The sequence below is a fragment of the Meriones unguiculatus genome, chromosome 6, assembly GCF_030254825.1.
Source record: "Meriones unguiculatus strain TT.TT164.6M chromosome 6, Bangor_MerUng_6.1, whole genome shotgun sequence".
Lineage (NCBI taxonomy): Eukaryota > Metazoa > Chordata > Mammalia > Rodentia > Muridae > Meriones > Meriones unguiculatus.
The window spans coordinates 5,699,882-5,844,060 of NC_083354.1; the positions used below are offsets into that span (position 1 = coordinate 5,699,882).

General features: G+C 40.8%; 1 protein-coding gene across 4 annotated transcripts; it reads left to right on the forward strand.

Annotated features, from left to right (window-relative positions):
* Window positions 1–16,172: 16,172 nt before the first annotated feature.
* Window positions 16,173–109,256, forward strand: Lca5 (lebercilin LCA5). 4 transcript variants are annotated; one of them, XM_060384682.1, is made up of 12 exons: window positions 16,173–16,340; window positions 19,526–19,763; window positions 31,042–31,136; window positions 40,323–40,396; window positions 42,390–42,447; window positions 66,462–66,810; window positions 77,273–77,799; window positions 101,675–101,812; window positions 102,667–102,763; window positions 103,685–103,827; window positions 104,779–104,908; window positions 106,621–109,256. In XM_060384682.1, the coding sequence occupies exons 6-12, from the start codon at window positions 66,630–66,632 to the stop codon at window positions 107,496–107,498; spliced, it is 2,094 nt and encodes a 697-aa protein (XP_060240665.1). In that variant the 5' UTR covers window positions 16,173–16,340; window positions 19,526–19,763; window positions 31,042–31,136; window positions 40,323–40,396; window positions 42,390–42,447; window positions 66,462–66,629; the 3' UTR covers window positions 107,499–109,256. The 4 variants fall into 4 exon arrangements, with proteins under 4 accessions (XP_060240665.1, XP_060240666.1, XP_021516601.1 ...); XM_060384683.1 differs by lacking the exons at window positions 31,042–31,136; window positions 40,323–40,396; window positions 42,390–42,447; XM_021660926.2 differs by lacking the exons at window positions 16,173–16,340; window positions 19,526–19,763; window positions 31,042–31,136; window positions 40,323–40,396; window positions 42,390–42,447 and adding an exon at window positions 53,106–53,244.
* The last annotated feature ends 34,923 nt before the right edge of the window (window positions 109,257–144,179 follow it).

Consider the following 144,179-nt stretch of genomic DNA (forward strand, 5'->3'; position numbering starts at 1 on the left):
TGTAGCCCCCTCTCTCATTCCCGCCCAATCCCACCCTCCCTCCCTCATCTACTTCCTGCCACTCTCTAAGTCCACTGATGGGGGAGGTCCTCCTCCCCTTCCTCCGGATCCTAGCTTATCAGATCTCTTCAGGCCGGTTATAATGTCCTCTTCTGTGGCCTAGCAAGGCTGCTCCTCCCTCAGTGGAGGGGGGAGGGAGGTCAAAGAGCCAGCCATTGAGTTCATGTCTGAGACAGTCCCTGTTCCCCTAACTAGGGATCCCACTTGGATACTGAGCTGCAATGAGCTATATCTGAGCAGGAGTTCTAGGTTATATCCATTCATGGTCCTTGGTTGGAGAAACAGTCTCAGAAAAGATCCCTGGGCCCAGATATATTTGGTCCTTGTGGAGCGCCTGTCCTCTCCAGGTCATACTAACACCCCCTTCTTTCATATGATTCCCAGCACTCTGCCCAAGGTTTGGTTATGAGTCGCAGCATCTGTTTTGATACACTGCTAGGAAGAGTCTTTCAGGGGCCCTCTGTAGTAGGCTCCTGTCCTGTTACTTGTTTTCTCCTATTTCCAATGTCTATCCCATTTGTCTTTGTAAGTGAGGATTGATCATCTTACCCGGGTCTTCTTTCTTGTTTATCTTCTTTAGGTGTACAGATTTTAGTATGTTTATCCTATCTTATAGGTCTAGTATCTACTTATAACTGAGTACATACCATGTGTGTCTTTCTGCTTCTGGGATACCTCACTCAGGATGATCTTTTCTAGATCCTACCATTTGCCTGCAAATTTCAAGATTTCCTTGTTTTTAATTGCTGAGTAGTATTCTGTTGTGTAAAAGTACCACAATTTCTGTATCCATTCCTCAACTGAGGGACATCTGGGTTGTTTCCAGGTTCTGGCTATTACGAATAAAGCTGCTACAATCATGGTTGAGCAAATGTCCTTGTTGTGTACTTGAGTATATTTTTAGATATATGCCTAGGAGTGGTATATTTGGATCTTGAGGAAGCACTATTCCTAATTGTCTAAGAAAGTGCCAGATTGATTTCCAAAGTGATTGTACAAGTTTACATTCCCACCAGCAATGGAGGAGGGTTCCCCTTTCTCCACAACCTCTCCAGCATGTGTTGTCACTTGAGTTTTTAATTTTAGCCATTCTGATGGGTATAAGGTGAAAGCTTAGAGTCATTTTGATTTGCATCTCTCTGACCACTTGTCCATTTCCACAATTAATTGTTAAGATGGCATACAAGTTGTCAGGTCTATCAGCTTCATTAAGTCAGGATCTTTAATATATGAAGGTTTCTATGCCGTGTAAAAATACTAACTTCAGGATAGGAAAATGTAGGTCAGCTACAGAACACTTGCCTAAAATGTGAAAAACCCTGGGGTTGATACCCAGCACTGAAAATGAAGGAGCGGGAGGAGAGAGAGAAAGAGAGAGGCAAGAAATCAGAGCAGGAACGTGGATGCAAAAGTGAAGCAGAGACCATTGACTGATAACGCTTACTGGCTTATGTCCTTACTTCCATTCAGTTTCCTTTTATGTACAGCCTACCTGCTAGGAATAGTAGCCCTCCTATTTGGCTGGGCCCTCCCACATCAATTAGTGTCTTAGTTACTATCGTATTACTGTGAAGAGACACCATGACCAAGGCAAGGAAGCCACTTAATTGGGGCTGGCTTACAGTTTCAGAGGGTTAGTCCATGATCTCATGGTGGGGAGCCTGGTGGCAGGCAGGCAGGCAGGTAGGCAAGCTGCTGGAACAGTGGCTGAGAGCTTGCATCCTGATCCAAAGGCAGGCTTTGGAAACTTCAAAGCCCACCCCCAGTGACCCACCTCCCCCGACAAGGCCACACCTTCTAATTCCGCCCAAATAGTCCACCAATTGGGAACAAGTTATTCTTATATGTGAGCCTACGGGGGCCATTCTTACTCAAAGCGCCACAATTAGCAATGAAGAAAATGCCGGCACAGATAGGCTCATAGGGTAATCTTACAGAGGTGATTTCCCAATTGAGAGTCCCTCTTCCCAGGACATCTCTAATTTGTATCAAGTTGATGAGAAATAATCAGCACAAAACCCATTTACCAACTCTTTCCTCCAAATTTTTAGTAAGATAAATGCTTTTACTTGATTGAAGTCAACAGACCTAGCTTTTAAAAATGTAGCATTTTTCCCATGCTCTGTGGTCCTTCTGTACTTCAGTGAATGAGATGAGTTCCCATCAGAGCAACAGAAATAGCAGTCATGGGAACGAAAAGCTAATGTTAGAGTCGTTCTGGCTTCATAGGCAACCTCTACCTTCAATTGCTGCACTCTCTCTTTCCTACATCTTTTCAAATAAATAGCTCCTTTATACTAAAATTTCTCTCGGTTTTAGCAAAGATACAGAGCAATTTCCATGCCATATAATTTTCTCTCAGATAAGCTCCCTTGGAAAGGGATTACTATAATCACAGTAGAATTGACTAGGTAGAAAAATGCTGATGACAGTTCATGGGCGCTGTGGAAAACCCCCAAGGACTGAGCGTTAAGAGAGGCCTTGTGGAAGGAAGCTTTGAGAAGTGTGTCTTCTCTTCAAGAAGCGTAGCCTAGACAGTCATGGATCTCTGGTCTGAACTGTGATGATTCAAGGCTAGTAATGAACTAACATTTTCCTCTCTCCCGTTCTTCCAGAGGGGAAGCACGGGAAGATGGGGAGGACAGATAAGGAGGAGATGGGACGACAGAGGACCAGTTGCAATCATGCCTTCCTACATTGTCCATTCACCTTCTGAATATAAGCCTTCTTGCTGCCCTGGCTTGATACGTAGGGCAATGGAGAGCTACTGTAGGAGGGACATAGCAAGTGAGAGCATACTGGGCTCCTGGCAGAAAGGCCTGTGGTATCTCTAAGCTCTGACATTGACACACGGATCTTAACCTGTCCAATTTATCATTTGTAAACTGGAATGATGCTTCCTGCTATACCAGTCTCACATGGCTGTGATAAAGAATTGATGTGAAAACGTGTGAACAGATGAATGAACGGGAGATTTTAACTACTTCATTAAAAGCACTATTGAAGTGGAAATTTCTGGTTTTTTTAAAGACTTGAGTTTTGTCGTGTATTTTTTTTTTCTGCAAGCTGTGCACATGACATTTTACCCATGTTGGCTTGTGAGAGGGCACATGATGTTCTGTCCTCTCATTCAAGGGGTGTGACTCTGGCCAGCTGAGAACATCCATGCGTGGACTTTGAGGAGAGGACATATGTAGAGGCCCACCCAGAGTGAGATACTGCTTTTGGGTTGACATCGCTGTGCTGATAGTCAACACTTGAGAGAGAGAAGTGTTCCAGAGAGCTTCTTCTGGCAGTCCAAATGAGTCTTTCAACTTTTGCTGACTTTGCATTGATGCTTCTCTTGGACTGGACTGCTGGTATCCAGACGACTGAGTCTTGCAATCCCCTAACAACCCATCAACCCTAATCAGCAGGAAGTATATGAAAGACCACTACAGTCCTTTCCCTACTATCTTCTACCTAAGATTGCGGGGATTTGGAAGGGAGGTAAAGGTGCTTAAAAACCCTAAATAAAGTAGGTTTGGTTAAAAAAAAAATCTAAGCCTACACACCATCAGGTAAACTCTCTTATGATAATTTTCAACAACTGATGGTTTAAGTACTTTCATAGGACCACTGAGGACTTAGATTAAAATATGTCTTTCTGAATACCCAGAACAGCATCCCATTAAGATCGTTCTAACCTGCTCCCTAGTGTTTCTAATGTTAAAGTCCAAGAAGTTCCAGTGCAGCTTAGTCATAGTTGCCCTAGTGACACTGGGAAAGGTAGGGTCCTTGGGTGACAGAGCCTTTATAGCCTCAGGCGGGCTTAACTCAGGAAGTGTTGTGCTGAAAGCTCATGGTCACACAAAACTTCCGATGATTCTGAGGTCTTGCCTCACAAATTGGAAGAATGGATTTCAAGGACTATAGGGAGGGTGGGCATTTAGAAAGAAATTTGTTATAGGTTCCTTTTCTCTCACTCTAAGAAAAAGTGAGAGAGAGAAAGAAGAGAACTGGAGGGAAGAGTGCCTATATGGCAGAAGCAGGATTCAGAGATAGGGTATCATTGAGCTGATATTCTAGGAACCTTTCATGGTAGAAATGATTGAGGCATGATGTAAGCTGGTCATTACTGTTGGCCAACGTTTGCTTTCTGTTGCTGTAATAAATACCACGACCAAAAGCAGCATGGGAGGAAAGAGTTTATTTAAGGTTACAGTTACAGTCCATCATTTAGGGAAGCCAGAGTAGGAGCTCACAGCAGGAGCCTGGTGGTAGAAATGAAGCAGAGGCCGACAAGGAATGCTGCCTCTTGGCTCATTTCTTGCTTTTTTGTTCAGCTACCTGCCTCCCTTGGGATGTTACTTTCCATGGTGGGCCTATTTTGTAAGTTAGCAATCAAGAAAATACCCCACAGACATGACCACAGCCCAGTTTGATGGAGACAATTCTTCAGCTGAGGTTCCCTCTTTCTACAAGACTCTGGGTTGTGTCAAATCAACAGGTAAAGCTAACTATCACACACACTGACAAAGCGTCTATGTGCTTTTCCATACCAATGGGCTGGGACACACACAGAGCCTCTGGCTAAAGTTTCTGGTATATCTGGCTAGGGCAAGGGCAGATCCCAAACCAAGATATGAATCAGGATCTCTGCCTGGAATGTTTCTGGCATTTCTGGCAAAGACAAGAATCAAAACTGTTTTTCCTGTCCCTGTCCCTGACTTACCTGACTCTGTCTCTTCTTCTCATCATCCTCCCCATCTGAAAGAGGTTGTGGGGATGACTGATTTAGCTTCTTTGAGCTGAGTTGGGCATTCTGCTGTGGCAGTTGGGGCACCCCTCCAGTGGTCCCATCTAAGAGACCTCGGAAATGCTCCAGTGATCCCATTTGTATAAAAGCCAGGTGGAGGGAAGAGATGTAATTTTTGCCTGGGTAGAGCTATGTGGGAGGATTAAAGGCTAGAAAAGAAGCAGAGAAAGTGAAATTGAGCCCTTTGGCATCAATAATGATTCCATCCTGCCAAAAGCAGGAGAGTTTGTACAAAAGGTTAGCATTACAACTCTAGGAAGAGAACAAGAAGAACCCAGAAAAAAAAAACACTAAAAAATTTTCAGAGCACTTTAGAATCCTTCCATAGGCTCACAAGAATATCCACTCGTATCTGGTTTACTAGGCTCCTCCCCAGGTTTATTTCTCTTCTGGTCTCAAGAGTGGTGAGCTCAAGATTTGCTTTCAGGTAATGAAATGGCTAGGATCACAGTGTGAAGTTCCTCGCAGGTGGGTGTAGCATGTGTTTGCTATTGTATGGGTTCTTCTCTCTTCCACCCTTCTCCACCCTTGTTCTTCCTCCTTTCAACTCCCTAACACTAGTAAAAGAGAAAAATGAATAGAGAGGAAAGGAAAGACATCCTGCAGATTGTGCATGTTTAGGTCCTTGGGGCAAGTTCGATCTTTGCAGTCAGGATATCTAATTTCTTCTTGTTTCTTCTTCGTGCAGGACTACTTAAAAAAAAAAAAACAAACAAAAACACATGGTCAATAGCACCCAACAACCAACCAACCAACCAACCACCCACCCCACCTCTCGGGGCCCTAGCATGTATACATTCCTCTGAGAAGTCCCCAGAATTCCAAACATCACACAATTGCAGAAGCTATCTGCAGCTGGCAAGATCACGCCTATGCTAGAGCACATGGCAAATCATAGTCAGCTTCTGTGAAGCAGCCCCATATCCCTACACCTGAGATTAAAATGAAAACACAATCTTATAAATTTCTGTGTTTTTAAGGAAACCAAAATTCCAAAATTCTCACTATAGGTAGGCCCTAGAAAGACATAAGGAACATGAAGAGCTTTAACCATCATTTAATCTCCAAGTCGGACCAATAATTGGCTTATCTGTAAACTATCCACTCAGATTCAAGACTTTCCTGCTGTGGACTCCCTTTGTAGACTTTGTAAATCATCAAGACAGGAAAGTGGCCAGGCCTTGGCCTGAGGCCTCCAGGAGCCAGGCCCTACCCCTAGACTTCCCTAAAGTCCCTAGCAGTCATTTTCTAAAGGCTGTAACTATCATTTCTAGCCTCCAGGGAGGAGAATGCCCAGACCCAGTGTCTTGTAGGACAAGAAAAATCCTAGCAATCCCTGAAAAGGAAAACCCACAAGTCCCTGAGCTCCCCCAAACTCAGGACTTGAAATCCTACCAATCCTCACCCTGGAAATTTCCACCCCCTAAGAAATCGTATATGAGCCCTGCCTACTGTTCAGTTCCCTGCTGTCTTCTCCTGGATTCATCCCTCCTTTGTGAGATTTCCTGCCTAGTGTGAGTCTCTTCGGAAGAAGCCAGGAAGAAAACAATCGAAGAAGGGAAGAAGCAACCAAATGGAGCAGGGCCGAGGTTCCTGAGCTCGTCGGGTCAGTCGGCTATACCCTTCCGGGGGAGCTGCAAGCTGAAGAAGAGGACTGTCAAAGTGGTGCTGTTACATTGTAGCAGCTCAGCCAGGGATAGCATAGCTCAAGGTTGCATTGCCTTTGTTGAGGAAGCTTCCTCTTAGAGCTGTGTGGTTCCTGGGCTCCGGAGACCCAGAATACCTTTTCATCTGAGCAGGAACACCAACACTATCTCTCCGTGTAGACCCCACGCAGGTGCTACAGTGTTGAAACTGAGCCAAAGCTGTAATGTTCTGTATCTGGGCAGCGATTCATTGCACGAAAAAAAAAATCATCTGTGAGAAATGTTCTCCATGTAACATTTCAGATGGATTTAAGCCTAATGTCTGGAGCTTTGGACTGTTAAGAGAATACAAATCATTTTATCATTGGCTGTACTTTCCTGTTGGGTTTTGAAGATTATGCAGGTGACTCGTTTTTCTTTTTACTGTCAAGCTCAGTTGAAGCGGTTGTCTTCAGAAGGGAATTTGGATGTGGGAGGAGCCCTCAGGTCCCTCATGTTTATTTTCCGTTTCTCAGTTCTACCATCCACTGGAATAAGTCAGGGTCTTTCTGACTGGGCAGCGCTGAGACATTTCGTTTGTTGTTGACTCTCTTCTTTGCTGAGTGTATACTGGTAGGGTCCAGCTTCTGGACCTCCATGACTTCTCTGGTCAAGAGGACAGGTCACTTTCCTAAGCTGTAGGGCCTTTTGAGAGGTGCCTTGTAGACATTTCCCTGTGAGCTAGTTGACCATTCTTCCCCCCCACATTGTTAGAAGACTTCCAACTTTGGAAGCTGATTACACAAAAAGAAAAGTTAGCACAAATCCTGTTATAAAATTTGATACAGTTTTACCAAGACAGTGGGGCTAAGCATGTTTCCTTCATCCTTCCCTTATGTATAACATTTCAGGCTCCTGTTTGTATGCCAGGAAACAGGGTTGAGGTGCTGGTCCTCCTGTCCCACCTGAGTGAAGCTCTATTGACAGGAGTCCTTGGGATCTGAATTTAGATACTTATGATTACACAGCAAGCCCTTTGTCCACTAAACCATCTCCCCCAGGCCTCCAAATTGCCTTTCTGATTATATCATTCCTTAGGTGGTTTTGGCTTGAATTGAAATAATTACTATCCTAATTCAGCCTAATTTGAGATAATGCATCTTTAAGAAGGTACTTTTCTTTCAGCTAAGCAGTTTATTGAGGTGTGAAAAAAATAGTTTGTAGAGAATTGGGAAGGTAAGCTGCTGACTCACAAGTCATGCCCTTGAATTCTTTCAGAGCTATTAAAGTGGAAAAAGCGAGAAGGAACAGCAATTGTGAAGTCTGAAGAGAAGACCATGCCATGTTATGTCCACAGCTCTGTATAGTGGAGGGTAAACCCTAACCTAGCAGGATAGTTATATATTTCCAGGTAGATATTTCCCTGTATTATAAAAGGATGATCTGTACTTCGTAGATACAAATGATAACTTTTTATTATTGTGCTAATCAAGCAGCTTGGTTTACACTAGTGTTACTGAACAAACCCTTCATAAGTATCAAGCAGTTGCAGTGCTGGGGTTGACCACTGGACTTCTATTCCATCTCCCATCATGTTGGAAAGGACTGGAAACCTGGGCTACCTCATCATAGCTCACTGTTTTTGGTAAAGTTCTATAAGCAGATTCATTCCTGTTTTCTCACAGAACCCAGGACCACCAGCCCAGGGCTAGCCAACCTCCCACAATGGGCTATAAGAGGACAGGTTGAGCGGGTCATGGGGAACAAACCAGTAAGCAGCACTCTTCTATGGCCGCTACATCAGCTCCTGCCTGCAGGTTCCTGTCCTGTTTGTGTTCCTGTCCTGACTTTCTTTGATGCTGAACTGTGATGTGGAAGTGTAAGCCAAATAAACCCTTTCCAACCCAAATTGCTTTGGTCATGGTGTTCCATCATAGCGATAGTAACCCTAAGATGGGAGGAGGATGAGGCTAAAAAATTATACTAGCTGGGGCTAGAGAGATGGTTCAGTGGTTAAGAGCAATGTCTGCTCTTCCAGAGGTCTTGAGTTCAATTCCCAGAAAACACATGGTGACTCAGAACTGTCTATACTGGGATTTGATGCTCTCTTCTTGCATTCAGGTACACATGCAGACAGATCACTCATATATATGAAATTAAAAAAATCTTAAAAAAATTATACTACCTGATCAAGATTTACTATAGAGCTACAGTAAGAAGGTTTAGGGATAACACGTGAATCAATGGAATAAAATAGAATGCCCAGAAATATAAAGTTATATGGTCAGTTCCCAAGGAATTTAATAGAACAAGATAATTTGTTGTTGCTTTTCTCCCCCTGCAATGATACTAGACAACAGGCAGCAATTTGAAGAGACACAGAGAAAAATTATTCTGTTACATCAACTTTTTAGAAATGTAAAAGTTAAAACTACAAACTTTACAAGAAAATGTACTTTGTTACCATGATTCTCAAATACATTATACTGTCAATAAAAGAAATACAAAACTATGTTTGACAGTTATGTAAGTTTATAAAAAATTCTAGGAGAGTTTATTCTAATTTACAGGTTTTTAGAGAGAGAAATGATGTCTGGGTGGAGGATGCATTAGAAAGAGCAACAGCTAAGCATCTGGATCATGAGAGTAATATAGATTATAGTTGTGATGATAAGCTTCATGGGTTTATGAATTTTCAAAGCTTATCAGCATATATGCTTTGCACGAAGACATTTTACTGTATGTGAATTTGACCTCAATAAAATTAACTTAACAAAACAAATACCAAAATAAAGAGCAAATAAATAAAAGGTCTTAAAAATGGGTGAAAAAAGTAGGCTGTTGATTGGATCTGGAGCTGACTTTCCTGTAGCAACTAGAAAAGACAGGAGACATAAGCCATCCTTCAAGTGTGAAGAAGGGTTATCCATAGAAACACGCAAACTCACCTCTACTCCCAAACACTACAGTGTTTGTGAACATGTCCAAATGAGAAAAATCTAAGGTGCTTTGACAAAAAAAAAAAAAAAAAAATCGTCACAGAAGCACATCTAAAAGACATGTGCCAGGAAGAAGGGCATTGGATTCAGGGAAACACTGCAAGAGTGAAGAAAGATTTACCTTCCCAGAGGGTGTTACAATATGTTCAGGCCTCAACAAAATGACTCATAAAAACAATACTTTTCCCGTGACTAATTTGGAGAGCTTTATTTTTTTTTTTAAATGTAATCACAATGCTAGACGAAAATAGGAGGTGCTTGGAGTTACGGTGTTAGAAACCTTGCATTGTTTAGAGGATAGTGCTTGGCCTTCGCTTCGTAGGTATGCTTCAAAATGACGAAGGACAACTCCGAGAAGGGCATAAATAGAACTTTTATTTCCTTAGTTAAAAAATATAAATACTTCATAAATCTGAAAAAAAAGATCAGCAGCCATAAATATGGGCTGAGCGAAAGGGAAGATGCTGGTGATGAATCCAAACAGCCACAGGATGACTGGAAATGAGCTTAGTCCAATTAAACACAGGCACATTAAAAATAGATACCAGAGAGCAATTAATGACTCAGCTGCACGGGGCTTTTCTGAAACCAAGGGTAAAGTTACAATGGAATCAAAACAAAACTGCACAACAAAACAAAGCCGTTAAATTCATACTAATACACAAAAGGGTAACTTTACATAAGAGGGCATGATTTGAAGGGTCCCCCAATAATCTCTTCTCTAAGAAACATATTTGAGGGCGAAGGAGATCAGCATTAATCCCCCACCCCACCCACAGGAAACCAAGAATAAACTGGGAAGGGGCTGGAGAGATAGCTCAGCAGATAAGAGCACTAGCTGCTCTTGCAGAAGACCCAAGTTTGGTCCCCAGTACCCACATGGTGCCTCACAACCCTCTATGAACCCACTTATGGGGATCCAATAGCTTCTTCTGGCCTCTGAAAGCATCAGGAATGGTGTGTGGTGCATACAGACAAGACATTCGTGCACACAAAAATTACAAATACATCCATCTAAAAATAGAATAAACTGGGGAAAGAATAACTCATGACTGGACAATATTATTATCCAACATGAAAAGGTACACCACACAGGAAAACTAAAGCATTCTAAATAAATGTATTTGTCTATAATCACCACTCCTTCCTTCCCTCTCTTCCTCTAAGCTCTCCTTGAAATCACAATTTTTCTGCCTTCCACCTGAATTCAAACCTATCTTCTTAGTGTAAAAATACATTAGAAAAATGACAGAATTATAAGAAAGTATAATAAACTCACCTATATAATGTGGGAAGTGTTAACACACGGGTAGATAACAGATGGGACAGTCAGACAAACATTAGCAAGACCATCAATGATTTGAACAAATGGAACACCACAACACCTCTGCAAATGGACCTTGTGGTTGATGAGGGGAAGCTGTAGTTGTCTGACATCCTTCCCTTCCAGGGGGAGATCTCTTCCCTCCACTGCCTAGAACAGTGCACTGTGGTGGAGCTGATGCCACACTCTTTGCTCTGTAAGGACCAGCAGCTCTCATTTTGATATCTCTGTCTGAGATGCCATCTTAGAAACCCAGCTACATGATTACCAGTATTGAGAGAAATGTAAATTAAAATAAAGACAGAGGTTACTAATGTTATTTCAGACCTGTAACATTGATTAAAAATGTAGCCTGGCTCTGTGCCGTAATGGCCATACTCTTCATGCTTGCTCTTGGGAGGCAAAGGCAGGTGGATCTCCAAGCTCAAGGCCAGCCTGTGCTACAGAGTGAGTTTCAGGACAGCCAGGACTACACAGAGAAACTTTGTCTTGAAAAACAGACATGTAGCATGGTAAGGCTAAGGGCTGGAAAAAACTTGGAACAGTGGGAACTTTCCTGTGTTCATGGCTACACCATGCTAACCACTTTGAAGAATCCAGAGAAGTCACATATGACGCATGATGCTGTCAGCTGTAATAATGAAAAGTTAGAAACACGCTAACTATTTATCAGCGTGAAAATGGAGATATACATTTTGGTGTAGGTAGACAATGCAGGGTGAGGAGGAATGATCTTAATGTGAACCCTGGGTTGCATTCTGTAGTGGGCAAAGTTGAGGAAATGATGTACTAGAAATTTCTATTGTATATTTTCTTAGGGAGGGTAAAATCATTCCAAAAGAAAAACTTTACTGTAAATAAGGATGACTGGAGCTACTTTTATTATTAATGTAAGTATCTTACCTAATTTTGGAAAAAAGAAAATCGAAGAAGATATACAGCATATTAGTCAGTTTTCTATCAGAACTGCAAAATACTTAAAGACGATTAAATTATGTGGACAAAACATTTATTTTAGCTCATGTTGACAAAGATTGCAGCCCCTGGTCACGTGACCCCTTGCTTTTAGGCCTCTTTGGTGAGGGCATGAGACAACAATGGCAGACACTTCTCATTTCATTGCCAGGGAGCAAAAGAAGTAGAGGAAGCGGCTGATATCCCACAATCCCCTTTGAGGGCACACCTGCAATGACCTAGTCTCCCTGGGCCTTTCCTCTTGAAGATCTGCTCCTCAGGAAAACACTTGATTTAATACATCTTGCTCTAGGGACATGAAACATCCAAACTCAAGTATTTTATAATCATGTTACATTGAGTTAGAAGCATTCAATGTCCTAATTAATGATGAAAACATATGTGGTGTAACATAAAGTTCTGAATATCTCTCAGTCACCAAGTTGAAGGTGAGGGGATGGTTACCAACATTTACAAATTGATAAACATTGGCCACAGCTAATAATTTGAGACAGGTGATACATACGTACACTACATCACAGACACGATCACAGTGTTCTTCCTAACTATTGGATAACTCAAAAGTCAGTTTCTCTTAAAGAAAAGAAGGAAGGAGGCAAGGAGAAGGAAGAGGAAAGCAGTATTAAATACTAAGACTAGATTTGTAAATTGTTTCCCATGGTACATAATGAACTTTAGTCCTTTCCACCTCCCACTCCCCTTTCTCATTTATTTCTTGTTTCATTTCTTTTTAGGTCTTTCTCCCACTGAAACCTTTCTTCACAACAATCCTCCCTCCTACTTCTATCTCTTCTTGTGTGTGTGTTTCCCTGGGTTTCATTAGAATTTCTTGCCTGAATACCTGTGGGAGGCTATTTATGAAAGCAGGGGCAACTAATCAGTCTATACTCTTGAAGAAAATGACACACACACACACACACACACACACACACCAGGGAAGGGTGGCGTTTCACTGGTCCCTCCCCATTTGTGATAGTTTGTTGAGGGGCCTAATCTTGAGCTGATCTTGTATAGATGCAGCTGCAGCGAGCTCATGTGTGCAATCAGCTATGCATCTCCACGGGACATCTTTTTGCTGTACATCTCCCCATCATTGTCCTCTGGCTCTTACATTTTTTTCATCCTCTTCCTGGCCGTGTTTTGTGAGCCTTGAGGGGTGAAGTGTGAGACAGCTGTTCCACTTAGGGCTGAGCACTCTGCTATAACTTACACTGGTTACTTTGGCTAGATATGGATTTCTGCATTAACCACCACCCCACTACAGTAAGAAACTTGCCTAATGACTTGGTGCCCCACTAACCTGTGGATATAAATGTTTTGGTAGCAGTTTGACAATGTGGCCATTTAACAAAACAAACATAGTAGCTTCTCCAAGAGGTCCTGTGACCTCCCATTGGCTTTTGGTCAGGTTCATAGAACCAGGCATGAATTCCTTCTTACAGAGCAGGCCTCAAGTCTGATCAGAAAGGGCTTGACTACCCCCAGAACAGTCATGCGATTACCGTAATAAAGGGCACACCTTGCCTGGCAAGCCATGATTGTAGCTCACAGAATCCACAACTGGGTAAAACTGTTGATGGCTTTTGTCCTCCAGCACCCCGAACAGCACGCTCTGGTACTATAAAGGCTAGCGGATAGGAAGGAAGCTTCTAGCTCAGCTCCAGCTTGATTTATCCTTTCACTGAAGTGTTCAGCAATAGGATCTTAAGTTCTGGTGAGCAACCATGAGCAATGGCAATAATACACACACACACACACAAACACACACATGTGCACACACACATTTTGTTGAGATTTCACGGGTAGGGCAGGTTCTTTGTCATATAGAGAAGACACTTTTTCATGGCAGACATCCTGATCTTTTGGCTTTTAGAATGTTTCTGCCTCTCTTTTTGCAATATTTCCTGAGCCTTAGGTATACTGGTCATGCTGTAGATGAATTAGCTGGGTTTGGGTATCCACAGTCAGTTTCTCTCTGCATTTTAACCAGTTGTGGATTTCTTTAGTAGTCTCTATCTTCTGTAAAAAGATAAGTGATGAAAAGTACTCTTATCTGTGGGTATAATGATAAGTAAACTTAACATTTACCCATGTAAGTACTTTCTGATCATGTCACTACATCTTTGTTTTAGTTTCCCTGTATCAACTGGCTCCAGCTCAGGGTACCCTGAGCAGGAATTCAGGAGTGAGGGCATGTACCCCTACAAGGTTTGCTTTCTTCTGTGTTTTGGACCTCTTAGCAGTTCGTCATGCTGTGGAGATCTATGCTGGGATGATACGTTTAAGTGAATACAATAAGTCATGTAGAAGTGAGTATCACAAAAACTAACTACATTAAATTACAGTTACAAATCATTAAACAGATTTGATACAGTTATACTGTATACAGAATAATTGGAAAGTAATGATTTATTTAACTGATATTTGGCTGTGTTTGCCATACATTGTGATAAAACAACTAATTTCTCACATGGGCGTGAGAAACAACTAATGTCCATTATAGGTGCAGTCCCCTGTGATGTTTACACTATTGTGGTTTGTTGCCTAAATTCAAAGTTGAAGTGTTCCAACCTGCTTAAATTCTATAGCCCCTCTGTTGAGACGTACTTTATTTCTTAGCATAACTTTGGCTCCTCTGTTAATACCTGCTGTAGCCTTTAGCATATCAGTAGCCATTTTGCTTCCAAGTGTGTCCATTTTGATTATGTCTCTATTGTTTCATTTCTCAAACTTTGTATACTTTGTTACCTGGACACTTAATGAAGCTCCCCCCCCCCAGAACCAATCAAATTAAAGGTCAGGTAGAGACCCTTTGTCTAGCTAGTCAAAATGATATTATGTTGCTTCCTACACCTGGATACCTGGTTACAATTTTGTTGTTGTTACCTGGTTGTTACCTAGCTGCATGCAGTTTGTTTCCTATACCTGGTTACAGTTTTGTTACCTAGGGTTTTGTTTGTTTGTTTGTTTGTTTTTGTATAAAAAACCTGCCTCAGAAGAAGACCAATGTCATAGTCTGGCTCCTGAGTCCAGATTATAGCCCTGACCAGTCAGTTTCTGTTTAGGGTTCAACAAACCTCTGTTGAGTTGAGTTTGGTGTCTCAGTGGTCAGTGAGCAGCTATTCCTGAACCCGTAACAGAAGCAAATGCTGTTTCAATTAGAGGTGTGTGAAGGTCATCACAGTCCAAGCTGAGGTGACCAAAGCAGCCACTTTCAGAACAATTTGAGAAGTACCCCGAATTTGTTAACTTCTATAATATTTTGTTGTTGTTTTGAAAGAGGGTCTACTATGTTGCCCAGGCTGGTTCTGAACTCTTCACCTCAAGTGTTCCTCCTGCCTCAGTTTCCTGACTAGCGGGCACTGTAGGCATGCACCATCATACTCTTAACCACCATAATCTTTTAACATAATCTTCTCTAAAATCAAAAGTAAAAGTAATTTGTGACAGAAAAGGTGAAAATCTAAATTAAAATTCTGTCCTGGTTTCTAACCACAGAGTCAACGGATTCTGTTGGTGAACTAGTCTAGCTTAGGAAGACATTCTTACTTTTCCTTTCTGTTGAGCATTATTTGTACAGAGTCATCAGAATCTTAATTTAATGCTTACACAGGGCAATGAATACAATTAGATTTTTGTTAATATATATGTTCATGTATTATTATATGAATTTCTTAAAAGGAAGTTTCAAAATCTAAGAAGCATAATGCTAAAAAAAATGGACTTCTATGAATGGCTATCCTAATAAATTTGATGGTGGCAATAATTTCACCGTATCTACAAGTATCAAATTACATCAAACCATCACATTGTACACCTTGAGTATATGCAATATTTACTTGTCAGTTATGTTCCAGTAAAACTGAAAAAAATTAACTGTGTGAAGTCTTTGGCAGTGGTGATTAACACAGCAGAATACAAATGGGAAAAAATGTGCTCAGGGTTATTGTGTTTATAATCTAATAAAGATAAGTCATTATAAAATAATTCTGATTGCTTTTCTCTTATGAGGTAAGCTAGTCTATATGCTAATAAATAAATTAGTTTGTGTCTCCATAGGAAACAAAGACGCTTGGGGGCATTTTCGCCCATTCACTCCGCTCTGCTAAAAAAAAAGGCAGAGACAGAACGGCATCATGTGTCTTCATTCTTCATGACTGAGCATGCTCTCCTGAGGGTCATCCCTAACAAAGCATCTGCTCTATAGCTCGCTGTCCTCTGTGCTGGAGCAACGACAAACAGACCACTCTTTAAGACGCTACCACGATTGCTTATGGAAATGTTGGAGGACTTGATTTATTTTATTTTCAATTTGTTCGTCCATTTGTCGCCGCCAGTACTGAGGCTCCACCTAGGGCCCGTCTCTAAAATTACATGCGTATTCATTCTGAATGATCTCATCCCGTTTGGTTGCATTAGGTAAAGCAGTTATGCCAATAGGAGAACACTCTTGAGTGGGTTTTCACTCCCCCTCCCTCGGCTGGTGTCTTAGCGCGTAAAAATGTCTTCCGAAGGGCTGAAGAGTGAGGTGGTTTAAACAGTGCGGGCTGCTTCGCCAGGTAAGGATGTAGTTAAGGCCTGAGCTCTTGGCTTTGGACCGGTGCGCGGCAGGAATGCGGCCAGGTAACCTTCGAAACAGGTGGTCCCAGCTCAGAGGGCAGTAAAGTGCAGCGAACAGTCACCTCCCGGGGATTCCCGCGGAACCCTGGGAAAGGATTAATCAGACCGTCCAGAGAAAGATCAAAGGGCGACCGCACAGAATTTGTTCTAACTTTGGGCATCTTCCTTTTACCTTTTGATGGCGTGGGCTCCTAGTCTTCCCCTCTGGTTCAATCGGCGGTGTGGTTGGTGTGGTTTTGTGCATCCGGTCTCTCCAGCGGCGAGCGAGGCAGCGCGCTCTGAGTTGAACTAGCACCCCGCAGTGTTTTGACTCACGCTTGCCATCTGTCTGCTTAGTCACCGAGCTTAAGTGATGATTTGCACTGGATGCAGGAGTTGGCAGCAACACTTGTGTTAGGAGACTGCAGGGTTCCCGGTTTTCTTCGTTCTTGTCATGATAGCAACATGGCACATGAATGTTTCCGATAGTCACTTGGCTTTTTCTTGGAAATAACCGTATGTTCCCGAAGATCCTTCATGTGGGGAGAGTAGGGGTAAAAGAAGACGGGGAGAGATTCTAAATTGCACACACGGGGGTCGTCAGCAGGCAACACAAAACAGAGTGGACCGCCCCCAAGGTCAGCCTTCAGGTTTTGCAGTCAGATCCCAGCTTTCCGTGCTCCCTGTTGACAGCTATCTGTGCAGTCTGGGTTAAATTCCGTGTAAGTGAAGACAGAGAAGTAAAGAGCAGATTTCTTCTTGCATATGGTTGAAGGAACCAGGCAGGTACTGTCCTTCAAGTGACTAGAGTAGGTCAGCACCTAGACGGACTAGGTAAACAGGTCCGCTGCAGAATCGGGGTATATGCCAGAAAGGCACTTACTCAACTTAACACCCATCACACACAACAACAGCGAGCTTAATTTTGACTTTGTCAGCAGAAAACACACACACACACACAGCATGTAGGTAAAGATTAAAATAAACCTGCTGATGTCCACTTCTTGGTGTGAGAACAAAAAGTCTTACCGCAAACATGAAATTCTTACTATGATAAAATAAACTAGAAACAAACGCATTTAAAAAATGGATCCCTACTATCTTGCTGACATCCTCTTCTGTACACCTGACCTAGCATCGCCATTTGTCTCATTGTATTCTGCTCTCTTTATCACAGGCCACCCTTACCTTCAATTATTCGTAAGCCTTTATTTATTTATTTATTTATTTATTTTACATTTATTCATTTATTTATTTGGGGAGTGCCCCGAATGCCTGACGCACCTGTAGTGGTCAGAGGACAGTTTGCAGGAGTCAGTTCTCTCCTTCCACCGTGGAGGGTTTTTCAGAAGGAGCTCAGGTTGTCGGTCTTGACAGCAAGTACCTCTGCTGGCTTCAAGCTGACAATCACAGCCTCTGCTTCCTTGGTGGAGAGGTCATTGGCGTTAACCCTGAGTCAAACTGCTAGCATCCCAGGGCTTCAGTGGCACACATTTGTCCTGCCAAGGGACTTCTCAGCCTCCTTAACCTGTGAGTCAACACCACTAATAAACCCTGCTTATATATGCTAAGTAGCCTATGATTTAACGCCAGAGTAATCTTACCGGGCCATTACGCAGTGCTCAGCTGTTCATCTATTGATCTGTTTCTCTGGAGTAAGCTAATGCACAGACTGCCTTAAGCTGCAGCACTGACCATTCATCTGTGTGAGCATCTGTATCTAGTTTTGGTTTCATTGGTGTGTTTATTCCCACAGGAGTCCCACCTCAGTGAAAATTTAAATAATACTGGAAAATGATACCATCTTCTATCCCAATCGGTGGATTTCTTTTTCATTGGCATATTGATGATCCTTTGTTCTTACTGGCACTCTGGGCCATTTTCTCTTTTGTATGAATGCTATTATTAGTTTTATCAGATTACACGAAAATAATCCAGTAGCCATTTCCTGCAGGTCCATTGTCTTTCAATGTAATTTTTTTTTCTGTTACGTAAGCTGAATTTATACAAATAAGTGTTACAGTACTTTAAAGGAGTATAGAGGGAGTAAGAAATAGCTTATGTAACATCAAAATCACAAAATTCATTCATCAGGATCTTATTTTGTCTAAGCAATGTAAACATCATAGCCTGTAGCGAAGTATAATCAGTGAATGTTAATCATGTATGTTCTACCTCATGATACTCATTCTGAAACAGGGCTTATTTGAAGAAAAGCTAGAGTTTCAATAAAAGCAGAAAGTCATCAATAATAGCAATTAGCCTGGCCCTGTAATAGATGCTACAGAAAATATGTACATAGAATAGATTGTGACTTCAGTTTTCTGGACGTTTTGTTTGTTTTGAGATAAGTTCTCACCATGAAGCCCTGGCTGCCTAGGGCTTGCTATGTGTGTTTGGCTAGCCTCAAACTCACAGAGATCCTCCTGCCTCTGCCTCTTGAGCCCTGAGATTCCAGGTGTACACCATTATAATGGTTATCACTTCAGTTTCCTAACAATTAGTAATGAATTGTAGAAATAACCAACAGTAAAATTCCAAATGTCGTAGTTCTAACTAGGAGCTGTTGGTAAACAAGAGCTCAGATGCTGGAAAGGGCTTCACGAGTTGACTCTCCAGGGAAACTCCTTTCTAAACAAATAGGATCAATTTTTTAAGGATATAATTACTCTGGCATGCGTTTGACATAAAAAATACTGGCAAATTGAGTGACATCAAAGAATACACTGTCACATGGGTACAGAGAGGTCTTCATGGTGGTCCAGTGGGAAACTCATTACTAAGTGCAACAGGAAGAATGAGTACAGCCAGGAGAAGCTCAGCCGCACGGCAAGCTGATTCATCTTTTCTTAAGATAATGAAAACCTGGGGGGTGGAGGGAATGTCCCAACAATTTTCTCTCTAAAGGAAAGCCGTGGATTTAATTCCATAAAGTGCTTGCCTGACATGCACAAAGCCTTGTAAAACTGGGCATGGTGGCACAAACCTGTTATCCCAGCACTTGGAAAGGAGAAAACAGAAAGATCACACGATCAGGGTCATCCTCTGCCACAAAGCAAGCTGGAACCCAGCCTAGAACCTGAGATGCTCTCAGAAGGAATGCCTCATTCCACCCTTCTTCTTTTCCATCTCTCTCGTCCCACAGCTAACCTCAGCATGCCGCTCAACTCATTAGCACTGACTACAGAGTGTGGAAACAATAGACAAGGCATGAGAGATCTGTATCCGGAAGAGCTGGAGTGGGAAAAGCACCAGGAGAGATGAGAGGACAGCTGGAGTTCTCGAAACATCCCCTCCCGTTTAGAGGGGAGGATTGGACTTGTCATACTTGCGCAGCACCAATGAATCTCACTCAGCTGGAGACAATGCCTCCCCCCCAAAAGGTACTTGTGAATGTGGACTGGCATTTCTCCTTCTCGGGAGGATGATGGACACATGCCCAACAGACGCTCAGTGTGATGGTACCTGGTGCTGAGCGAATGCACTGTCTGTAGCAATCCCATACAAAGGGTTAATCGTTCTTCCAAAATGAGTAGCAAATAGTGCAGTCCATTAACAACTTGTGCAGTTTATTCACAAATAATTTAAGTTTTGGCTTTGCTATCGATACTCTTTCTTCTGCAGTGTTCTAGGTGTCCGGGCCGAGGCCGTGGCTCAGTGAGTAAAGTGCTTATTGTGCAAGCATGAGGATCTGAGTTCGGATCCCCGGAACTCACGTAAAAGCCAGACACGGTGGCGGGAGCCTGTAACCTCACTGCGAGAATAGGGCGAGAGAGGCAGTCATCAGGGGGCTTTCAGTCCAGACAGGCAAGCCAAATAGCAAGTCCCAAGTTCAGTGAAACAACATAATGTCTCAGAAAACATGTGGTGAGTGGTCCTAGGAGAAGATGCTTGAGGCCAGTCTCTGACCTCCACAAACACATAGGTAAGCTTGTATGTACATGCGCAAGCACACACACACACACAAATTCAAAAACATGTATCTGATAAATGATAAATCACAAAATGCCCACTCCATTTCCTGAGAATCAATGTTCTAATAAAAGATCACAGATACAGTAAAAGATAGAATTTCCAAATCCCGGAAAGCACAAACCAATTTAAAATGTTCAAAACCTAAAAATTGAATAAAATACAGCATGGTTTTGTATTATTAACATTTCTCCTGCCAAGCATAAAGGTCACCGAGAGGCCTAATTGCTGCTGAATTCATGTTTTTTAAAGAAATAAGGAATTCTCTTTTCCATAGCCTAGGAGAATGGAGGCTTGTGTAGAGACGCAGAGAAGTAAGCCCACGCCATTCATCAACTGCGCTCTCCATTGCAGAGGAAAATAACACAAATCGTTCCCAACAGCAGAGATTTCTTTCCTTCATGCAGAGAGAAAAACAGAAACCAAAAAAAAACGATCGTCTTTAACCGAATGTATTCCTCCCTTCCTGAGGAGGCTCAATATAACCTTCTCCTGTTACAAAAAAAATCCATTTATTCCTTTTTTTTTTTTTATTATTATTTTTTTGGCCAGGGAAATTTTATTTCATTTCATCTAAGTGGAAATTTGTGTTCTAATAATTTTCAGAATAAAATGTGTGTGTGAGAGAGAGGAGAAACTTATTCAGAAAAATAGGAAAAGGCTCAGCAGGTAGTAGCAGTAGTTCCAGGACAGACGGAAGGCCGAGATGCCTCTTTGGCAGCACAGCAGAGGCAGCTGGGTTCCACCTCTTTGCCCTGCTGTTGTCACACAAAAAAAGAACACGGACTCTCTTCTAGCTGTTCACAGCCTTTGGGCTGCGACTCCTTTGGGAGGGGCCGGGCCACCCTTTCATGGGGGTTTCATATCAGATATTTACATTATGACTGCCAACTAGCAGAATGACAGTGATGAAGTAGCAGAAGAAATAATGTTGTGGCTGGGAATCGCCACAACATGAGGAACTGTATTGAGGGGTCACAGCATGAGGAAGGTTGAGAACCATGGCTCTGGTCCCTTGCCAACAATGCAGCATTTTCTTACCATTTTGATGCTGAGAGGAGTCAGTCCTGTGACACTCTTGTATATTTTTTGAGGATCCTTAAAAATAAGTATGTAGCGCACATTTTACTTTTAAGTTAAATTTCTATATTAGTTGCTATTCTGGTGCACTATAACCAAAGACAGTGTCAGAAAAAGCTTTTTTTTTTTTTTTTTTGTGGTTCCAGAAGGTTCCAGAGTAAGGGGGCTACGGGAAGAGGGGAGTGGCACAGCGGCAGGAACAGACATTTCATCCACACACAGGAAGGAGGAGGACAAAAGAGGGAGAGGGAGTAAGGCAGGGAGAGCAAGGGGACAGAATCAGTGAGGCTACAAACTCTCAGAGCCCCTACCCAGTGACGAATTTCCTCCAGCAAGGCTCCACCTCCTGATAGGCTTTCCAAATACCATGACCATCAACTGGACCAAGGGTTCAGACACATGAGTCCATGAAGGACATCTCACAGTCAAATCACAGCACTTACTTAATATGATCCCGTATGAAAGGATGCCAATTCTATCCTTTCTGAAATGTTCATAACTTCACTTTCTTTCTTAGGGCTGAATAATATTCCATTGTGTGTGTGGACCACCCAGGCTGATTCTATGTCCTTACAGCAGGAAGCACAGATGTGCAAACATCTCCACAATAGGATAGAGTCCCCGTGTAGATGCCTAAAAGCAGAATAGCCGTTGTCTTAAGCAGGGTTTCTATTGCTGTGAAGAGACTCTATGACTAATTGGAGCTGGCATAGAGTTTGGAGGTTTAGTCCATTGTCTTAACGGCGGGAAGTACAGTGGTGCAGTCCTAGACATGGTGCTGGAGAAGAAGCTGAGAGCCCTATATCTTGATTGACAGGCAGCAGGAAGACTGAGATACATTTCCTCCAACAAGGGCACACCTCCGAATAGTGCCATTCCCTGTGAGCCATTTTTCCTCAACCCACCACAGCTGGTGTGATGGCTAAGGAAACTCAATCTTTGTACCAGGCACCCACTTTAGTAACTGTTGGCCTGTGACCTCAATTCCTGAAATGGTTGACCTCCCCTCCCAGAACTGCATAACCGTTGTCGCTCTAGCTTCTGTACACTCACTGTGTGCAGTGGGGGATGAGAGAGTTCTTCCATGAATTCTGCAGAAGTGGAGTAATTGTGGCCTTTGCCTTAAAAGCTTTCCTCCACCAACTTTGGCATGGCATGTCTCTGATTTGGCTGAGAGACAGAAACCCTGCTGCAGTTTTAGTAAATTTGGCTAATCTGTCTTGGGTGATCTCAAACTCCATAACAGCTGGGTCAGATGGCAGAACTGCTTTCAGTTTTTTGAGAAGGCTGAACACAGATTTCCACAGCGTCTGTACCAGTTTGCACTCCCACTGGTAAGTAAATAAATTTTCCCCTCACCCCCGCATCTTCTTCAGCCTTTGTTACTATCTGTCTTCTTTTCCCCTGCCACATATATTTATACATACATTTTTAACATCTCTAGAAAAAGAACCCCAGACTTTTCCCTCCTGTGTGTTTTCCTCTTGCTTCTTCATGGTCCATGATGCCGGCTGAGGTTGTCAGTACAATGAAGCCAAACTGACAGCCTGGGTGCAGATTCTTCTGCCTTTTTTTTCTAGGTCTTGAGTAGCACATTGAATTTAGGACTGGCCTTCCCACCCTTGTTCAACCTGCCTGTGAGGTTCATAATGTGTGATCATCAATGCTTTCAAATTCACCAGTGTGTCATCATCACACTTTAGAAACTAGGTGATGACTTTGGAGCTCGGCCTGATGAGGGCCTGGCATTTGCTTTGCTTCTCAGCATTGTTGGTGCTCTTGAGGGGTTGGCCACTGTGTGCACCATAGTGATGGCAGGGAGAGATGACAGAAAGAACACTGCTTGGTTTTTGTTTGTTTGATTGTTTTTTTGTTTGTTTGATTGTTTTTGTTTTTGATGACTGGTGTGATATGGAAGCTCAATGCAGTATTAATTGCATTTTTTCCCTGGTGGCTACGAATATTGAAACCTTACAGTTTTATTGGCTGTTTATGTCTCTTCTTTTGAGAATTGTCTGTTTAGTTCACCAGCCCAATAATTGGCTGTTATTTGGGGGGGGGAGACTGTGTATAATATTTACAGTTATTTATATATTCTAGATGTGAGCATTTGTTTAACATACAGCTGCCAAAGATTTTTACCCATTGTGTAAGCTGTCCATTCTATTGGACAGCTTATAGAAGGTTAAATTCCATGTGATCTCGTTTGTCAGTTCTCGGGGCTAATCCCTGTGTTATTGGGATTTCTAGTCAGATGCTGGAAAGTTGTGTTTTCATTTTATTCTAGTGTTTACTTAATATCTTTATTGATTTCTTTAATAGTTCACTGGTCACTTAAGAGCATATTGTTCAGTCTTCACTGTTTCCATACCTGCTCTTGCTACTGTATTCTAATAGTATTCTATTATTTGATAAGATAAGAAATAAGTTAATTTATTTTGTACTATTAAGGTTTGCTTTGTGACTTAGAATGTGTTTGTTTTACAGATAGAGAAACTGTTGGGAAGAATGTATATTCTATAGTATTTTGGAGGCATCTCTTCAGTTTATTTGAACTACAATGTAGTTAAAACCCAAAGTTTCTTTTTAAAATTTTTGTTGTTGTTTTAACTGCCTACTTAAAAATGAGAGTGGGTTAGTGAAATTACCCACTATTGTTGTATCAGGACCTATCTGATCCTTTTGTGTTTATTGATATATGTTTTATAAAATCAGAAGCCCTAACTTTGGATGCATATAAATTTATAATTATTGTATCTTTTAATTAATCTTTCTTTTTGGTAACAAATGTAGCTTTCTTTCTCTCTAACTAACTATGGATTGAAGACTACTTTACTAGACATGAAAATATCTAACCCAGCTTGTTTCAGCTTCCATTTGTTTGATAGATTGATTTCCATCCTCTGACTCTCAGTCTATCGGTGTCATTGTTGACATCATGCTTTTCTTACAGACTCCAAGTAGTTGAATCTAAATCTTTAATTGAGTCAGCCTGTACACATCTGTTTGTTGGTTATTTGATGCCATTTATATTTAAGATTATTGCCTTAATTACTTTCTGTTGCCATGGCAAAACATTATAGCAAAGACAACTCACAAAAAAAAAAAAAACCATTTAATTTGGGGCTTATTGTTCCTGAGGGTTAGAGTCCATGACCATCATGGCAGGAAGTATGGCCACAGGCAGAATGGAGTGGTAGTTGAAAGCTTAAATATGATCCATGAGCACAAAGAAGGGGCAGGGGAAGAAAAGAGGGAGGAAGAGAGAGAGAGAGAGAGGAAAGAAGTGGGAGAGAGAGGGAGAAAGAGGGAACATGTGCGTGGGCGATAACTAACTAGGAATGGCTATACCTTCTAATCTTTTCCAGACATTTCTAACAACTAGGTACTAAGCACGCAAACATGTGAGCCTATGGAGAGGGGTGCATTCTCATTCAAACCACCACAATTATTGTAAGTAGATGTTTATTATCTGTGACTTTTTATTGCTTTTTTTGGTTGATGGGATTGTTCTTTGTTCTACTCTATTAGTTTGGGGGCTTGCTCGTTTATTGTATTGGACATGATACATTTATTCCCATCTCAGCTCCTCCCTGTGGTCTCTTGACTGTATCCCAGAGTTTCAGAATGTTCTGGCCATACTCTCCTCCCCACGCCCTTTTTTTTCTTATTACTGTTTAAATGTAGTGTTTTTTTCCTTTGTTCTCAGTCTTTGGTAGCCTTTCAAATGCTTGGTCAAGTTAAGTGTTTTCCACTGTGGTTTTGTTTTAGTTGGTTAGTTGGTTGGTACACTAATTTTCTTTCTTTCTTTCTTTCTTTCTTTCTTTCTTTCTTTCTTTCTTTCTTTCTTTCTTAGGTTTTTAGAGACAAGGTTTCTCTGTGTAGCCCTGGCTGTCCTGGAACTCACTCTGTAGACCAAGCTGGTCTTGAACTCACAGAGATCTCCTTGCCTCTGCCTCCTGAGTTCCGGCATTAAAGGCATTTTTAAAAAGTTTCCTATGCTTTTATTTGTTTTCTTTATAAAATATCTTTCCTTTTTTCTGACTTTTTTGTTTCATATTTCTGAATTCTCATCCACTTTGCTGATTCTTTTCTCTGTGTTATTGACTTTCCTCTCCAATGTCTGTATTAGATCCATCTGCTTACATATACCCTCTTTAAAGCCATTGATTGTTTTTACTGGGAAACTTTTGATATCATCATCTTACATTTTATCTATTTTGGTAATTTTTTAATCCAGTGGCTGAAAAGTTACATTTTTCTTTTTGAAGAATCATATTGTTCTTTTTTTATCCTCTGGTGTTTCTATAATTCAATCTGCTTATTTGTTGGTTTGGTTTTCTCATTGGATTATACATAGGATTTTTATTGCGCTATTTACTTGGACAGTAGTGAGCATTCCTTAACACTTGATGAGTGAAAATGAACTGTTATAACAGCAGCAACATGAAACTATGTAGGATGTGAACATGCAATCTATTAAAAGTCACCAACCCATCACCAATGAGCATAAACAGAAAATGACATTAAAAACGAAAACTTATTTAGGATAAATGTGGAATTAGCAAAGGAATTAGCTAAAGGAAGGAGGCAGAGATGGGAAGACAAAGGAGGCATAAGGTTAAATAACTGAAAATAAAAGGAAAAGGGATGGGGAGGAATTTTGTAGAGGATGAGAGAAAGAGCAAAATATAATAAAAAAGAAGAAAATGGATAAGATTTTTTTTTTAATGATGAGGAAGCTCAAACACATAATTAGATAAGTGTAAGAAGGGCGTGAAAAAATGGATTAGAAAATTGGGGGGAAAATCCATAGGGAAACATACTATTTTATAAGCTTACTTAAAAATTAACAGATGTGTGCATGTCCACGGCTGTCTGTTACTTCCTTCCTCTAGGTTAGAGCTTAGTTTACACCTCACTAGCTGATGTTTTTGACACCTTGTAGCCCTTTCCCAGACATTCATTTCCTCAAAACTATTTCATAAGCACCTAGCATTTACCATCACTTTTTGAGTCACCGGGAAGATGTCTCAACTAGAAAAAAAAAATGTTTCTCTCAAGAGCATATGATACACTATTCATTTAAAAATGTCATTTCTTTTCCTTACAACTATACACACAGCAATACCACAACATAATAAAAACAGCGTTGTTTTTAGCAATCATACAGTCTCCGTTTTATTCTTTATTTTGCCTCTTGGAAACTATAGAGATAACTTTCCCAAGTGTCCATTTACGCATGTGAAACAAGAGGAATAACTCAAGTTCCCACTGAGTGGTACAGTGTCCATTAGCTACATATGGCTATTTAAGTGAAAGTTAAAATTAAGTATGTTTTAATAAATGCAAAAGGATGCTATACAGTATTTTATTCATTCTTTCATAATTTCATGCATTCAAACCATGTATTTTGGTCATTTTTTCACCTCCATTCTTGTTCCACCTTTTGGAGAACTGACTCCCCCTGACCAAGCCCTCCAACCATTTTAACTTTGTAGCCTCTTATTCTTTTTCCCTTAATAATCCACGGATACAATTTGTGCTGCCCATAAACTCATGAGGCTAGAGCCATCACCTAGAATTTGTTAGACCTTCCAGAGACCAGGCCCTTAAAGGACACTGACTCTGCCATAGAACCCATCAACACAGAATCCATAATGGCTCTTGGGCTGTGGTAGGAGCTAGTGAGCCTTATCACTCAGAAGCTGGATGTTGACTGGATTGATCTTGTACAGGTCTTGTGGAAGCAACCACAGTTGCTCTGAGTTTATGGGTGTAGCAGTTGAAGCATCACACAGCCATTTTTTAAAATACTCTAATGACGTGTTTGTGAATGAAAGGGAAAGTGAAGCTTCTGATGTCCACAAAGGGTAGCCATGTTAAACAGAACATGTTTGAATGCAGGAACAACCAGGCCACCCTAATTCAGAGAAAACTGTGACTCTGATCTGACAGGTTTGGCTAATGATGCTCCTGTAAGGGAGCATTTCAGAGGAGAGCAACAGTCACACTGCCAGTGTGAAAGGACTGTTCTCTTTGCTGAACTAAGTGTCACCTTTATGGCTGGTTCTTCTGTGATGACTTTACTTAAGATCCCTGTGCCATCATCTTCCTTTTTGGGGAGGAATTAGTTGTTTTGGTTCATGGTTTCAGATGTTTCCATGCATAGTCCTTGAGTGCTATTTCTGGGCTTATGGTGGGACAGTACAGCATAGCATGTGGCAATCAGTCAGGAAGTAGTTTATTTTCCTTCTGAAGTAAACTTGAAGCAGTTTCTGGGCAAAGCTGATCTTTTCTCATTACGCTGGGACAGACTCTGAACTGCAGGAAAAGGCTTGTATCACTCTTCCTTCTTGAATCCCTGAGTTCGGGAGTGCGAGTGAATGAGGTGGTATGCGGATTGGGGTGGGAATTCGTCCGGGAGGATAAGCTTTAATAACGATGATGGCCTAGGCAATACCACAAATCAACGGTGAGCCATCACGTTAGTGACTTTTCTGTTGCTGTGATAAAACACTAAGGAAATTTAGAGAAGAAGGAGTTTGTTTGAGCTTACAATCCCAGAGGGAGAAGAGTCAAACATGGCAGAGAATTGTGGCACAGGCATCAGACAGGGCAACAGGAAAAGCTGAGAGCTCATGTCTCCAACTGCAAGCCGGAAGCAGGGAATGAACTGGGAATGGCAAGCGGCTTTGAAAAATCAAAGCCAGCCTCAAATCCTCACCTGTAAGACCACACCTCCTAATTCAACTCAAACAGCATCTCGAGCTGGGGACCAAGCATTCAAACGCCTGAGACTGCCTGGAAGACCTCACATTCAAGCCACCACATCTTGGCTCATCTCCAGGCCTCTAAGTAGCTCACGCATACACCTCTACCTTAGAGTTTCCTAAGTATGTGAACTAGTGGGTCAAAGGGGGAAAATTTGTTTAATACTTGGAAAATTACTTAAAGGAACCCAAAGATATGCTATTCATATCAATATATTATTAAGCTATACTATTAATTAGATAATAATATTTTAAGTTTATGTTTACAATTTTGAAATATTTGTTATATAATAACCTTACAAGGCAGGAATTATTGTTGTCTCCATTTCACAAATAAAGGAAGTTTAGAGAACCTAATAACTTTCCCAAAGTCATATACTTAGTAAATGACAGATCTAGGGTTCAAACCTAGTCAGTATGAAGACAGAGACCAGAACTGTAGTGATAGTATACATACATCCACATACATACATTTACATATGCACACATACCTCTTTATGTTGTATATATAAATATGTATATGTATTTGTATTGGTTGGTTTTGTCAACTTGACATAAATCTAGACTTATTTGTGAAGAGGAAATCTTAATTGAGAAAAGGCTTCCATAAGACTGCCTGTATAGGGGGTCCTGAAGAGACAGATGCACCAACAGAGGACCGTGCATGGAGAGGACCTAGACCCCCTGCTCAGATGTGACTGATTGGCAGCTCAGTCTCCATGTGGATCTCTGAGTGAGGGGAGCAGGGGCTGCCTCTATCATGAACTCAGTTGACTGCTCTCTGATCACTCGCCCCTGATGATGCAGCCTTACCAGGCCACAGAGGAAGAGGATCCAGGCAATCCTAACAAGCTATGGGCAGATGGCAATAGTGGAGAACTCCCTCTTTCAGTGGACTAGGAGAAGGGGATAGGGTAAGGAAGGAGGGAGGGTGGGACTGGGTGAACTGAAGGAGGGGGCTTCAATCAGGATATATAATGAATACATTGTGAAGAAAAAAATAAAAAAAATTTAAAAAGAAAAAAAAAAAAAAAAAAAAGGACTGCCTGAATAGAAGTCCATGAAGTCGGTTAATAATTGATGTAGGAAGGGCCATCCGATTATGGGTGGTGCTGTCCTTGACGATGGTCCTGGGTGGTATGAGAAAGAAGGCTGACCGAGCAAGCCTTGAGGAACAAACCAGTAAGCAGTGGTCACCTGTAGCCTCTGCCTCAGTTCCTGTCTCCAGGTTACTGCCTTGTGTTCCTGCCTTGACTTCCCTCAATATTGGACTACAAGCTGTAAAATGAACTAAACCCATTTTTCTCCAAGTTGCTTTTGACCACGGTGTTTTTTTCCCAGCAGTAGAAACCCTGACTAAGACAGTTTTATATACACATAAATGAACAAATAAAACTTTTTAAAATTTGTAACTAATTGCAACATAGCAGGCAATAGTAATGTTAGAAATGGATATTTTAATATACTATACAATGGATGATATTGTTATTAGTATGGATAAATAAAATGGTTCTGCCTGCAAATTACATGGTGTGAGTTTTGCGTGTGTGTGATTTTTTTTTTTTACAGCTTAGCACACACCATTATATAGATGTACCACATTTTCTATATGCATTCTTCTGTGGAGGGCCATCTAGGTTATTTCCAGTTTCTGTGTATTATGGATAGAGCTGCACTGAACATGGTTGAGCAAGTGTCCTTGTAGTAGATCGAAGCTTCTTTTGGGTACATACACGAGGCTGAATTTTGAGATAGATTTATTCCCATCTTTCTAAGAGAACCTTTGATCTACAATATGTCCTGCTTGAAAAAACATGCTAGGGCACAAATGGAAGTAAGCATCCAATGTCTGCTTTGACTTAAGGCCCAGTCCACAAGATGGAACCCATACCAGACACTGCTTAGGTGACCAAGGACCAGAGACCAGATATCCCAGAGACCTATGGTAATACTAAATACTACTCATCTAAAAAACAAACAAACAAAGTAGCAATGAAATGACCCCTAATGATATTCTGCTGTACTCATAGAAGGGTGCATTATTTGGCCATCATCAGAGAGGCACTCTTCTGCAGCAGATGGGAACAAATACAGAGACCATAGCAAGGCATTAGGTAGAGAGAGACCTTGGAACACAGAAGTCTATGGCCTCACTTCCGTTCCTGCCTCCAGGTTCCTGCCCTGACTTCTCTCAGTGATGGACTGTAACCTGAGAGTTGTGAGCTGAAATAAGCCTTTTCCTCCTGAAGTTGTTGTTGCTGTTGTATATGTGTGTGTGTTTTTAACCATGGTGCTTCTCACAGCCAGAGAAGCCAATATGACCATCAAATCAGCTAAATCTGTACCCATCATGTTCTTCTATCTAAACGTCTTCATGTTTACTTCTAAAGGGTTTCTTTTGTTTGTACCCACTAAAACTCATGTTGAACTTTGATTTCCATTCTTGTAGTAGAGATGGGATGTTTAATCAATGCCTGGGTAATTAAAATGGTTATTGCCTTTCTCGTGAGATTGGGTTAACTCTTAATTGAGTGACAAGACTCTGTACTCGGCATTGATTATTAAGAAAGCAGGTTGTTAGGATGTGAGGCTGCTTTCTGGTTTTTGCCCTTCCTGTGTGCCCTTTCATGTTCCCACCATGTTAAGATTCAACACAAGATGTGCACCAAAGCTAAGAAGGTTCCAGCACCATGACTCCAGATGTCCCAGCCTCCAGATTCATGGGACAACATAAGCTCTATTCTTAATAAATCATGCAGACTAAAACAGTGGCATTCTCTCTCTCTCTCTCTCTCTCTCTATATATATATATATATTCTTATATATGTATATATAGTTACCAGTTTTATTTCGGCAGCTGTGAAGGAAGCTATGTGGAGAGACTTTTAAACCATGCAAAGATCTTCCTCCCGGCAGAGTTAGAATATGTTGGTAAGCTTGTCTGTTTTAGTTCTTAGTCGTGACTTCCAATTAATAACTTCCCATTTCCAGCATACCCCCTACATTCAACAGTTAGCATTCAGAATTTTACTGAATTAAAGTATCCCCACTTTGTGTGTGTCTGTGTGTTTATGGACAGGGGTTTTGTTACTGATACAGTCTCATGGATTTTTCAATGATTTATATTCATTACTGCACTTAGCTATTTTGGTGCTCAGATTGTCCCTTATTTGACAAGTGGGTCTCCCCTCAGCCTAGCTTCCTTGTCTTATGTGACTTATTCACAACCACCCCATATCCCTCCTCTCCTCTGCTTCCTCCTTTCTGCTTTCCTGTCTTTCGTTTTTTCCTCCTCTTTGTAGAATTTCTTGCTTTCTGAGTGACTTCCCTTCTGGTACGTCTGAACATTTTCGGCCATCTGTGTTCCATTTTCTGCTGACCTGGTTCAAGCACAGCAGTCATTCACCCATTCCTCCTTCAATGCCCACTTTCCGTCTTTCAGGAAAGAGCATGAGGGACCAAAACCTTGGTGCAGCTGGGCTTGTTTGACGCTGCCCGAATGCCTTTGGTCCCAGGCTTTTCTGCCCACACATTGTTTTCTCAGCAGCAGCTGTATTCTCTCATTGATGTGGTTCCCCCTCAGAAACTTCCGAACTGTTTCATCCTGCTTGCCTTCCTTTTGCACCTGCAACACAACTTTAATGATCACCCCTTGTTTCTGATTTGCTCACTTACAGAACCAATGGGGTTCCAATGGGGTTCTCTCTTACTTGTTTTAAAGTTGATAGACATTGTTTCCTTTTGTCTTTATTTATTTTTTTAATTTTATTGATTTTTTTCTGAATTTCACATCAGGCATCCCAATCCCACTCATCCCCTGTCCCTTTGTGTCCACCCTCGAATCTTGCAACATCCTCTACAAAATAAATAAATAAATAAATAAAGATTTTTTAAAAGAAAAAAAGAAACAAACAAATCATCTCTGATGTAGAAGCTACAGTGTGTCATGTAGTACACCCTTATGTCCAAATATGTTTATTTGCAAATGTTCATCACAATGACTCATTGGTCTGGGTTGAGGTCTCTGGCTTCTGCTACACTCTAACACTGGATCCTCGTGGGACTCCTGTCAGATATGCTGTTGTTGCCCTGTGTCATGGGGATCCTGCAGCTTTGGATCAGCAGGAATGGCCCCTTCACATGCTCCAGCAGTTCACAGATGGGGTAGATGTTGGGGTGAGCCAACTCAAAACCCAGGATCTTGGCCTGGGTGGCAGCTGACTTGGTCAGCCCACCAGCTCTCCTCTATCCACACCGCCAGGGCCAGCTCTCCAGTCCTGGCTAGCTCACCCAAGTGCCACAGCCAGCAAGGGACAGGGCCAGCTCTTCTGCTCTCATTGCCTCAGGGCCGGCTTACCCTGCCTTTGCCACCAGCTCTACTGTGCGGCCGGGTGAGGTGCAGAGCCCTCTTTCCTGAGTGCTGGTGAGGGGTAGAGCCAGCTCTTCCCAGTACCATAGCCAGCCAAGGGTGGGCCAGCTCTTTGTATCAACACGGTCCCAGGCAGCATCCCAGACCAGGGACATCTGCACGGCCCTTGGTGGTAACATGGGCCACAGACATCAACACAGATCCCTGCTGCTGCATGGCCACGGACCTAGACACGGCCCTAAGCAGCAGCGCCTGCTAGGATTTTACCACCACCCCAAGTGGCAGGGCAGGCTACTCACCTCAGGATGTTCCTTTGTCTCCAGTTCTGCCTCTCTTCATAGTGCTCAGATCAGTCTCCTTTTTCTCTCCCATCTCTGCAGCATATCATAATGGCTCCTGTGGCGGGCTGGCCTCCGGCTGTCTTCCATCTGCTCCTCTTTTCTTCTTTAATTTTGAGTGCATGAAGGTTGATTAATCTGTTTTTTTTCCCCTTCTCTAATATTTTTGTGAGTGTAGAGTGAGAGGACGATGTGTTCCAATTTACAAGTTCATGGATCAGTTGGTCTATTATTTAGACCTAGAATATTAGATTCCCGTCAGCTTTCTCCCCTTTCTACCCCTTAGAATAGTATGAACTATTTTTTTTCTCCATTCTGAATTTTTTAATCCTGTCATTCCTTCCTTTCTTTACCAGGCTTGTATCAGATATTATAGTAAAAGAAATAGTCACTCCCTGTAGTGCCACCAAAATAGTCATAACTGTTTTCACGTGGTGATAACATAAAGTTTTTTTTTTTTTTTTTCTGAGACAGGGTTTCCCTGTGTAGCCTTGGCTGTCCTTGACTTGCTTTATAGGCCAGTATGGCCTCGAACTCACAGAAATCCCCCTGCCTATCCCTCCCTGAGTGCTAGAATCACAGGTGTGATTCTAACCGCCTAACATAGAATGTATCATGCTATTTTGTGATGCATACGCTTGAACAGTTTCAGGAGTAACAGCTAACTATGATCATCCCCACGGGGCTGAGAACTCTTTCTGTAGATTCCCTTCCTCTTGTCTTCAGAATCTCTCGATGAACAACAGCTGTTTTATCGCTGGTCTGCCAACCACGCAGGGTACTCATGTGGTGTACTGTTCCTATTTCACAATGAACTTATTCAGAGTACTGGGTTCTCCTAAGTGAAATATGATTATATTGATTAATGGGACTCTGGTTTAAATACACTCAAATAAGGTCTACCCTTTTTAAAATTATGGTGAAATTTACATATGCATGGTATTCTTATGCAACCATGCAGGGCTGGGCTTGAGGCCAGGATCATCCGCCACCCTTCTGGAGACAGCACCTTAAGTAATGGCCTACTCCTCTTAGAGTGGATGGCCCTTCTGTGTACAGACAGACTGTGCTCTCTCTTTGCAGTTCATTCATTTCTATAGCCACACTCTGCACTATTCCCAGCAAGAGCTTGTGTATACATAGTCTCACCTTTGCTCATGCCCCTGTGGCCAGATCCCCTCCTTCCTGGCATCATTTAGTCCTGAGAAATTCATTTGACTCCCATAGCTAAAATGTTCAAATTACTTTGCTCTCTTAGGAGAGTCCCATTTATGATATTAATTTGCATAGTAAATATTTCCTTTCGTGATAGCTCTAAGGAAAGCAATAGCCCTGTTGGATTTGAACAATCTCAGTTCCTTAAATCAATGAGGTTCCAAATAATAAACTGTAATATAAATAATATTTCAGCATGATGAATTCCAAACTTCCTGCAATTAGTGTAACTTTTCCTTCAGAACGGCATGATGGAAAAAGTTTTTTGTCTGCCAAATAAGACATACAAATGAATAACTGTCTCATAAAATATTAAAATTTACTTAGGGGAAAGGCATTCTTTGGACATGTAATGTTTGCTGGATGAAGGGAGCTTGTGTTCTTGCAAGCTTACCCGTGACTGATGGCAGTGCATTTTCTGCTGGTCCTCGTTTAGTACAAATGTAAATATCCTAATGCAATTATCGCTGGAAGGCTACTGCCTGGTGATGGTTGCTACAGTCTGGGAGAATTCCTGGGGAAGGAGTTTCGGCTCTCTCATTTCTCTGTTAGTAGCTTCCGACATTTCTGTTTTCATTCTTTAGTTCTTCTTTGATTACAACATGTCCATGCTTTTTGTCATTCTGTAAGAGTTAAAAATTTTTAAGTTTCAGGACAGTTTGGATAATTTCTTATCACAAATGACTTAAATAATAATGATTTTAAAAGGCAAATATTAGAAATAGGTGCTGATTTTAATAAAATTAAATGTGAGTCACAGTTAAAATTTGGCTTCTCGGCCCAGTCATATCTTTTATCATCGCTTAATTTTGAAATGATCTATGAAATGCTTCAAGAACACAAGTTGCAGATACACTTTAAACATGCTGGTTAAAATTCAAAAACCTGTTAATGTTTTCATCAGGATTTGTTGATAGGTACATGATGATGCTATTTAACTCGACATCTTGTTCTTATTTTGTGCATGTGGTCAGGAAAGAAAATGACCATGGCTGCTCTCTATATCTTTACCTGGACAGAGAAGCAAAATCATTGGAGAAGACAGTACACATTTCTTTTTTCATTTTCAAAGTTGCTATCTCCTTTTCTAACCATAAAATATGTTTACGAATCAGGACATGTACCACAAAAGAAATATGAAAAAAAATCATATTTTTTATCCAGAAACAGAGTGAATGTTTTTGCGCATGTCTTTTACTCCTATGTTCAAGTTTCTTTTTTAAATCCATTGTTATGTTTAATGTGCAATGCCATTATACATTTATATTCTTAACACTTCCCTCAAGCTAGGTGAATAAAGAGAAAAATTAGGTTTTTAAAATGAAAAATAATTATGAGGAAAGCTATACCATATACCATTAAAACACAGTATGAAGAAATTTTTTAAAAAGCACTACTCACCAAAAAACACCCCAAACTGAAGAGTAGAGAAAATATTACTCACTCCTGGATGCTCGAAAGCGCTCACTGTAGCCAAAGCAATCTGTGTTTACGTTCTGTACCTCCAGTCATTTCATCAAACACACGTCACATGAACTTAAAAACCAAGTAGAAAAATTGCAGACATAAAAAAGAAACACAAATTTACAGTAATAAGAAAATTGTGGCAAGATAAAAATATTCTAAAATTAAGGCAATGAAACAATTCACACACACAAAAGACTTGATAATGTGATTCTCAAATTATGATTTTTTTTTTTTGGTCTAGAAATGGTAGAAACATGCCTCCCATATAAAGTCTGTCTTTGATCCCCAGGATCAAAAATAATTACAGTTTCTGTCATTCTAAAACTACAGTCGCATTTAAAAGACAAACACCAAACTGAGAAAATCAGACACACTGACTACTATAAAACATTAACTTAAAACATAAGTTTGTGATTAATATTGCAGTGCTGTACTAAAAACCTTAACAAAATCTGATAAAGATAATTGCCTCAACAGAAATTAGCACCTCTTAATAAGAGAGAGTCTGCCATTATTAGATGCCTTTTAAAGCTTATCGGAATTAAAGCATGAGGTGCAAGCAAATTTCTCTTTTGTCACTTCATTTCCGTTTTCAAGAGTGAAACTGCTGAATGTTGGTGCAAATGTAAGGGAACAGCCATTCCCGTATTCTTTTGGAGTAGAATCAGCTTAGATCTTTGTGTTTCTAATCTATCAGAATGTCTGAAGACAAATGTGTCCTGTATTATAGCCATTCAATTTTTATAGTTTTTCTTCAAAGGTATTCTTTTAATAAAGAATGTAATATTCAAACATAAAGTCTCACAGTTATTTATAAGAGGAAATATAAATACAATGAATAGCAGCATGATTAAATTACATTTCACAATAATTTTAAAATTATTTAAAGCAATGGTTTGTGATACTAATTAGCTTATAAATCATTTTGAGGTTATTTGATGTCTTTATTCACTTTTCCTTTCAACGGACATGAAATACATTTAGCTTTTTTCTTATGTGGGTCACAGAGTGTGGCTACTGCACAAATATGCCTTTTTCTCCTGCTAACTCTGAGAAATTTTCTGTAATAGCAATGTTTACCTAACAATAATCTCCAGCACACATCCTTTAGCTACTGTCAAGTGCATGAAAATATGAGTGTAATGAGAAATGACCTAATTTAATTTTCAAAAGACCCAATGAAGTAGATGTTACGCTTTCCATTTTGCAGACAAGGAACTACAGTTGGGAAGATGGCTCATCTGTTAAATGCCAGATTTGCAAACACAAAGGTGATTGGACTAAACCAGAGACTTGAAGTAACTAGTACCAATTTGTAACTTCTGAGTGACAGCCAGATCTTTCTGGCTTATGACTTCAGATCTCTTAACTACAGCACTCTGAAATGTAAAAAAAAAAAAAAAGCTATTGAATCTTATATCTTTAACTTATATTCCAATTGACTGAACTTTAGAATTTAGAGAAAAAAATACATTTGAATTACAGATTTTAAATCAGCATTCTTTATTCCATCTTGCAGAGTTCTCAATAAAGCTTCTATTGAATTTTAAAGACTACTTTGGAAACAAGAACTCTCAAATGATTGTCAGCAATATTTGTCAAGAGAAAATCAGGAAGGGTCTATTCATATTTTTGAATACATTATGTCCTTTAACACAAAGTTTGTGACTTAAAAGTCATGTTTTCCTATCCCCTCAGATTTTTTATGATAAAAAGATTCTGGGGCTGGAGAGATGAGATGGTCAGAAGACAGCTTTTTAGAGTCAGTTCTCTCCTTCCAGCTTTCAGGGGTAGAACTCAGGTTGCCAGACTTGTGTTGGCCCCAAAGACTCTGTTTTAACTGTTGAGATTTCCCCAAGTTTAGATTCTCTTAAACCAATGTTCTTCAAGCTTCTCTGAGCTTATGAACTGCAGGAAATGAAGACCCTAATTTTGTAGGTCTGGACTGGAGCCTGAGCATCCGGCTGTTATGTGAATATTGTCCCTTTGTGGCTCTTGCTTTGAGAGGTTAAAAGACCCCAGGTGGCCTTTATTTTTCTCTCTTCTTTATGAACTTTCATTTTATGAGACAGCATCTTACTACATACATAACCATGCCCATCCTCCCGTCTCCACCCCTCAGCGCTAAGATTTCAGGCCTGAGCCCTCACACTCCACTTCCAGCTGGTTTTCATATGGTCAAGCTCACATGCCCGCTTGGCTCCCTGAGCGTTTCAGTGCTTTCTCTTGTTCTGTTCATTAAATGCCAAGCTTTGTATATTCTTTCAAATGTTTTTTTTATAGCCTGCAGTGGAAAAAGCCCAGGAGAGGAATTAAAAACAGCCTTTAAACAGCTTAAAAAAAATGTTCTTCAAAAAGTAGCACTTCTGGGGCCAGGGAGTCAATTCATTTTGGGAAGTGCTTGCTCACAGCAAGGACCTGAGTTCAGATACCCCCATCCACCATGTAAAAAACAAGTACCTGTCAGACTACTTCTGGGAGGGCAGGGTCGCTGAGGCGTGCTGGCCAGCACCCTTGACAAATCTGTGAGTTCCAGGATCAGGGAGAGACCTCATTTCAAAAGATAAGGTGGGGGTTGTAGAGATGACCCAGTGGTTAAGAGCACTGGCTGCTCTTTCCCAGCACCCACATGGCAGGTCAGAACCATCTTACTCCAGTTTCAGGGGATCCGGTGCCTCTTTCCTGCTTCCTGAGTCCATTTCTCTTTGCTCATTTTGTTAGCAGCAGGTGCGACTCCCAGTTTTTCCTTGTGTCCTCTTTCATTCTCTTCCTGTTGGTTAAACTAAATATTGCTTTAAATTTTCATTTATACTTATGATACCTGACAGAAAACTCACACTCATGACAACTTAATAACATTTCCTCCCCAACATACATAAGGGAGATACGAAACTCAGAAAATGTAGAATTTTAGAAAACATTCAAAACTCTTCCTTTTCCATAATCCTAATTTGAAAAAAAAAAAAAGACTATTGACAAGTTAGTTAATTTCCTTTTCACTAGTCATTTAAAAGTCCATTTGTTTTTGTTTAAAAGATAAAAGAACAGAAAATGCTTTAAATCATACCCATTTTTTATGTTGCTTCCATATACAGATGCTTCCATATCTTCCACCTCCTACCCAGACACCATCATAAGCATCATGACTGTCGACTTATTTGTTTTGTTTTTCAAGACAAGTTTCTCTGTGTAATCCTGGCTGTTCTAACTCTATAGACCATGCTGGCCTCAAACTCAGAAATCTGCCTGCCTCTGCTTCCTGAGTTCGGGGATTAAAGGTATGCGCCAGCGCTACCTACTGAATGGTGTTAAAAAGTACCCTTGTTTGCATTGGTGGTTTCTTTCTCTCTTTCTCTCTCCCTCTCTTTCTTCAAGACATGATTTCTCTGTGTAGCATTGGCTGTCCTGTAACTCCCTCTGTGGACCAGGCTGGCCTCAAACTCACAGAGATCCTCTTGCCTCTGCCTCCCGAGTGCTGGGATTAAAGGCGAGTGCCAGCTGTGCCCACCTGTCCCCGGTTACTGTTAACCTGCAATAATAGGTTTCTGTCCAGTTCTTGGCTTACTGACTATGGACCATGTTCATCCAGAAAGACTTCCCTTCAGGGCAACCTGCCCTCACCCTCCTAACTGTACCTCTGGCCACCCAGCAGCCCCTTTGGACATGTCTTCTCCCTTCAAGGCCGTCAAGAAACCTTAGTGACATTTACCATATCTTTATACACGGAGAATTAACCTGGGATCTGGGCTATCATCTTCATCTAAGCCTGCTTTATCATAAAGCCTTGCTAGCCAGGGTCATTTTTGCTTCAGTTTCAGATATTGCTAGACCAGAAATTGTTGAAAATTATGGGTGTCAGTCTAAATAATGTTTATTATTTGCCCTATGATTATTGCGGCAGTATTACTTAACTCACTATCATAATCCATAAAGCATAGACACCTGTTAGATTTTATAATTGCCTTACCTACCATAGGCTGGGCAAATATTCCACCTAGCTATCTCATATCTTCCAGCCCCCATCACATGCCATCTGCCTTAACCATGCCTATCTGGCCTATCTCCCATCCATAATCCCACAAATACTTGCTTATCCTTTATCTAGGCCACTTCCTCCATGCTACTCTCAGAGTCCTTCCTCCCAGCCCACATGGTTCCTTTTCCATGCTAACCCATTTTGGTTTCCTCCTCTCTACTCTTTCTCCATCTCTCTCCTTCCCGGGATTCTCCTCTCCCAAAACCTTCAAACTTTGGCCATGCCTACCTGATTCTGCCCCGCCCAGGTTTAGGCCATTTAATTAGCCAATCAGGAATAATTTCTTGGGCAAGGTTAAACAGCAGTATTTGGGGTACATGGCAGATTGCTCATAAACAGTAAGAATCTTGGGGGGAGGGCAAGCAATTAAGAAATTACAAGAAAGCACCAGAGCATACTCCAACAAGAAATATACGTTGGCATTGAAAGATCGTCCTCTTACCAATGGGAACATTCTCAACAACTGTCTCCAATACCCTATCCCAATGACAACACCACTGAACAAAGAGGCTATGATGTACCAGCAACTGTTGATGAGGTATTAACTTCCCTTTCTTCAGACACTGAATTTCTATAAACTGTTTGCTTGGATTTCTACCTCTTATTCCCACTGGGCTCCAGAAAAGTTAATGTCCCCCTCCCCCACCTCCATAGAGGCGACTACAGCTTCTTCCATCCTTTCCCAAACTCAGGCCTCTTTTGCTGGCGATGAAGAGTCATTTTCCAGAATGGGACTTGCTACCTGTAAGTTCTCCTGAGGAAGGTGGTGAGTCCTAATCATCTATGGCTTATTTGAGGGTCTATGCAGTTTCAGGGAAGTAGGTGGGAAGGGGAGCCGGAGATTCCGGAATATGGATAGTTTTCCCCAGTATTTGGATTGTTTAATTGGTGTGATGGGGTGTGTGTGTGTGACATTTTCATAGTTTTCCTGAATGTGTTGGTTAATGACACAGTGTTGGGATATACCCCACCTTTGTCTCAATTACTAATTGGGGTGTTCAGGTTGGGTCAAGGCACATAGAAATTGCTCCCTGAGATACTATGACCTCAGTCCTACCTACTTCTTTGATTCCTGGGAAGTCTGTCACTTATATATAGATACTGACAGAATGGAAATGCTTTATTTAAGACCACTGCTTGCCAAGATTTTGTACAAAAAGGTTGCCTGTCCCTTTGTTTTTTTGTTGTTTTTTCAATAACACCATATTGGGAAAATCTGGTGATCCGGCTCAGTGGACAAAGTGCTTGCCTAGCACGCCTGGGGCCCTGGATTTCATACTTAGCATGGCATAAACCACTGGGACAGGCCTGTAATCTCAGTACTAGATTGGTAAAGCCATGAGGATCAGAAATTCAAGGTCATTCACTGTCAGCTAATAGGGAAGTCAAGGTTAGCCTGAAGTAGAGACTGTCTCAAAAGAGAGAAAGAGGAGAGAGAGAGAGAGAGAGACAGAGATACAGAGTCACACAGAGAGATATCTAACAAAAAAGAAACAATACTAGCAATTATTAGCGGCTGAGGACTGATGTTTCCCCCTTTGGATAGGGAAGATCTGCAGCCAGTTATCTAAAAACTGTATTCGCAGAACAGTAACACAACTTCAAGAACTACTGCTGTTAAAGCCCAGTGTCTGGGGCAACACTTCTCCAGAAGCATCTTTACACTTTGGGCACATTTTTTTTTTTCATTTGTAAATTATTGTTTATTTTTTTAATTTTAATTTTTATTTATTTTTTCTTATTAGTTACATTTTATTAACTCTGTATCCCAGCTGTTTTTGTTTTTGTTTTTTTCATTCTATGATATAGGTCACTGGTCTAACAATTACTTAGGAAAACATAGTGAGACGGAACTGATGTGTCTTTTATAGTTTGTTTTCCCATGGAATCTTACTTCTAAAATTGCTTTCCAGTTGTTTTAATTACCAAGATAAAAATTTCAGGTGGTGAGATCGTAGATCAGGTATACTTGGTGAGGCAGGCCAACAGTTAAAACAAAGGGGGGGATTAAGTTGGTTTATTCCCAGATTTCACTCATCTGAAAGCTCTGATTGGAAATCACTTGAGAACTAAGCCGTGCATCATTTTTAATGGATTAAAATCCAAATAACTGCAAGGCTGCTTGTTTCTCCTCCATCCCCACGGATGGGCCCGGGCAGCTGATGCATCCTGCATCCGTCATCACAGGCATGGCCAGGCCCTGAGTGGAAAGAGATGCTGCGCCACAAAGAGCCGCGGCGATGGAGGTTGGGGGAGGAGAGCACAGCGTCGCGGTCATGGCTCAGTAGGGGTGTAGTTGGGAGGCTTAAATCGGCAGAGACCGACCGCTGTGACCTCGGCGCGGTGCTCAAACGTCCTTCCCGCGAGCCGGAGGGAAAGAAGGTAGATCAGGCCTCTCGCTTCGCAGGCGGCACTTTCGACAGCTGCTCCTTAATTTAATACCCAGGCTTTTAAGTCTTAAACCACTCAAAACGTGTATAATCTTAAACATCTTAAAAATAATTGCTAGAGCTTTTACTTGGCTGGACTGCATATTATTAAAAAAATTTAATCCTCAAAATAAGCCTCTGATCTAAATAATGGCTTGTAGCAGAGAAACCGGTCACCCACTGGACAATAGAAAGTGGCATCTACCACTGTGGGGTTGGGGGGAGGCGCTCTTTGCGCGGGGGTATTAAGTTCTAATTCATGAATAGACAGAGTCCTGCTGGGCTTTATTTATTTTTATTTATTAACTCAAATTTTTGTTTCCTGTCAAGATGCAGCACGTCCTTCTTCAGTCGTTGCCTGGGTAGAACCGGATTCCTGGACTAAGAGGTGTGCTGATAAGGGTTATCTACTGGCTTTGGGGAAAGCCCTGATTTGTGGCAGTTTCCCGGTTTCTGTGGTGTGAATTTCTTCACCGTGTCTCATCTGCGACCATTGTGATGTTGTGTTATCAAGTTGCTGCCACCGCAGCACTGCGGCTTGGGTAGCCAGTATCGTGCTGTGCTGGGTGCTGCGCCCATTCCAGTTCTCACACCAGCTGCACTTCATTGAGGTGATGGTGGGATTGGAGCTGGCCCTCACGTTTGCTTGCACTTTGGTTTGCTACGTGATTGCGAGAGATTCTTGAGGGTGACCCACAGAACTCCATCCCGGGGAGACGCTGAATTGCTGGGCACTCCGCCTTCTCCCATTTCAGCTTAGTGGAGCAAGGAAGGCCTAGAAATTCAAGTTTTACAGAACTGGATTTCTAGCACTCAGGAGGCAGAGGCAGGAAGATTGCTGCCAGTTAGACGCCAGCCTGGACATCAGAGTGAGGCTCTTTCCCAAAATACAAAGACAACTTGCAAAATAAATACACATACACACTGAGAGAGAAAAAGAGAGAGAGACAGACAGAGAGGACAGACAGACAGACAGACAGACAGACAGACACACACACACACACACACACACACACACACACAGTGGGTAGGAGTTGAGATTGATTCCCAAACCAAGCAGGGCAGTTCCGATTTCCGAGTTATAATTCTCTACGAGGAATTGAAGACAAAGGCCTAAGCACTGAAGAAAAGATAACAGTAGAAACCATGTGAATAACCGAACTTATGTGTTCATTTTCATTTATAAAATCTGATGAAGATAGGAAACTATAAATCCGGGTCAAATGCCTGTGTGCCAGTGTAAACCCACGTACTTGTACTGAGCTTACTGTGCATTCTCATTCTTAATTAAATACTAATCCTGGCTAAAAGAGACAACTGAGTCCCATGGAGTTGTACTCATGTAACCACAGACCTGTTTAAAATTAGAAGGACCTTAGACATGGTTTCTTCCAAGGATGTGCAGATGTGTTTAGCAAGTTCATTAGAACCCCCTTAGAAGGTGCGTGTGTGTGTGTGAGAGAGAGAAAGCACAAGTGCACAGAGGTTGCAATCCATTTGTAGCCAGCCCTCTCCACCATGTACCACACCCTAGGACCCTTTCGCAGTAGCAGTTACTTTTTGAAACCTGCTTCCTGTGTTTTAAACATGGGGCTTTCATTTTAGAAGGGAGTAGTGGCAACTGATGCCATAGTTTGCTTTCCTAAAAATAAAACAGAAATCAGGGCAGAGCCGAAAAGCGAACAACAACAGAAAGATACTAAACTTTAAAGAAGACTTTGCCCCATGTCCACTCTCTTGATTATCTTTTTTAGGTGTATAGATTTCATTATGTTTATCATATCTTATAGGTCTATATAAGTGAGTATATACCGTGTTTGTCTTTCTCCTTCTGGGATATTTCACTCAGAATGATCTTTTCTAGATCCCACCATTTGCCTGCAAATTTCATGATTTCCTCCTTTTTGATTGCTGAGTAGTATTCCATTGTGCAAAAATACCACAATTTCTGTACCCATTCCTCCGTTGTTGGATATCTGGGTTGTTTCCAGGTTTTGGCTATTAAAAATAAAGCTGCTGTAAACATGGTTGAGCAAGTATCCCTTTTGTGTACTTGAGCAAACTCTGGGTATATACCTAGCAGTGGTATAGCTGGGTCTTGAGGAAGCACTATTCCTAATTGTCTGAGAAAGCGCCAGATAGATTTCCAGAGTGGTTGTACCAGTTTACATTCCCACCAGCAGTGGAGGAGGGTTCCCCTTTCTCCACAACCTCTCCAGCATGTGTTGTCACTTGAGTTTTTGATCTTGGCCATTCTGATGGGTGTAAGGTGATATCTCAGGGTCGTTTTGATTTGCATTTCCCTGATGGCTAATGAGGTTGAGCATTTCTTTAAGTGTTTCTCTGCCATTCGATATTCCTCTGTCGAGAATTCTCTGTTTAGCTCTGTTCCCCATTTTTTAATTGGATTACTTGGTTTGCTGCTTTTCAGCTTCTTTAGTTCTTTGTATATACTGGATATTAGTCCTCTGTCAGATAAAGGGTTAGTGAAGATTCTTTACCAATCTGTAGGCAGTCGCTTTGTTTTGATGATGGTATCCTTTGCTTTACAGAAGCTTTTCAGTTTCATGAGGTCCCATTTATTGATTGTTGATCTTAGAGCCTGCGCTGTTGGTGTTCTTTTCAAGAAGTTGTCTCCTGTGCCAATGAGTTCTAGGCTGTTTCCCACTTTTTCTTCTAACAGATTTAGAGTATCTGGTTTTATGCTGAGGTCTTTGATCCACTTGGACTTTAGTTTTGTGCAGGGTGATAAATATAAATCTATTTTAATTTTTCTGCATGTGGACATCCAGTTGGACCAGTACCATTTGTTGAAGATGCTGTCTTTTTTCCATTGAATGGTTTTGGCTTCTTTGTCAAAAATCGAGTATTCATAGGTATGTGGGTTTATTTCTGGGTCTTCTATGCGGTTCCATTGATTCTCCTTTCTGTTTTTATGCCAATACCATGCAGTTTTTATTACTATTGCTCTGTAGTACAACTTGAGATCAGGGATGGAGATACCTCCAGATGATCTGTTGTTGTACAGGATTGTATTGGAGATTCTGGTGATGATCAATCCTCGTTTAGAAAGACAGATGGGATGTGCATTGAACATATAACAGGAGTCTACTGAGCGCATCTGAAAGACTCTAACTAGCAGTGTTGTCAAAGCAAAGACTTATGACCAAACCTTTGGCAAAGTACAGGGAATCATAAGAAAGAAGGGGAGTTAGTCTGATGGGGAAAGGATAGGAGCTCCACAAGGACTAAATATATCTGGGCACAGGGTCTTTTCTGAGACTGACATTCAACCAAGGACCATGTATGGATATAACCTAGAACCTCCACTCAGATGTAGCCTGTGGTAGCTCAGTAACCAATTGGTTTCCCAAAGTGAGGGGAACAAGGACTATTTCTAACAGGAACTCAATGACTGGCTCTTTGGCCTCCCCACCCCCCAAGGGAGGAGCAGTCCTGTTAGGCCACAGGGGAGGGCTTTGCAGCCAGTCCTGATGATACCTGATAAAACAGGATCAGATGAATGAGGAGGAGGTCCCCCCCTATCAGTGGACTTGGAATGGGGCACGGTGGAGATGAGGGAGGAAGGGAGGGACTGGAAGGGAATGAGGGAGTGGGACACGGCTGGGATACAGAGTTAATAAAATGTAACTGATAAGAAAAAAATAAAATTAAAAAAAATGAAAAAAAAAAAAAAAAAGAACACTTTGCCAATGCTCTCACAGATCCTAGGAGGCAATGTCAGATTTGGAATTCGGGATGTAGGCTTCTAGTTCAGCATCACCTCTCTTTTCAGGAGTTCCGCTTCCCACCACTTCTTCCTATTACACCTCTGTGTAAACAGTCTAAACGGGCTCACCTTGAGGTACTATCACTAGCTAGTGAACACTTAAGATGTGGCTGTTCTGAATTGAGATGTATCAAAGGATGAAGAAATTTAGTTGAATTATCTGATCTTTTCAGACTGGAGAATTTAGAATTATGTGCTTTTCTGAAATATAAAAAGAAGTCCGCTGGATTGGTCTTTAAAAAAATATATGAGAAGTGAAATCCAACTTTTGATATGGGCTTGTTTTTTAAAAATTTTACACAGATGCAAAGCCCCTCCCCCAACTGAAATAAACTCTACAAAATTCAGTGTCTGTTAATGATCCACTCTGTGATTTTAAAGAAAATTTCTAGTTAATACGTAAGTGGTTCAGTTCCTTTTTCCAAAAACACAGTAAATCACCCAAAAATCTCATCAAGTATTCAGCAATTCATCCATTATATGATCTAATAACCAAGAGCTATGAGTCTTACAAAGACGATATGACAGTGATAATCAGATTGGACTGAGTTTCTAAAAGCAGCTCCACCCTCTAGCTCTTCAGTTGCTTGGAATCTTATCACAAGTCCATTTTTTCTTAAGTCATTCAGTTTCTTTAAAATATCTACCTTAGATGTTCTTTAGAACTTATTATCTTTTGCTGACAACCTATTTACCTAGTAAACAAACAAATTAATAAATTTAAAGCAGTATGAACAAAGTGAAGTTCCATTTTTAAATTGTCAGACTCGGCTACTTATCACTTATTTAGGTAAAATACATGAAATTGCAACAATTTTATGTTTTTTTGTTTGTTTGTTGCCTTTTTGTTGTTCATTTTTTTTCTCTTTGTAAATAGGATTTCTTTTTTCTTAATTTTTATTCTATTTTATTTTTAATTACACTTTATTTACTTTGTATCCCCCCTCTAGTTCCCTTCCTCCTCCCCTTCCAGTCCGTCCCTTCCTCCCCCTATTCCACGCATGCCCCTCCCCAAGTCCACTGGTAGGGGAAGGTTTCTTTTTCTTCCTTCTGATCCTAGTCTATTAGGTCTCATCAGGAGTGGCTGAATTGTCTTCCTCTGTGGCCTGGTAAGGCTGCTCCCGCCTCAGGAGGAGGTGATCAAGGAGCAGGCCAATCAATTCATTTCAGAGACAGTCCCTGTTCCCATTACTATGGAACGAACTTGGACACTGAACTGCCATGGACTACATCTGTGCAGGAGTTCTAGGTTATCTCCATGCATAGTACTTGGTTGGAATATGAGTCTCAGGAAAGACCCGTGTGCTCAAATTTTTTGGTTCTGTTGCTCTCCTTGTGGACCTCTTGTCCTCTCCAGATCTTACTATTTCCCACTTCTTTCATAAGATTCCCTGCATTCTGCCCAAAGTTTGGCCATAAGTCTCAACATCTGTTTTGCTAGTCTGCAGGGCAGAGCCTTTCAGAGGCCCTCTGTGGGAGGCTCCTAACTTGTTTCCTGTTTTCTTATTCTGATGATGATCATCCTCTTTGTCTTTTGGGATGGGGATTGGGCACTTTAGCCAGAGTCTTCCTTCTAGATTAGTTTCTTTAGGTGTACAGATTTTAGTAGGTTTATCCTATATTATATGTCTATATGAGTGAGTATATACCATGTGTGTCTTTCTGCTTCTGGGATACCTCACTCAGGATGATCCTTTCCAGTTCCCACCATTTACCTGCAAATTTCATGATTTCCTTGTTTTTCATTGCTGAGTAATATTCCATTGTGTAGATGTACCACAATTTCTGTATCCATTCTTCAGTTGAGGGGTATCTGGGTTGTTTCCAGCTTCTGGTTCTTACAAATAAAGCTGCTACAAACATGGTTGAGCAAATGTCCTTATTGTGTACTTGAGCCTCTTTTGGATCTATACCTAGGAGTGGTATGGTTGGATCTTGAGGAAACGCTATTCCTAATTGTCTGAGAAAGCGCCAGATTGCTTTTCAGAGTGGTTGTACAAGTTAACATTCCCACCAGCAGTGGAGGAGGATTCCCCTTTCTCAACAACCTCTCCAGCATATATTGTCACTTGAGTTTTTGATCTTGGCCATTCTGATGGGTGTAAGGTTAAATCTAAGAGTCGTTTTGATTTGCATTTCCCTGATGGCTAATGAGGTTGAGCATTTCTTTAAGTGTTTCTCTGCCATTCGATATTCCTCTACCGAGAATTCTCTGTTTATCTCTGTAACCCATTTTTTAATTGGATTACTTAATTTGTTGTTTTTCAACTTTAGTTCATTATATATACACTGGATATTAGCCCTCTGTCAGATAGAGGGTTGTAAAAGATTCTTTCCCAATCTGTAGGCATTCGTTTTGTTTTGATGACGCTGTCCTTTGCTTTACAGAAGTTTTTCAGATTCATGAGGTCCCATTTATTGACTGTTGCTCTTAGAGCCTGTGCTGTTAGTGTTCTGTTCAAGAAGTTGTCTCCTGTGCCAATGAGTTCAAGGCTCTTCCCCACTCTTTCTTCTAACCTATTTAATGTGTCTGGTTTTATGTTGAGGTCTTAGATCCATTTGGACTTTAGTTTTGTGCAGGGTGATAAGTATGTATCTATTTGCATTTTTCTACATGTAGACATCCAGTTAGACCAGCACCATTTGTTGAAGATGCTATCTTTTTTCCATTGAATGGTTTTGGCATCTTTGTCAAAAATCAGGTGTCCATAAGTGTGTGGGTTTATTGCTGGGTCTTCTATTCCATTCCATTGATCCATCATTCTGTTTCTATGCCAGTACCATGCAGTTTTTATTACTGTTGTTCTATAGTACAGCTTAAGATCAGGGACAGAGATACCTCCAGAAGATCTTTTGTTGTAGAGGATTGTTTTAGCTATTCTGGGTTTCTTTTTATTTCATGTGAAGTTGAGAATTTTTCTTTCCAGGTCTGTAAAGAATTGTGTTAGTAATTTGATGGGAATTGCATTGAATCTGTAGATTGCTTTTGGTAAGATGGCCATTTTTACTATGTTAATCCTGCCAAGCCATGAGCATGGGAGATCTTTCCATCTTCTCATATCTTCTCCTAATTCTTTCTTCAGAGACTTGAAATTTTTTTCTTACAAGTCTTTGACTTGCTTGGTTAGAGTTACACCAAGATACTTTGTCTTTTGTGGCTATTGTGAAGGGTGTTGTTTCCCTAATTTCTTTCTCAGCCCTTTTGTCTTTTGTGTGCAGGAAGGCTACTGATTTTTTTTTTTTTGAGTTAATTTTGTATTCTGCTACTTTGCTGAAGGTGTTTATCAGCTGTAGGAGTTCCCTGGTAGAATTTTTGGGGTCATTCAGGTATATTATCATATCATCTGCAAATAATGATACTTTGACTTCTTCCTTTCCGATTTATATCCCCTTGATCTGCTTCAATTTTCTTATTGCTCTAGCAAGGACTTCCAGAACTATGTTGAAGAGATATGGAGAGAGTGGGCAGCCTTGCCTTGTCCCTGATTTCAGTGGGATTGATTTAAGTTTCTCTTCTTTTAGTTTGATGTTGGTTATAAGATTGCTGTATATTGCTTTTACTATGTTTAGGTTTGTGCCTCGTATCCCTGATCTCTGCAATACTTTAAACATGAATGGATGTTGGATTTTATCAAATGCTTTTCAGCATCTAGGGAGATTATCATGTGTTTTTTTTCTTTCAGTTTGTTAATATGGTGGATCACATTGATGGATTTCTGTATATTGAACCACCCCTGCATACCTGGGATGAAGCTTACTTGGTCATAGTGGATGATATCTTTGGTGTGTTTTTTTATTCAGTTTGCAAGTATTTTGTTGAGTATTTTTGCATCAATGTTCAGAAGGGAGATTGGCCTGAAATTCTCTTTCTTTGTTGGGTCTTTGTGAGGTTTAGGTACCAAGGTGACTGTGGCTTCATAGAATGAGTTTGGTAGTGTTTTTTTCCGTTTCTATTTTGTGGAATAGTTTGAAGACAATTGGAGTTAGCTCTTCTTTGAAGATCTGGTAGAATTCTGTGCTGAAACCATCTGGTCCTGGGCTTTTTTTTGGATGGGAGACTTTTGATGACTGCTTGTATTTCCTTAGTGCATATAAGACTATTTAATTGATTTACCTGGTCTTGATTCAGCTTTGGTAAGTGGAATGGATCCAGAAAATTGTCCATTTTATTTAGATTTTCAAATTTTGTGGCATATAGACTTTTGAAGTAAGTTCTAACGATTGTTTGGATTTCCTCAGTGTCTGCTGTTATGTCCCCCTTTTGATTTCTGATTTTGTTGAGTTGGATAGTGCCTCTTTGCCATTTAGTTAGTTTGGCTAAGGATTTGTCTATCTTGTTGATTTTCTCAAAGAACCAGCTCTTGGTTTCATTGATTCTTTGAATTGTTTTATTAGTTTCTAATTGATTGATTTCAGCTCTGAGTTTGATTATTTGGTATGTCTGCTTCTTTTTTTTTTTTTTTTCTAGGACTGTTAGTGAGCCATTAAGTTGTTGGCATGAGATGTTTCAAATTTCTTCTTGAAGGCACTTAGTGCTATAAACTTTCCTCTTAGCACTGTTTTCATCCTATCCCATAAGTTTGGGTATGTTGTGCCTTCTGTTCTTTTGTTTAAGACAGGCTCTTGCTATGTATACAGCCAAAGTTGGAAGCTGATATATTCCTGTCTGAGCCTTACAGATACTGAATGATTGGTATCTGGCAGACACAACTTTTTGAAAGAATGGTGTTTTATAAACAACTGAACTTTTGCTAAGGATGGTGTACTGTTATAAGATTATATTACATACATGTGTATGCATATATGATATTTCCCCTCTTAAAATTGTGATCATTGCAATTTCTATATTGTCTGATGACAGGAAGGCTACTTTTATTCCTCTGGCTAGCGAATGGTTTGAAAGTTCTAACAAGTCCTTCCAACTCTGCAATAGTAGTTATCTCATGAGAAAACCTGGAATGATTCTATTAGGAAACACTTGTAGGAACAGGTAAATATTCTTGGCGTCATTGCCACAGAGCATCAAACACAGCAAAGTCCTGCAGAAAAAAAAGGCCATTTATTGGCCAACAGAGTCAGAAGTCACTGCGGTAACAGAGGAACCCCTGTGAGGCTAACAGCACAATCCCAGAGTACACAGTGGTGAGCAGGATTCATCCCCAATCATAATCTTTAGAAACAGCAAACCTGATGCAATCAGGTTTCAGTTAACAGAAATGTTAAAATGTGGTTTGGTAGTTTTGTTGCCTCCTTTTTTTCCTTGAAAAGCTGTATCCTGGGTAGCACACTGAAGTGAAATGGCATAACCAGAAAGCTACAGTCCTAACAGAATGACAGGTCAAAACTGTGTTATGTAGAAAGTTGAAATTATTACCATACACTTGGGATAACCCTTTAAAAAGTCAATTCAGTAATTCAGTGGTTAAGAGCATTGGCTGCTCTTCCAAAGGACCCAGGTTCAATTCCCCAAACTCACATGTCAGCTCACAACTGTTTGTAACTCCAGTTCCAGGGGTTCTGTCACTGTCACACTCACAGACATGCAGGCAAAACACCAATGCATGCTAATTTTTTTAAAATTACTTCAGTAAAACCAGCTTTTATTTTGGGTGTTTTATAAATTCTTTTGGTCTTTACTTTCAAGATCAAATAAAGCAAGTGTTATTTCTAATAAAACAGGGTGAATAACACTGTGTGCTGCAATAAAGACACTGAAAATGTTATATGCAATTAGATCTTCTTGTCTGGGAGATTTCTGAATTTTTATATATTTTTTTTCTTGACTTGCTAGTAATTCTATTACCCTGTTAAAGAACTAGTCCAAAGATGCTAAATTTGGAATGTAAAATCGCCGTGGTTCTATCCTGACCTCACATGGACTACTCCCTGAATCTATTTTCTGAAGTCTAAATGATGGCTAACAGCCTCTAAGTCCTGTGTTGAAACAGACTAGGACGATACCGCCGGAAACACTCTGAGTGCCGTTGTCAGCTCTCTCTGAGTGCGATAGTCCTTTTTTTTGGAGATGGTGGGAGGCAGCTGCCTAGGGAAATGGCATCTTCCTCAACTTTTCCCCAGCGTTCTTCTTTGATGATTGTTAAACTACTTTCTATTAACTTTGTCAATAATAAGAGTGAGCTATTTTGACAGAGAAGCTCCAGATTTAACTAAGTGATGTTAAGTATTTCATTACAGTTTTTTTTTGGGGGGGGGGTGTCCTCATTTCATTTTCTCTAAAGGACAACTGCTACCTCCTATGAATATCATAGGAAAATACTGTGTATCATAGAAAAATACATAAAAAATTATATTTACAATATTTAGGCAGGTTAGTTTGTTACTTGAAGGAAAAACGAAAGCTTTGAAATAGTGCATAAGCGGGAAAACGAAGTGAGGTGAGAAATGGGAACTATGATCTTTAATGGGCAAAGGATTAGAATATATTTGCGTCAAAGAATTCGGTTCTCTGCAGATGAAGACTGAAATCCAGAGAGACGACAGCAGTCTTAAATTAGGAACTGGGTAGTCTTAAGTCGTCTGGGTGAGAAGGCTCAGCGAGCTTCAAAGCCCCGCTGGAAAGATAATTTTCTTTTTGGCTTCTTTGCCTAGAGCAATTAATGCGCTTTGATGTGCACGGACAACTTTAAAAGGAAAATTTGCCACCCAGCCGCCCTTAGCCCACTGGCATGCACTTCAGGATATTTCCTTAAAAAAAAAAAATGCGAAAATATGTTCCGATTATCCTTTAGTCCCAAATTCTCTCCGGAACTTAAAAATCACGCTCAAGCCACTCAAGACGCGTTGTCTCAAGAAAGCCCGGACCCGAGGCAAGAGCATCTTTAAAGTATTAGGTCCAGATCAATTTCAGCGGAGCCCGGGAAGGACATGATGATTTCTTTACAACGAAATCCAAGATATTTGTGAAGGAATCGAAGCAGTTTCCAAGGGTTTTGTCCGGTGGCCAGTTTCATCAACACTTTCCAGAGCCAGCATCCCACCTCGGGAAGGTTTTGCATCCTTTCGGTGGGACCTGGGCGACCGGCTTCCCGAGCAACTGTTCTTGCGGATCGCGGCCCCGCCTCAGCGGCCGACCAATGGCTGATGCCTCTCGCCTCGCCATCCCGCCTCCCGAAGCCACAGTAGCCAATAGCAATGGCCGCATGGAGCCCTCAGCCAATGGGAGCTCGGGGATGTGGCGGCCGGTCCTCCCGCGGTGCAAGCTGGGCCTCCGCTCCGTTGCCCGGGAGCCGAAGCCGCCGAGCCGCCGCCCGCAGCCGCGGTCCCCACAGGGAGTGAGTTTCAACTCTCCGAAGCCGCAGTCGGCAGCGTCCGGGTCCCCCCCACCCCCGTCTCGGGCCGCGGCTGTAGGACTCGGGGATTGGGCCGATGATCCGGGTAGGAGCGGGAGCCGCCGGCTTGGAGGCTGAGGGGCGGGCCGCGACCGGGGGATGGACGCGAAGGGGGCGAGGCGGGAGGAAGTTGGGAGAGTGGGGTGCGTTAGCCCCGGAAAGCAGAAAGAAAGCGTGTGCAGGCGGATCCCGAGGGGAGCGGAGTTACCAGAAAGAAGCCTCTGGAGGCTGGTGGCGGTCGGGACGGGGAAGGAGGGCACGGGGCCCTTTCAGAGGCTCTGGAACAGTCCAGGGTATTATTACTACACCATCATTTAAGGGGGAAGGCGGGTTGGTCCAGGCTGTGAACTCCTTTTACACACCCTTGAGGGATGGAATGAAACGAGTAAAGGTAGTTAGCAAAACCTACCTGTTTGGCATAACTTGGGTTGGGGTGGGTTCAGACGCCCCTTGCTTCGCGCTGGGGGAACAAGGGGACCGTGTTTCCCAGTGTGATGAAGGGCTGGGCCAGTTCACTTCATGGGCCCTGTAAAGTAACGGCATCCGCCCCCGGGGGGAGGAGGGCCATGAATAGCAGATTTATTGTGAGGATTAGTTTATGTGGAGACGTTTGTACCTATGTTTGGGTAAATGAATGGGCTGGCGGTGATGTGGAGGAAGGTTTTATGAAAGTAGATTTTCTTTTAGGATTGACTTTTTTTTTCTTTTTCCTGTCATGGACCAGCTCCTGCCTGCTCATTTCCACCCCGAAGTTTGAGGGTCTTAGTTCTTCACACATACAGAGTATGTTTGACCACATACATGTATGTTTCACCCATACAGAGTATGTTTGGCCACATGCATGTTTACGCCCAATCGTGTGTGTTCAGGGTTAAATGCCTTTGGGATCAAAAGTCGTCATTTAGGGCTTAAGAGATAGTTCAGCAGTAAAAAGCACTGACTGCGCTTTCAGGGGACTCAGGTTTGATTCCCAGCTGCCAAATGGCAGCTCACAACTGTCTGTAACTCCAGTTCCAGGGAATCCAACACGCTCTTCTGGCCCCCATGGGCACCAGAACATACCTGGTACACAGACGTACATTCAGGCAAAACACCCACAAAACTAGCTAACTAACGAAACATAAATAAGCAAAATTAAAAAGTCACCATTTGTTTGGGGATGGGAGAGCTACAGGTGTCAAGGAAAAACATAAATGGAGGTTTCATTTCTCCCATGCTCATTAATTTGTATTCTTTCTAGTTTCTTTTGAAACTTCAATTTTTAATATAATTTTTTATCTATTACAATTTATTCTCTTTGTAGCCCAGCTGTAGCCCCCTCCCTCAAGCCCCTCTCAACCCCACCCGCTCCCTCGGTCATCTCCTCCCATGCACCTCCCCCAGTCCACTGATAGGAGAGGACCTCTCCTCCCCTTCCGTCTGACCTTAGCCTATCAGGTCTCATCAGGACTGTCTTTCATAGTCTTCCAAACGTCAACTTTATATTACCATTCATAATATTTCACCCTGTGATTGGTTGCATAGTGATTAGTGTGTTTACTCAAATGTGGGACAGGGCTGGGTGGTGGTGGCACACTCCTTTAATCCCAGCACTTGGGAAGGAGAGGTAGGTGGATCTGTGAGTTTTAAGGATAGCCTGCTCTACAGATCTAGTTCCAGGACAGCCAGGGCTACCCACAGAAACCCTGTCTTGGAAATGTATGACAGGAAAGACTAGTTTGCTTCAATTCTTTAAGCCGATAAACTGTCATCCAGATGTCAAATCAGTTGATGCCTGTGATTGTAGCTTCCAGCTGATCCAGACTCGCTCACTGCTTACTGATGGTCACAGCCAGTGTCCTCATTTCAAATCAGATTGTCCAATATTAATGTAATGTGAAGCATATTTATTTTTCAATAAACAAGCAGGTAAAGTTAATTTTAATATGTAGCAACTGAATAACCCTAAATATTGTTTCAACACATAATCAATATAGAAAAGATTGTTAAAGAAATTTGTGTATGTGTGTGTGTGTAAAAGTTTTTGGTTACCATACAAAGAAAAGGAATTTCACTGCCCAGTCATTTCTTCTCACTTCCTTTAGATCTGTTCCTCCATTCTCATCATCTGTAAATGTAAACCTAGATCCCAGCCCTTGCTAAACCGTTATTTTTACCGGTGCAGCTTCTTTGAGAGAAGCCCTTTTCACCGTTGTCTTCTCTCCATAACTGCACTTGGCACTGCCCATCTCAGACACCCTCCCCCACATTATGCCGAGCTTAACCTCTCCTAGTACCTGAAAACAGACGCAACAGAAGCGGGGCGTTGTTTGCTCTGGAAGGAGGTGGCTCTCATCTCACCACGTCTGCTTGCTTTTACCACCAGTGGCTGTGTTCTGCTGTATAATTTTTCTCCTCTTGGCTCAGAATTGTTTCTTCCTCATTTTTAAATTTCTGACTTATCCAATGTATAATGGCTGACATTTGCTGGGTGTTGGCCAGGTGTCTTATGGAGGAATTAAAGAACATTCTGTTAGGTTTTCATTTGATTGACTAAACTTTGGGAATACATACTACAGTTATGCTTTCATTTAGCTGACTATTTCAAATGCTTTTTTTTTTTTTTTTTTTTTTTTTTTTTTTTAAGAAGCTGATTATGCCAAAGATGTGAAGGCCAGCATTTGCTGTGGTCTAACGGATCATATTAAAATAATACTTAAAAAACCCAACATGGTTTAAAAGGTTTTAGTATTTTAAAGTTTATTTTAAACAGATATAGTTTGATATTTAAGGAAGAAAATATTTGTACAAATAAATTTTTTCCCCTGAAAATATGCACAAGCATATAAATAGAGTGAGGAAACTGGATTTTAATCTTTTCCTGCTTTCTGTAGAATTTGCAGTTGTAGCTTGAGAGTAGCACTGTGGCTCTTTACCTCCACCTCATCATTCCATACATTTTTTTTTCTTTTTTGAGGAGAAAGAGTTGCTTATTTCCATTTTTTACTTCTAGTTTCTTTTAGTTTTCTTGCCCCGTTGCCTGTTAGCAGCTGAGGTAACCTGGGAACAATGTTTTATACACAGAAACCTAACACAGGGTTTTGTTAGGGAGTTAAGAAAGCTTTGGTTTTATACACTTGGGCTCGTAGATTCACCTGAGCCCGGGTGATGGCTGTGCTAGTGTGCATATGCAGTGATCATCAGTGATTGCAGCTTACTTACGATCCATGTGAACCTGCTTATGAAGGAGGCATTCTAGAATGGAAGGAATCCTTGGTATGTTATTTCCTGACCAGTTAAGTGTAACCTGTATGGTTTGGGATTCTTGTTAAAGAAATTTACTTTTAGATAAAAAATGGAATGTTTTGGAATTGATAGTTTCCTGGCATTGCCATAGTGGTCCTCTTGCCTATTTTTAGGAAGTAACTATTCTTACAGATTGAATTAGCAAGACTCATATATATTGCTTTTAACTGGTTAATTTTTTTTCAATCTAATGAAATTCATCAACTTGCCAGGCGCAGTGGTACAGCCTTTAATCCCATCACTTGGGAGGCAGAGGCAGGTGGATTTCTGAGTTTGAGTCCAGCCTGGTCTACAAGGCAAGTCCAGGACAGCCAGGACTACACAGAGAAACCCTGTCTCAAAAAAAAAAAAAAAAAAAAAACCCAATAAATAAATAAATAAATAAATAAATAAATAAACCATTCCACCCCACCTCTCATTGACAGCAGACACAGATAAAGCACTTGGCAACTGATTCTTTCTTGCTCACAATGACTAAATTAATTGGAAACCTACAAATGGAACATAAATCTTCAGGGTTCTGTTAAAGTAAACATTTTTTAAAATTGAAAATAGATTTTTATATACAAGCTGATGAATTTTTTTCTGATGTTTCTTCCTCTCCCAACCCCTCCTCCATCTTCTCTTCTTTCTCTATCATCCAAATTCACACTCTTTCCCTCTTTCATTAGAAAGCACACAGGCATCTAAAAATATTAATAAAGTAGAATAAAACAAAATCAAACCAACCAGAGTAGGACAAAAGAAGCAGAAGAAAAAAGCCATAGAAAAGCACAAGAAACATATAGATGCAGAGACACACATTCACACTACAGAGAAATCCCATAAAGATGCAAATCAGAGGAAACTGTGTGTGTGTGTGTGTGTGTGTGTGTGTATACACACAAAAGACCTGTAAGGCAAGCAAGCACGCAAGCAAGCAAAAGCCCTGACTAAGCATTATGAGATAAAGGGCCCCAAAGAGGCCATTGAGTTTGTTTTGTGTTGGTTGTCTACTGTTGGGTCTGGGGCCTGTCCTTAACAGTGGTTTGAACACCTAGTGAACCTGCTGGAGAGAACTGCTGTTTCCTTCCAAACGTTTATCAATTGGAGGCAGCTTCTGGGTTAGGGTTGGAGCTGAGTCCACTTAAGCCTTGCAGTGCTGGGACCCCATCAGGCCCAGACCTGTGCAGGCCTGTGCATGCCACCACAGTCTCTCTGAGTTGGTGGTTTGGTCCTGCTGTGGTTAGAAGGTCTTGTGTCGTTGTTGTCTTCCATCCCCTCTGGCTCTTCTTGCACAGAGTTTCCTGAGCCCTAAGGGGAGGGATCTGATGGAGATTTTTTATTTAGGACTGAGTGTTCCAACTGGTCTCACTTTCTGCACATTGTCTAATTGTGGGTATCCTCTCTGTATTTGTTCCTGTCTACTGCAGGAGGAAGCTTCTCTGATCGGGGCTGAATAAGAATGTCAGTAGGAGTCAAGGAGTCATCTTCTTGCTTTGTTTCTTTAAGCAACACATTTTTTTTTTTTGTTTGACTTTTAAAGAGAGGAAGTAATTACATTTATTTAATGTCTAAGCCAGCTGCGGTGGCTCACACTTGTAATTCTATCTTTTGGGATGCAGCAGTTGGGATCAAGGACATCTTCAGCTGCACAGTTAGTTGGCCAGCCTGGGCTACCTGAACCCCTGTCTCCAAACCAGAAATATTAGTCAAGTGCAAATTGTAGATCTAAATGCAGATGAACTTCACTTTGTCTGAAGCCCTATTAGATTTCTCAGTTATGTAAAACAAACCCGTAAAAATTTCTGACAGTAAATAGAAGAGTATTTCCAGTGCTAATAAGGTCTATAGAGACAGAAGCACAGACCAGTAGAATACAGTGACTGGGTGCACTGTAAGAGAATTCAGCCTGAAGTGTTTTTGAGAAGGTGACCTTTGTGCTGAGATCAGGATGAGGAAGCCATTGGTTTGAAGTTCTAGGTAGAGAAGGAAGCCGGTACAAGGTCTGGCAGGTGGGAAGCACAAAAGGCCACTTATCCCAGGGAAAGAGGTGAAGGCTGGGGAAGGAAGCAGAGTGCTAAATCTCAGACAGGTTTAATTTGAAGGAATCAGATGGTCTTAGGAAGTAGATTGAGCAGGAAAGCCCTGCTGTCTAATCTCTACTCCTGGTTGCTATTTTTGGCTGCTGCATTGAAGAATTAACTGTGATAATGGAAGTAGGCTATTAGCACTGAGTGCTGAAGTCCAACTGAGAAAAGATGGTGACTCAGACTTGGGGTGTAGCAATACAGATGGCGAGAAGTGGGTAGATCTACAATACAGTATTTGGAGATTAAACAGGCAGGTTTTATAGATGACATAGGGATGTGGAGAGAGAAGGGTCCAGGTGATCTTAGATTTGTAATGGGTCATTCACCCCTAAATGAGGTCAGGAAAAAAGGTAAGAGTCAGGGGTGGAATGGAGACATTTTAATTTTGAACATGTAAGTTTGAAATGATTTGTTCAGTAGGAAGAGGGAATACTGGAGTGTGAAAGTCAGACTTAGAGATAACTAAGGAGGGAGGATAGACAAGGAAGTCAGTGTGGTTGGTCCACTGGGTGTTTAAACATTTGGCCATCAGGTAGAAAAGAGAATGCTTTCTGGAGGAAGGCTGTAACGCTGTGAGGTCAAGTAGGAATAGGATGGAAATCAGCTGTTGGATTTAGGACAACGATTGTTGTTGGTGACCGTGACAAAAACTGTCTCTAGGAAACCTGATTAGTGTAGGTTTCAAAGCAAACGGCTGCAAGTGGACATGACTTTGCAGATTACAGGTGTCTCTCCAGCATCTTATACTTGGAAGCTGGGCTGTAGGAGCAGCAGGACTTGTAGTCAGGCATCCTCTCCATCAGGGTATCTCCATGGATACAGTCAACAGAGTACAGTTTTGGGAGTATAACTTTGGGCACCAAGAGTATGAGATTGAGTTTTCAAACTGGGCAGAAATGTGTCTTCAGGATTGCCAGCACCAGAAGGCTGAAATGTGGGATAGTTACAGGTGGAGTGGGGCTTATGAAGGAATGAAACTGGTTAACAGTGCTAGAATGCCAGTTCTATACAGGAGGGGGTTTTATTGTGCATGGAGGTTAAAATAATTTTAGTATGGGAATGACCACAACAAATGACTCTCAGGCAACACTGAAGGTTAAAGGCCAGAGAAGCAGTGTTACAAGAGTTCTATAGAAAGTGACCTGACTTAGAATTCAGAACCTCTGAAAGTGTCAAGAGGACAATAAAAAGACAGAGCTTTTCCTCCCTAAATGGTACAGAGAGCACACCTCTCTAGCTGTATATAGAGCATCTCCTCTCTAGCTGTACATAGAGCACCCCCTCTCTAACTGTACATAGAGCACCCCCTTCTTAAGCTTTATGAAGAGCTCCACACATAGAGCTTCCCTCCCTAAACTATACAGCCTTGCTGAGTGACTTGTTTAAGGATATGGACCAGTAAATGATTGTGGAAATGAATAAAGATGACACCTGTGGACTAGAAAGATATGGTGCAGTAATCAGGACTCAGATATAAACAATTCCACAGCAGCAGTGTACCAGGTTGAGAAATTAACTGGGTTAAGTCAGAGTAGGAAATTCAAGACTAATGTCAGAAGAAGAATGGAGCGTGTTCAGGCTGTTGATAGCACAAAAAGCTAGTATTTATTAGGGTTATAGTAACAGGCATGCTTTTTCCTCTCAGCAAGAAAAGGCTAGTTATATATTCTGAAATAGAAGGCTTTAAAATTAGCACATAGCTAGAATGTCAGAGTCATTTAAAATGAAGAGTGAATTAAATTCTCATAGTCCAAAAATGGTAATTTGTTTTTAGGGAATATGTTCTTCAGCCCCCATCAGATACCTGAAATTGAGGATGGTGTAAAAGCCTATATTGTCTATTGTATTCCTAGGATACAGTATGCCTTATGAGCTAGGCATTATGATTAGCAATGTTAACCAGAGCAATTAAAGATACTACCATAAAATTATGTAAATATAGTCTTTTTCTTGGCATATATTCCACTATAGGTTTGAGTCTATAACAAGCTTTTTTAACTTTATTAGGAACTTTCAGCTTTTTCACTTAACAGAAGATGAACATCTTTTTATACAATTGTTGCATCACTGTTACTGTGCTTTAGGGCCATAGCTAAATAAAGTGTTGCTTTAACATAAGTGTCATGGTTCAGTGGTGCTACCTGCTCACCCAGGCTGGCTATTCCATGAGTAATGGTCAGGCAGCGTGTATGGTGTGGATACTCTGGGCAGACAGATGATTCACCTCCCAAGCTGGACAGAGACGCTGTGCTGCTAAGAATAGTGTGCAGTTTAGAGGTTGGGCATTGCTTATGTTTGGAGTCTCCCACTTAATAATTTTGGACCCGGTTGACCATGAGTGATGGGAGACTAAGCACAAAAGTCTAAGCTTTTAACATACTTGTTGGAGGAGTTGCTGGATAATGGGGTGTAGGAACTCTGTAGGGTTTAACTGGAAGCACTTGGGAGGAGGGAAGAGTGCTGGTCTGTGTTCTTCCTCGTCAAGAACAGCTGGCTGGCACCTTGATGGTCTGGGTGAGGCCAGGGAGCTGCCTCTGCTATGCAGATGAAAACAGTACAGCTTTACCTTACATAATCAACTTTATCAGCATATACACAGGTACACTTTATCACCAATTGCTAATTGTGTGATAGTTGCTGAATTATCCCATTTAATCCTCAAAACAGTTCTCTAGTAGGTGCTTTTAGTAGTCTCACTGTATGGATGGCAGAGGGGACGTATCAGGCTGGTGTTTATTTATCTTTGGTGTGGATACATGTGTGTACATGTGGGGACCAAAGGTGACATTGTGTCTTCTTCAACTGCTCTTCACTTTTTTGTTTGAGACAGGTATTGTCACAAGCACACTCCGGCCAATCCCCGAGCGGGATGCCGGCGAGGATAGATTACGATGGAGGCTTTGTTTTCAGTTTAACAAAAGTGCTTTAATACATCCAATTACTATGAGCCAGTACCTAAGTTTGTAGCGGGGTACCTCTCCTAGACTCCAGGAGTCTCCGTCGGGGCTGATGACGGCCCGCAGGTACGGACTCGCCACACTTCCTGTCCTCTGGGATTCTGTGGCTGGGGCAGCTCCGCTGTTTCCGGGGTAAGGAGACAATTCGGCTGGGCAGATAGCAAGCTTGTCGAGCGGTTCCAGACTGCAGAGTGACGGGAAGTTCTCAGAGCGTCAGCATATTCCGCTGCCCTACATGAGAATGCTCGAGAAAGAGGGCTTCTTCATGTGGTCCGAGCTTTGGGCTTTTATACCTTTAATTTTTAAGCATGTTGTTATTCTATTGTATCATCCCTTATCTGTCTATGCCGGCTGGTTCCTGGCCTTCTCTGCTTATCTCCTACAACGTGTGCTTCTTGGCACACTCTCTCACTGCAGGTATCTGTCGCTGAACCTGGACTTCACCAGTTTGGCTATGCTGGCTGCTCAGTAAACCCTAGGGTCCTTCCTGTCTCAGCAGCTTCAGTGTTGGGATGTTGGAATGGTCCGACCATGGAGCTGTCTAGTAGAATTCTGAGTGCTTGTGAGAAAACGTCAAGAAAACAAGGCAAGACTCTTGTAACCTCAGTTTCATCAGAACACAGAATTGTTCTTGGAATGTGTTTTTGTGCTCTATCCAGGCGTAGCAGATAGGAGTGAGTTTACTTCAGATTACTCATAAGGGCTGGCTACTACTTCATCTGCCTCTATGGAAAAGCAGTTTGTTTATCACCACGAGCAGCTTTTCCTTGTGGTTGTACACTTTAATCATGTGATTCTTCTTAACTCTCAGAGTATAAATTGTCTGATGATCTGAGTGAAGTTGGCGATTGCATGAGACTTTAGTCTGCCTTGTTCTTGGCCTACTAGAGTAGTAAACACTTGGGTAACTGATATGTGCCTCAGCAAGTAGCTTTTTAAATGTGGTCGGGATCCAAACTCAGGTCATTGTACTTGCAGGGCAAGCTCTTTTTCTGACTGAGTCTTCTCACCAGACTTGATTGTGTTTTGTTTTTCTACGTATTAGTGCTTTGCCACGAGAACTGTTGATTTCAGATCCATTAATGAAATTTTAACACCCTAATAGTGGCAGACGTTAGTGCGTCAGATCAAAGTATTAAGTTTTCAGTGGTAGAGTATGTACCTAGCATGTGCAAGGAAGGCTCTGCGCTGGACCCCAAGATTCTCTCTTTCTCTCCCATATGTTCAGAGAAACAGTAGTATCAGCATAATGAAGATGCTGTTCTTCACCGCCTTAATCATACAGTTGCCGGCTCTTGGTGAACTCTCATATTTGCCCTTCTCTCTGGGTTATTTTGAAGCAACCCTCAGATATTATTTACTTCTGTTTTGAAGTATTTGAACAGTTACCTCTAAAAGGTGAAGCTGCACAATTGCATCTCACCCAAAGCACAGTAATTCCTTACCATTTAATGCCCAGCCAGTGTTTTAAGTGTGTTCAGTGATCTTATGTTCTCTCATGCAAGTTGCTTGAGCTGCAGCAGGGACGGCACGCTCGGGTCGCAATCTGTTACTGGCTCTGAAGAGTCAGTACACAGGCTGCCTCTTGAGCACAGATTGTTCTTGCTGTTACAGGAAGGTGTTTTATTGTACAGTTGCCACCACCTGCACTCTCTGTAAATCGCCTTAGATTTGGAGGCTTGATCAGATTCAGGTTTAACACTGAGACAGGAGGACAGATTTCTTCAGTGTGCGTCCCCACAGGAGGTGTGTGTCTGCACCTTTCTTTCCTATGGTGTTCCCACCATTAGTGATCATTGCTTTGTTTCATTGTTTCATGATGGGTTGAAAAATGACATGGTTCTAATTTTGCATTTTATCATTTCCCTTTCCACTGTTTGCTAAAAATAACCCTCTTGTTATTTTGAGATACAATTTTGTCAGCAAAGGTAAGGTACTATCCCGTCCCCACAACATCTTTCAAAGGTCATTAGTTGGAAACTCATTTAGCATCTCATGAAATTGTGGGATTAAATATTTTTTATGTTTTAATCTTTTGCTGATGTAATCCTTATGAATGATTAAAGTCTTCTTTCTTTGAACAGTAAGAGCTTCTTCAGTTTGGCACATGAGCCCTTTCCACATTCTGTCAGCAGTGGCTCATGACTTCTTTGCTCTTTAGAATAACCAATCCACTGGATTCTTCAGTTCATCTTATATTCTTTCTCCTTCAGACATGGTCTTACACATTTGCATGCCTCTGCCTTCACAAATAATATCAGACATGTTCTCAAGGAAGTGGTATTTAGATATGATGTGTGGGACTGCCTAGCTTCTTTCTTGTTTCTAGGATTTATCATTGGATATAGATAAAAATGTGGGTTTTTTTTTTTTATTAAAAGATAAAACTCACCATGCATTCACATTGATGCCTCTGATACAGATTTTGGGATTAAGGCTGTGAAAACTCATATAAACATATATTTGTTTTTTCCGTATTGAACATTCCAATCAAGTACTGCCACAGCTGCCCACTTGCTTTGTTCCTGCTACACAAGTATTAATGTGAGAGTAAAGTGCCAACAAAGATTACCCAAATCAGCCTTCAACACTTTTATCATTAGTTTTTATCACATATTTACAACATCTTTACTGTGTATTTACTGGTGTGCATGTATGTACACGTGTGTGAGTGTGTGTGTGTGTCGTGTGTGTGAGTGTGTGTCGTGTGTGTGAGTGTGTGTACGTGTGTGAGTGTGTGTGTGCGTGTGTTTCAGAGGACAGCCTTGCCTTCTACCCTGCAACTTGTATTTTAAAGTAATCTGAACTGGTTACTTTGTGTTTTTGCCACCAACTTTATATTACCGAATTTGTTTAATGTGTTCTAATGTTTAGGAATTGCTTAAAAAAACCCTTTCCCCAAATTATAGCTTTTGAGGCCAAGTGTGTAAACAGTTCTGTACAGTAGAAGTTAGTGTCCACTGCTGACCTAAACTCTGCCCTCTCTCTTCTCTAGTAGCTGTTTTCATGTGGCTAGCTTTTCAAATGTAAATTTATTAAAGTGAAATAAGCATTTGTTCTTTAGTCACACCAGGGATATTTTAAGTACAGTTACACAGGTGGTTCATGACCTCATAGAACACGGACTGTAGAACTTCACTGACATGGTCGAGAGTTTGTACTTCACAGCCCTACCCTAAAGAACCTATTTCTTTAAACATTTTATTTATCCTTTATTTTTAAAAAATAAAAGGTTATCTATTTTTCCTCATGTCACAAAATACACAAAGCTGAGTACTTAGAAAGAAGAAAGGTAGTTTAGCTCACACTAGAGGTGGGGAAACTCAAGACTATGGTCTCCTGTGAGGACCTTTTGGCAGATGATGGAAGCCCTACGTGGTGGTGATCACATGATGGGACAAGAAGCCAGTGGGGTGTGGGGGTCAGCCCTCACCCGAGGATAAGGGCTCTGCTTTCTGTGTTAGAGAAGCTCTTTACCACTGAGCTATATTCCCACCCCTTTATTTTCCTTTGAGGAAAATCCAGGCTGCTCTGGATCTCCTGATGCTTCAACCTCATCCTTTCTTGTAGCTGGAATGATAGGTATGTAGCATCATGCTTGGTTCCGGCTTGGTTTTTATAAACAACACATCATCTCAAGAACTCACTGTGGGAGATCAGGGTTAATTCTTTCCAAGGGTAATACTCTCATGACCTAATTACTTTGTATAAATCTGTGTCTTAAAGACACTGTCAGAAGACTTCGTCAGCCTGAGAGTAACCCTTCCCTGCTCTCCTCTGCACCCCACGGCTTTCCACATGCTGCTCATGCTAGGCCAGTGGTGTGCCTCTGAGCGATGCCCCAGTCTGTCCTTAGTGTATCCTGGAGACTTTCCCAGACTGTAGAATGGATACGGAAATTAAGATCGTCCTTACCCCGTCAGTAGCTGACAGTCAGAAGACCAGCTCCTTGCTGGTGGCACTCTGGTAGTTGGGGTTTGTCACTGAACTGTGAGTAGTGGTGTTGCTTATGCTCACATCTCTTCAAGCATCAGGAAGCGCTTTACTGTTAATCTTAACCTCACCTATAGGGCTCTGTCTTCCAGATACCAAGAGAGGGATTCTTCTCATTATAAAAGTAACCTAACTCCAGTTCTCTCCTTTTTTTTTCCTTGTTGCTTTCAAGACAAGGTTTTTGTGTGTAGCTTTGGCTGATCTAGAACTCACTCTATAGACCAAGCTGGCCTCAAACTCAGAGATCCGCCTACCTCTGCCCCCCAAGTGCTGTGATTAAAGGCATGTGCCACCACTGCTCAGCCTAATTTTATTTTTTTACCTCATTTTTTACAGGGTGCCATGAGATCCTTGTGCTAAGGATGATTTTTTTCATTAAATATGTTTTAAAGTTTATACTTTTGTTTTACATTTTTATAGTCAATCCTAGGTAATTTTTTTTAAAATTTTATTTTATGTGCACTAGTGGTTTTGCTTGCATATATGTCTGTGTGAGGGTCTGGATCTGGAGTTTCAGACAGTTGTGAGCTGTCATGTGGGTGCTGGGAATTGAACTCAGGACCTCTGGAAGAGCAGCCAGTGCTCTTAACCTCTGAGCCATCTCTCCAGCTTCCGGTATTTTTCTTATTAGCAGATTTTTTTTATCACCCCCACATAGAAAAATACTGGCAATTTGATCATTATTGTCTAATAAATTTTCAGGATTGTGTTATATATGTCTCAGGATTCAAGGAAAATCAAAATTAGTTGACATTTTTTCAGAAGGAATGTTATTTTCTAGGCCATGACAGAACCTGTCTTATTTCAAATATGTAAGCTAATATATAAAAATATAAATGGTAACCTCTTCTTTATCATTGTATGCTGTAAATTATTTTGCCTGTAGTCACTCTCCATTTGATTAGAGAAATCATCTCATGACCTTTTGCTGAGTCTGCTTTCTTTCCTCACTGTAGGGAATAGAGCGTGTCTTGTGTTTACGGATGTGGACTACAGACGTAGCATGAAGAAAACCAACTGCACATAAATAAACATCACCACCAGGATACCTAACCTATGAAAATATTCTTCAGTATTTTCATGAATCTGTGAAATTATGTGATGAGAGGTCATTGTGGCAGACAATGGGGGAAAGATCCAGAAGCCCAGGTACCGATCAAAAAAGAAAAGCAGGCAAGCAATATTGCTCTCATTACTCACCTGACTTTGGATCCTCACCACAGTCTTCTGGACACTCATCGCCCATCAATTCGTCTTTACGTAGGAAGGAGAAGAATGCCAAACAGCAGTTGTCAGACAGCCAGAGTAAGTGTCTGCAGAAGACCCCAGGCACCCTTGACACTCAGGTGCAGCGCCGCAAAGACCCATGTGAATGAAGCCTTTCTTTCAGTGCGCATATTGCAGTGTATGCAGAATGAGCTGATTTGCATTGCAAATAGGCTTCATCTTCATAAATTGTAGGTTGCTTATACTTATATATTACTACATATTACCATTTTTATACTTAGTCATATAGGAGAAAGCACCATTTTTCTTCTTCTTTGTGAACTCTGAGGCACTTACTCTAAGGGCAAAACCTACAAAGTGATTGTACTTTTCTGTATTTTTGTTTTCTAAAGTAACTGGATACAGTTACTTTAGAATTTGTTTTGAGGCATTTTTATGGACAGAGCTGTCGTCCATAAATGCTCACTGAATATGCACAACTTCAACCTAGGGTTGGGTTTAGGACTCTCGATTATTGTCCAGTTTGTTTACCATTCACTGGCTTAAAGGAGACTAGGTTATTATTAAGCATTTTTTATTAAAATGTTACTATTTTGGAGCATGTTTAGCTGTGTAATGTTATATAGATAACTTCATTTTAATAAATTTGTGGGTCTGGAAAAATCCCATTGTTCTGAGCAACAAAATGCACAAAGTCTGAAAGAACAGCACATACCAATAAGCTGTGTTGAGTGAAGTAATTATGATCCACTGATGCATGTAGCACAGCTATGATAGTAACAACTAGTAACAGTTAGTAACACAGATAGTAACAACTACAGACCATTGTAGAAAGTGGGAAGTTGGGGGCTGAGGAGAAAACAGAAGCCACATAGGGAACTACCCACATCCTATGCTAATAGATCATAGTCATTATATTGTGGATGACACCATTGGACCAATTTAAGAAAGGGTTAGATTAAGTTTTCATTAGAAATTATTATTTTAAAGAGCAGTGTTTACACATTAAAAACAACGAAGAGGACCAGCGAGGTGGCTCAGCATTAGGTAAAAGATCTTTGTCCCTCAAGCCTGATGGAATGAGTTTGACCTAGGAACCGTGGAGGTAGGAGAGCCCTAACTTTACAAGTTGCCCTTTGACCCCCACATGTGCACACATGCCCTCCAATAACAATAAAAAAGAAGGAAAGCACAAAGAATACGTATCCCCTTGAGAACCACCTGTTCATAGGCCCTGGTCTAGCTCTTCAGGAAATCCATCTACTGACATTTGAATGATTCTCTTGTTTGACTCCTTTTCATTTCCGGCTTTCTTTCTGTTCTGAGCATCATCTTTGTCTTTAACCTTCTTCTGAATATGGTTCTTACAATTAACTGGGAGCATGCTCTCAAGGTGCTTTATAACTACAAAATTCTTGTCAAATTGAACCTTAGAAAATGCCTGAGCTTCCTAAGGATAATTTCTCTATCAGGTATTGTTGGCAAGAAGTGCTTTAATTTTTCTATTCCTTCCCTAGAAGCTCCCCAACTAAGGAGTCAGAACTCTGTGAGCCTTAATTTGAGAACATTTCTGAAAAGAAAGAGTGAGAAACAATCCTAGCAGCAGTCAGGAAATTCAGTTAGTATTTTCCCTCTGCATGGCTTTCTGCTTTCTGCTGTCTTTTGAAATGAACTCTGAGGTCATTTTTCTGTCTTAGATCAAGCCACAGAACCCAACTGAATTAATTTCTTGTCTCAGTTACTGTTCTGTTGCTACAAAGTGATGTCTTGACCAATGGCATCTTATGAAAGACATGACAATTCTTATGAAAGAAAGCATTTAATTGGGAACTTGCTTACAGTTTTAGAGGGTTAGTCCATGATCATCATGGAAAGCAGTATGGTGGGAGGTAGCCAGGAAGAGAGAAAGAAAGAGAGACTAGGCCTGGCATGGGCTTTTGAAGCCCATCCCCAGTGACATACCTTCTCCAACAAGGCCACACCTCCCAATCCTTCTCAAATAGTTCCACTAATTGGGGAGAAAACTTTCAAACATATGAGCCTGTGGGGACTACCATACTCCTGGTACCAATTTCTGTCATAGTCACTGTGCTGTTACTGTGAAAGACAACATGACCAGTGCACCCTGCACATTTTGAAAAAGCATTTAACTGGTGGCTTCCTTGGTTTCAGATGGTTAGTCGGTTATGACAGGGGGTGTGGTGGAACTTGAGCAGGCATGGTACAGGAAAGTTACATTCTGACCCACCGACAGCAGGCAGAGAATGAGCCTGGTGTGATATTTTGACTTGGAAGTTGATTTTGTTTATTTGTTATATTTTTTTATTTTAACCTACCTTTTAAGGCTTTTAGATACCTCTTTTTAAAGAGTAGGTCTGTGTATATCCTGAAGCTTAGACTCAATAAATCTTTAATACCGTAAAAACTCTGAGAAAAGTTATAATTTAATGTATACTTTAAGAATTCTTTTTTTTAAATTTTTTTATTTAACTTTTTTATTAATTACACTTTATTCATTTTGTATCCCACCATAAAACCCTCCCTCCTCCCCTCCCGGTCCCACCCTCCCCCACTTTCTGCTTGCATGCCTCTCCCCAAGACCACTGATAGGGGAGGTCCTCCTCTCTTTCTTTCTGATCTTAATCTATCAGTTCTCATCAGAAGTGGCTGCATTGTCAGGGTTCTAGGTTATCTCCATGAATAGTCCTTGGTTGGAGTATGAATCTCTGGGAAGTTCCCTGTGTTCAAATTTTCTTGTTCTGTTGCTCTCCTTGTGGAGTTCCTGTCCTCTCCAGCTCTTAATATTTCCCACTTTTTACATAAAATTCCATCACTCTGCCCAACAGTTGGCCATCAAGCTCAGCATCTGCTTTCACAGTCTACATGGCAGAGGCTTTCAGAGGACCTCTGTAGCAGGTTCCTAGATTGTTTCCTGTTTTCTTCTTCTTCTGATGTCCATCCTCTTTGCCTTTCAGGATGGGGATTGAACATTTTAGTAAGCGTCTTCTCTTTTGCTTAGTATGTTTAGATGTACAGATTTTAGTGGGTTTATTCTGTTGTATGTTTATATGAGTGAGTATATACCATGTGTGTCTTTTTGCTTCTGGGACAACTCACTCAGGATGATTCTTTCCAGGTCCCACCATTTACCTGCAAATTTCATGATTTCATTATTTTTCATTGCTGAGTAATACTCCATTGTATAGATGTACCACAGTTTCTGCATCCATTCTTCAGTTGAGGGGCATCTGGGTTGTTTCCAGCTTCTGGCTATTACAAATAAAGCTGCTACAAACATAGTTGAGCATGTGTACTTGCTTTTTGTGTACTTGAGCCTCTTTTGGATATATGCCTAGGAGTGGTATGGCTGGATCTTAAGGAAACGCTATTCCTAGTTGTCTGAGAAAGTGCCAGATTGATTTCCAGAGTGGTTGTACAAGTTTACATTCCCACCAGCAGTGGAGAAGGGTTCCCCTTTCTCCACAACCTCTCCAGCATGTGTTGTCACTTGAGTTTTTGATCTTGGCCATTCTGATGGGTGTAAGGTGAGATCTCAGGGTTGTTTTGATTTGCATTTCCCTAATGGCTAATGAGGTTGAGCATTTCTTTAAGTGCTTCTCTGCCATTCGATATTCCTCTACAGAGAATTCTCTGTTTAGCTCTGTTCCTCATTTTTTAAGTGGATTACTTGGTTTGCTGCTTTTCAGCTTCTTTAGTTCTTTATATATACTGGATATGAGTCCTCTGTCAGATAAAGGGTTGGTGATGATTTTTTCCCAGTCTGTAGGCAGTCGCTTTGTTTTGATGACTGTGTCCTTTGCTTTACAGAAGCTTTTCAATTTCATGAGGTCCCATTTATTGATTGTTGATCTTAGAGCCTGTGCTGTTGGTGTTCTATTCAGGAAGTTTTCTCCTGTACCAATGAGTTCTAGGGTATCCCCCACTTTTTTTCCTAGCTGATTTAATGTGTCTGGTTTTATGTTGAGGTCTTTGATCCACTTGGACTTCAGTTTTGTGCAGTGTGATAAGTATGGATCTATTTGCATTTTTCTATATTTAGACATCCAGTTGGACCAGCACCATTTGTTGAAGATGCTATCTTTTTTCCATTGTATGGTTTTGGCATGTTTGTCAAAAATCAGGTGTCCATAGTGTGTGGGTTTATTTCAGGATCTTCTGTTCGGTTCCATTGATCCACCATTCTGTTTCTATGCCAGTACCATGCAGTTTTTATAACTGTTGCTCTATAGTACAGCTTGAGATCAGGGATGGAGATACCTCCAGAAGATCTTTTATTGTAGAGGATTGTTTTAGCAATTCTCGGTTTCTTGTTATTCCATACAAAGTTGAAAATTTTTCTTTCCATGTCTGTAAAGAATTGTGTTGGTAATTTGATGGGCATTGCATTGAATCTGTAGATTGCTTTTGGTAAGATGGCCATTTTTACTATGTTAATCCTGCCAAGCCATGAGCATGGGAGATCTTTCCATCTTTTCATATCTTCTTCTAATTCTTTCTTCAGAGACTTGAAATTTTTTTCATAGAAGTCTTTGACTTGCTTGGTTAGGGTTACACCAAGGTACTTTATGTCATTTGTGGCTATTGTGAAGGTTGTTGTTTCTCTAATTTCATTCTCAGCCCTTTTGTCTTTTGTATACAGGAGTGCTACTGATTTCTTTTGAGTTAATTTTGTATCCAGCCACTTTGCTGAAGGTGTTTATCAGCTGTAGGAGTTCCCTGGTAGAGTTTCTGGGGTCACTCATGTATACTATCATATCATCTGCAAATAGTGATAATTTGACTTCTTTCTTTCCCATCTGTATCCCCTTGATCTCCTTCAACTGTCTTATTGCTCTAGCAAGGACTTCCAGCACTATGTTGAAGAGATATGGGGAGAGTGGGCAGCTTTGTCTTGCCCCTGATTTCAGTGGGATTGCTTTAAGTTTCTCTCCGTTTAGTTTGATGTTGGCTATAGGCTTGCTGTACATCGCATTTACTATGTTGAGATATGTGCCTTGTATCCCTGATCTCTCCAATACTTTAAACATGAATGGATGTTAGATTTTGTCAAATGCTTTTTCAGCATCTAGGGAGATTATCATGTGGTTTTTTTTTCTTTCAGTTTGTTAATATGGTGGATCACATTGATGGATTTCCGTATATTGAACCACCCCTGCATACCTGGGATGAAGCTTACTTGGTCATAGTGTATAATATCTTTGATGTGTTCTTGTATTCGGTTTGTGAGTATTTTGTTAAGTATTTTTGCATCAATGTTCATAAAGGAGATTGGCCTGAAATTCTCTTTCTTTGTTGAGTCTTTGTGAGGTTTAGGTACCAAGGTGACTGTGGCTTCATAGAATGTGTTTGGTAATGTTCCTTCTGTTTCTATTTTGTGGAATAGTTTGAAAAGAATTGAAGGTCTGGTAGAATTTGAAGGTCTGGTAGAATTCTGCGCTGAAGCCATTTGGTCCTGGGCTTTTTTTTGGATGGGAGACTTTTGATGACCGCTTCTATTTCTTTGGGGGATATAGAACTATTTAATTGATTTACCTGGTCCTGATTCAGCTTTGGTAAGTCAAATCGATCAAGAAAATTGTCCATTTCATTTAGATTTTCAAATTTTGTGGCATATAGACTTTTGAAGTAAGTCCTAATGATTGTTTGGATTTCCTCAGTGTCTGTAGTTATGTCCCCCTTTTCATTTCTGATTTTGTGATTTGGGTGGTTTCTCTCTGCTTTTTAGTTAGCTTGGCTAAGGGTTTGTCCATCTTGTTGATTTTCTCAAAGAACCAGCTCTTGGTTTCATTGATTCTTTGAATTGTTTTATTTCTTTCTAATTGATTGATTTCAGCCCTGAGTTTGATTATTTCCAGCTGTCTACTCCTTTTTGGTGTGTCTGCTGCTTCTTTTTCTAGGGTTTTTAAGTGGGCCATTAAGTTGCTTGAATGAGCTGTCTCGAATTTCTTCTTGAAGGCACTTAGTGCTATGAACTTTCCTCTTAGCACTGCTTTCATTGTGTCCCACAAGTTTGGGTATGTTGTGTCTTCATTTTCATTGAGTTCTAGGAAGACTTTAATTTCTTTATTTCTTCCCTGACCCAGCTGTCATTTAGTAACAAGTTGTTCAGTTTCCATGTGTGTGTAGGCTTTTTGGTATTTCTGTTGTTGTTGAAGTCCAACTTTATTCCACGGTGATCAGACAAGATACAAGGGATTATTTCAATCTTCTTGTATCTGTTGAGGCTTGCTTTGTGACCAACTGTATGATCTATTTTGGAGAAGGTTCCATGAGGGGCTGAGAAGAAGGTAAATTCTTTTGTGTTTGGGTATAAGGTTCTTTAAATGTCTGTGAGGTCCATTTGATTCATGACCTCTGTCAGAGATATTGTTTCTTTGTTTAATATCTGTTTTGTTGACCTGTCCTTTGTTGAGAGTGGGGTGTTGAAGTCTCCCACTTTTATTGTGTGGGGATCTGTATGTGGTTTAAATTTTATCAATGTTTCTTTCACAAATGTGGGTGCTCTTGTATCTGGGGCATAGATGTTCAGGATTGTGATGTCTTCCTGGTGGAATTTTCCCTTGATGAGTATGAAGTGTCCTTCCCCATCTCTTTTTATTAATTTTGGTTGAAAGTCTATTTTATCAGATATTAGAATGGCTACTCCTGCTTGTTTCTTGGGTCCATTTGCTTGGAAAGTCGTCTTCCAACCTTTTACCTTCAGGTAATGTCTATCTTTGTGCCTTAGGTGTGTTTCTTGTATGCAACAGATTGCTGGGTTTTGTTTATGTATCCATTCTGTTAATCTGTATCTTTTTACTAGAGAGTTGAGTCCATTGATGTTGAGAGAGATTAATGACCAGTGGCTGTTAGATCCTTTGATTTTGATGTTGGCTGTGGTCATAAGGTTGTGTGCTTGGTTGCTTTTTGTATTACTGTAGTAAGGTTAATTATTTCCTGTGGTTTCTTGACAGAAGCTAATTTTCTTGGGTTGTATTTTCCCTTCCAGTGTCTTCTGTAATGCTGGATTTGTATGTAGGTATTGTTGAAATTTGTTTTTGTCATTGAATATTTTGTTTTCTCCGTCTATGAGGACTGAGAGTTTTGCAGGGTATAGTAGCCTGGGCTGACATCTGTGTTCTCTTAGGGTCTGCATGATATCCGTCCAGGCCCTTCTGGCCTTCATAGTCTCTGTTGAAAAGTCAGGTGTGATTCTAATGGGTTTGCCATTATATGTTACTTGGCCTTTTTCCCTTGCAGCTTTTAGTATTTTTTCTTTGTTCTGTATACTTACTGTTTTGATTATTATGTGGTGGGAGGATTTTCTTTTCTGGTCAAATTTGTTGGGTGTTCTGTAGGCTTCATGTATTCTTATTGGCTTCTCCTTTAACTTGGGGAAATTTTCTTCAATGATTTTGTTGAAAATATTTTCTGGGCCTTGGAGAAGGGAGTCTTCTTTTTCCTCTATGCCTATTATTCTTAGGTTTTGTCTTTTCATATTGTCTTGGATTTCTTGGACGGTCTGTGTCAGGAATCTTTTGGATTTAACATTTTCTTTGATAGATACATCGATTTCTGCCATTGTATCTTCTACACCTGAGATTCTTTCTTCCATCTCTTATAGTCTGTTGGTTATGCTTACCTCTGTAGTTCCTGTTTTCTTCCCTAAATTCTTCCTCTCCATTATATCCTCCATTTGTGTTTTCTTTAATTTTTCCAGTTCTATCTTCAGGTCTTGATTTGTTTTGTTTACTTCCTTCACCTGTCTGATTGTATTTTCCTCTTTTTCTTTTAGTTCCTTCAACTCTGTTTCTTTTACTTCTTTCAGTGATTTAATTATTTCTTCTCTGAAGGCCGCAAACTGTTTGGCTGCATCTTCCTGTATTTCCTCACGGATGGCCATAATCTGCTTGTCTTTAACTTCCTCCATTTCTTTATGGATAGCCATGATCTGTTTGATATTATCTTCCTCTAATTCTTTACGTATTTTATTTGTTTCCTCTATTATCCTCTTCATCAGCATAGATGTAAGGTCACCTTCTTGATTTTCTATTATGCTGGGGTGTCCAAGGCTGCTTACCCCTGGATGGATGGCTTCTGAAGATGCCATATTGCTCTGTCTTTTGTTGGTTGAGCTTTTACACTGACCTTTACCCATTGGGCTGTTTTAGGTGTTGGCTGTTAGTTTGTGTGCTTCCTGGAGTCCTGAGGTAGGGAGAATCCCCTTGGCCGGAAGATAATTTTTCCTGAAGGAGTCCTCCTCTGCTTTTTGGTTATGGTAACTGTATGACCAGTGTTTCTCAGGAATTGCCACTGCTCACCTCAGGTATATAGCCCTGAGTAGTAGCTGTGGTCTTTGTTATGTAGGGGGGGGCTTTCCTCTTACTCATAGAAGTTCTCAAGACAGCTTGAGATCTTCAAGCTGCTTAAACCAGTGCTGGGTTTCTCGTTATAAATTTAGTGAGCTGCTGCTGTTGTTACAATTTTCCAGGTACAGTCCTCTTGAAGAACCTGCTGATTCCTAGTTGGGGTTTTCTCCCAACAGGGAAACTCAATCTGTTATCCTGGGGCACACAGTTCTGTCCGGGAAAGTGAGAGTAGTGCCCAGCAAGTCTCTGGGCCAGAGGCTGAGTGCTCTGCTCTGGGCCTGAAGAATGTGCACCTAGGTTGAGTTGGCACCTGGGGGCACCGCTCTGGTCTGGAGGCTGGGTGCCTCAGTCTGGACCGGAAACTGTGTGTCCCTGTCTGGGATGTCGGCTATAGGCACTGCTCTGGTCCGGATGCTGTGGGTGCAGCCCTCTTGAAGGACCAGGGATTCCCACAGTTTTGTCAGTCTAGCTAGGGATAACTGGTTGATCTTTGGCACAGTATCTGAGGGCTGCTGTAATGGCTCTCTGGCTTTTGTAGGTCTGAGGATGCAGGTGTGTGCCCCAGTGCCCTAGGGGTACTCAATAATGGCTGCTGAGCACAGTGCTCCTGCCAGCATTAGAAAGCTAGAGCCTAGAGTCTGCGTGAATCCAAAAAGTCTTTTGGTGCTGGGTGTCCTGAGCGTTAGACCTGATGATCCCCCCGCTGGGGGTTTCCTCCTGCCAGGGACACCCAGTCTTTGCTTTGGGGACCGCCATTCTGTCTGGGGTGGTAGCGAGTAGAACCCACAGGCACAGACGCTTGCCCGTGGCTCCGCCTTTCTGGCCGTTGAGAGCCTTCGTGTCTGCCTAAACTGGGTAATTTTCCCAAGACCTTTTCAGGTGGTGGTATCAGCTGAGTGCTCTGAGATCAGACCAGCCGTTTCCCTCCCTGTGGGTTTGCACCCAATGGTGAAACTGAGTCTCTGGTGCCCTGGGGCCCACAGTTCTATCTCAGGCAGCGAATCAGGCACGCAAGCAGGCAGGGCTCTGTGCAGGCTCCTGGGTCCCCAGCTCTTGTTTCTGGCTGGCTCCTGGGGCGCCCGTGGAACCCGAGTCTTTTCCAGGGGATGTCTGGGTGACCTACAGTGGGTCCCAATCGTTTCCTGCTCTGTGGGGTTATCTCTCGACTGGAAAGTCCAGTCTGTGATGTTGTGGGCCCACGGTTCAATCTGGGACAGTGACCAGATCACGCTGGCCTGTAGCTCTAGGCTGACGACCAAGTGCCTGGCGGAACCAGGGTCTCTTCCGCGGTTTAGCCGGGTGAGTTAAAGCTGATTGAATCCCCCACCGTGGGGTATCCTCTCACCTGAGAAACACAATCACTTGTGTTTTATGGCCGTAAGTTCTGCTTGCTGGTCACTGTGCCGATCCTGCTGAGCTGCTGTTCAGAATGAGAGTCCTCCCGGCGCCGCCATCTTGCCCCCTGAAAAATCTCATACTTTAAGAATTCTATGTGCTTTAAAACTGATGTTTATTTCATTTGTGTATATCTTTCTGTGTGTGTGTGTGTGTGTGTGTGTGTGTGTGTGTGTGTAAGCTGGAGGACAACATTGGGTGTCATTTCTTAGGAGCGCCCACCTTGCTTTTTGAGACAATAACTCTTCATTGGTTTGTATTTTGCCCAAGTGGTCTGGACTGGCTGGCTAGTGAGGCGCAGGGATCTTCCTGTCCTTACCTCTGAAGTGCTGGGATTACAAGCTTATGTCACCATGCCTGGCTTTTTATGGTGGCTGATTTTACTGTGGCTGGCTTTTTATGGTGGCTGATTTTACCATGGCTGGCTTCTTACGTGGGTTGTGGAGAATAAACTCTTTTTCTTATGCTTGTATGACACTTTGCCAACTGAGACATTTCTCTCCCCAAAACCTCTTTAAATAGAAATCAAGACCTTAAAAAATCGTCCCTGATATTTAATTTTTGCATAGCCCTTAGCTAGCCTGGAACTTGCTGTATGTACTAGACTGGCCTCCAACTCAGACCCACCTACCTCTGCCTTCCAAGTGCTGGGATTAAAGGCATGCACCACTTGTAAATTTTTTTTTTTTTTCAGAAGAAAAATTAGAAAAAAAAATGGATTTACTTGTTGTGAATGCATACGGCCTTCACTCATACTATGACTGTTTCTCTTTTAGACCCTACGAAAGTGAGTGCTAAAGGGATCAGCAAAAAGAGATCCCAGCTGGGGCTGCGGTCGCAAAGCCTCAACAGAGAGCCGCTTCGGAAAGATACGGATATCGTAACAAAGCGGGTTCTTTCTGCAAGACTTCTGAAAATCAACGAGTTGCAGAACGAAGTGTCCGAACTGCAGGTCAGGTTAGCCCAGCTGCTGAAAGAAAACAAGGCTTTGAAAAGCCTTCAGTTTCGCCAGGAGAAAGCACTGAATAAGTTCGAAGATGCGGAGGGTGAAATCTCGCAACTGATACACCGCCATAACAACGAGGTTACTGCACTCAAAGAACGCCTACGGAAGTCCCAGGAGAAAGAACGGGCGACGGAGAAGAGGGTGAAAGATACAGAAGGCGAACTATATAGGACGAAATTTTCCTTACAGAAACTGAAAAAGATCTCCGAGGCTAGGCACCTTCCAGAACGAGATGATTTGGCCAAGAAACTAGTTTTGGCAGAATTGAAGTTAGATGACACCGAGAGAAAAATTAAGGTAAAATCGTATGCCTTCCCATTGTGTTTGGTGATAGGTTTGCGGGCTCTGATTAAGCAACCCATTGCAACTGGGCCTTGGCTTAGACCTGAAAGTAGTTTTTAATATTAATTTCCTGGGATAGAAATTAAGGACAGAGCCAGGTTGGTGGTGCGGGCCTTTAGCACCAACACTCAGATATCAGAGGCCAGGGCATCTTGGTAAGTTTGAGACCGCCCTGGTCTACATTCTGGGCCAGCTGCCGCTACATAGTGATACCCTGTCTCAAATAACAACAGCAACAACAAAACCACAAAGGAGATGAAGGACAACTAAGAAGATGTATGCAGGAGCTGGGGAGAGAGCTTAGGCTGTAAAGTACCAGCCCCTCAAACATGAGGAGCTGAGTGCCACCCTCAGTACTTACATAAAAATAGCTAGGTGTGGTGGGTGGTGGTGAACACTTGTAATTTCAGTGCTGGGGAGGGGAGGTGCACACAAGCGCATCTGTGAGGCTCACTAAGCAGCTAGCCTGCTCTAACTGGTGAGCTCCAGGTGCCCATGAAAGACCAAGGTAGACAGCAGCTGGGAAAGAAGCCCAGGGTTGATCTCTGGCCCTGACACATGCACACACATCTATGCATACCTTCACTTACACAAAAGATTGTATATGTAAGAACTTACTGTCAAAGATTGTATATGTTACTAATAATCCACCTCCTGATAGATAAATTTGAATCTTAGTCATTTCTGGAAATGTTCTGTTTGGTAAATATTCTGTACAAAGCTTCCCTTTCCAAGAAGCTGGAAGTTCATGCTGGACGAGATCATAAGAAGGCAGAGAGAAGGCCGTGAAATACCATGATAAAAACAAACAAACAAACAAACAAACAAACAAAAACCTAGCTTCATGTTGAGATCTTTGATCCACTTGGACTTTAATTTTGTACACGGTGATAAATAAGGATCTATTTGCGTTTTTCTACATGTAGACATCCAGTTAGACCAGCACCATTTGTTGAAGATGCTATCTTTTTTCCATTGAATGGTTTTGGCATCTTTGTCAAAAATCAGGTGTCCATAAGTGTGTGGGTTTATTTCTGGGTCTTCTATTCAGTTCTATTGACCCACCAAGTTACACCAAGGTACTTTATGTCTTTTTTTGTATCTATTGGTGAAGGGTGTTGTTTCCCTAATTTCTTTCTTAGCCCTTTTGTCTTTTCTATACAGGGGCTACTGATTTATTTTTTTTTATTTTTTATTTTTTTTTAGTTAATTTTGTATCCAGCCATTTTACTGAAGGTGTTTATCAGCTGCAGGAATTCCTTGGTAGATTTTTTGGGGTCACTCATGTATGCTATCATATCATCTGCAAATAGTGATATTTTGACATCTTCCTTTCTGATTTGAATCCCCTTTATCTCCTTTAATTGTCTTATTGCTCTCGCAAGGACTTCAAGAACTATGTTAAAGAGATATGGAGAGAGTGGGCAGCCTTGCCTTGTCCCTGATTTCAGTGGGATTGATTTAAGTTTCTCTTCATTGAGTTTGATGTTGGCTATAGGCTTGCTGTATATTGCCTTTACTTTGTTTAAGTATGTACCTTGTATTCCTGATCTCTACAGAACTTTAAACATAAATGAATTTTGGATTTTATCAAATGCTTTTTCAGCATCTAAGGAGATGATCATGTGGTTTTTCTCCTTCAGTTTGTTTATATGGTGGATTACATTGGTGGATTTTCATATATTGAACTACCCCTGCATGCCTGCATGGGATAAAGCCTACTTGGTCTTGATGGATGATATCATTTATGTGTTCTTAGATTCAGTTTGCAAGTATTTTATTGAGCATTTTTGCATCAATGTTCATAAAAGGGATAGGTCTGAAGTTGTCTTTCTTTGTTGGGTCTTTGTGAGGTTTAGGTATCAAGGTGACTGTGGCTTCATAGAATGAGTTTGGTAATGTTCCTTCTGTTTCTATTTTGTGGACTAGTTTGAAGACAGTTGGAGTTAGCTCTTCTTTGAAGGTCTGGTAGAATTCTGTGCTGAAACCATCTGGCCCTGAGCTTCTTTTGGAAGGGAGACTTTCAATGACTGCTTCTATTTCCTTGGGGGATATAGGACTATTTAATCTATTTACCTGGTCTTGATTTAATTTTGGTAAATGGAATCTATCAAGAAAATTGTCCATTTCAATTAGATTTTCAAATTTTGTGGCATATAGGCTTTTGTAGTAAGACCTAATGATTGTCAGTTGTTATGTCCTCCTTTTCATTTCTGATTTTGTTGATTTGAATAGTGTCTGTCTGCCTTTTAGTTAGTTTGGCTAAGGGTTTGTCTATCTTGTTGATTTTCTCAAAGAATAAGCTCTTGGTTTCATTGATTCTTTGAATTGTTCTCTTTGTTTCTAGTTTGTTGATTTCGGCCTTGAGTTTGATTATTTCCAGCCATTTACTCCTCTTGGGTGTATCTGCTTCTACCTGCCCCCCCCCCCACAAGGGCTTTCAGGTGAGCCTTTAAGTTGCTTGTATGAATTGTTTCAAATTGCTTTATGAAGGCACTTAGTGCTATGACCTTTCCTCTTAGCACTGCTTTCATTGTGTCTCAGAAATTTGAGTATGTTGTGCCTTCACTTTCATTAAATTCTAGGAAGTTGTTAATATCTTTCTTTACTTCTTTCCTTACCCATATGTCATTGAGTAAAGAGTTGTTTAGTTTCCATGTGTGTGTGTAGGCTTTTTGCTATTTCTGTTGTTGAGGTCCAGCTTTAGTCCATGGTGGTCTGATAGGGTACAAGTGATTATTTCAATCTTCTTGTATCTGTTGAGGCTCACTTTGTGACCAACTATATGGTCTAGTTTAGAGTAGGTTCCATGAGGTGCTGAGAAGAAGACAAATTCTTTTGTGTTTGGGCGAAAGGTTCTATAGATGTGTGTTAGGTCTGTTTTATTCATGACATCTATTAGTGTCATTGTTTCTTTGTTTAATTCTGTTTTGCTGACCTGTTCTTTGGTAAGAGTGGGGTGTTGAAGTCTTCCACTGTTAATGTGTGGGGATTTATGTGTGGTTCATGTTTTATTAATGTTTCTTTTACAAATGTGGGTGACCTTTTATGTGGGTATATATGTTCAGAACTGTGATATCTTCTTGGTGGAATTTTCTTTTGATGAGTATGAAGTGAACTTCCCCATCTCTTTTGATTAATTTTGGTTGAAAGTCTATTTTATTAGATATTAGAATGGTTATTCCTGCTTGCTTCTTGGGTTCGTTTGCTTGGAAAACTGTCTTCCAGCCCTTTACTCTCAGGTAATGCTTATCTTTGTGATTTAGGTGTGTTTCTTGTATGCAACAGATTGATGGATCCAGTTTACACATCCATTCTGTTAGTCTGTGTCTTTTTATTGGAGAGTTGAATCCATTGATATTGAGAGAGATTAATGACTACTGGCTGTTAGATCCTTTGATTTTGATGTTGGTTGTGGTACTGTGTTTGGGTGCATGGCTACTTTTAGTTTTGCTGCAGTGAGGTTATTTATTTCCTGTGTTTTCCTGAATGTAGTTAGCTTTCTTGGGTTGTATTTTTCCTTCTAGTATCATCTGTAAGGCTGGATTTGTGGGTAGGTATTGTTTAAATTTGTTTTTGTTGTTGAATATCTTGTTTTCTCCAATTATGATGACTGTGAATTTTGCTGGGTATAGTAGCCTGGGCTGACATCTGTGTTCTCCGTCTAGGCCCTTCTGGCTTTCATAGTCTCTGTTGAGAAGTCAGGTATGATTCTGATGGGTTTGTCATTATATGTTACTTGGCCTTTTTCCCTTGCAGCTTTTATTATTATTTTTCTTTGTTCCGTATACTTACTGTTTTGATTATATGGCAGGAGGACTTTCTTTTCTGGTCTAATTTATTGGGTGTTCTGTAGACCTCTTGTATTCTTATAGACCTCTCCTTTAAGTTGGGGAAATTTTCTTCAATGATTTTGTTGAAAATATTTTCTGGGCCTGAGAGATGGGAATCTTCTTTTTCCTCTATTCCTATTATTCTTAGGTTTAGTGTTTTCATGTTTTCTAGGATTTCTTGGATGGTTTGTGTCAGGAATCTTTTGGATTTAACATTTTCTTTGATGGATACATTGATTTCTTCCATGTTATCTTCCACACCTGAGATCTTTTTTCCATCTCTTGTAGTCTGTTGGTTATGCTTACTTCTGTAGTTCCTGTTTTCTTCCCTAAGCTCTTTCTCTCCACAATTTCCTCCATTTGTGTTTTCTTTAATTTTTCCAATTCTATCTTCAGATCTTGAACCATTTTGTTGATTTCCTTCACTTGTCTGACTGTATTTTCCTGCTTTTCCTTCAATTCCTCCACTGTTTGTTTGAACATTCCTCTGTTTCTTTTATTTCTTTCAGTGATTTAATTATTTCCTCTCTAAAGGCCACAGACTGTTTGGCTGCAGCTTTCTGTATTTCTTTACAGATGGCCATACACTGTTTGACTTTATCTTGTTCTATTTTCTTTATGAATTTCATTTGTTTCCTCCATTATCCTCTTCATAAAAACATAGATGTAAGGTTGTCTTCTTGAATTTCACTTATGTTAGGGCATCCAGGGCTACTTGCCCCTGGATAACTGGGTTCTGGAGATGCCATATTGCTTTGGCTTTTGTTGGTTGTGCTTTTATACTGGCCTCTACCCATCTGGATGTCAGGTGTTGGCTGTTAATTTCTGGTGCCTCGTGGAATCCTGGGGTGGGGAGAATCCCCTTGGCAGGAAGATGGTTGTTCCTGAAGGAGGCCTCCTCAGCTTTTTGGGTATGGTCACCCAGTGGCAGACCTTCTCAGGGAATTTCCACAGCTTACTTCAGGTGTATGGATCTGTGTGGTAACTGTGGTCATTGTAGTCAGGGGGGCTGTCCTCTCAACAGGAGAAGTCCTGGAGACAGCTGCCCTGCCACTGGGCTTCTTGCTCTGAATTTAGTGAGCTGCTGCTGCTGCTCTTACACTGTTTTTGCTGGGCATAGCCCTCTTGAAGAACCAGGGAGCCCTGGGTTTTGGTCAGTTTAGCTAGGGGTACTGGTTGTACCTTGGAGCAGTGTCTGGGGGCTGATACTGTGGATCTCAGGCTTCTCTAGGTCTGAGGTTGGAGCTCCTTGCCCAGTACCCAAGCGGTAATCATTGGCAGGTGAGCACAGCACATAGGCATGCAACAGGAGGCTAGAGCCCGGAGCCTGTGGGAACCCAGGAATCCAGGAACTTTTCCAGAGAACTTTTTGTGGTGGTGGGAGATTCGGCTGGGTGCCCTAAGGTCAGACCTGCTGTTTCCCTCTTCATAGGGTTTCCTCCCGACAGGGAATCCCAGTCTCTGGTGCTCTGGGGCCCACAGTTCTGAGACGGTGAGTTGGGCGTGCAGCAGGTCTCTGTGCTGGCAGCTGAGTGCCCTCTGCCCTGGGTCCTTTTCCAGGGATTGTCTGGGAGACCTGAGTTCGGTCCTGATTGCTTCCTTCACCACGTGGTTTTCTCTCGGCCGGAAATCTCAGTCTCTGGTGTTGTGGGGCCCACAGTTCAATCTGGGATGGTGATCAGAGCAGTCAAGCATGTGGCTCTGGGCTGGTGACTGAGTGCCTGCTGGGACCCGGGAACTCTTCCGGGATTGGCTGGGTGACCTGAACCTGATTAATTCCTGCATTGTGGGGTTTCCTCTCACCTAGGAAACCTAATCACTGGGCCCAGAGTTCAGTCTGTTGGTTGCTGTCCTGCTCGTCAGACAGTGTTCTCTCAGTGCCACCATTTTGGATTCCTAATTTATTTCATTTTTGCAGGTGTGTGCTTGCTTTCACTCATGCCCCCCTTTGTGTGTGTGTGCGTGTGTGTGCATGTGTGTGCATGTGTGTGTGTGTCTGTGCACATGCATGCACATGTGTGTGTGTTTGCATTGGATCACCCGATTTGGATACTAAGAGCCCAGTGCAGTAGCAAGCACTCTTAACTACTCATGTGTGCCTGGAGTTTTGCTAGGCACTGTTTTGTGCACAGATCATTTTATGGTGACAGTCACCTCAAGTTTTCCAGCTATGAGTGAAAGGTGTCTCTGTGCATTTGACTCCTGTTTCATTCCTAAATAGCTTCAGTTTTTCTCAGATCATTTTTAATTTTTTTTTTTAATTTTTAAAGCTTATTTCTATTATAAAAACTAGATTTTCAGTTGACTGTTTGGTTGTTGTGGTTTTAGAAATGACCCAGGTTTTAAGATAACGGATTTATAAGCTCCTGTCTCGGAGTCTGAGATCTGACCCATGCTGCTTCTGTGAATTACAGTGGTATTGGGATCAGTGTTTAATATGCAAGTGGGGACCTTCCTGTGCTAAGTCTCTGGTGTCACATCTGCTGCCACACCTTACTAACTCTGTATGTGGTGTCTTCTGAGCTCCCCCGGGGGAATTCTTTACCCGTTAGCTTATTCCTTTACTCTTCCCGACACCTTTGGCGTCTGACTCAGTATGTGTAATTATTTCCTTTCTAATCTTACTAATTAACTGAGAACCTAAAATAGTTGTTACTGAGTTTATAGTTTGGCTATGAAGTATGGCTTTTGCTGTTACGCCTCATTCAGCTTCTTAAATTTTGCCTCATCCACTCTAAGTTCATTTTTCCCTTTAGGTCAGCTGGTGATGGCGCGGGCCAGTAACTGGTTAAGGGATCCAGTGATGACTGTGATGTTGCATTTTGCACACAATAAAACTCAAGGGTGGCTTGGCTCTGTCTGGCAGTTCTGGGAGCAGTTGTGGCAGGATGACTGAGGATGACTGGCTGTGTGGTGCTGAGGATTTTTAAATTATTTTTTGCTGTTTTTTTAAATATATGTTATCTATGTATGGACCACATACATCTTTCAAAACAAAAATTTTATGTCTTTCAGTTTGTTTTGCTTTACTTTCTTATGGTTTACTTTTAAATGCATTTTATTATGTATAACACATTGAACATAATGTTATTACTAGGTACATACATATACTAAAAATGATTACAATAATAAAACAATATCCATTATCTCAAAGAGTTGTATATATTTCTTTGTGATATGAAAAGTTAGCATGTACTCATATATTTAACATCTTGATCATATTATACTAATTTTAATACTGTCTGTCACATCTTTGACATTTTGAGATTTTACATTCATTAACTTTTGAGACTTTCCTACATTGTTACTATAATCATTTATATCCCATACTCTTCCTCCAACTCTTCCAGTGTGCCCCCTTCTACTCTGCATGGCTTCTTTCATTATTGTCACATTACATGTAAACACAACCTGCCCAGTCCATTCAGTGTTGCTCATATGTTCATGTCTTTTGCAATGACTTGGGATTGGCTAGCCTATTGGGGGCTCATCCTTGGGGGAGGCTGAGGCTTCCTCTCTTGGATGCATTCATTTCCTGTGGGTCTTCATAAATAGATGGTGCCTTATGAAATTTCCCCCATCCATGTTGAACATCAACTGTTTTTATCATTGTTCAAGTCTTGTTTTGGAGAGTATATTGTTTAATATTTCAGGGGTGCAACTTTCCTGTCGTGTAAAATATAGAATCTTGCTGCAGAGGATGTGGTCCTCTGGCTCTTACAATTTTTCTGCCTCCTCTTCCACAATGTTTGCTGAGCCTTAAGTGTAGGGGTTGTATTATAGATGCATCTATAGACAAGGCTTGGTGACTGCAGTTGCTCTCTGCAGTTTAATTAGGTGTAAATTTCTGTGGTTGCCTCCATCTTCTACCAGAAGCTTTTTTGATGAAGTTTTAGAGCTACACTTTGCTGTGGGTATGAGGATAGTTATTTAGTTAGAAATTATCCTGGCTTAGGAACATGAAAATAATAGGCTCTCCTCTAGGGTCCATGACCTCACCAGTCACAGGAGTTGGCAAGGTTTACAGTTCTAGACATGAATTCCCTCCTGTTGATCAGAGTTTAAGTCCTAGGAGGTGACTATTGTGTTACCCCCAGGATTTAAATGTCACTGTTAGACCCTTGGTGTGTTTGCCATGCTGGTCATTATTGTGAGTTGTAGGCTTTACAGCTGGGTGCTACTTTTAATTGCTTTTCTTGGCAACTTTCATAACATCTTGAGAAACTCTGAGAGCTAGTTGTCAAGGAGGAAACTTCCTGGTCACTTCCAGATTGACTTCTCCATGTCCTGTGTCTGAAGTATGTGTTGTCTTCAGCAATGGGTTCATACCTTCAAGTTCTGGCAGACAACCAGGGCCAACAGCATACCTGTATTGCTTGGGGACATCCTTGGACACCGCTGACAAATGGCTGGAAGGAAGATTTCCTACTTCTTGCACTGGATATTTTTGTTAGCCCGTGGCTCTTTGGAGGAAACATTATCACCCAGGTGGCATAATTTCGTTTTAATTATTTAATATATACTATATATATTTTAAGTAAGTATAGTGTTTCCCTGTTTTTTTTTTTGTTGGCTGTGGTCATTCCTCTGGTTTCTGTTGTTGGCTGTGGTCACCCTCTGGTCTCTGTTGTTGGCTGTGGTCATTCCTCTGGTTTCTGTTGTTGGCTGTGGTCACCCTCTGGTCTCTGTTGTTAGCTGTGGTCATCCCTCTGCATGACAACTATGTTGTTTTCTTTAGCCACTATACTGTGTACCAGCAGACTTTAACAACTTATTGAACCACTTCTCAAAATAGTGGCTCTGTTTTATTATATGTTCTTTAATACATTAATACAAATTTTACTACGTAAACCCTGATATTGAAAGCAGAGACACATGTTTTAGTTATAGGGTACAGTGGTTTTCAAACATTTAGAACTCATCGACAACCCTTCTCCAGCAGAGCTTTTGTTTGTGAGTATACCTACTGATGTTGTCCACATTAGGAATTATAGTGTAGAACATTTAAAGTATTTATTATTTAAACAACGATAAGTAGCTGTTACATTACATTATAAAATATTTCAGTATAATGATAGCTGAGTAGTTAAGAGCACTGGTCTCTTACAGAGGACTCCATTTCAGTTTCCAGCACCCATATGATAGCTCATAGTCATCTGTATGTTATTTCTGTTCCCATGTCCTATTGTAGCCTCCACAGGCACCAGGAACATAGGAGGTATCACATACTTATCTGTAGCCAAGCACTTAGACACATAATATAAGTAAGTAAGTAAGTAAGTAAATAAATAAATAAAACCTTAAAAAGTTTTTAAATAATAGTTTTCTTCTGAACTTGAAATAAGTCAATATGGAAATGGTTCGTTTTTTACATTTGTAAATCTCTTTCATGTACGACTTTGTAGAGGATAGCTGCGTCCTCATATCTGCTTCTGCATTCAGTCCGTTGCAGTTTGCTGTTGTGATTAATAAATGTGCAGCCCGTCCAGCCTCCCACAGATATTTACACTAATTAGAGGACAGAGGCATATTTAAATAGCACTTTAAACAAGTAGATATTCTTTAATATTACTCTAAAACCTAACAGTGTATTCTCAAACTTTGGTGTCTTCCTGACCAGGGCTGCAGGTTAATCAAAGCAGACACTAACAGTCTGTCCTGAAACAAGTGTCAGGGATTGTGACCATCCTAGGAGTCCATAGTCACCAAACAGAGTTGTCTTCTGGCCTTTATGAAAAGATGAAACTGTAATTACTGTACATAAGGTACAGCTCTTTTTTAAAGCACTATAGAAAGCTGTAGGTGAGCATTTCATGATGAAAATCCAGCTCTACTTTTAGCATCAGATTGGGACAGAATAAATTGCTTTGTAAGGAAAACATGATGAAGCTATTGAGACTTCCTACATTTTAGCAGTTGCTGAAAATTTAGGAAGCAGTTTGCTATTCTGGAGCTCAGAATATATCCCTGTGAAAGCAAGCCTCGGTAAACTTTTCTCTTGGTAGATATTCTTATAAGAGGCCATTACTCAGTTTCCCTTTACTCCAGGCTTCCCTCAGAAAGTGCCTTTTTCTTGTGAAAATAGTACTGCTTCTCAAGTAAACAGTCTTTAGAAGCAAGGACTAGTTGAGAGTTGAGCATAATTTCTTACTGGCCACGTGAGTCTATTTCTGTCTCCCCATGCACCTTCCTCTAGTGGTCAGACTCTGCTCTTGGAGCTTCGGAACCCCAAATCTACCACTGCATCACCTCCTTCTATGCTGTTTCTAACATGAGAAGCGAATTAAGACAATAATGGATGTCAAGTCAACAGGTTATCTCTGTTCTTGTCCTCTTGTTTTGTGGCTGTCTTCACCCCCAGGCTTCAGCTGGCACATCTGGGGAACCAAATGGTAGGACTCCTGATGGGCCGCTAAGCTCTGAGATCTGATGGGTCTAAGTTATACTTAAAATTTTTACTATCACATCTGTCTGTCTATTTGTCTGTTTGTCTGCCTGCCTGTCTACCTGTGTCTATCATCTATCTATTGTGTTTATGTGCATGTGCAAGCATGCATATGTGCTTTCGTGTCTCTTTGTCTGTGTGTCTGTGTGGTGGCTTATATGCCATGGCATGCTAGCGGAAGTCAGAGGGCATCTTGTGGGTTCGAGTTCTCTCCTTATTCCACGTGGACCATAGAAATTGAATTCAGGTCATCGAGCTTGGCAACAAGCACCTTTATTTTCTGAATCATCTTACTGACCCTGAAGTCATAATGTTTAAGCCTTCCATGTCCCAAAATACTTTTAAGTTGGGAAACCTTTAATTTCCTCTGGCCAAAGTTGTTGGGGTTTTGTTTGCTTGTTTGTTTGTTGATGTATAAAGATTTTACTTTTATTTTGTGATACATGTGTGGAGATATGTAGATGTTGCAGGTGCCAAAAGAGGGCATGGAGTGCGACAGAGTTGGAGTTACAAGTAATTGTGAATCATCAAATGTGGGTGCTGAGAACTGAATTATAGTCCTTTGTGGGAACATTAGGTGTTCTTTTTTGTTTAATTAATTTATTTTTTATAAATTGCAGTTTATTCACTTTGTATCCCAGCAGTAGCCCCCTACTTCATCCCCTCCCAATCCCACCCTTCCTTCCTCATCTCCTCCCATGCCTCTCCCCAAGTCCACTGATAGGGGAGGTCCTCCTCCCCTCCCCTCTGACCCTAGCCTATCAGATCTCATCAGGAATGGCTGCATTGTCTTCCTCTGTGGCCTGGTAAGGCTGCACCCCGCCTCAGAAGGAGGTGATCAAAGAGCCAGCCACTGAGTTCATGTCAGAGACAGTCCTTATTGCCATTACTAGGGAACTCACTTGGAGACTGAGCTGCCATTGGCTACATCTGTGCAGGGGTTCTAGGTTATCTCCATGCATAGTCCTTGGTTGGAGTATCAGTCTTAGAAAAGACCTCTATGCCCAGACTTTTTTCCTGTCCTGTTTCCTGTTTTCTCCCTCTTCCAATGTCCATCCTATTTGCCTTTCTGAGTGAGGATTGATCATCTTAGCCAGGGTCCTCCTTCTTGCTTAGCTTCTTTAGTGTATGTTTATCCTATGTTATATGTCTAATATCCACTTACCAGTGATTATATACCATGTGTATCTTTCTGCTTCTGGGATACCTCACTCAGAATGATCTTTTCTAGTTCTCATCATTTGCCTGCAAATTTCATGATTTCTTTGTTTTTAATAGTTGAGTAGTAATTCATTGTGTAAATGTACCACAATTTCTGTATCCATTCCTCAGGTGAGGGACATCTGAGTTGTTACAGATTCTGGCTATTATGAATAAAGCTGCTACAAACATAGTTAAGCAAATGTCCTTATGTACTTGAACATCTTTTGGATATATGCCTAGGAGTGGTATAGCTGGATCTTGAGGGAGCACTATTGCTAATTTCTGAGAAAGCTCCAGATTGATTTCCAAAGTGGTTGTACCAGTTTACATTCCCACCAGCAATGGAGGGGATTCCCCTTTCTCCACATCTTCTCCAGCATTTGTTATCACTTGAGTTTTTTATCTTAGCCATTCTGATGGGTGTAAGGTAAAAAAAAAAAAAAAATCTCAGGGTCTTTTTGATTTGCATTTCCTTGATGACTAAGGACATTGAGCATTTCTTTAAGTATTTCTCTGCCATTCGATAGTCCTCTATTGAGAATTCTCTGTTTAGCTCTGTACCTCATTTTTAATTGGATTACTTGATTTGTTGTTGTTTAACTTCTTTTTTTTTTTTGAAAGGTTTATTTATTTTATGTATATAAATGCTGTTTTCACACACACCAGAAGAGGAAATCAGATTCCATTACAGATGGTCATGAGCCACCACATGGTTGCTGGGAATTGAACTCAGGACATCTGGAAAAGCAGTCAGTGCTCTTAACCGCTGAGCCATCTCTCCAGTCCCGTTGTTTAACTTCTCGAGTTCTTTATATATTCTGGATATTAGCCCTCTGTCAGATATAGGGTTGGTGAAGATTATTTCCCAATCTGTAGGCTGTCATTTTTTTTCTGATGACAGTGTTCTTTGCTTTATAGAAGCTTTTCAGTTTCATGAGTTCCCAGTTATTGATTGGTCTTAGAGCCTGTGTTGCTGGTGTTCTGTTCAGGAAGTTGTCTCCTGTGCCAGTGAGTTCAAGGCTGTTCCCACTTTTTCCTCTAACAGGTTTAGTGTGTCTGGTTTTATGTTGAGGTCTTTGATCCACTTGGACTTTAGTTTTGTGCAGGGTGATAAATATGGATCTATTTGCATTTTTCTACATGTAGACATCCAGTTAGACCAGCACCATTTGTTGAAGATGTTGTCTTTTTTCCATTGATGGGTTTCGACTTCTTTGTCAAAAATCAAGTATCCATAGGTGCGTGGGTTTATTTTTGGGTCTTCTATTCCATTCCATTAATCCAACATTCTGTTTCTATGCTGGTGTCATGCAGTTTTTATTATTATTGCTCTGAAGTACAGCTTCAGATCAGGGATGGAGTTATCTCCAGAAGATCTGTTGTTGTACAGGATTGTTTTAGTAATTCTGGGTTATTTTTTGTTTTTCCACATGAAATTGAGAATTGCTCTTTGAAGGTCTGTAAAGAATTGTGTTGGTAATTTGATGGGAATTGCATTAAATCTGTAGATTGCTTTTGGCAGGATGGCCATTTTCACTCTGTTAATCCTACTGATCCATGAGCATGGGAGATCTTTCCATCTTCTGATGTCTTCTTCAGTTTCTTTCTTCAGAGACTTGAAGTTTTTTTTTTTTTCCAAACAGGTCTTTCACTTGCTTGGTTAGAGTCACTCCAAGGTACTTTATGTTATTTGTGGCCATTCTGATGGGTGTAGTTTCCCCTAGTTTCTTTCTCAGCCCTTTTGTCTTTCATATACAGGAGGGCTACTGATTTTTTTGAGTTAATTTTGTATCCAGCCACCTGGCTGAAGGTGTTTATCAGCTGAAGGAGTTTTCTGGTTGAATTTTTGGGGTCACTCATGTATACTATCATATCATCTTCAAATAGTGATACTTTGATTTCTTCCTTTCCGATTTGAATCCCCTTCATCTCCTTTAGTTGTCCTTTTACTCTAGCTAGGACCTCAAGTACTATGTTGAAGAGAGAGTAGGCAGCCTTGCCTTGTTCCTGATTTCAGTGGGATTGATTTAAGTTTCTCTTCATTGAGTTTGATATTGGGTGTAGGCTTGCTGTATATGGTCTTTACTATGTTTAGGTATGTGCCTTGTATCCCTTATCTCTCTGAGACTTTAAACATGAATGGGTGTTGGATTTTGTCAAATGCTTTTTCTGCATCTAAGGAGATGATCATGTGATTTTTCTCCTTCAGTTTGTTTATATGGTGGATTACATTGGTGGATTTCCATATATTGAACCACCGCTGCATGCCTGGGATAAAGCCTACCTGGTCATGGTGAATGATGTCATTTATGTGTTCTTGGATTCAGTTTGCATGTATTTTATTGAGTATTTTTGCATCAATGTTCATAAAAGAGATAGGTCTGAAGTTGTCTTTCTTTGTTGGGTCTTTGTGAGGTTTAGGTATCAAGGTGACTGTGGCTTCATAGAATGAGTTTGGTAATGTTCCTTCTGTTTCTATTTTGTGGACTAGTTTGAAGACAGTTGGGGTTAGCTCTTTGAAGGTCTGGTAGAATTCTGTGCTGAAACCATCTGGCCCTGAGCTTTTTTTGGAAGGGAGACTTTTGATGACTGCTTCTATTTCCTTGGGGGATATAGGAATATTTAATCTATTTACCTGGTCTTGATTTAATTTTAGTAAATGGAATCTATGAAGAAAATTGTCCATTTCAATTAGATTTTCAAATTTTGTGGCATATAGGCTTTTGTAGTAAGACCTAATGATTGTTTGGATTTCCTCAGTGTCTGTTGTTATGTCCCCCTTTTCATATCTGATTTTGCCTTTTAGTTAGTCTGGCTAAGGATTTGTTTGTCTTGTTGATTTTTCTCAACCAGCTCTTGGTCTCATTGATTCTTTGGATTGTTTTCATTGTTTCTATTCATTGATTTCAGCTGTGAGTTTGATTATTTCCAATCATCTATTCCTTTTGGGTGTGTCTGGTTCTTTTTTTCCTAGGGCTTTTAAGTGTGCTGTTAAGTTGCTTGTATGAGATGTCTCAAACTTCTTTCTGGAGGCACTTAGTCCTAGGAACTTTCCTCTTAGCACTGCTTTCATTGTGTCCCATAAGTTTGGCTAAGTTGTGCCTTCATTTTCATTGAATTTTAGGAAGTCTCTAATTTCTTTTTTTCATTTCTTCCCTGACCAAGCTGTAATTGAGTAGAGAGTTGTTTAGTTTCCATGTGTATGTAGGCTTTTTGTTATTTCTGTTGTTGTGGTGGTCTAGTTTTAGGCCATGGTGGTCTGATAGGATACAAGGGATTATTTCAATCTTTTTTCTGTTGAGACTTGCTTTGTGCCTGACTATATGGTCAGTTTTTTGAGAAGGCTCCATGAGGTGCAGAAAAGAAGGTCTATTCTTTTGAGTTTGGGTAAAAAGTTCTGTAGACATCTGTTAGGTCCATTTGATTTATGACACTCTGTACATGTCATTATTTCCGTATTTAGCTTTTATCTAGATGATCTGTCCCTTGGTGAGAGTGGAATGTTGATATCTGCCAGTATTAAGGTATTGGGATCGATGTGTGATTTAAGCTTTAATAATGTTTCATTTACAGATGCAGGTGCTCTTGTATTTTGGGCATAGATGTTCAGGATTGTGATGTCCTCATACTGGATTTTTCCTTTGATGAGAATGAAGTGCCCCTCCTCATCTTTTTTGATTAATTTAGGTTGAAAGTCTATGTTATATGTCTAATATCCTCTTACTAGTGATTATATACCCTGTCTGTCTTTCTGTTTCTGGGATACCTCACTCAGGATGATCTTTTCTAGATCCCACCATTTGCCTGCAAATTTCATTATTTCCTTGTTTTTAATTGCTGAGTAGTATTCCATTGTATAAATGTACCACTAATTTCTGTATCCATTCCTCCGTTGAGGGGCATCTGGGTTGTTTCCAGGTTCTGGCTATTACAAATAAAGCTGCTATGAACATGGTTGAGCAAATGTCCTTGTTGTGTACTTGAGCATCTTTATGCCTAGGAGTGGTATAGCTGGATCTTGAGAAATTGTCTGAGAAAGCGCCAGATTGATTTCCAGAGTGGTTGTGTAAGTTTACATTGAGAAGTGTATTTTGGGTGCTGGGGATTCAAATTCAGGTCTTCATGCTTATGCATCGAGCACTGACCAGACTGAGCCATTCCCTCATCCCTTCATTTTCTTGTTTCACTGAAGAAACACCAAATGAAAATAAACACAGGTGAAAATAATCTTAGAAACCTTTACTCATGGGTCTTTGACTCTACCTATGTTTGCTGCACACAAGCCACTGTAAACATGATGATGTTTCTAGGTGGTGCTTTGGATGTGATGTTAGGCTTTGTCCTCTTTAGCTTTCAGCTGACAGGATTCCTAAGGGTCTGGAAACAGCCTACTTTGGTTTTGTGCTCACAGTATTTGAATGCTGCCCGGAATGTAACTATAATGTTTCTGGAAAGAGTAAGTGAATGGATGGATTCATAAGGCCTTTGTGACAGGTCCAGAAATGTGAAGGATGGCTACTTTGATGCTGATGAGATAAAAATGGAATATATCTCTAGGCCCCAAATTTGCCTTCAAATAATTACAACTTTATTAACTATTAACTTTTCATTAAAAAAAATAAAATTAACTGTGTGGGTATCTGTTGTGGAACCTCTGGCCAAATAGTTCAGGTTCTAATTAAGAACATATTTTAGTTATTAAAGCTGTATTGCTGCTTAAAGTGCCAAAAAGGAAAGAGTTATTCAGTGATGGTAATTACCATGGGATAAGAGGTATTGCTATATCTAATTTACTGCTGATATTATTTATAATAACATGTACAAAATATAGAGAGCAAACAGGATAGCTAGGAAGTTAAAAACAACAACGAACCTGTCATGTAAGACATGCTGAAACAGAGCCAGTCTTTGGGATGACTCAGCAGATTAAAGGTGCTTGCAGCCAAGTCTGGTGACCTGAGTTCAATCCCAGGGACACATATGGTAAGAGGGGAGAACTGACTCCCACAGATTGACCTCTGACCTACATATGTGCTCTGTGGCACAGGTGCATGTACACGCACACATACATACACACCACAAACACACAACACATGCACACACACAAATGCAATAAAATATCTTAAAAGAACTGAACTAAATATGGAGGCATGGATCAGACTAAGGGAAAATGTCACTTCATTACTCAAAGGGCTGTGGCATGGAAGAGGAGAACACTTTGTTGTTGTTGTTTGTTTTTTTGTTGTACGTGTGTGTGTTCTTGGAGCAGTACAAGCCTGATGACTCTTCATAGAAACTGGTCTCCATTCATCTGTAAGGAAGAGTCATTGAAATTTGCCTGTTGTCTGCCAGACTCCTCTGTAGCAGCCTGTAAGGTGGGCCGGCGAGGTGAGTGTCAGGCCCCTGCCTTCACAAGGGTACAGTTTTCAGAACTGAGCTGCCAGCATCACTGAGTAGTGGTCAAGACAACGTGATCGGACCCGTTTAAACAAATGTTGGTTTAATAGTATTCTCAGTGATAATCAGTTGGTGTCTAACAATATTCCTCCTTATTAAGGAAGAATGAATAAATGAAAGTAAATCAGCAGCTTTGAGTTTGTTGCACAGGTGTTGAGCCCTGATCACCCCTAGTCTGTCTCTGGAAAGAGTTAGGATTCTGACATACTTCACTTAGTGAAGAGTTAAATGTTTAATTTTTTTTTTGTTTCATTAAAATATTTATTTAAAAACACTTTGAAATTTATTGTAAAGTAGTGGGGAAAGTCTCCCCTACCAGCCAAAGATGCTATCAGAAGTTGCTTTTCCATGGAATTTCTAAAAGCATTTTTCTTATGTAATATTGTACAACATAAGAGAATATCTAAAATGTTCATGGTCTTACTTGATTTCTGTTTTTGCCTTTGGTCTTATTTTGAAAAAGAAGACAATGTTAGTAAAGTTCCTTGTGGCCTCCATCCTCAGGACTTACTCTATTGAAGCTATGAGGAGGAGTGTCTTCCTAGCCATCTTATTTTCAAACACATCTTTAGAATCAGTCTTTTAATTTTCTATGTTCATTTTTAAAAAGAGGGAAAATCTCTGAAGATGAAATAGTCTTGCTATCTAGAGATCACAACTTTTAGCATCCTTTTGGATCTTTCTCTGTGAGTGAAAATTATACATAACAGGAAACAGGGTGCTGGAGTTTGTTTTAAATGATAAACTGCATCTCATCGGGTGCTTGGATGCCTGCCTTTGCGACACCAGAGTAATTAATGAATTCTTGTTTCATTACTGTGATATATTTACATCTATTTAGATGCATTAGGGGTTAATGCTGCTTTGCTTGATGCAGTTTCACATATTGCTTAGTTCTTTATGTTAATATTGGAGAATTTTATATCCATGTTCACATATAATTTTATTTTATTATAAGCTGGCCTCGTGCATTTTATAAAACTCGAAGCTATAAGATCCTCTTCTAGAATGGTGTGTAAGGCTTTCTCTCCTTTTTATCTCTACTACACATTTCACCTCTCAAGCCTCTGGATTGAGTGCTTATTTCTAAGTTAGTATTTGTCTTCCTCCTTCTCCTGATTATGCCTGTCACTTAACACTTACAGGCTCATGGCTTGTATTTAATTTTCAGTTCTATGGAGTAATTTATATTTGTTCATTTCATCTCAGGTTTTATCTTTCCATCATTAAATTAACATCACTTTTTTTGGTACATATCAATGCACATGTTAGTGGTATTCTCATATAGGCATCTGACATGGATTATTATAGTCATATGCCCTTCTTTCACTCTTTCCTGCATCCATCCCCTCCCCAGGCCCTAGTGATCACTATTCAGTTTTTAGGATGATGGGTTTTTGTTTCTGCATATGGGAGTGTGTGATACTTGTCTTCCTGTGTCTGGCTTATTTTGCTGAAATGATGACTTCCAGTTCCATTAAATTTTCTGAAAATGACAGGACTTTATTCTTATCAGCTAAATAATATGTGTATGTGTGTATGTGTGCAAATGGTATGTACATGTATATATATGGTATGTGTTTATGTATGTATATGGTATGTGTATGAATGTATATGGTATGTGTGTATGTATATGGTATGCATGTATGTGATATGTGTCTATGTATGTATACGGTGTTACATTTGTATATGGTATGTGTATATGTATGTATATGGTATTGTGTGTATATGGTATGTGTTAATATAGCATGTGTATATGAATATATGGTATGCACATATGTGTATATACATTTATACATAGGTGTATATGTGTATATATGTACATGGTATTAAATGTGTATGTGGTATGTGTGCATGTGTGTTGATTCCTTTATATTTTTATCTGTTGATGAGCACCTAGGCTCATTCTTACTGTTAGGAAAAGTGCCACAGTTCACTCAGGCAGCAGGTGGCTCTTTTGCGAGTTTAAGCACTCCCTTTGTTAAGTTGTTTTTGTCAGGTGTGTGTCACAGGAAATGGGAAAGTTACTAGACTTAGCAGTGACTCCATCAACACTGGATACTTCATTATTGCTTCAACCTTACTGTTTCTTCTAGATCTGTTTACATTGTTTGTATCATTTTAATTTAATTATGGTAGATCTTAGAAGTCTAGACATTGAACTGTTTATTTTTTTCATATTGATAATGTTTATCTTTTCAGACAGTTAACTTTGCTTTACTGTATGCTTTGTTTCTTTAATATTCTTTCTTTTGTTTTTTTGTTTTGTTTTGGGTTTTTTTGAGGTGTGTGTGTGTGTGTGTGTGTGTGTGTGTGTGTGTGTAGGTGTGTAGCCCTTGCTGTCTAGGGTCTTGATCTGTGTAGATCAGGGTGACCCTGAACTCAGAGATTCACTTGCCTCTGCCTCCCAGGTGCTGGTATTAAAGGTGTGTACCACTACCACCTGGCTACTATTGTTTTCTTGTGTTCATTTCTTTTTTTCTCTGATCTTTACTGTTTTTTCCCATCTACTAATGTGTGGTTTGGATTGCTCTTTTTTTTTTCTGAGGCCTTGATGTATATCGGTAGGTTATTTATTTGAGATCTCTCAGGTTCATTTAATGTAGGCATATATTGCAGTAAACATTCCTCGTAGAACTACTTGGTAAGTTGTGTTTTCACTTTCTTTTGATTCTGAGCATTTCCCCCCTGATTTCTTCAATCACTCCCTGATTGTTCAGCCGTTTACTACTCAGTCTGCATGGATCTGCATGTCCTTTTTTCCCCCCTTTAGATGTGTTTTTAAATTATTCTTTGAAAGTTTCATTCATGTATGCAGTGCCTCCTGATATGTCTACCTTCCACCTTCTCCCTCCAGTCCCTTCAGCCTATTTCCACACTTTCCTTCTTTCCTTTCTTCCTTCCTTCCTTCCTTCTTTCTTTCTTCCTTTCTGTGGTTTATTGATTTATAATTTTATTAGAAAATAGTTCAATTTCTGATATTTGATAAGATTTATTTTATGGCTTGAAATTGCTCTGTTTTGGAGCCTGCTCCATGAGCTGTGAGAAGAAAGTATTCATAGTTGTTACTTGTATTCCAAACATGTCTCTTAGGTCTGTTCCCTATGATCCATCTTAACTTTAAAGTTTTTCCTTGTCTTGATGGCATGTTTACCTGTAAGAGATGGCATGTTGAGATCTCCGTTGTTTTATCTGCACCTGTATTATGTATTGAAGAAATTGAGTGTAACAGTGTGTGGTACATGTTTAAAACCATTGCATCCTCTTGATGAATGCTTCCTTTTGGTAATGGATATGCTCTTCTTCATCATCTCTAATTCTGGTTTGAAGTCTGTTTTATCACATATCATGCCACCTGTTCCTGCTTGTTTACTGCGTTTGTGTGCTTGGTAAGTCCCTTTCCAGCCTTTCTGCTTCAGTGTGTGTATCTTTGCCAGTGAAGTTGGACTTTGTCGTCTTATAAACGAGACTGCAGTTTTTAATTGGAGAGTTAACAACCACTTACTTAGGTTCAGGATCAATACTGAGAATAATTTGCTATTCCTGTAATTTTGTTGGCTTTTCGCCCTGTGGTTTATTTGTGTACTTTTTGTTCTTTTCTCTCTTCTTTATTTATTATAGGAATTTGCCAAATACTGAGTTAAATATCCTTGATTCTTTTCTTATTCTCGCGCTTTTCATCTATGTCTATTGTAAAATATCTCCTGTAATGCTGGTTTAGTAGTCATGAGTTGCTTTAGTTTGTGCTTATCTTGGAAAGCATCTCCTTTATATTAAAGGATAATGTTGATCTGTATGATAATCTTAGTAAGCAGGTGTTTAACAGTCCATGTTTTGGGGGTAGTTGGGCTTTCTGCAGGGAGGTCTGATGTTCTTTGTTGGCGAAAACATCCTTTTCTGGTCATGTCTATTTGAAATTCTTAATGCCTCTTGTAGTTAGATGTCTATTATTCTCCCTTGATGTGGAGAACATTTTCAAACTGTAATTTCAGTGACTGTTGTCTGCATCTGTAGTTTGTGTTTCAGCCCCTTCTAACCATGGATTCTCAGGTTTGGCTTCTTGAGCATGTCCTATAGCTTATCAGTATTGTGGTCAGTGGAATCGATGTCCTGATCAACAGACAAGAAATTTCTGAGCATCATGACATGTGCCTATGTGCCCTGGCCCTGCTGTTGTCTCACCTGGAAGCCCCGTCTCATCTTCAGCACAGTCGCTCTCTTTGTTTGTCGCTCTCCCAGAGTTCTGGCTGCAGCTTCCCTGATGCTTTGGCTTTGCACTTCTCCTTTGCTGAGGCTTGAACTTTCCACTTAAGTAAGTAGATCTGTGCATCTGTGAGGGGAGGTTACCAGTTCTTGGGACATTTGTGAGGTAGAATTTGGAGGTTTTTTGTTGTTTTGTTTTGTTTTTTGAAATGGTTTCTTCTGTTATCCTTGGCCTAAATGTTTGTCAATCTCAGGCAATGTCTGTGGAGTCAGAGAACTTGAGGTATGCAGAACTTCCAAAATCTTGAGTATACAACTTCAGACAGTAGGCCTCATTTTAAGGTGACTCCTGAGATTTTCTAGGTTTGGCATTGTTCTGTGCTTATCACTATTGCTCAGTATTGATTCCTTCCTTCAGGATTCATATTCTTTCCTACTGAGACATTTTCTTTCAGTAAGAACTTTTGACTTGCAAACATTTTCATCATTTCTGAAAATATTCTGAGTGTTCATTTTCACGGGTCTCACTTCGGTTCTTGCTGTTCAGCACTGTCATTTGGAACTTGAGCATATTTCATCCAATTTTGCCTGTGGTATATTTTCTCCCTTTAGATTAATGATGTCCTAATTTTCCCCAAAATATTCAGAGATTTAGGCTTTTTTGTTTGTTTTTTGTTTTTTTTTTGCTACCTATTTTATAGAAATATTTTAAGCTTAAAAGAGTTGCAAATCTAAAGAACTACAATGAATACTAAATAGTTTACCAACTCACCTATTGTAAACATTTAACATGTTTGGTTTATATTATGTAGTCATAGGATTCCATGTTCTATCTGTGTCACGTGCAGACACATAGATTAACTTTCTGAGGAGAAATTACATATATCATGCCTCTTGACCCTAAATATGTCAGTATTGTGATTTACATATATAACAAGTCCTTTTATTCCACTGTCCCTCGTGGTTTTTTTTCCTGTTGACTCAGTTTCTTTTTGAGTACTTGCCTCCTTCAGTACAGGATACAGCCTGCAGTAAATATGGTGCTGATATGTGTGGTTTTTCTATACAACGTTTTAACTTAGTACCATGTCCTTGTTGTTATGATCTGGATTTTTGGGGAGCCTCTTACCATGTAACCCAGGCTGCCTTCCAGTTCAGGCTCCTTCTGCTTCAGCCTTCCCATATCTGAGATCATAGGCATAAATCACCAAGCTCAGGTTAGAACATCCTTAATTTTGCATTTCTCTGATATATCATTGTCATCAAACCAAGTTCATCCATTCTTAGCGGAGTATCGATTAGGTGATATCATGTCCTTTAGATCAGTCTGGGGTTCATGATGTCTACTTGGCCAGGTGTTCTTCCTAGTGTAGTCATGTTGAATAAACTGTTTTTCTCTGCTTTTCATCATTAACTCCTTAAGTGACACATCGAGGAAAGTCACCGAGCCATGCCACCTGGTTGGGGCTCCAAGAGCCCCTTACTTTTGCCTTGAAAACCCAGGTTCCGTTGCACATTGTGCATTCCCGTTCAGGGCATTGAATATTGATAGCTGTTCATCCCTGTGAGGCATTGTTGCTTGAGCTTCCTATTTTAGGCATTCTAACAGATAGGTGATATTTCTTCATTGTGCTTTAGTTTCCATTTTCTCCACAGCTAACAGTTCTGGAGCCTCATGTTTGGTGCTTATTTGTCTCTGTCTTCTTTGGTAAATTACCTGTTAAATATTTTCTCTACTTTTCACTGAGCTGTTTGGTTTCTTATTACTGAATACACGTACATATACATGTATATATATCATGTATGTATATAAATCAGATAAGTTGTTTGCCCCAAAATGGCTTTTTAATTACTTTGTTTCTTTCAAAGACAGAATCTCTTAATTTCAGTTAGATCCAGGAAACTTCATTTTTTAACATTGCCCTGGGGAAATAATTTATGTTTGAAGTTATTTATTCTGGGATATTCACCATGGGAAAAACTGGAAGCACAGAAAAACTGGGACAGCAGAATCTGGTTAAATAAATTATGCTGATTTACAAAGTGGAATGTGATTCTATTTTAAAGGATTGTGGTACTAAAATCTGTGGCTTTAGGTTTTTATGATAGTGAGGGAAAAAACCCACATAGAAGTCTGAGGTTGCGCTCTGTGAGATGTTGGCAAGGATGGTTGCTGAGCAGTGAGATTAAAACTGCTTTTTAACTTCCTTTTTTATATGTGATTTTATATTTTGCTTATAAGACTTTTTATTTTCATCTAGAAGGTAGGCGAATAACATCTTATTTTAAAATACAGTATTTTAATCTGAATTCTTAATAACCTTGATGAGACATGTTCAGAGACCACAGGAACAGCTAGTTTCCTGAGCGAGTGCTCCAATGCCCGTTATGCATCTGTGTTGCTTGCTATTATCTATCGTGGTATTTGCTTCCCAGCCTGCAGGGATTTCTGGAGGCCTCTGCTTCAGCATTTGTGTCTTCTGCTCCCTCAGGAGACTATGCTGCAGGCAGATGTGTAAGGGTTGATTACCCACCATCAGGAAAAGCAAGAAGGGATCACCAAGTGAGGCATTCTTAGTTGGTAGTGAGCCTGGTTCCTGAACTCTGAGCTTAGCTTGGTCTGTAAGTTTTGTCAGTGCTACAAGTAAGTCCTGCGTTTTACTCTTGGTTTTGTTGTTGTTACACAAAGGAGCTATCAAAAAACCTGGAGCTGAGCACTAACAGTTTCCAGCGGCAGTTGTTTGCTGAAAGGAAAAGGGCATTTGAGGCTCATGATGAAAATAAACTTCTCCAGAAGGAAGTACAGCGGCTCGGTCACAAGCTAAAGGTAAGCATGTCCTCTTAGACTGCATTGTCTTCTGTCACATAAACCACATCAAAACCTAGTACTTAAAAAAAAAAAATCAGTCACTCTACCATGCAATCTACAAAATTCTACTATTATATGTTACTCAGAAAGGAAAGCATTGCTAATATAATTGCTATGACGAAGTACTGTATATGCCAATAGGAACAATGCAAATGAAATAAATTACAGAGTAGATAAGAACCATGGGCATGAGTGTGTGCATCACACTTTTGAATGATCCAGTATTCTTTGCATGACCCCAGGAGGGCTTGCTTTTAAAGTTCATTTTGTTTAGAGGAAACCCAATTCACCTTAATCAATTGTGTTAAAGATGTTTTCATTTTATGGAAGTCATGCATGGGCTGAAATTTTGTTCAGAATTCTACAGAATTATGCATTATCTTATATGGTTTTCTCTGTGATCACCAAGTTGTCAGAAAAAGCATTATTCCCATATTGTGAAGATCTCTTGGGTTGAAAAGCATGATCTAACTTTTAAGGCTACCTTTGTCTCCGTGGCTAAGCCTGAATGACAGAGAAGCATTCCTAGCTCTCTGCGGGGAGGCCATAGAGCTTGTGGTATTTGCATCCCTCCTCCTCCTCTTCTCCCTTCTCCGTCTTTCCCATTTCCTCCTGCCTCCTTCTTTTCCCTTTCACCTTCTTTTTCCTCCCCTTTTGTCTCCTATGAGATAGTTCTTTCTTCAGTTTGATATTTACAGTGGAAAGCTGACATTGAGATATTTCAGTTTGATATAGAACATATTGGTCAACACATTTGAGGGTTTGTTTAGTCTTAAACTGATTATCTTCCTTCCTTATATTGGGTTTTTCAGGAAAAGGAGAGAGAACTGGATATAAAAAATATATACTCTAATCGTCTGCCGAAGTCCTCTCCAAAAAAAGAAAAAGAAGCTATTTCAAGGAAAAATGGTATAGTAGAATTATTGCTGAAACTAAAACTGGAGCTGTTACTACTCAGTGGGTTCTAGAGTAAAGGGAATGAAAAGGAAGAGGGTCCTCAGAATATATTTAATCTGTTTTCTTATAAGTCAGCTTTACTAGTAACCCACGTCTTTCAGCTTTTGTTTTCTTAAGGAGAGGTCATTAAAACAACATTGGGGGCTGGAAAGATGGCTTGGGGGTTAAGAGTGCTTGCTGCTCTCCCAGTGTATCCATGCAAGGTGCCTCACAGTGACTGAAACTTCAGTTCCAGGGGAACTCATACCCTGTTTTGGACTCCTTGAGCACCCAGACATACATGGCACACAGACAACCAAACACATAAATTAAAAAAAAAAAATAGATTTACACAATTGAAAGGATACGTTTTACAAAGCCTTTTAAAAACTTCTGTATGTTCCTGTATTGACACATCACAAAGGATGTTAATATACAGCTTTTATGTTATCATTAAATAAACTTAATTTTAATAAAAGATTAAAAACCTTATTGTAATTTTAATAACATTAAATACATAATTATTCCCAAATATTAAATTCCTAGCTTTAGCAGTTGTACTCTTTACTGCTGCTATTTCATCCACTTCTACTTTCTAGTGTATTTGAAAGCAAATCCCAGATATTATTTCACTTCACTTATACTTTGTATTTTTGTGCAGTTTTACTTTTCTTAAACAAAAGCATAATTCTCCTATGAGTTACAGAATCTTTAAAGTATTAACTTTGCAAAAGATGATTAGCATTTATAGTATAATTGCCCTCAAATCATATAACTTGAGTTGATCGTTCATGAACAAAGTGTGGGCTCTCCTTTAGATGAGTATTGCCAGTTGAATACGTGTCAACATTGTTCAGTGGGGTTAGAAAACTTTGTTATGGTTTTTCTTGGTAGTGTCATGCCAGAGTGACTTCACAGATCTGTGTACAAAAGGAGTACAGACCAGTGAAGACTTTGAGCTGGAAGACTTTCCTATAACACCACAAACAGTTCTATGTTATGAGAATAAATGGGACGGACCAGAATATCTTTCTTCGGTGAGTTTAATGCAGACTAGAGTCTAACTCCTGGAAAGCTGTTATCACAGATGTGGTCGGAAGTTCCACACATACGTCCTACTGCTCTCTCACTGGTCCTGGATCCTCTGGGGAGGTGTGCTGGTTACCTTCTTGTATCTGTGACCAAATATTTCATAAGCTGCAGCCGAAGGAAGAAAGGGCTTCCTCTGGCTCTTGACTTGAGGAGATGTCCTCCATCATAGTGGAGGATGTGAGACAGCTGGTGACATTACATCTGGTCAGGAAGCAGAGATGAGTATGGCCACTCAGATGGCCCTGTCTCTTTCCTCTTTCAGTCCCCAGCCAGTAGGCTGCACCCACACATTCAGCATGGGCCTTCCTCCTCAGTTCAGTTTCTCTGGATATACTCAGGTGTGTATCTCCTAGGCAACTGATTCTAAGCTGGCAATGAAGATTGAGCCTCATGGGGTTAATGAATAAGTTTATAACATTACTTGAGTTAAATGCTACATGGTTAGAGAGGTTACACATAGTGTGGATTCGAAAGATTCAATGTGACTATCAATGCCCGTGTTCTGTAATTCAACATCATCTCAGTTGGCTACCACAGCTGGTTAATAGCCATTTCTGGTTAGCTGGATTAATCAGACTGTGTTGTAAAAATACACAAACCAAAGCTACTTTTACAGCTTACCTCTTCACAATTTATACGTTGTCTGTTGGTTTTATTTTCATTCTATTGATTGGTTCTAATATATATTATATTTCTTTAAAATTTTAGCTAAATTAAATAATCCTTTCTCTTTTTAAGTATCTTTCAAAACATGCTTAGTTGTGATTTGTTGGTTTATTAAATGAAGATTAGATTAATTTCTTAGTTGGTGATCACACTTAATGGATGATCTACCATGTTTAAAGACTGTTTTCCCTCTTTCTATATGAATTCGCATTTTTTGACATGCATGATAGTACTTGGAATATCAAGAGCAAAACGAGCCTGGAGCGGAGATTCGAAATTCCAGTTTGAAAAAAGAAGAAAAGAGCAGTGACGATCAGGACACCAGCTCTGAAAAGCAAGAAGGTGGGAAGCTGGAGAGTGGTAAGAACTTGTGTGAGCAGTGACAGCTCGCTACCTGGGAGGTGGCCGCAGGGGACAAGAAGAGGCTACGGCAGCAGCGGAGGGTGGTGAACAGGGAGTCAGAACAACTGAGTGACGTTTCAGAAGAAAAGGAAGTCTAAAAGTTGCTCCTGGGGCTCGGGAATTGTGAATAAGTTAACTCTGGAGAATTTGGATGAAACGGTGCTTAACCAAAGAGGAACACTATTCCTGTGTAGAAACTAAATCCTGAGAAATAACCGAGAGAGGCCTTTGTTGTTTTGGTCTTGGATTAGTTGAAACACAAAGATCAGTGGTGTACAAGGCCCTGAGTATTCCTGTAATTTTTGTTTGATTTTAAATTGCAAATCTTTAATAGCATTGTTTGTAAGTTCAGAGAAACAGATTGCATAGTTTAGATGGAAATGAAGTTTGATTCTATCTTGATAGGACAGGCTAGGGGTGTGGGCACTGGAGTCCTAGACTGACTTCCACATGCCATTAGTTTCATGGTAGTTGCATACAGAGAAGCCTTTTGAGTTTGTTGGTTTTGAGCTGAAATTCCTGGAACAGAAGATTGTGGTCTAATCATTGCTTGAAGTTGTTAATATGCATGTTGGATGGGAAATGATATTTGTATCACTGTTGGCCAGAGGCCAAGCAAGATGCTTTCACGCATTAAACCATAGAATGGGAAACTGTTATGGTCAGTTCATTTTAGGGAACAAGAAAAGGAATAAAATAACAGAAGCCCAGTGGCCTGGTCCTTTAGGCTGTTTCCCCACCCCTGTTTTATATGGGATGATCTAATATCAGCATGATATCAGAATGTATGCCATGTACTAAAATTGTATTTTAAGAGTTTTAATTCTTTCACTTGAAAATGACTTCAAAATTAAAGAGAACTGCCAAGAATGGCCAAAAAAACCAAACCAAAATAAAACCCAAAACGCAAACAACAAAACCTTTGCAAATGAATTCTGCACCTTACATCTGTACCCGTAAGATCTTGGCGTGTTTGTGTTTTTCCTCCAAGCTCAGACCTTCTCTCATAGTTCCTCATCACAGTTCGCACAGTTCAGGAGCTTCAACTCTGATGCATTTACCTGGTCTGTTGTCCATCTTGTGGTTTTGTTGGTAAACATGAGATTGTAGAAGCATTTTCTTCCCTCAGAGCGTGATCATAAATTCTGTTTAATTCTCACCTCTAAGGACATTTTTTTTTTCTACTCTGGAGTAATTGTGCTTATGGCCTTTAGTCTGTGAAATTAATTTTTTGATGAGTACATACCTTTTTAAAAAATGGAATGCTCTTCATTTTAGATTTAACTGAGAATTTCTCTTGAGTTGAGTCAGCATACTTGCTGTTTGAGTTCTGTGTAAGGGTTCCTTTCTCAGGTCAGCCAAGGATTTATGCTTAAGTACCTTTTTCTGTCTACCTCACCACACATCATGAATTGTACAGTATGGCATAGAGAACCTTCCTACTGATACACTGAAGAAAAAAGTGTGCTGCATGACTCAAGTGCAATTCATGTTATTTTTTAATCCAGAGCGTCAAGTGTAGAAACAAAATATTTCTATTTCCATTATACCTTTCTTCAAATGTCAAATGTAAATTAAAAGATTTTCTTTTACAAAAGATGGTAGCTGAGTTTTCCATTTACAAATACTTACTGCTATAAAATTCCTTTTCAAAATTTCATTTTATGCAGAGTGGGAAAGAGAAGAACTTGATCCATTGAAAGGTAAGACATCTTTGCTAGGAAGAGCAGAGAAGCCAGAGTTGGAAGCTGGAAGGTTCCAAAAGGAATCCTACCAAACTGAGAATTTTGATAAACTCGATGAGGCAGAAAGACTAAAGACAGAAATGCTTCTTGCCAAGCTGAACGAAATCAACAAAGAACTCCAAGATCCTTTGAACCTCAGCCAGACCTCTTTGCCGTTGCTACCTAACTTCGAATCAAAACTGCATTCTCCAAACAGAAGCCCCAAACCAAACATGTTCTTCGAGTCCTCAGACAGATCATTTAATGGACATAATTTGCCAGACATGAGTTTTTTAAGTCCGAGAGGAGAAGGCCGGAGTCCAGGACGGGTTCGAAGTCCAGGCCTTCCAGATAAGTTTGCATTTGGTAGCTATGTGCCTTCATTTGCAAAAACATCAGGGAAGTCGAATCTATTTGGCCAAAAAGGTAGCCTTGTAGATTTCCAAAACAACAGTTTGGAAAACCTGAGTAAAGACAGTGTAGACTTAATTTCAAGAAAAGAGAAAAAAGCGAACCTGATGGAGCAGCTGTTTGGCACCAGCGCCAGTGCCAGTGCCAGCCCCAGCAACATCACTGTTTCCTCCAAGAGCAATGACCCACATTTTCCAGCTGTGAGCAGAGGTGACTTGGACCCTCTTCACTTCCTCTCTGGGGAGAAAAGCAGCAGAGTTCGGGAACTTAATGATGACAATGAGGACTTTTTCCTCAGTGAAGGAAGAAGTTTTAATCCAAATAGACACCGCTTGAAGCACCCAAGTAATAAGCCAACAGTCACGGCTGTTGACTCTGTTGACGAGGACATTGAAGAGGTTACACTCAGATGACTGACTGCAGACACAGAGTATATATATTTTTTCAATTGTAAATATTAAAATATTTTAATACAGTATTTATTATAAACATTTAAACTTTCAATGGTAAAATAGCCTTATTAGGGAATAATATTTAGTGACTAAATATGGCACAATTAAACAAGTAGTGCCAGACCACATAGCCATGTTGCTAAGAATGCTTTTATTTTGTTTTGAAATGAACCAAAAAGAGAGTTACTGCTTACTTTTTCTCCTGTTGTTCCAGTTAGGTTTCACTGAGCTGGCCCTATGGGAAGTTTTGCTTCACTAGAATCTTCCTCATTTCTTACTTTTACCTCTATTTTTGGTCAGATCTCACTGAGCCTAAGTATTATTTTCCCACTGAAGGCTAAATGGAAATTAAGGGTCACCAGTAGGAATGAAGACGTCAGGTGACAGCAGTGGGACTTAGGAGCTGTGCCCTTGTCTGAGGTGACAAAGCCAAGCCACTCCTGAGTGTCAGTGGTGATGTTGGAACTTTCTTTCTGTCTGGAAATACCCCCAGGTATTTGGGGTATTTGAGGTGTGGACTGGGGTGTTTACTACTTCTGAGGAGTTACAGTCCTGAAGTCACTCACTCAGCTCTGCTGGCCACTCAGGCGGGTCCCAGTGGGTCCCAGGAGACATTGTTGCTCTTAGTCCCTCTCCTCGCCGGTACACTCTGAATTCTGCTGACCAGGTGGAAGATTCCCTACCAGGTACAGGAAGTAAAAGAAATGCCAGGTCAACGCAGAATGATTTTCAACTCAATTATGTTAGAATTTCTAACGCGTATTTTTAAGATTTGAACTTGTGCTCAAACCCAGGGGATAGCAGTGTGAGAGATACTCTTGGGTTGACAGGACTGGTGTTGCAGCAACGCCACATAGAAGTTTTCAGAACTGGGGCTCCGGCCCTGCTGTGTAGATTCAGTCGTTTCCTGTTGAAAGGCACAGGCTTTTTTCCACTTAGTTAAGGACAGTTGCAGAGGCATCTGCTGAGTAGACCTGGTCTGTTGGAGCAGTAATCTGTCAGCCAAGGAGAAACACTATGTAGCATGAGCGACCTGAGCAGTGTGATCATTTGCTCATGATGTGGGTCTTACGTGAGGCACATATACTGACTGGGGAAAGAGTTTCCATGGGATCTGGGTTCTTCTAAATGCTGACGCATGAACATTGCTTGCTGATACATGATAGCCTTACCTGGTTAGGTCCGCATTCACAGCTGTACTGCCTGGCATCTGGATTGGGGTATTTTTTATTTTATTTTTTTTGTCATTTTTTGGGAACAGACTCTCCTCAAAGTGCTAAATAACATTGAAAAGTTTTCCCAAAGAGGATTTTAGATCTTCTGTGAATAAGCACTTACTATAGTGCAAATCATTGTAATATATGTAAACATGTTATTTGTGATACAGTTCTTGATAAAACATTATGTAATGTTAATTTGTGGCTGTAAGTTTTCTACTGAAGTATTCTAATTTTAAGGTTTTTTAATTTTTTTCAGAAAAATTTTTATTCATTACTTTAATTAGATTTATGCCTTTTTTCTACCTGAAAGTCTATTTAACCCAATGAAAAAAGAATTATTAAAATTAAATTAAGTTAAAAGCTTAAAAGCATTATGATGTTTAGTATTAAAATTGGATGTTAAAATGTATAGAACTTAGAGAACAAATCAGTTTTTTCTAAATGTCAAGTTAAATTTATTTGTACTCAGAATTCTTACTAATAAAAATTTAAAACACATCAAGACTCTTTATTTGAATGATACTGTATGTTTTAGAAATGTGCAGTAGGAAAGGCATCTGGAAGGTTTTTACGTAATCATTCACCTTTATTTTGTTGAGCAGTTTTAATTGAAGCATGTGAATTTGTGCTAACTCACAAACCTTATCAGATAATTCTAATTAATCTTTTCTGCCTGAACAGCTATTGCAACAACCCATATTTCACATGTCAATAAAGGGAAGGTGCAGGCAGGGAGGAGTAAGTTGAGTTGTAAACACAGGCCTGTTTCCTGGCTGACCCTGTATTTCCTGCTCATCCTCTTCATTTCACCTTCTCAGCTGGTGTCGCTGACTGGGAAGTTCACCTGGAAGAGAAATGGGTGCTGTAGCCACAATGTGAAGTAAAGACTTTACTTCTGAAGTCTTCACATTACAGAGAACACCTGTAAAACCCCTTTTCTCAGCTTCACAACACATACCCTTCTCACATTAATGTCCGTTTTAAAGAATCAATCAAGAGTATTCTCTTACTGAGATAGCTCGAGAGGGTGGAGAATCACCCTACACGCGCTGCCCTCATATGGCTTCTTCTGTCTGTGGACTGTGGCTTTCTCAGCTCATAATGGTCTTCTGTGGTCTTTAAAGTGAGCATAAGTAAGTGAAATACTGAGGTTAATGCTCTGTCAAGTGCCCAGAACATTGTAAGTACTTGATAAGCAGCTGGTATTATCATAGCTAATTATGAGTTTCATGGAATAATTGAAAAAGTGGAGCAGACGCGCATGTGTGCGTGTGTGCGCGCGCGCGCGCGCACACACACACACACACACACACACAGCCTACAAGCCATAAGCAGATAAGGCTGCTAAGCTCCCAACCATAAAGCATTCACACTGAAGATACTGGGTCTTGGGTCTGTACTTACTAGTCATTTATTCAGCACTGTGAGCTCTTCTACAGAACAGCAGACAAAGAGCATGGGAAGGTCTTTTGACATGGGGCAAGGGGAAAGCTTGACAGCAATTAAAAGTGTGGAGAATGCTGGATCTTATGGTCCCATGATCTAACGATTCACACCCTGTTTCTGCCAGTCTGTGTGTCTCAATAAGCTAGGAAACTTCTGAATCTCCAAGGTCTCTCTACAGAACTGATACAAAACCATGCTTAGAGCCACAGGCGCTCAAATGTTAGCTGCTTTATTGTTGTTATAGAAAAGGAATTAAAAGGGGAGGCCATATTTGTTAAATGCCTGAGATGGTAGTTCCTGCTTTGGTGTCCTTTGGCTTGTTTATTTCCCACAGAGCTTTTTCCTGAGTAACTGGTACTTTATCAGTTATTGCTGATCAGTCATTTTAGAATTGAGGCAAATATATATGTTACCACATACCCAGATTTCACAGGTAGTATATGGATGGCACTCAGTACTCACAGTGTAAAACCAAACAAGCAAATGAAAAACTACATCAGTACTCTACAGAAGTAGCTTACACGAAACAGGTTCCTTTTGCTGTGTCTTGCTTTCAGGTAATCTTTTGGTAAGAATATTAAGTTGGTAGCTTCAAACCTACATAATTTCTTCAGCTGGCACCTATTTCCCTAAAATTCCTACCAGCTGGCAGAAGGTTCATTGACCCACGTTTACCCTGCAGTATGCTCACGCTCCGTGCTGTTGCCCTGTACAGGAAATGGTAGTCTCCCTGCTTTTACCCTGGTCAGAAGAAGAAGGTCAGAAATAGGGCAGGCATGCTTCCGCGAATGGAGGAATTTTGGACAGTTGATGGCTGCTGGGGAGAGTCAGTTCTCTTTAGGAGTGTTGACACTGGTAGGTTGACTCTGATCTAGTGGCTGGCCCAACCCAACACCCATTAATATATGGGCAACACATACTGGAGTTGGTTTTGCTCAAAAGACTCCTGAGGTTGAGAGGGGGTGGATCTGAGAGGAGTTACTCGGGGCAGGTGAATGTGATCAAAATACATTATTAAATTCTCAAAGAATAAAAAAACGTTCTGTTCAGGAAGTTGTCTGTTATGCCAATGAGTTCAAGGCTCTTCCTCACTTTTTCTTCTAATAGGTTTAATGTGTCTGGTTTTATGTTGCTGTCTTTGATCCTCTTGGACTTTAGTTTTGTGTAGGGTGATAAGCATGGATCTGTTTGCATTTTTCTATATGTAGATATCCAGTTAGACCACAGCCATTTGTCGAATCTTTTTGCCATTTTATGGTTTTGGCATCTTTGTCAAAGATCAGGTGTCCATAGGTGCGTGGGTTTATTTTTGGGTCTTTTATTTGATTCCATTAATCCACCAGTCTGTTTCTATGTCAGTACCATGCAGTTTTTGTTACTGTTGCTCTATAGAACACCAACAGCATAGGCTCTAAGATCAACAATCAATAAATGGGACCTCATGAAACTGAAAAGCTTCTGTAAAGCAAAGGACACTGTCATCAGAACAAAACGACAGCCTACAGGCTGGGAAAGGATCTTCACCGACCCTATATCTGACAGAGGGCTAATATCTAGAATATATAAAGAACTAAAGAAGCTGAAAAGCAGCAAAACAAGTAATCCACTTAAAAAAAAATGGGGAACAGAGCTAAACAGAGAATTCTCGATAGAGGAATATCGAATGCAAAGAAACACTTAAAGAAATGCTCAGTGTCCTTAGTCATCAGGGAAATACAAATCAAAACAACCCTAAGATTTTACCTTACACCCATCAGAATGGCTAAGATAAAAAACTCAAGTGACAACACATGCTGGAGAGGTTGTGGAGAAAGGGGGAACCCTTCTCCAATGCTGGTGGGAATGTAAACTTGTATACCACTTTTGAAATCAATCTGGCACTTTCTCAGACAATTAGAAATAGTGCTACCTCAAGATCCAGCTATACCACTCCTAGGCATTTATCCGAAATATGCTCAAGTACACAACAAGAACATTTGCTCAACCATGTTCGTAGCAGCTTTATTTGTAATAGCCAGAACCTGGAAACAACCCAGATGTCCCTCTACTGAGGAGTGGATACAGAAATTGTGGTACATTTACAAAATGGAATACTACTCAGCTATTAAAAACAAGGAAACCATGAAATTTTCAGGTAAATGGTGGGAACTAGAAAAGATCATCCTGAGTGAGGTATCCGAGAAGCAGAAAAACACACATGGTATATAATCACTGGTAAGTGGCTATTAGACATATAACATAGGATAAACATTCTAAAATCTGTACACCTAAAGAAGCTAAGCAATAAGGAGGATCCTGGGTAAGATGCTTAGTTTTTATTCAGAAAGGCAAACAGGATTGACATTGGGAGAGGGAGAAAACTGGGAACAGGAAGGAGCCTACCACAGAGGGCCTTTGAAAGACTGTACCCAGCATGGTATCAAAGCAGATGCTGAGACTCATCGCCAAACTTTAGGCAGAGTTCAGGGAATTTTTTGAAAGAAGGGGGAGATAGAAAGACCTGGAGGGGACAGGAGCTCTACAAGGAGAGTAATAGAACCAAGAAACCTGGGCCCAGGGGTCTTCTCTGAGACTGATACTCCAACCAAGGACTATTCATAGAGATAACCTAGAACCCCTGCACAGATGTATCCCATGGCAGCTCAGTGTCCATGTGGGCATCCTAGTAAGGGGAACAGGGGCTGTCTCTGATATGAACTCAGTGGCTGGCTCTTTGGTCACCTCCCCCTGAGGGCCACAGAGGAAGACAGTGCAGCCAGCTGTGGTAAGACCTAATAGGCTAGGGTCAGATGAAAGGGGAGGAGAATCTCCCCTATCAGTGGACTGGAGGAGGGTCATGGGAGGGAAAGACAGTGGGAGAGTGGGATTGGGAGGGGATGAGAGAGGGGGCTATAGCTGGGATACAAAGTGAATACATTGTAATAAATTAAAAAAACACAAAGATTAAAAACATTTAAAAATTTTAATAGTTTATTTCTGGCATATGTCTATACAGATGTGAGTATATTCAGACTATCCCTAATACAAAATAAAAATTAAGAGATGAGTAAAAACAGGATAGAAAAATACTTGGGGTTGAGATCAGGAAAGAGGTTAGACTTGATTGCTTATAAATTATAATTTTCATCAAATAATTTGTCCTTAAGTTCCTTACATGTGGAATGTAACTGATCTTACATGTGTATTATAAGGATCAACTGGCGTGGTACATTTTTAGGAGGAGAAAATAGCTGAATGAGGCATGTCGTAAGAGGGGCAATATTGTCTGCTCTGTATTAGGGAGATGACTAAATGGATAAAGCAAAGCAATTGTCTGCCTGTCGCCTTTGTGCTCTGGAAGTGGAGAAAAGAGGCCCCTGGGGGTCAAGCTAGCCATCTAGACTAACCCAGTGGAATGGAGGGGCTCAGGTTTGGCAAAAGACTTCGGTTCGGTAGTGAAGACAGAGAGTGATCAAGGGAGACACCTTACGTCAACCTCTTGCTTATACACACACACACACAGGTACCTGTGGACACTCAGTAAACATGAGTGTTCTCACACCACGTTCATACACAAAGCATTTATCACCAAATATATTTTTTTAAACAGCCAAGGCTTGTCAATGTGAACATTTAAAAAGATAGGACTGTTCTTGGCCATCTTCAACAGCAATGGCTCTCTTCTCGACTGATGTGGAGGCTGCCTGCAGTCCTCCATAGAGAGATTTTCTCTGTGAAGAAGCAGCCAGTGGCTGTGGAGAAGCAAGTCTGCACAGAACTTTGCTTCACTGCTCTGCTCACAGGCAAACTCAAGCAGAGTCGAAGCTCCTAGAGAAAGCCACCCAGCCAAGAGTGTTGGGGATTCCCCGAGTTCCAGGGCTGTCTGTCATCACTAAGTGACGTGATTGAAAGAAATCCACACTTCCTGTTACACTTTTCATATAATCCATATAATAGGACATTGTTAATGTCCAGTGTTTAGCACGATATAAAATCAAGAGATTATATACAGTCAGTCATGGATGCTTGAAACTGCTGGCTTGCCTAGAAACAAAAATTGGTTTGCTTTTTCCTCCTTTAGAATTTCTCCTAAAAATCTTATTTAACTTCATTGTGTGCTTCTAATCTATGTGCTATGGGCAGTATTTACTCTCTTAAGGAGTGGGGCGAGGGGCTTCAAATAATGGGTACAAATATACATGCCACTTTAATAAATAATTTCCTAGGGTCAAAGGGAAAGGGAGGAGGACCTCCCCTATCAATGGACTTGGGGAGGGGCATGGGAGGAGATGAGGGAGGGAGGGTGAAAGTGGGTGAGCATGGGGGAGGGGGCTAGAGCTGGGATACAAAGTGAATAAACTATAATAAAATAAATACATATGAATATATTATTTTACTTAACAAAAAAATAAAAATAAAAAATTTACAAAAGAGATGTAGAATGACTAGGCCGGAAAAGCAGCAACCAGGAAAACGGTGTTGTTCTGACCAGGGCATTTGTGTTAGAACAGTGAAGTCCATGAGCCTCAAGTCTAGTTTACCGTCAGTATCCGTGCATGCCTCATCCTATAGGCAGGGCATAGTTTCTTTGGACAGGACCACTGTTTTCCTCCTGAACAGACTGAGCGATATTTAAATAGATTTGCTTTGTACTTCATGCGGTAATTTTCGAAGTTTGTCCCCCCAGAACTGAAACACTGCCTGGAAGCTAAGCCAAGACACCTGTTGGCCGCTGTGTTAACAACCTACTGCGTGGGCACGTCATCCGGCCGCATCAATATCCAAATGAGCCTCCCTCCGGGGCATCCTCGTACAGCTGGAGTTTGAGAACCGCTCTGTATTAAAAGCAAAGGGAGAGGGTGTGCTCTCTCAAGTACTGGCGTGGCCGTAGTGTTTTACAGACTCAAATCTGGTCCTAGTGTGCAGATGGGAAGTGGACCCTGCGCCTCTCACCACGCTCTCTAGGAAGAAATTATCTTAAAAATGTGTGTGTGTGTGTGTGTGTGTGTGTGTGTGTGTGTGAAGGTGCTGTTCATGATGTAGGTAAGGGCACACACATCACACATGCTCATAGCTTTCTAGCTTTAGGGCAGCAGTTGAGACGTAGTTTCTTTGCTGCGGTTGGCTATTCTAGCCAGCCTGGGAGCTCTGGAAAGTCTTCTGTCTGTCACCTGCAATACACCAAGATTACAAACATTTGCATCGCTGCATCCAGCTTTGATGTGGATTCTGGGGATCCCAACTCAGATCACTAGGTTTGCGTAGCAATTGCTTTATATCCACTGAGCCATCTCCCCAGCCCAGAAATGGTCTTTTTAATGGCTACAACTACTTTTGGTCTGTTACTGTCAGTTTTTTGGCTAGTATGTCAGAAAATTTGAGCAAGTGGAAGGAAGGAAGGAAGGAAGGAAGGAAGGAAGGAAGGAAGGAAGGAAGATAGAGAGACAGAAAGTTCCTATTAAAACAACCAACAGCAGAACAATTGGGAAGGTCATATGGCATTCCTCTGTTAAGTCCTATAATCCTCAGATTTCCAGAAAGGGAAAAACAAAAAACAAAAAACCCCACAAAACTTGAAAATGCATAGTATTCCCTCAAAAAGGATTAATCAGTGGCTTAAGTTTGATATTCTGTATGACCATAAAATTACTTTAGCAAACAGGTCTCTTAAAATTTTAGGTTTTTGAAAGTTTAGAAAATGGTATGTATGTGTACACACACACACACACACACACACACACACACATATGTGTGTTCTTAGTGGTCCAACCAAAAGCTTATGAATGAGGCTTAAGATATACTAAAATTTATCTGAAAGGATTAGTCTACATACAGGAGACGTTGTAGGTAAAAGCAAAATAGAACTAACGACTTGAACTCTTGTGCATTTTTCAGCACCTGAAAAGACCTGTGTGCCATTTATGGTTGTGATGTTTGAAATAAAATGGCCTCAATAGGCCCACAGAGAGTGGCACTATTAGGAGGTGTGGCCTTGCTGGAGGAAGTAGTCACTGGGGTAGGCTCTGAGGTCTCAGATGCTCAAGCCACGCCCATTGTATCTCACTTTGTTGCTGCCTATGGATCCAGATGTAGAACTCTCGGCTACCTCTCCAGCTCCATGTCTGCCTGCACACCATCATGCCTCCCTCCTTGACAATAATGGATGGACTAAACCTCTGGAACTGTAAGCCAGCCCCAATTAAATGTTTTTCTTTATTAGAAATGCCGTGGTCCTGGTGTCTCTTCACAGCAACAGTAATACAACGGTCAGTGTCCATTGGGTTTTTATGACGTAGGATTTTTTGTTTTTTGTTTTTCAAGGCAGGGTTTCTCTGTGTAGCTCTGGCTGTCCTGGACTCACTTTGTAGACCAGGCTGGCCTCGAACTCACAGAGATCCACCTGCCTCTGCCCCTCTGAGTGCTGGATTACAGGTGGGTTCCACCCCACCTGGCAATGAGGAAGGATTTTGTTTGCATTGTCTATCCCCACGTGTATTCCATTGGCTTCCTGACTTACTACAAAGTCAAACAAACAAACCATTTCATCTTGAACAGACCTGTTTTTGTGAAAATTGTTTATGTGGAATTTGTTATTATACCAAATATGGAGCCATGTCTAATATATATATATATATATATATATATATATATATATACACACATACATACAATGGAGATGGGGTAGTGATTGTGCTGGTGGAAATAACCATCTCTGGTGATTCCTGATGTGTCCCAAGCATTTTCTCCAAGGCACAGACTCCAGAAATGTATGTTGGGGTAGGCCAGTGAAACTGTAGCACCGTTACAAGTTTTGAACATTTTTCTGTGATTACCCCAGTACGATTTTTTTTTTTTTTTTGGCCTTGGGACTAGTAGTCTCCTCAGTAATTAATACATTAGTTCTGGTCCCTCCACTGAACTCAGAACTTGCTTCATTTTCTCTTACTATTCTGCCTGCTTAGATACATGTTCTAGTGGCCTCATTTACGTATGCAGTTTTCTTCTTTCTCCTCTTCCCCAGCCATTTCAGCTGAGGCTTAATTTCTGTTTCTGTTTTTAAGTATCCTTTTGATGAACTAGAAAGTTTGATGGAGTCCATTGGTATAATTAAGTCCATGAGCAGTGTCAGTTGGGTGTTCCTTAGCTGCAGACATGTTGCTAGGATACTCTTAAAGATACAATTCTCTTGATTAACTGCACAAGCTAGCATTTTTTTTATCGTTCATAAAAATACAGGTCAGGTTGCATTTAAATTTATAGCAAGATGAGTGCTCTCCAACTCTGAATGCTTTTAGCATCACAGAAATGTATTTAGGTATGCGCACAAAGAGTGTGTTTGGAATAATAATTTAGTGGCTGAGAATTAGTCATCTATTTTAGGGGGAGCTCAATGTCCATGGATTTGAAGTTGAAAGAATTCTGAATTTAAATCACCACTGGGAGAATTCATCTCCGCTGTGTGTGTAGCTCTGCAGAAATCCCACTGTGCTTATTATGATTGTTATTATTTACTGGTGTGTTTGATTCCAAAATTTCATTACAAATTGCAATCATGGTCCCTGGTTGATTTAGTAAAATAAAATCAAGAAGCTTACAATGAAAAATAGAAATTCATCTATTGTAATTGGTTTCATATGGACAGTTGTTTTTGAGGTTAAGGATTGGCAAATAGCTTTTATTTGGGTGGTGTTCTAACAATTATTTTATGGCTAATGATTATGAAAATGTCAGTGTCTTTGACTACTCCCTGCCTATGATGTACTTGTTAATTTGTTTATTTGTTTAACAAGTGCTTTAAGGGCTTCTATTGTATACAATGCAATTGCTAGAAACCATAAGAGGAATTTTAAATGTCACTATGAAATTGATTTTCATTTTGGAACCATCAGTTCCATACTAATGTAGAAGATGGATTGCACAACTCAGGAATTGCAGATAAGACTTAATGAAAGAGTCAGTGGGAATCCACTACATAAATGAATAGTACAGTTATTTATAAGACAGCATTGACAGCTCTCAGTAATCAATTGAATGAGTGGGAGGGAGACAGAAGTCTGCGGTTACTAAGGAGGTGACAGTGGCAGGAGCGGCCATGAGCAGATCTCAAATCTGCTCTTTTCACATGCAGAAGTAACAAGTAGCTTTATTTTAATTCACCTTTTTCTTTTCTTTTTTCTTTTTTGTCCATTTTGTTTTGTTTACATCAAGATTTTTTTTTTTTTTTTTTTTTTTTTTTTTTTTTGTAGTTGAAGCTGCTCTTGGGCTCTTGACCCTTCTCCCCCAACTCTCTTTGTGCTGAGATTATAGGTATGCACCACTGTGCTTGGCTTGTAGCTTTTTCTTAAATGTTCGGAGTTGTTGAGCATGCATACAGACACGTGCAAGCAGCAAACGGAAGGCAGGTTTGCAGCTGAGATGCTGATGTAAGGCTTTGTTACACACGCATATGGCATTTATAGTCAGGGATCTGCACAAGGTTGTTTACCGTGCAGAACATATGTTTTAAACAGGGTTGTAATAACGCTGAGATGATTGCACCCATCGGCTTCTGACTTCATATTTGTTTCCTTAAAAATAATTCCTCATGAGAGCAGGAGAGCTGGCCCTACCCATCACCAGCTGCAGCACGTGGGAGAGCAGGCCTGCACCTCGCCTGGGCAACACAGTAGAGCTGGCCCCATCGGCATAGGTGTGGATGAGCCGGTCCCCAGAGCCTGAGAGCTGTCTCTACCCCTTGCCAGCCGCAGCGTCGGGTGAGCTAGCCGCAGCAGGGCTTAGAGAGTTCACGCTGGTGGTGTGGGTGCAGGAGAGCGCGCAAGCAGACCAGCTCAGAGATCACCCGGGTCTAGATCCAGGACTTTCGAGTTGGCCCACCCCAACATCTATGCCATCTGTGAGCAACTGGAGTGTGCGAAGGGGCTGATTCTGCAGATCCAAAGCTGCAGGATCTCCATGCACAGGGCAACAACAGGTCAGCCGGGAGGAGTCCCAGTGACTAGCCAGTATCCGTAACGTAGCAAAAGCCAGAGGCCTTGAACCAGGCCAGTGACTCATTGCGATGAAAATCTGCAAGCAAAAAAGTGTGGACAGAAGAGGACACACGGTGACACACTACAGCTTCCTATTTTGGGGAGGAGGTTGCAAGGGACACCTGGAAGAGCAGCCAGTGCACCTCACTCCTCAGCCATCTTTCCAACCCCTGGGGTTTCTTTATTAAAACAATAACTTTACTTCTATAATGTTACCCTACATATCTGAGAATATGGCCTGTACTCTGTTCAGTTCTATAAACGTCAATCATGTTTGAAGATTTTGTTGGATTGTTTTTGTATAACACTTATGTATTTCTTGGTAAGTTTATTCTCAGGCATCTTTTGTTTTGTTTTGTGTTTCTGAGGATGGATCCCAGGGCCTTTTGAATACCGAGCGCCCTACCACTGAGCTATATCCACGGGCCTAGTTTTATTTTTCATTGTTACTGAAATACATCATTTTCTTTCATAGTATGTTTTATATGAGTACTGTCTATATATGTAAAAATTAAATTTTTTGAGTTTTTTGAGGTATGTAAACATTTTGATAATGATAATTTTTCACTCCTTATTCCCATTTGATATCACTTTTACTTCCCTGAGCGATTGCATGGGCTCCTTTCTCCAGTGCTTTGATAGGATGCTGAGGTTGTCCATAACTGTATCATGCAGAGTATTAATAGGAATGCGTTCATTGTTTTCACTTTAAGTGTGGCTCTAACTTTGGGGGCTGAGATAGATTTAGTGTTTCTTGTTAAACATACATATGTTTTCTCATTTTACAGAAGAATTTTAATCAAGAGCAGTTGTCCAGTTGTTTTCAAGGGCTTTTTTTCCTCCCCATGGCTGGCAACACAATTGTGTACCTGTTCATTCAGGCCTAATGTAGTAGATTGTATAAGAGATTTTCTATTTCCATCGTAGCTGCTGGGTTTTTTTTTAACTTTATGCAATATGCTGAAGTGTTATTTGATGCATAAAAGATTTATAATTACATTCTCGCTGTGAATTGGGCCATTAGCTTTAAGAATGTCTTTATTTTGATGGATCATTTATGCTTTGAGGGTTGAACTGCACCTTTCTATTAAGATCCTGATCCTGTTTTTAGTGTGAAGTATATTTGAGTCCTGTTTATTTTTAGCCTTGTTTTGTGATCTAGCCTCAAAACCACTTTCAATATATAAATTAAGTTACTTGACATTTATTGCTATTCAGATAAGTTTGATTTTTTTTATTCCACACTGTTCTTTTATATACTCATGTGTCAGCAGATTTAAAAAAAAATATCTTTCCATTAGGTAGATTTTTCTTTGCCTATATTTGTACCTTTTGATATTAAGAAAGGTTACTGTTTTTCCCCCCAGTGTCTAACACCCATTCCTTCTATTCTTTTAGATAGTGTCTACATAATTCCCTAACCAGGATATTACCAATTAGCATGTTTCTTTTCCCAGAGCACTCTTCACCAACAAAAACTTTTGGTCAGCATTAACTTTCTTATTCTTTGTATTAATGAATATTACCATGTTTCTGCTCCTTGGTCCATCAACTTTTAAATGATGTCTTTCAACTTTAAACTACTGTAGAGGAGGCTGAAAATTTCTTCTTCTCTTCCCAATTTTATTTGTTTTATAACGTCTATGCTATCAGGACATAACATTTACATTGCCTTCTCATAATCTCTTCAGCACTGGGGCTGGCCCTCTCTTAAATACTTTCAGCATTCAGAGGCAATCCTTCTGAAGCAGTGTCCACAGTCGTCGCTCATTTACCAGAGGAGGTTCATCTCCCTGCACTAGGATTCTCATTGCCAGTTGATTCCTGAATTAGGCTCTAGATAGAATACAGAGCGTTAGCTTTCTAGGACTATTCTGAGTTAATTTACATTTCTTGTAAATACAGAAAATAACCTCAACATGAGACCTTGTGAACAAGCAGTTAGTTGATTTGGAAAGGGCTTCCAGAAAGTAGGGACAAGAGACCACAGAGAATGAAATGGAAAAAGACAGCTCCAATACATGCGTACATTAGTGAATTGATATTCCTGCAATCAAATGGTTCTTGGTTCCACAGGAATATCCTGAAGACTGTATTAAATGTTTTTTTTGGACCTGAAGAAGGAAGTCTTCTCCACCAATCAGCATCCTAATTGGTTAAAGGTGTTAGCCTTCTCACTCTTACAGGTTGGGAATGTGTGAGCGCCAAGTATGATTCACCACTCGGCTGAGCTGCTATCCACAGAAACAAACTGTAGTCTACATGGAAGAACATGCCATAGAGAGGGTGGCTGGAGTCGGATGAGAGGAAGGGAATATGATACGGTACACAGGAGGCCTCAGATACAGTAATGCCCCCAAATTCTGCTTTAAATTCTGTCTTTGAATAGAGGGTTAGGGTTATTTGATATTTCTGATTAATCTTAACTTGCAGTTTACTGCTATTGTAGACTGTTAATTTTCTGCTTTACTCTTACTGTCATGTATATGACAGAATGGTCACTTTGGGGGAATTTATAGAGATTTTGTTTTAAGGCTTAGCATATGATCTAAGTTTGTAGGTTTTCCATGAATACGTGTGCCTTGTTTGTAGGACACAAATTTCAGTATTATAGTCATTTAAATCATTGTTTGTTCAAATCCTCTGTATTCCGTTTTCTTCTTTATCCTTCTGAGTTAGGGAACAGTATTGTTCCATAGGGTCTCACTATGTAGCTCTGGCCAAAACACACTACATAAATCAGGCTGGCCTCAAACTCAGAGATCCACCTGCCTCTGCCTCCTGAGTCCTGTGATTAAAGGCATACGCCACCGCAGTTGGCAGATCTCTCTTTCATAGAGTGATTTTTTTTGTCCATTTCTTCTTATATATGGCTTTAATGTATTTTCACTGAAGTTAGTGACTCCTGTTTTGGAGTCTGGAGAATGTTACTTATAGCTTTTGTCTTTTCAGTTCATAAACCATTTGAAAAGGATACTTAGACATCAGACCAGGATAAAATAGGAGTTTCCCTGAAAGCAAAAGCAGATTAGAAAATACGACCTAGCTCCTAAGTAAGATAGATGCTACTGTTCACCTACTTTAACTAGTCACCAGTGGAATGCCGGGCTGGGCAAATGCCTGGGCCCGAGAACTTCTGAATAGCAGAGCATCAACACAGTGGGAGGCCCACGCTAGGGGAGGCAGACTGAGCCACAACCACAGTGCGCGATCTTACTGCCCATTTGAGGAGCGTGGGTGGCAGGGGCTTCCTTCAAACCAGCGCACCAATTCTGCCACTTGGTGTGATTCAGGAGCTTCCACGCAGATCTCACGTTCTTTTTCTAAGAGTGTGGCAAAGGGTGCAGGCAGTGATGGTGAAGTAATGCTTGCCTGCTGCACTGCCCACGAGCGGAAACACGGCAGTTCTGAAGGCTGTGCTGAGCACTTCCTGCCGGAAGGGGTCTGCCTTTCCCCTTTGCCACGACTATGTAATTTTTAGCAACATAAAAACTTCCCATCTAGCCAGGCATGGCGGCACACGCTTGTAATCCCAGCACTCAGGGAGGCAGAGGCAGGCAGATTGCTGTGAGTTCAAGGCCATCATGGTCTACAAAGCGAGTCCAGGACAGCCAAAGCTACACAGGAGAAACCCTGTCTTGAAAAATCAAACCAAACCAAATCAAATAAAACAAAACAAAACCAAACACAAAAGGAACTTCCCTTTTGCTTTAGTGCTGGCAATCAGACTCCCTGCTTGGCTGGTTACGGTTTCCAGGGCTTTGAAGAGACACCACGACAAAGGCAACTCTTAGAAAGGGCAGCATTTTCTTGAAGCTGGCTTACACTTTCAGAGGTTTAGTCCAGTATCATCGTGGCAGGAAGCAGGGCAGCATCCAGGCAGACATGGTGCTGGAGGAGGGAAGAATTCTAAGTCTTGATCAGGCAGCCAGGAGGAGTCTGTGGATCCCACTGGCTAGACTTGAGCATATATAGGCATGAGAGACCTCAGCGCCCCTCCTCCACAGTGACATACTTCCTCGAACAAGGCTACACCTTTTTCAACAAGGCCGCTTCCCACGGCACTAGCATATTTAAACCAACACATTGGTTTGCATGTCTCCTCTATTTGGGGCATCCGTTGACTAACACTTTCTGTACTTTTTTTTTTTTTATTTTGGATAGAATCCTATAAAGAGCATATACTTACATTTTTTTCCCAAAATCTAGTGGCCCAGTATTGGTTGCATTATGTCTTTAATTCCAGAACTCAGGAGATGGAGGCAGGTAGATCTCTGAGTCTGGGGCCAGCCTGGTGTACAGAGTGAGTTCCAGGACAGCCAGGTTAACCAGAGAAAACTTGTCTTGAAAAAAAAAATTAAAATCCAGTGTAAGTTGTTCTTGTTTTTCACACTTACAGTTGTCACTCCTGGCTTTTTTTTTTTTTTTTCAACAATACTTTCTTAATTTATTGTCACTATTTGGGTTTCTTCTTGCTCATGATTTAAAAATTATTAATCTGATACATTTTCTTTTTTGTGTCATGTACATGTGTGCACAGGCTATATGTTCATGGGTGTGGGCACATATACACGTGTGTATACAGCATTTGGATCTCGCTGGACAACAAGCTACAGGGTCATCTTCAGAAGCACTGTCCGGCTCCTTTGAGATAGGGCCTCTCATTGTCATGGAGGTCACCAAAGAGGCAAGGCCAAAAAGCAAACTCCAGGCTTCCTCTTGTCTCCATTTACCCAGAGCTGGGATTTCAAGCATGCAGCATCCTGACTGATGTTTTTATGCAGGTCCTAGGAGTCAGGTTCCCATGCATTCCCAGTACTTTACCAACTGGGCTATCTCCCTGGCCCAAAATACTACAGAATTTTAAGTTGTTTTTACTGTAGTTTATCTTTTAAGACTTTTGCCTATCATCCATAAACCTAATAGCTGTATTAACAGCTAGATTTAAGCTGGACTGCATTGGTTTTATTCCTTACAGAATTTTATCCTAAAATCATTGTCTTTTACATTTTTGATAGTTTGTTTTTGGCGTATCATGTATTTTCTAAGCAATTTATATTGACAGTATGCTTTTTCCCTCAAAACGAAATAGGCTAACATTTGTCAAATACTGACTGCTAGACTGAAACAATTTGGCAAACTGTAGGGTAAACAGCACTAAACACCCTTCTTTCCTGCGAGCGTCTGTGATTCTGTATTGTGTAATTACAGACTGTGAGTCTTAGAGACATGCCTCACTTCCCAAACTCGAACCACTCCAATTCTCTCAGCATTTAGTGTTACAGAGAACGGCCGTGCTCGCATTTCCTTCCTCTAGTAACTCGTTTGCTTGCCTAGATTTCATCTGTGAGGAAAATGAGAGCATCTATGGGATTCATTTACGTCAGGTGTCTCACTTGTATCGGAGTTTGATGTCTGAAACAGACTCCATCTTAAATACTTCACACGGAAAGAATTTAATAACAGAAGCCTGGAGCTTGTGAAAGTAGGGCTGCTGGACTTTGTAGAGTTGGCATGAAGAGATAATTCCCAGAACACTGGAAGGCTGGACCACCCAGTCTGCCAACCCAAGAGGCCACCTGACTTCGGGAACACATCTCCACAGCTGCAGTGCAGGGCACATGAGGCCAGTCACTGCCAATCCAAATGTGGAACACAGGAGCTGTCCACCTAAGCGGCCAGAAACTATATTTGGTCTTCCCAAATGGGAGGAAGATGTCCTCTAGAATCCTAGGTCAAAACAAATCTCTGGCCCAAGTGTCAGTCTCAGGTCTCTAGCCTTTTGTGCAGGATAACATAGGGTCTCCTGGAGGGACACCCCTCTGAGGGTCACTCCTGTAGTTGAACCTGAACACCACTTCCTGGGTTTGTCCATCCAGAGTGTTCAAACTTCCTCTCGGGGGCTATCACTTTTTCCTTCCTTAGACCTTTTTTTTCACAAGGGTAGTAAGTGACAGTTCACGGCCAGCACAAGCAACTGCAGATGAGGTTTCATCAACCGTCACTCAAGGAGCAAATGCTGCTGTCCTTTGCTGATGATTACCAGCATGTGGTGAAGTTTTCTTGCTTTCGATAAGGATCTCCAGAGAATTGTACAAGGGGCCAACCCAAATCCCTCCCATTGAGGTGACATACAACAAACTTTGCTCTTGAAAATTCTATACCCTCTGGACACATCCAAGCCCACCAGTTCTTTGAACATGAAGTGTGTGAGCTCAGACAGCATGGTCAGGAATGAGTTTGCGTTTGTGTGTGAGATGGGACTTCTTTTTAAATTTATTTTTATTTTTTATATTAAGTACAGTTTATTCACTTTGTATCCCAGCTGTAGCCCCCTCCCTCATTTCATCCCATGCCTCTCCCCAAGTCCACTGATAGGGGAGGTCCTCCTCCCCTTCCCTCTGACCCTAGCCTATCAGGACTGGCTGTGTTGTCTTTCTATGTGGCCTGGTAAGGCTGCTCCCCACTCAGGGGGAGGTGATCAAAGAGCCAGCCACTGAGTTCATGTCAGAGACAGCCTCTGTTCCCATTATTAGGGAACACACTTGGACACTGAGCTGCCATGGGCTACATCTGTACAGGGTTCTAGGTTATCTCCATGAATGGTCCTTGGTTGGAGTATCAGTCTCAGAAAAGACCCCTGGGCCCAGATTTTTTTGGTTCTGTTGCTCTCCTTGTGGAGCTCCTGTCCCCTCCAGGTCTTTCTATCTCCCCCTTCTTTCAAAAGATTCCCTGCACTCTGCCCAAAGTTCGGCTATGAGTCTCAGCGTCTGTTTTGATACCCTGCTGGGGAGAGTCTTTCAGAGGCCCTTTCTGGTAGGCTCCTGTCCTGTTCCCTGTTTTCTCCCTCTTCTGATGTCCATCAAGACGGGACTTCTTATAACACATGTGTGAGTGTTCCTGGCAACAACCTCCTGTCTTCTCTGCTCAGGGATGCACTGCTTTGGAATTATCTCCAGTGCTCTCTCTACTTGCTGAAAACAATGCACTTTTCCTTGCCCTGTTATTTACTAGTTGTATCTGTGAGCTTTGCTTCCACCAAGGAGTGAACTTGCTGTGTCTGGGTTGTACCTCTACCTGAAGAGACTGATTCTTGATTGGGTACGACTAGAAATGAGCCTCCAGATTTGGTTTCTCTCTGGTTATCACAAGATCTAGTAAGCTGTTCTTAACCAGAGATGCTCTGTGCCAAGGTTCACTTCTGTAGAATCTTACTTAATCTATTGACTCACTCTCTGTCCTTCCCTCTCTCCTGGGCCCCTGTAGTGTCTATGTGTGTGTATCATACTGGTACACCATGTGTATGAGGCCAGAGGTCAATGTTGGGTGTTGCTCTTTATCATGCCCTGTTAGATCTTGGGCCTCCAACTTTAGGCCAGATCTCAGAGCTGAAATCAGGCCATGCTTCATGCCCCCCCCCCCGGCAGAGAATTAAGAAGCAATAGGCAATAGACTCAGTGACCTGACAGCTCTCATTTTATGAGTCAGCCTGGCTCCTCCAGGGTCATTATCACATACGCTTTTCTGAACTAAATCAGCAGATGCGAAACTTCCCACCATCCTTAAGAGATTACCCAGAGTCAGATCCTCCTTTTTTTTCTGGGGATTGGCTCAGAGGGCTGCTCTGAAGACTGTTCCCTGCAGAGACGCCCAGTTCCATCCTCCTCACTACCTAGCTTCTCTTCAGGTTTTAAAGAGAATCCTTCTTTTCTTTTAAGGCGCCATCATGTTTACATCTCAGTATACTGTGTTGTTTCTTTCTAATGCCCTCCCTCCAACGTCAGAGTTGTGATGAGGCCCTGAAACTCTTCCATTGTAATAAATCCCACAAGTGAAAGGAATTCGTGTTTACTTCCTTTCCAGATCAACCGTTGCTTTTCTTCTCTTTACTTAATCTCTTCACCTTTATTTTTTAATTGAAAATTTATACAATATATCTCATCACAACTTTGCTCCCCCATCTCCTCCCAGATCCCCACCACCACCTCCCCACCCATCCAATTTCAGTTTGCTTCCACCTTTATTTTTTGAGACTAGTTGTCTTACCGAACCCAGAGCTCACGATTGAGCTGGATTGGGGGCCTTGGAGCTCTGAGATCCTCCTGTCCCTGCTGTGCTGGAATTATAGGCCAGCACTGTCCTGCCCTGTTTTATGTGGGTACCAGAGATCCAAACTCAGCTCCGTGTGTGTGTGTGTGTGTGTGTGTGTGTGTGTGTTTCTGAGTATGTTGGTCCCTTTGCCGATGAAGTCCTGTTGACTCTTTGTCCTATTGACACTTTTCTGTTTATCCTTTCTCACATTACTTCAACCCTCTCCATGATTCCTTCTGTTCTGGTCACTAAAATCTAGCAGAAGTAAGGCTGGTGAGACTAATTGCTCCTTTGTTCACAGGAAACACCAAGATGACTCACAGCTGAATAAATGGTCGAATTGCCAGGCCACAGACACAGGTGCACGAATTCTCCTTTAGCTGTTTGATGAAGCAGCCAAGACCCGATTCCTCCACCCCTGTCCTGACCAGGGAGAAGAGCCCTGTTATCTTGGGCAGTTTTCTGAGACAGCAAAAATGACTCTCTTGCTGTGTTTCTGGATATGCCATAGGAGGCATTTGAGACAAGACCCGACCCCTTCAGGATGACATAGCCACAGAAAGGGGGTGCCTGAAAAGGTGTACATCTTACCGGTTACTTTGCAACCTCCCCTAAAAGCCACTAGAAGATTCTCAGCATCTGCTTCCATCCCCTGTGGGGTGGAGCCTTTCAGAGGACCCTCTACAGTAGGCTCCGATTCTGTTCCCTTTCTTCCAATGCTTCTGTTGTCTAAACTGTTTGCCATTCAAAATGAGATTTAAGCATCCTCCCTAGGGTCCTCCTTGTTGTTTAGCTTCTTTAGGTCTGTAGATTTTAGTATGGTTATCCTATATTATATGGCTAATATCAGCTTATAAGAGGCCAACAAAGCTAAAAATTCTGAGCCCAGGGGGCCCTGCAGAGACTGATGCCTCAATGAAAGACCATGCACGGAGAGGACCTAGACCCTTGCTCAGATGTAGGCCATAGGCAGCTCAGTCTCCATATGGATCTCTGAGTGAGGGGAGCAGGGCCTGCCTCTTTCACAAACTCAGTTACCTGCTCTTTGATCACTTGCCCCTGCCCCTTGGTTCTCCCCATGAGTGGTAGGACCTGTGCAGACTTCCATAACCAAAGTCCTGCCAGGCCATATAGAGAAAGAGGATCCAGGCAATCCTGATGAGACTTGATAAGCTACAGGCAGATGACAGGGGAGGAGAACTCCCCCTTTCAATGGACTAGGGGAAGGGGATAGGAGGAAGAGGGAGGGAGGGTGGGACTGGGAGGAGTTGAGGGAGGGGGCTACAATCGGGATATACAATGAATAAATTGTAAAGAATAAATAAAAATAAATAAATTTTTAAAAAATCCACAAGAAGGTTATTTCCTTGCTAGCCTAAGTCTTTTACCAAGACAATGACCATCTTAAGATACAGTCTCCAGGAAGACCTACAAAAAGGACTCCAAGGGGAAGTACTTTCAGTCTCTAGCCAGGTGCATTGCTATTATATCAAACAGTCCCACTAATACTTGACACAGGGCCCTAAGGATCAAAGGACCATAAAGATAAGTGAGACTAAGACTGGGAACTTCAGCTAGCGAGCATCCTCAGGCCTAGTTGGTTACCTTTCTTTTTACTTCCCTACCATCCAAGTGGCACCAGTGAGACTGCCCAGCTAGCCACGTAGAGATACTTACACAGCCCTGTGTGCGCTCACACCGTGATGGCCATCAGTGCCATGTCTGGACAGGCAGAACTGGACTGTGACGGTAGTTCCCCTGCTGAGAATGCACAGGAGCACGAGAGCCACGGTGAAGGTTCCCGTGGTGTAGATGGCAAGACCCTGAAGGCAGAGAGATGGTTTCTCCAACACTCAGGTATACTGAGGCCCTTTATTGCCCAGGCTATTTGCTTGTGTGCTCACCTAGAGTCCTGCATGTACCCCATCAAATCCCATTTTTCCCTGAGCAGGACTTTGGTTATGGAAGTCTGCACAGGTCCTACCACTCATGGGGAGAACCAAGGTCCACCGCAGTCCCTGCCCAAGTTGCTACATGACCGGCCGCAGTGGTGGCAGGCTCCTCAGAGGCGTGTCTTTGGCATCTACTTCAAGTCACCAAACTTAAAAAGACAAGATGACAGGAGGAGAGAGTCGGCCTCACATGCCACCCTGGAGATTTAAGAATGTGTACTGACCGAGATCTGTCTTTTGCATGGTCACACGGAAGGAAAACCCAAACGAACATTTAAGGTCCCCTTTAGTCCTAACTTGTGATTTTCAAAATACGTCCTCAGAGGCTTGTGATGGAAGTGAGTTTGCGGGGTCTCAGAGACCTCCACTCTGAGCGGCTCCCCATCCCCGCCGCTCTAGTGGCATGCCTTTTAGCTTTGGTCTTACTTTGAGGGGGGCTGCTAAAAATGGCTCTCTTTGCCTTAACTCTCCATTTCACCGAAACAAAGTGTCACATCTACTTAAGGAGGGGGAGTGACCAGCTTGCTTTAGGAACAGAAGCGGCTTCTGCCGAAATGGGCCTCATAACCTTGATTATCCCCAAATCTGAGGAACAAGGATTTTTTTTTGTTTCCATTAATATTTAACCTAATATAGCTCTGAGTGATTTAACATTCCTACAGTCAGTAGGAAGATGATGGTTGGAAAGTTAATCTGCCCACATAATCCTACTCAGACTCCAGTGCAGATTTTCTTTTCTTTATTTTTATTCTCAAATTAAAAAAAAAAATAATTTTAGTTGCTTTTTTTTTTTACAATTTATTCATTATATATTCTGATTGAAGCCCCCTCCTTCAACTCCTTCCAGTCACTCCCACCCACTCCCCCATCCCCTTCACCTAGTCCACTGAAAGGGGGAGTTCTCCTCCCTTGCCATCACCCCATAGCTTGTTAAGTCTCATCAGGACTGCCTGAGTCCTCTTCCTCTGTGGACTGGCAGGGCTGCATCACCAGGAGCAAGTGATCAAACAGCAGGCAACTGAGTTCATGAAAGAGGCAGCCCCTGCTCCCCTCACTCAGTAACCCACGTGGAGACTGAGTCAGTGGGCTACATCTGAGCAGGGTTCTAGGTCCTCTCCATGCATGTTCCTTGGTTGGTACATCAGTCTCTGCAGGACCCCCTGGGCTCAGGTTTTTTAGCTTTGTTGGTCTCCTTGTGGAGCTCCTGTCCCCTCTGTGTGTGTGACCTTCTATCCCTCCCTTTTTCCAAAGTTTGTGAGTCCCAGCATGGTGCAGATTTTCTTGCTCTGTTGTAATGAGGTGCTCTTTGACCTCACAAGGAACAGTGCAGGGGAAGATGCTGAGCATAGCAGAAGTGCGTGTGCCAAGTGCCAAGTGCCAAGCTAACTTCCTTCTATTGCCTAAAAAGTCTGGATTTCAATTATCTTTAAAAATATCTTGCATGCATGAAGAAGGGGAAGGGAGGGTGGGATCAGGAGGAGAGGAGGAAGGGGTTATGGGGGGGTACAAAGTGAATAAAGTGTAATTAACAATAAAATAATTAATTAATTAAAAATATCTTGTCTATGTGCCTGTGTGTGTGTGTATGTGTGTGCACGTTTGTGTGAGGGAATGCAGGTGTGTGCATGCCACGGAACATAGGTGTTCATCCTCTCCCTTGTTTGAGTCAGGATCTTGTTTACTGTTGCATGTGCTAGGTTAGCTGCACTGTGAACGTCCAGGAATCCTCCTGGGTCTTCACTGCCACGTCACGCAGGAGTGTTGGGATTACATGTGTGTCACAGGGATCCCAGCTTTACGTGAACTCTGGGGATTTAAACTCAGGTTCTCATGCTTAAGCAGCAAATGCCCTTTGAGCCATCTTCCAACACCTTGGACTTGAACTCCAAAGAAGTCTCAAAAGTGTTCATCATGTTCTGTATGTGTGGGCTTGATACAGAAGAAACAAAACGACTCTCATTCCTTTCCATCTCACTGTGACACTACCAGCCATGGCCATTCATTTCTGGCACTAACACTTACCGGCATTCATCGACGTGCATCTCTAAGCCGTTTCTACTCTCAGTCACCCACCCTGGAAAGTTTTACCTCAAATTTCTTACAACGCCATCAAGCAAGTTTTGAATATCCTCTGTATATCATGCTGAATGGAGAAAAATTAAAGAATAAACCACAATATTAGATGGATGAACAAGTTCATAAGTTTTCACATCACTTTTTTCTTTCAGTTTTCATATGCTTAGTCACAGACTTGTGCTGGCCTCCTTCTAATTCAGCCTTTTTGACTATTTTCCTAGGATGCAGCTGTTCAGATGGCAGTGGACAAAAACTGACAAGGCTTTCCCAGTACTTTACACATGTTCCCTTCAGGGAATCACATTTTCCCAAGACATGGGTGGGTACATGTTTCTCATGGTTCATCAATTCTGATGTCTAATTTTTTTACTCAGAAGACATTCCCCCGACCCCTGTGGGACCTTTCCACAAAGATGGGGTAGTTCATAGTGAGCAGAAATAGGTATAGCTAAAATGGCTCTACCGTGCAATGCAAGATTGGTATTGACAGCTCCTTGATATCTGTGATAAGAGCTATGTTGAATTCCTTTTGTAAGATTAAATCCATGTCATAAATTGCAGCTAAGCAGCATGTGGCTGAATTAAACCTAGATATTGAATGTACATCACATGAGTTTCCTTTAGAGGGCACTATTGATTCTCTGAAACCATGGGAACCATTCTTTGCTTCCCTTGGTTAGGTTGGCCAAACTTGAAAGCTTACTAGGTTTTGAATCTTCTCAAAGGAAGTTAGGGTAGTTTACCAGTCCAGCACGTGGCCTAGACTGTCCATTACTAGAGCAGTTCAGAAGCTAATCCACAGTGTTAGTTGTTAAGATCCATCATCAGAACAGTATGCAGGATTCTCTATTTGGGACCACCAATGAGTGCACTTACCTTTTGAAACTCTTCAAATGAGAATTTGCTTTTATAACTTAATATGACATTTAAATTCCAATAGTCCAATATATTTTTGTTTAGAAACACAATCATCCACATTCTTAGGATCCATCGCCTCATTCTAGAAACAAATAACATGTATTTGAGAGACCCTGTATTCATAGAATTATTATTCAGAAATTTGTTAAGACTATCTGGAAATGTATAAAATTTTGCTTTTAGTCAGGTGGTGGCCAATCCTGTAATCCCAGCACTTTGGGATGCAGAGGCAGGCTGATCTCTGGATTCAAGGCCAGCCTGGTCTACAAAACGAGTTTAGGATAGCAGAGGCTACACAGAGAAACCATGTCTTGAAAAACAAAACCAAAAATAGAATCTGCTAATTTGTTGAATTTGGATAAATGACAAAGAGTATTTCTTTCCATCTAAATTAACAGACACATTGATAGGTTGGTTCTCTGCAGTTTTTAATATAATTTAAAATAAAGGGAAGCCCCAAATGTTACAGTGCTCAAAAGCACAAAATTGTGGATGCAACTACTTCCATATCATTATTCATAAAGGTTTGCCTCACCTTGCTATCACAAAGTATTGTACTGTGCCTTGTACAGAACTTCTTGCTGAATTTCCAATCATCTGTATCAAGAAAAGGCAATAATCTTGCAGATATTTTATAAACAAAGGAAAATGCCTGCCATTATGTTCCAAAGATCTAACAAAACAATAATTTTTCATTATCTAATGAGTTCAATATTAATTTCTGAGGTCAGCCCTTTGAACTCTTCCTAGAATGCCCAGTGTCTACCTTCTTAGCCTCAGATCCCTCTACCAATAATCTAAGCTCCCAGAAAATGATACCTCCGGTATTGTCAGGCACGTATTTCCAGAAACATAAACAGTCATTCAATGCATCTTTCACAGCATCCTTCCTACCCCTGCTCTGCTGGCTCAGGATCATACAGACTAAAACCAAAAGCTTCAGAACTCCCTGTGCTCAGCCCACAGACCCAGTGAAGGTCTTCATCACACCCTATATCACAAGACGTATAGACACTACTTCTATTAGTCAAAATGCCACCCACCTGTACATGCCATACATAGCCTAAGGAATATCTCAGCGATCCATGGACTTCAGACCACAGCTGTTGGTGCCCAGCATCCTAGAGTCATTTTTATTTGTTCTCTGGAACAAGGAGAGGGATACATGTGGATCCCCTACCTTAATAGAAGAAGCTAGCAGCTCTGCAACTCTTGCAACCAATGTCATTCTCCCCACAGTCATGAAGGAAGATATACTTTGTGTTGAACCATCTTAAATCCAGTATTAGTAGTGCCACAGACAGCAGAATCAGATGTACTCATCTGGCAGGGTCTGAGAAAAGCCCTTATCTGTGATGCAAGAGCTGCCTGATGATGCCAAATATTCAAATGCCTCCAACATCTATCCTGAGAGTCCTGGACAAGGTCTTCTTCATATCCTGTGCTGCCCCAAACTGTGGCTGCTCGTGTCAAAACCCTGGGCATCAACTGTGCTTGCCCTAAGAGATCTGAGGACAGCCTTTTCCACACCTTACATCAGGTATCTCTATATCAACCAGCAGCATCAAGGATCAACCCTTTGAAGCTTAAAGGCACACCTCGGGAGTAACTTTTGAATTAATTAATTAATTAATTAATGTTATTAATTACACTTTATTTACTTTGTATCCCTCCCCCCTGTAGCTCCCTCCCTCCTCCCCGAGTAAGTAACTCTTTAAACATAGATAGGAAGGGTGTAAGGTGAAATCTCAGGGTCATTTTGGTTTGCATATAACCGAATAGAAAAGAAGTAGAGAATTTAAATATAAACAAACTAATAGCAATAATTAATTTTTTTTGTCTTAACAGAAGTTCAGGATCTGATGGCTCTACTGCTGAATTTTATAAAATGTTTTAATAAGAATTAGTTCCAGTTATTTTTAAGATACTGAAAAAATTAGAATGGGAGTCTTTCAAACTGTTTTCAGGAAGCCAGCTGCACTCTAAGGCCAAATGCAGAGGAAGCTATAGTCAAAAGAGAAAACTAATAACCCTATACTCCATTAAATGTAAGAACAACAGTTCTAAATAATAGTCTAAAATCCTTTTTTTTTTTTGGCCACTGTTATAATCCTGGCTGTAAGTTTGTCATATAAGGGCATTACTATGTTGAGGTATGTTTCTTCTCTTCCAGTTTTATTCAGGGATTTTATCATGAAAAGAGTCTGTATTCTTCTGAGGGCCTTTTCTGCATCAAATGATATGCATGTGATCCCTGGACCTGCATCTACTTATGTGCTGAATTACCCTTATTGACTTGGTATATTAAGCCAACCTTGCATCATTGGAATTAAATAAACTTGGTCATGGTATATGACATTCCTAATGTGTTCTTGAATTTGGTCTGTAATAATTTTATTAACAATTCTTGCAAATACGTTCATCAGGGAACTTGGTCTCTATTTTTTTTTTTCTCTTGGGTCCTTCTCCTGGTTTGAAATCATATAGTGACACCATATAGTGATGTTAATAATGGTCTTTTCTTGAGGACATTGATATTAGTTGTTCTCTAAATATCTGATAAAATTTGGGAGTGAGCCCATATGGTCCTGGGTTTTGTTCCCCTATTTTTCATTACTGCTTCAATCTTATTAATAAAGTTTTTTTTTTTTTGAAGTTGTTTATATCTCCCTCTTGTGTTTACAGGATGTGTTAGTTACTTTTCTATGCTGGTCAAACACAGCTTGGAGAATAAAGAATTTATTTGGCTTGCACTTCCAAATCACAGTTCATTAACAAATGAAATCACAGCAGGAGCCGAAGCAGAAACCATGGAGGGATACTGCTTACTGGCCTGATCCTTACGGCTTGTCAGATTTACTTAGACAACTCAGAGCCACCTGCTCATTGACGGCACCCTCTCATATCAATCAATAATCAAGAAAATGCCCCACAGACCTGCCTACAGGTCTATGAAGGAGACATTTTCCCAGGTGATGTTCTTCCTAGATAAATCTGACATACTGAAGCTGACATAAAACTGGCCAAGACACAGCACTTTATCCATTTCTTCTAAAATTTCCAGTTGTATGGAATATAATTTTTTGAAGTAACCCCTAATAATTCTCTAAATTTTGCTAGAGTCTATAGTAACATGTCTGTTTTCATTTCTAATTTTATTAAATTTGTTCATGTTCTCTTTCTTTTGCTTTGGCTAGAGGATTGTCAATAATTATCTCTTTAAAGATACAGCTCTTTGGTACAGTCTGTTTACTGTTACTTTAGTCCCCATTTCATTTCTTTCTGCTCTAATTATCATTTATTGCTGTCTACTGATTTTGGGTTTGGAATAGTCTTGTTTCTTATAAGACCTTAAGGAGCATTTTCATGTTATTTATTTGAGATCTTTCTAATTTTTTAAAAAAAGAAATATGAATGGTTTATAATTGTGCATGTCATCCTTGCATAGGCACCATACTAATCTTTTCCACTTAATCCTATCTTTAGCATATGTGCTGTTTGAAATGAGAATTATTTTGATGTAAGTACTCATAGCAATACATTTTTTTTTTATAGAATGGCCTTAAGTGTATCCCAAAGGATCTAGTAAGTTGTGCTTTAATTTTATTTTGATCCTAGGGACTCTTTAATTTATGCTCTGATATTTTTTAAAGAACATTCAAGAATTGTTCATTCTTCTTGTATTTGTATAGTTCCTGTAATATTTCTTTCCTTTGATTGTTAATTTGACTATAATCAAATAATATACAAGTGTTATTTTGATTCTTTTGTAGTTTGTAAAACACGACTTGTAGCCTAAAATATAGCCTATTTTAGAAAAGATACCATGAAATTCTGAGAAAAATGTATTCTATTTCTAACGTATGGGACATTTTGTTGGATATTTGTTAAATCACTTTGATCAATAATTTAACTTTGAGGTTCCTGTTGATTTTTAATTTTGATAACCTATCTAAAAATAAGGGTGGGATATTAAAATCACTTACTGTTATATCAGGACATATCAGACTTTAATGTCCATTCGTTCTTGTTTTATGAAATTTGAATGCTCGACATTTTGCACATATATTTATAATTACTGTATCTTTCAATTAATTGAATTGTTACATTAATTAGTATAGAGTGGTTTTCTTTATCTCATCTGAAGAATTTTGGGTTGGGTCTTATTTATCAGATATCACCAACTTTGTTTTGATTTCTGTTCACTTGATAAATGGTTTTCTACCCTTTGCTCTCAATATGTAAGATTCTTTACCAGTGAGAAAAAAATAGTCAATTAGATCTAGGTTTTAAATCTTGTTTGCTAGTCTATACCTTTTTATTGGTGAATTGAGGTCATTTACATTTGATGTTATTATTGAGAGATATTTACTCATTTCTATAACTTTGAAATTTCTTGTTTCCTTCATTACTTACTGATGAGAAATCTGACGGGTTTTTTGTTTGTTTGTTTGTTTTATTTCTCCCTTTGTAGATATGTTTGCATTTTTCTTACAGCCTTTAATTTTGTTGCTTTGCTCTATGCTTTTGAAATCTATATTTAACTTCTCTTGTCATGTGTATGTGGAGCTTTAAGTGATTCATGTTTATATATTTATGTCTTTCTCTAGTTTAGAGAATTTTCTCCCATAATTTTATTAAATAAATTCCTTGTGTGTCTACTCTCAGCTCCTCTTCCAACCTGTGGATTCTTTAGGCTTGGTCTCTTGATTATTTACCAGAGTTCTTAGATACTGTTGTCATAGTTCTTCTCCTTGATCATTTGGCTGATTTCAATGCTCCTCACTGGAATCTGTTGTTTGGTTCATTTACTTGTTAAATGTTGATTAATTTCTGTCTTAGGGTTTTATTGTTGTAAAGAGATACCATGACCACTACTACTCTTGTAAAGGAAAACATTTAATTAGGGCTGGCTTACAGTTCATAAGTTTAGTTCATTATTATCATGGCAGGAATCATGGCAGCGTGCAGGCAGACATGGTGCTGAAGAAGGAACTGAGAGTTCTACATCTTGATCTGCAAGCAGCAGGAAGACAGCTGACTTGAGCTTCTGAGACCTCAAAGAACCCGAATCATGCACCTCCTTCAATAAAGCCACACCTAATACAGGGAGGCCACACCTCCTAATACTGCTACATGCTCTGGGCCTATTGGGGCCATTTTCTTTCAAACCACCACAATTTCTAACAATTCCACTTACTGCATTTGATTTTTTTTTTTCTCAAAAATGTCAATTTCCTTTGTGAGGTTTTTATTTATATTGCTGATATTATGGTTCATTTTATTGATTTTTTTCCTTCAGTGTTGCTAATTTTCCCTGCTGGATCTGTTTATTTGTGTCTTTAAAAAAAAGTAATTGATATTTTTTTTATCAGAAAATCTTTGGAATACTCATCTGCCATGATTTCAGTAGTTTAAAAGCTATGGCTTTTAGAAAATTGTTACCTTGGGTTTTTGTGTCTTTTGCATCTCTATGTTGTGATTTATACATATATGTTTGAATGTTGCTGTGCTGGCTAGTTTAATGTCAACTTGACACAAGCTACAGTCACCGAAGAGGAGGAAGCTGGGAAAACACTTCCATAAGATCAGGCTGTAGCAAAGACTGGAAAGGCATTTTAAACATTCCCGATTGTTATTGGAGGGCCCAGCCCAGTGTGGTGGGGGCTGCTTGGGCTGCTGGTCCTAGGTTCTATAAGAAGAAGCCTGAGCACGCTGTAGGTACAAGCCAATAAGCAGCACTTCTCCATGGCCTCTCTATCGGCTCCTGCCTCCAGGTTTCTGCCCTGTTTGAGTTTCTGTTCTGGATTCCTTCAGTGATGAACAGTGATATAGAAGCCAAATAAAGCATTTCCTCTTCAACTTGCTTTTGGTCATGGTCTTTCATCATTGCAATAGTAACCCCAAGTAATACAAGCCTAAGATGTGTGTTGGGGGGGGTGTTCTTATTAAGCAGTCTGCTCTTGAGGGTTCAATCTGCAGCTCTAGAAAGCAAGGAAGAAACAAACTGTAAGAGAGAGAACATCAAGCCATAGAAGATCCATAAATACACAAGACCAGTTATGGCCACTAACACATTGTCAATGACTATAAAAAATGAAATGGCAAAACTACTGGAGAATATGCTATCGAGTTAAAATTTACTTCAAGCAAGTGTAAAAAGAATAAATGAGTGAGCTAAAGGAAAGAGATGAGGGAAGAGAAGAAGTAGAGGAAACACAAGGTTAAGTAAATGAAGAAAGAAGAGACGTGGGAAAGAATGTTATGGAGGAGAAAGCAAGAGATTAGAAAACAATTACAAGAGACAGAAAGGGAAAAAAAGCAAAATTATTCCCAATAATGAGAAAATCAAATTAGATAAATCAAAATTAGATAAACCTAAGAAGGGGGATTTTTAAGTGTTAAAACAAGAATTAAAAAAAAAACTAGGTGAAATCAAAATGCTATTAAATGTAGAGAGAGGAGGAAAAGAGGAAACAAAGAGATGGGGAGAAGGAAAAAGAAAGTATGGAAAAATGGAAAGAAAATGCATACATGGAATTAAATAAATATAAAAGGGAGAATAACAAGTGAAAACACGAAGATTTTAATACAATGACATTAAAAACACACTAAATATATAGGGGGAAGTAAGCACATGGGGAGAAAAAGAAAAAGAGAGCTGAGTGTTGGAGCAGTTCTTCCGGGTCCTCAAGAACTGGAGACCTCCAGTTACAAATAGATGGGGAGTCTCAGGTAGTTTCATGAATGCATGGGGGAGGGAACACATGAGCCCGTGGACCTAACTCTCCTATGGTTTTTGCTGTGGTTGACTCTGTACTGGACAAGATTCTGATGTCAACCAGAGTCCTCTTCATCAGGGACCTATACTGGACACACTCTATCTTGTGATCTGCACAGATTTCATCAACTGCCAGAGTCTTCCTAGATCACATCCCAGGGCCAGCTAATGTTTTATCTGGGAGAAAGGGCTGTCTCCTAAACAAGGTGGGAGAGTAGAAAGCAGTAATAGTTCTGAGGACAGTATGACCAGAGGATGGTCTCTGGTGTTCAGTCACCCGGCTGGGGAATGTTGCACCGAGTATCAAGTACGCCCTTGGAATGTCAGCCTTCTCAGTCACTATTGCCCTGAAGGGTGGCTAGCTGGCTACAGAATTTCATCTATCTACTGGCCTCAGGCTCGGAGCTGCCCAAACTACAGGCTACTCCCAGTGGATGAGATCTGTTCCTGGCCTGCAGCTATGGAACGCAGGCTATCTCTCAGCCAGAGTTCAACCTCTTACCTTGAGCCCTTAGATTTTGCTTGTTAGTTTTATCACTCATACTCACCACAACTGCCTTTCAGGGCCCCCCATTGTCTAGGGGCTATGGCAAGCCAAACTGAAGCTCTCTGACCTGTGGTTGTCTCCTGTTTCCAGTCCCCAAATTAGCTCTTCTTTTTACAAGAGTCCCTTGTAGAATGGCGCCTGTCTGCTGCCCTCCATCACAGAGCATGACAAAATGGGATTTCCCTCTGACACTGAGCCATTTAATGGACAAACCGCTGTTTTATCCAAACTCACAACTGTATTGGGGCTTGAGATGGCTGTATATTTTTCCTGAAGGTGAGCTTTCCTTCAATGAATAGCTTTTATTGAATTATTCTTGATGGCTTTACATCCATTTCAATTGTTGTAACCGCCACCCGCTTTCATTTTCTTCCTTCACCTCTCTACAAGTTCCTTTCCCTCATTTATGACTTTAAAAAAAATTGTTTTGAGCCCCACTGCGTTTAATCAGGGTCCTCTAGAAGGGACCTTCGAGGGCTCAGCAGTTAACAGGAGGTTGGCAGCTCACCGTTTAGAATCAGCTTTTCTCAGACAGCAGAAAGCTGCCTGAATGGCTGAGGCTACATTCTCTTCTTTGCCCCCTCTGCTCTTCTCGGTATCCTTTGATTTCTTGCATGGATTTCTAACAAGCTTCCTCTATTTCTCCCTTTGAGATTCCACTCCTTCTTAGTCTCCTTCTTTGGCTGGCTCACACAGAGGCAGCCATTATCTGCCATCTTACTTAGGAGTACTAACTACTTTTCTGCAAAGACACAAAGAACACACAGTGAAAGAAAGCCAGTATCTCCCTCTCCCCATTTTCTGCCATTGATTATTTCATTGCTGTTGAAATTGCCAGCATCCAGAATATGTCTGGCACATAATAGACACTCAATAAATGTTTGTTGAATAATTAGTTAATGATAGACACAGTAGTCATAGAAAACACAAGTAATGTACAGACCCATGCTAATGCTGCTTCTCCTCCTCTTCCCTTCTTCCTCCTCCTCCCTCCTTATCTGCTCCTCCTCCTCTCCTTGTTTGGTGGTTTATGATTATAATATAAACATGGACAGGCTTTGGAGGCTGAGGCAGTATGGAAAGCCGATATCTTTAATAGCTGGCCCTCAGTTTTATGTCATGCTCAGTTGGCAAATCACCAGTGCAATGTAAATCAGACCATAACTAGATGCCATCTTGCTTCCGTTAGAGTGGCTATCTTCTCAAAGACAAAAAAATAACAACAACCCGGTGACAATGCAGAGAAGCAGGGACCCCTATGCAACTGCTGGTGAGAATATAAATTAGTACAGTCATTACAGAGGTTCCTCCCCAAACTGAAGGTAGAACTGTTATGTGAGCCAGCATTCCTTTCAATTCAAGGAGAAGAAATGATCTTACTGAAGGGTTAATGCTCTCCATGTTCACTGCAGGGCTAGTCACAGGCCGGAAGCCCTTCAGAAGCCGAAAAAGGCAAAGAAAACATGTCCTATTTCATTCAGCCATAAAAATTAACAAAGTGTTGTCACATGCAGAGACATGGGTAGAACTGGATGTCATTATGTTGACTGAACCAAGCCAGACTCAAAAAGGCCAATACCACATGCTATTAATCGCTAGTGAAGTGTTATATGACAATTGTGCAGAAGAATGGAATGAATTCCACTAGAGGGCGAGGCAAATGGGCAAAGGAGACAGAAATAAGTTCAAGTAAGGGCACCAAACATGGAGTGGAGGAATATTTCTGATTCATCTTCAATACAATGGGATAAGCAGAGGTTAAAACAACCTATGAAATGCCTAGAAGAACAAGACTTTACAAACACATAAGAATGATTAATGGGGAGGTTGCTCAGGAGTTAAGTGCTCCCCAGGCAAGCTGGAGGATCAGAGTTGGGATATTCAGAATCCATGAAAACGCCAGGTGTCCTAGCCTTTGGCCCAGGTGGCTTAAATGAAGTCCTCCTGTAACGCCAGCCTTAGAGACAGGGGATCCCCCAGAGACCAGCCATATCCAAGTGCTCTGGGTTTGATTCAGAGACATACCTCAATGAATAAGGTGGAAGAAAATTGGGGAAAGATTCCCAATATCAATCTTGGGCTGCCACACACGAGGATGTACATGTGTGCATCGACATAGGAGACCATACACACACATACCCCACATACTACATATATACAGACCATATATATACACACACACAACACATATACACATACCACATATACATATACATACACACACACACCATATCTAGACATACACATATACATATACCATACATTCACCATCTTTTTTTACTGGTCCATCCTTTTTATAGATTTTTATTTCCTAAATATTTGAATTTATTGGGCCTTCTTTGTACCCACCACCATGTATGTAATTCAGACACATTTTTAACTTTATTTGGACAGTGCAGTCGCTTATACAGTGGTTGTCTACACTCTGGGCACCTATTTACCTACCCCCGCCCGAAAGCTCTTCCTAAAATGTAAATCTGATCAGGCCACTAAATGGCTAGGCATTTTTCAGTGGCTTCCCACGACCCACACCATACTGTCTAAACCCTTAACTGACCTTTTTAAACACTGCACCTCAGACCCTCCCATCCTCTCACCCCACACCTCTGAACAGACCAGTGTAGGCATGCCTCGCTGATCACACCACGCCATTCCCAATGGCTTAGATGCCTTCCTATCAACAAATTTCTTAAAAAATATTCCTTTTCGTTTCCTTGATGATCCTTGTACTGTCCATGAAAGCATGGTCTGAAAGCTTTTAAAGTTTGTGGTCCTAGCGTCTCTCTAAGTGTGTGGTAAGTACATGGTCAATACATACTAACTGAACGATACATAAAAAGAGTAGCCTTCCAAAGAGATGGAAGTGGTGATTCACAGAGAAAGAACTTTTTTTGGAAGAAGAGATGCAATGCAGGGGAAAAGTGATGAGAGCAGACTCCGCTGGCAATGGCTATTGTCAGGAAAGATGAAATAGCTCCATAGAATAATCAGTTTGGAGATTTGATTTTTTAAAATTGTCACTTAATTTGTTTTGTTTTATTTTTAAAATTTTGATTGAGAAGAGTGAGCATAAGCAAGCAACCAGAAGGGAACTATCGTAAATTCGAGAAAAAGAATACGTAAACAGAGTAAGAGCCACAGAAAGAGATGAGCTCAAAGGCACAGGGCCTGGGGTGGCCATTGCAGGGAGGCACTGACACCCAGAACCATTTGTGGTAACAAACCATCTTTATTGCCAAGTTCTGACACCGCATTCCAAGCCCAAATTCACAGGCTGACTATCTCCAGGAAGCATGATTCCCACTGTATTTTAAATGAGTGGCATAGAACCCGGTTCCAGAATGGAAATCTAGAGGAACTGTGCCATCATCTTAGACTGCAGTGAAGTTCCCAGAATAGCATGGAGCTTGCAGAAACTCAGAGCGTGTGGAATGGGTAAAGTGGTGTCTCAGGAATGCGGGCAAAGGAGGCTCGGTTTATGATAAATGAAGGAAACGTTGAGCAGGAAAGAAGCTCTAGAATGATCAGTTCTACGCGCCATGGTTTAATTTGCAAAGTGTAATACACTGTAAACACTCTTAAGCAGTGCATCCACTCAGCACGTCACGACTGTTGAGGCGAGGGCCATGCTGCTGTCACCAGTTACACTGCTTTAAAAGGTCATGGTTGTGGAGCCTGAGGGCCAGGAAGAACACTCTGTAATAGCAACAGGTCTGGTCTCCCAAACACCTAGCTGCTCTGTTCCCCCCCCCCCCCCCGGAGCTTGCTTCTTTCATTCTGGATTTTTCCATGTCACATCCCAAGGAAACGGGTGGACATTTACAGGGGTCCTAAGTTGACAACCAGCTTGCTACCCTGCTCTTCCAGCTAGCTTGTCAGCTCTGTGGAGCCAATGACTGATGGCAGAGGCATTATCCTTTTCTCTGGCCTCCTTTCTTTTGGGAGCAACCCCTCTGTTTCTGTTTATCTTCTCTTCTAGGCCTACTTATGCTGAACTTCATAATGCTACAACTCAAGCATTTCTTGAGTTCCCTCCCTCCTGTCTCCCCCCATAAGCACTTTCATGTTCACCCCACAGAGATTGGGAATAAGTGGGGAAATCCAGTGAAACTCATTGAGATAAAGTCTTCTGCAAAAAGATAGGTTTGGGACATTGGGGACGAAAGACAGATTTCTAATGCTTGACCTTTAAATGGTTTTCTGAGATGAGTGAGTGCAGAGAAGCCTTATTAATCGGTATGAGAAAGAAAAATCAGAAGAAGCAATACATTGCTGAATAGAGTTGTTCAAAATGAACTTAATGGACTGGGATATGAGGTGCAATAATGTCATAGGACTTTGTAAGAATTAATATAAAGGCCAGATGCTGAACCTCAGATTCAGCTTGGGCTGAAATCTAAGCATTAATAGAAGAAACTCAGATGCAGGCAGGCTGTTCTAAGCAGCGGCTCCTGTGTGAAGTTTCTAGGGGAATTTTACTTTATTTCAGGCTCCACCGCCACTGCATAGAGACTGAAGGAGCAAATGGTTACCTGGGATTTGGGCCAATCTGAACACGGTCTGGACTGCATGACTCAGTTTACAACAGTGGTTCTCAACCTTC

Bases quoted from the DNA above. Each gene is read 5' to 3' on its own strand.
- Lca5 (XM_060384682.1), top strand. From the start codon at position 66,630: ATGGGGGAAAGATCCAGAAGCCCAGGTACCGATCAAAAAAGAAAAGCA. The intron at 66,811-77,272 runs GTAAGTGTCTGC...TTTCTCTTTTAG, and splicing joins GCAGTTGTCAGACAGCCAGA to ACCCTACGAAAGTGAGTGCT. The intron at 104,909-106,620 runs GTAAGAACTTGT...CATTTTATGCAG, and splicing joins AGGTGGGAAGCTGGAGAGTG to AGTGGGAAAGAGAAGAACTT.